Source organism: Cloeon dipterum, chromosome 2 (assembly GCF_949628265.1).
Source record: "Cloeon dipterum chromosome 2, ieCloDipt1.1, whole genome shotgun sequence".
Taxonomy (NCBI): Eukaryota; Metazoa; Arthropoda; class Insecta; order Ephemeroptera; family Baetidae; genus Cloeon; species Cloeon dipterum.
The window spans coordinates 7,326,428-7,438,257 of record NC_088787.1 but is presented as its reverse complement, the minus strand read 5'-3'; the positions used below and the strand labels follow the sequence as shown (position 1 = coordinate 7,438,257).

General features: G+C 36.3%; 6 protein-coding genes across 12 annotated transcripts; 1 reads left to right on the top strand and 5 right to left on the bottom strand.

Moving 5' to 3' along the window:
- Window positions 1-13,906: 13,906 nt before the first annotated feature.
- On the top strand, window positions 13,907-25,025 carry LOC135935212 (uncharacterized). The gene is made up of 4 exons (XM_065477363.1): window positions 13,907-14,119; window positions 18,481-18,792; window positions 22,960-23,193; window positions 23,763-25,025. The coding sequence occupies exons 2-4, from the start codon at window positions 18,646-18,648 to the stop codon at window positions 24,099-24,101; spliced, it is 720 nt and encodes a 239-aa protein (XP_065333435.1). The 5' UTR covers window positions 13,907-14,119; window positions 18,481-18,645; the 3' UTR covers window positions 24,102-25,025.
- Window positions 25,026-25,174: 149 nt separating this feature from the next.
- LOC135935211 (epidermal growth factor receptor kinase substrate 8-like protein 2) lies at window positions 25,175-64,563 on the bottom strand. 7 transcript variants are annotated; one of them, XM_065477360.1, is made up of 15 exons: window positions 64,365-64,563; window positions 47,017-47,144; window positions 41,925-41,992; window positions 40,156-40,532; window positions 39,101-39,284; window positions 34,955-35,174; window positions 34,771-34,891; window positions 33,644-33,882; window positions 32,850-33,161; window positions 31,643-31,922; window positions 31,370-31,519; window positions 31,117-31,189; window positions 27,909-28,136; window positions 26,219-26,517; window positions 25,175-25,635 (listed from the first exon to the last, which is right to left on the bottom strand). In XM_065477360.1, exons 2-15 carry the CDS (start codon window positions 47,094-47,096, stop codon window positions 25,489-25,491), a joined length of 2,778 nt encoding a protein of 925 aa, XP_065333432.1. In that variant the 5' UTR covers window positions 47,097-47,144; window positions 64,365-64,563; the 3' UTR covers window positions 25,175-25,488. The 7 variants fall into 7 exon arrangements, with proteins under 7 accessions (XP_065333432.1, XP_065333428.1, XP_065333431.1 ...); XM_065477356.1 differs by having other exon boundaries at window positions 47,017-47,147; window positions 64,389-64,563; XM_065477359.1 differs by having other exon boundaries at window positions 64,389-64,563.
- Window positions 64,564-65,639: 1,076 nt separating this feature from the next.
- LOC135935852 (DEP domain-containing protein 1B-like) lies at window positions 65,640-70,512 on the bottom strand. The gene is made up of 11 exons (XM_065478420.1): window positions 70,352-70,512; window positions 70,016-70,275; window positions 69,723-69,959; window positions 69,490-69,671; window positions 69,260-69,436; window positions 68,814-69,105; window positions 67,797-68,152; window positions 67,289-67,458; window positions 67,031-67,231; window positions 66,227-66,508; window positions 65,640-65,920 (listed from the first exon to the last, which is right to left on the bottom strand). The coding sequence occupies exons 1-11, from the start codon at window positions 70,406-70,408 to the stop codon at window positions 65,798-65,800; spliced, it is 2,337 nt and encodes a 778-aa protein (XP_065334492.1). The 5' UTR covers window positions 70,409-70,512; the 3' UTR covers window positions 65,640-65,797.
- Window positions 70,513-71,099: 587 nt separating this feature from the next.
- LOC135935853 (serine/threonine-protein phosphatase alpha-2 isoform-like) lies at window positions 71,100-73,661 on the bottom strand. Its single transcript, XM_065478421.1, has 5 exons — window positions 73,469-73,661; window positions 73,232-73,363; window positions 72,933-73,163; window positions 71,868-72,340; window positions 71,100-71,711 (listed from the first exon to the last, which is right to left on the bottom strand). Exons 1-5 carry the CDS (start codon window positions 73,530-73,532, stop codon window positions 71,622-71,624), a joined length of 990 nt encoding a protein of 329 aa, XP_065334493.1. The 5' UTR covers window positions 73,533-73,661; the 3' UTR covers window positions 71,100-71,621.
- A 393-nt stretch (window positions 73,662-74,054) lies between these two features.
- On the bottom strand, window positions 74,055-85,455 carry LOC135937210 (glycine receptor subunit alpha-2-like). Its single transcript, XM_065480312.1, has 10 exons — window positions 85,340-85,455; window positions 83,170-83,244; window positions 81,292-81,446; window positions 81,127-81,194; window positions 78,512-78,738; window positions 78,354-78,436; window positions 77,061-77,192; window positions 76,778-77,007; window positions 75,325-75,519; window positions 74,055-74,714 (listed from the first exon to the last, which is right to left on the bottom strand). The coding sequence occupies exons 2-10, from the start codon at window positions 83,235-83,237 to the stop codon at window positions 74,475-74,477; spliced, it is 1,398 nt and encodes a 465-aa protein (XP_065336384.1). The 5' UTR covers window positions 83,238-83,244; window positions 85,340-85,455; the 3' UTR covers window positions 74,055-74,474.
- Window positions 85,456-85,600: 145 nt separating this feature from the next.
- On the bottom strand, window positions 85,601-111,600 carry LOC135935825 (uncharacterized). The gene is made up of 28 exons (XM_065478387.1): window positions 111,399-111,600; window positions 104,577-104,655; window positions 104,287-104,445; window positions 104,082-104,192; window positions 103,860-104,016; window positions 102,915-103,042; window positions 102,273-102,524; window positions 101,697-101,966; window positions 100,879-101,154; window positions 99,894-100,082; window positions 99,320-99,445; window positions 97,842-98,270; window positions 96,660-96,798; window positions 95,971-96,092; window positions 95,764-95,915; window positions 94,186-94,904; window positions 92,913-93,124; window positions 91,753-91,894; window positions 91,570-91,694; window positions 90,844-91,101; window positions 90,347-90,519; window positions 90,077-90,243; window positions 89,690-89,920; window positions 89,434-89,584; window positions 89,105-89,381; window positions 88,645-88,820; window positions 88,471-88,588; window positions 85,601-87,437 (listed from the first exon to the last, which is right to left on the bottom strand). Exons 1-28 carry the CDS (start codon window positions 111,414-111,416, stop codon window positions 87,106-87,108), a joined length of 5,688 nt encoding a protein of 1,895 aa, XP_065334459.1. The 5' UTR covers window positions 111,417-111,600; the 3' UTR covers window positions 85,601-87,105.
- Window positions 111,601-111,830: the final 230 nt, after the last annotated feature.

The following is a 111,830-nucleotide window of genomic DNA, read 5'->3' as shown; positions in this document are numbered from 1 at the left end:
GCCGCTTTTCCGCGGGCGATATCCAGACCGCCTACGTTATGGGGCCGGAAGGCTGAAAAGTGGGATTGTTTAAATTTATTGATTTATTTAACGTCGTTAGATGCGATCCGTGAACAAGATTATTTAATTTAAACGATTATCACAATTTCATGGGGAGTATGTTTAGTATATATATTTAAATATAATTACAATAATAACAACTGAAACAATTCTTTTAGACTTGTTTGTTCATTATTATAATACATAATAAAATATTTAAAATTTAATAATTATAAAAAAATTTTGTTACAAAAATATTTTATTAAAAAAAATTATAGGGATTTAAATTTTTGTGTTATCTTTAAAAGTATATTAGTTAATAAAATAAAAAAATGTTACAAATTGGCAAAATTATTTGTACAATATTAATTCAAATTTAATATATATATATATATATATATATATATATATATATATATCACATTTTTAAGTTTACAAATTTGCTTTGTACTTATAATTTGTATCAAACAATGCAAAACATATTTATAGATGAGCTTTTTTCAAAATGTGCTCATATTCACCGGGGCCAGGTTGCGATCTGTGTTGGTTCCCGCCGGTCAGAAGTCAATATGGCGTCGAGATAATGGAGGCCAATCAGGAGACAGTCCAGCGGCCAATCAGAAATGTCAAAAAAGAGGCGTGCCGACCTAAAAATTTCATTCCCGCGTATTTTGTTACATTTTCATTGGCCTGATGTGCCATCTAATGGTCGATTCGCCAATTAACAGGGTAATGAGCTGTTAGTAGAGAAATACCAACAAAAATATTCATTATTTTCATGATAAATTTTCCAAGCCAATTCAATTTTACGTCGTACTCTGCCAGACGCCATGTGAATCCGGCCCCCGGTGCTCATATTATTTGCCCCTTGACTTTTGAAAACTGTGTGCAAAAGTAATAATTTAAATATCATCCAATTAAGCACACGTTTAAAAGATTACTCCATTCGCACACTCATCAAGGCCCGTTTTAGACGGTCCCGAGTGATTGGCCGGTGCTGAGGCAGCTCATATCCGGTCGCAACCGGGTTTGAAGGGCCGTCCTCCAGGCGAGCCAGCTTTTTCTCCAAATTCGCAGGGAGGAAATGAGGCCGGCTGACGAGGCGAGACAAGAATCAAAGATTCTCTCGGCCGCCGCCGCCGCCACCGCCGCCGCAGAATAAAAGATGCGTATATTCAGAGCAGGGGGCGAGAGGGTCGACCGGCGTGCCAATCATTTTGCCAAATCCGCGAGCCGAGAGTATTTACGTGCCGTCGTTATGTTCTATTCTGTTCTGCCAGACAATCGAGGGTCGAGGGGGCCCACTCCAATCGCTGGCACTCGCCGCTCTTAATTGGAGCTCATTATTTATTCAGACTGCCCGATAATTAGATTTCACGAGCAACTTGACCCGTATGGAGAGCCTCGTGAGCGGCTAAATGCTCCACTTGGTTAATAATTCAGGCCTGGAATTCTGCTCGTTGCACAGCCAAATTACCATATTTTATTATTATAGGCAATAGTTATTGAAAATAGTTTATTTTTTAATATTAAGATGAAGTCTACTAAATAAGCATAACAGTATAACGTATTATTGTCGTATTTATATTTATTTATTTTTAAGTAATATGAATTTTTATTAAATTTATGCGATTTTTAGTGAGACCTAAGAAAAGTTTTACCTTTGATAAAGTCTTTGATCGCTAAAATTTTAATCAACAGTTTGATTTCCATTTTTATAATAATAGCCAAAAATTAATTTCTGTTCCTCTTCCTTAATTTTATCACCTTTCGTGGGAGATTCAATTGCACTATTTGGATGAACTTGCTGCTAAATGTTGTCCAACAAACTTTGAAAACGATCTATACTTCAGCAGGGACCAGATTCGTGCGACGCGCAGACATGGCGTCCGGTGGAGTATGGCGCGAAAAAACTGTCATGTGAAAATGCGCAAAAAGAACCCAGTTTTGGTCAATAGAGTGACATAATTTGCATTACTCTTAACTAATTGTCTCTTTTGGATCGTAAAAACAAACTCTTGACGCTCGTACGGCAATCCAAAGAGAGCATTTTTGTTTCCCACATTTAGACGCCATCTTTGATCTGCGCAGTGGGAACAAATTTTATCGCCCATCTGACCTCCGCTGCTATAGTTACCTTCTATAAACGCCGTTGGAGTCTCTCGGCTATGAGAATTATTATTATCGGAATTGTTGAGGGAAGCTGGAAAAAGAGATAAAAGCTTTTGCAATGCATGAGAATTTCCAGCGGCAGGAGTTATGGTGGCTCAGGCCAATTTTTCCAGTCGGCATTTTCCACGGCACATTCATAGTCTGCGGGATCTCTTTTGCGCGCGTATATTCAGTCGGTCGAACGCGAATAAAGCGAAAAGTACTTTCCGCCGGACGCATCCCGGCTCTGGGGCGAACGTATTTTGATATTACGCCGCGCGCCGAACTATCGAGCAGTAAAATTTATGTAAAAATGGAGCGGATCGCAGGGAAAGTATTGAAGAAGCGCCCGAGGAGGAGGCGAGTCGAGCCGTCGAGCTGCCTAGCTGGGGAAGAAAGGGCCACTTGCCTGCTCAGGCGAAATCCACCGCATTCAGCAGAGTATTCCTGCCCTCGGGCAACCCGCTCCTCAGCCACGGATCGCAGCAAGTGCACTGATTTTGCACAGGCGTCTCCGAATAATTGGCGGCATGCGGCAGATATGAGAAAAGTTATAAAACGAGGGGTGAGCCGTGGCTCATATCTTTTTTTTACTTAAGTGTTTGAGTCTTGAAAGGGCGCTTTGTTGAAATATGCTTTTAAAGGATTAGGAGGGGATGATTTTTTTTCTCTTCTTGAGCTAATTTTAAATGTGGTAAAAGGAGTGGAGATGCGATGCAATTTTTAATTTGAAGTATTAGCTTTTGTTTGAAGCACGGACCCGGTTTATTTCACCACTGGTTTACACCACTCAATTTTTACCAATTTCTTGAGCAAGAAATAAATTTTTGCCCATTTTTTCCTGGGAAAATCTAAAATTTGTGGTCGGACTGGTCAAAATTTCCTACACTGTGCAAATTTTTTCTTTAAAATTGCCATTTGAGGCCTCAATTTCTCCAAAAAATTGTATCTGACAATTTTTTGAGTTGAGGTCATGAGCAAATAATTAGAAAATTATTGAAAACTGAGATGCAAACATATGGCCTGCAAGAAACTGGTAGAAATTGAATAAAAAAACCCGGTTTTACCCAATGTACTGCAATTTTTAATGCGTTTTTGGGACATTTTGCGTGGAGGAAAAAATCTGACATTATTTGTCGATAAAATAATTTGTCTCAAACTAATTACATCAACAATATTTTTTCTACCTTAGGGGAAAGTTTTGGAAAGGGAGAAATGATATGATATTTAAAACGTTAATACAGTGTTGAAATAATCATGTATGTAGATGTAGATGAATAATTTTTATCATTTCATCGGTCCATTTCAGTGTAATCTAAAAATTTATCAGATTTATTTGATGAAGAAATTTGTAAGTTAGGATTACCCCTTAATTAATGACTCTTTCGAAACCTTAACTAATTTATTTAATATAAATATAGGTAAAATATCTAAAAAAACAAGTTTCTTATCTTTATACTACAATAATAGAAAAATATAATTTAAGGAGAATATTGAACAAAAACAAATAAAAAATGAATTACTCAAGTAATATAACAATTAGTTACATGTTAATATAAAAAATCAATAATAAAGAGGAATGTTATTCATCCAGTGAATCCTTTAACGCATATAAAACTAGATTCTAGATGCTTTATTGTTACAGAGGGCTACCTAATTTCACTTATCATTTTAATAACGCTTTCATTATCAGAAAAATTCAAATTTTCGCACGTGGTAACCTCTCAGTGACTTTATAAATTAATAAACATTTTCTTTGTGTTTTGCCGAGTCTCTGATAGCCATAAGGATTCGAGTTTACCTCTGAAAATCATAGATTTTATTAAAATGAAAAAAATTAAAATTTTAATGAGATGACTATCGAATAAATTTACATAATTTTGGGAATTTTGATTTTTCCCAACAAAAATTTAAAAGGTTCTCTAACGGCCAGTTGAAATTTTCAGATGTATTTTGTGCAAAACTATTAATTTTGAGAAAAAATTGCTCAGTGGAAAAAAAACTAGTAATTTAATCACCTTCCTGAATATAGGAAGTTTTTGACGCTACTATCAACTGGTGAATTTTAATGAGGCCAAACACACACCCCTTTCTAAAATCTGCAATTTTTGAAAAAATAAAAAATAGCTTTCAAGACTTAAAAGTACCATTTTTATCTTCTCACAATTAAATTTTCATATTTTATTTCACCATGGAAGCATTTAATTTTCTTTGCTTTTGTAACCGTTCAAATTCGAAAAAAATTGATTTCGGATCTGAATTATGAAAAAAATAAGTCGGTTAGGGTAACCTTTTAATTGAACATATTTTTTTTTTTTTGAAAATAAAAAAACACTATCAATCCACTTTTACAACATATTTTATGTATATTTTTTATTCCTGATGCTTTGTTGTTTTGACGGGGACAGTCCGTGCCTGTCTAGCAGATAGCGAATCAGCATATTGATGGGCGCGATCGGTGTATATTTTGCTGCTGGACATGCAACACGCACGCTGCTGTGCAAGCGGAAAGGCCAACCAACTTCTTATCCGACAGGCAAAATAGAGTCGCCTGCCCGGCTTGCTTGCTTGCTCTCCTTCGCTCTCCTCTCGCAATTCCGCGCCTCTTTTACAACTCTTTTTGTTCCTCTCGGCTCTCTGTCTTGCCATTGAAGCAATGAAAGTGTGCCCGAGCCGCTCGCCCAGATTATTCAGCCGCGCCGCGCGCGGTGAGAACGACCCCGCGCCGTCGACCGTCCAGCCGGCCTTTGTCAAACCGGCCAAAAAACTGGGTTTTCCATTATAAACTGGAGGATATCTTTTTTCTCGCTCTCTTACTCACGTTCACCGCCGAAATCGATCCTTCAAAGAGTGTCGGCAGCTTTTTCTTCTTTTTTTTGTATGTATATAAATGCGGAGCTGAAAAGAGGGCTCTTTCCACTTGAAAGACTCGACGGCGTAAATCCCTCGAGTTTGCATTTCAAGTTGTTTTAACAGAGCGGAATTGATTTGCAAATCCTCACTCTTGAATATAAAAATTGACTGACAATGTAAACTCACAAGGCTTACCAGAAGGGAAATAATTTCAAAAATAATATTCGTTTTATGACTTTTATTGGTAGATGGTTCTCAAATATGGCCGCTGAAGGAAATTCATCAGGGAAATTTATTTAAAATAAAACTAGTAAATAGCTTCTTAAAGTGAAGCTTTGCAGACCAACAATTAATTTTTGTTGCATTGTTGGTTAAAGACCGTCTTTGACGAAGTTTCTGAGCATACCAATCGATTCTTGAGGGCCGAATTAGGTAAAGTTGTTATTTTTCCGACCAAAAAGTCCAGATTGACATGCGTAGCACAAGAAAAACATTTTCCCGCCAAAAAATATGAATTCGAGAACTGCGCATGCGTCAGAGCTGGCTATAGATCTGACAAAAAAGTCATTCGTACAAGCGGTCTCTCTGCAAGACAAGTGCTAAAACCAGCTCTGACGCATGCGCACTTCTCGCATTATTTACGTTCATATTGTTTTGGCGGGAATAAAAGTTCGCACGTCGCGCTGGACTTTCTGGTCTGAAAATATCCACTTTACCTAATTCGACCCTCAAGAATCGATTGGTGTGCTCAGAAACTTCATCAAAGACGGTATTAAAAGGGTTTTCGAGGATTTTATCACTTAATATCGATTCCTCTGGTCAAGATCTATTCAACGGTGTGCTAATTTCCCTTCTGGATAAATAAATCATTATCTAAAAAAGAGACAAAGCTCGTAGTCTGATTTACAAGTAATCTTTTAAACCGATTTTCTCGTAAATTTAAACAACAACCTGAAAAACTTAAGCTTCTTCAATTTTTTGGTGTTTCTAAAGGGATTAAAGCTTTATTCCCACTAATTTTCCGTGCCCTTTCAAGTTTTTTCCCCTGTTTTTTATCCTCCTGCAACTCGATTACAGTAACCAACCCCGGAAGAAGTACATAAAAGAATTGCACGCCTGCGTGTCTGCATCAGCCTTTGTTGCAGCATTTTATTGTTTCTGCCGACCCGACTGAAGGACTGACTCGGAGCGAGCGCTGCAAAGCAATTCTCCGACCCGGCACTATTATCCGGCCGTATAATGGCGGAATCTCGGCGACGACCGCGATTCCTTGCTAGGCCCCTCCGAGGGCCTGAGAATAAGCCGTCGATTTTAACACTCTCGCGCGCGTCCGGGGCCAATTTCGGCCAGCTGCCTCCAGCCGTTGTTTTTATAGCCGAAAATTTCGCCGACACACGCCCGTAATTCCTTATTACGCCGAGGCTATGGCTGTGCTTTTAATCAGACATATAAGAGCTTGAAAAGGGTGGCCAGTTGTGTACTGTTTGTAATTAGGTTCATTTTGAAACAAATATATTAACTTGGATATAATTGATGTTTATTTTGGCTTCCTTAACTTCTAGATACTAAAAATTATTTATTTCTTGAATTGTATCACAATTTGACTAATTGTTTGTAATTGTGTGTAATTTGGAAGCCAAATAAAATAGCTCTGTATATAATTACTATTTTAAAATTTATATATTTTCTACAGTGATAACAGCAGTTAAGAGTTAATCCAAAGTTAAAATTAAATGTATCCTTTCTGTTTGCTTCTAATCAGTATTTTTTTAAATCGTATAAGAACAATATATCTTTAAAAAATACAAATTTTTAAGTATTGTTTACTGTCCTGAACAGTTTCTCCATTTTTCGACCTTGAAGTAGAAATCGAAAGCGATACGTCTCTTTAAAATGGAATTATACTGATTTTTTGTTTTTAAAAAATGGTGTTAAATGAAATTTAACCCTAAGAGACCATTTTTCTCATAAACTTCTAACCAAAAAGTGTCTCAAAATGAAAATTATCGAATTTTACCGGTTACGCCCTCTTTTTTTAGCAAAGAATATTAATTGCTTCCAGGGAGAAAAAAATCATGGAAATTTAATTGCAGAAGATAAAAAATAGTACTTTTGAGCCTTGAAAGTTATATTTTCAAAAATTGCAGATTTACAAAAGGGGCCTCATTAAAATTCACCAGTTCACAGTAACGTCAAAAACTGCCTGTATTCAGAAAGCTGATTAAATTTCCAGTTTGTTTCCTATGAATCAAAAAATTTTCACAATTACTATTTTCACACAAAATCCGTCTGGAAATTTCATCTGACCTTTAGAGAACCTTTGAAATTTTTACAGCGCTACCCAGTATTTTTAAACTGTAAATTATCACGAGGACCTAATCTTGAAGAGCGTTAAAGGATTTTGCGGACTATCGTTCCTCTTTAAACTTCTTTATTTGATCGAGTATGCAACGTGTCGGGCACGTTGGTGGCGCGTGTTGCATACTCGCTAGACGGTACACTATATTTTTATTCTTCGATTCACCTTGGGTCGCACACTTTTCATTTATCGCGGTGGCAAGGAGCTTGTTGCTCTTTGCGCCAGCGTGGAGCGTGTGTGTGGCAATATAATTAGCGCTGTTGCTTCTTCTTTTCTTGGCTGGCTTCCCTGCTTTTTCATTCTTCGGCTTTTTCTCTTTGCTGAAGTCACACATTTACGTAAGGCAGCATTCTCTCTCTTTCTCGCTCTCCTCTCTCTCCGCGCCGCTCTTGTCATCCAATTAGCACGACTGCTTCACATTCCACCCCTTCGTTAATTCGCGAAAACGCTGCTCGCACGCTCTCTCTCTCTCTCTCTCACACAGCACCACTTAACGCGCCTTGGCAAAATATTTTGACTCGCTCCACACTTCACACGCCCAAATGGATGCTTGTCAATTCGTCAATGTTGATGTGAAACTCCCTGCGACGCTTTGCCCTGACGGATTGATTGCTTTACTAAATTAGTTTTTGTCAGAGATGACGCAGAGAAACAAACAAAATTACTTTACTCGTTCTGCATGGTAATTTTTTTTAAATTGCTTAAAACTGTTTTGTTTAAATAACTTTTAAGGTGTTTATATAAACTATTTTTTATTTTATTATTATATCTTTTTAATATATATGAACCATTTTAACCATTAAATATTATTTTTTCATTATTAAAAAGTTAAATCTAGTGACCAAGGAAAACTATATAAAAATCTGAGTGTTTACACTTGTCAATAATATTTTAAAATAAATATGGATGATATCAGGTTTTCGAAATTTAATTAGTGAAAAAAAACTTAATGTATTGGTAGATATTTCATGTTCATAATTCAATATTTCCTCAAATAAAGAACGAATTCAACATTTATTTGCCCTCAATTTCGAACTAATTCATATATATAGTAATACATAATATCAATTTAGAAATAAATAATTATTTTTGTAAATTTCAACCAGCAGCTTTGACTATCTCCCATTTCAAAATTTCGATGATACCCATTTTCCTCCAATACTCAAGACTAAAAAGCCAAACAAAAATTATTTATACAGGATTATAAATCACTTTCTGAGAATAATAAATAAGATTTTACCCTATTCCTTTTGAAATTCATGGTTCATGCTTAATAGTTGGTAATCTTGTGAAATTTGAAATAGTTAACCCTATAAAATTTACATCATTAATTGAGATAGAGAATTTCTTCACTTACTTAGAAATTGTTTTTCTGAGATTAGAAACAATAGCTCTTTTTTCTCAATCTATTCTTGTAAAAGTTTTAATCCCGGGATGAGCATAGAAAAAGTTGCGCAAGACCGAATTCCGTGCTACTTTATCGCGATTATTAGGGAAAAGTAATCGTTCGGCACGCAGAGAACCATCCAGCAGGCAGCAACGAGAGCGACAAATTGGCCGACCTTCATGCCCACTAATTTCCCTAGGGAGGACAAGCGGCTCCTCTTGTTCCGTAATATTCCGCCAGTTATTCTCGCGCTAAATAAGGCTCCGAGTTGAAGCGCCGTCGGATTGCGACATATTCCGCCAACTTTTTCAACTCACTTTCTTTCTTTTTTTATTTTTCCTGCTCGGCCCAACTTTCGCTGTACATTCGTCTCTCCACCCGGAATAAACGAGCTAGCTCTCTTGTCCCTTTCGGAAACTAAATTAAAAAGCCTTCTGCAAAGAAATATTAGAACTGTCAATTTAAAAAATTGCACCTAGCCGGCGGCTTTCATTGTTCTTTCTCCTTGATTAAACTCCAATCCTCTTTATTTGTGGGCGAATTCATTTTTCTGTGAGACTTCATTTAAATATTTTGTGAGCTTTGGATTATTTGGTATAAACTAGGATATCGTGAGTAATTAGTTGAAACAGGATTAATTCATGGACAAACATGCTGGAAATCATCCCACTTTACATAAAAATCATATTTTTCTACATTAATTCAAGAAGTGTATCAAATGTTGAATAAACCCTTACGGTTTGAAGCTGCCAACAGATGGCGCCAGCATATAATTCAGTAATAAATTTAATTTTAAGGCACTTCCGCTGAGATTTCAGATTCAATCCTTCTAATATGCATTCTTCACTTAATATGCTTTCTTTTGACGTGCTGAAAACAATGTGAAAAAATATTTTTTTAAATATAAAATATTTTCCAACGTTTCTACGGCGAATGGCAGGACTGATTTTGCTTTTCAGCACGGCAAAAGAAAGCATATTAAGTGAAGAATGCACAATAGAAGGATTGAATCTGAAATCTCAGCGGAAAGGCCTTAAAATTAAGATTTTTACTAAAATATACGGTGACGCCATCTGTTAGCGGCTTTGAACACTAAAGGCTTATGCAACTGGTGAATTTTAATAAATTGCTGTAAAGTTGTTGCAAAAAATATACCTTTTTAAACATGTAATGTTGTAATAAAAAGTAAAATATCGTCTATTTTAGTTAACACTGAAGTTTTATTATAATTATATATTATTTTTATGTCATTTCAATATTTATTTCAATTAATATTTTGACTTTTGATGTATCTTTTAAAATTAATATTAATTTTTTTGTATAAAATTTGATTTATATATTTCTTCCTTACAATTACAAAAATAATTTGATTAATGAATTAATTTGATTCAGGTCCCTAAGCTTGAGGATTCAAAAATGGAGAATACCACACCTTACTAAATACAGGACTTATTTTTTAAAATAACCCTCAGCAGTTTGTGCAAAAATGAGAACTTTTACGAGGATAGGGACTGGACACAAAAAGCCAGTTGAATATTCATCACGCGCCAGCAGCGTTTTAATTCTGCAGTTAACAGAGAGCATAATGCGGCTGCTAAATATTCAATTAGCCGCAGAGGAAATTAATGCTTGACCGCATTATTTTCTGCTCCAGAAAGATTGCAAGAGGTGCAAAATTCGGCACCAAGTCTGCGGATTTGCCGGCGCCGCCGACGCCGCCAACGCCGCCGTCAGAGCGGGATTAGCGAAATATAAAGGGCTAATTAAGTTTGAACTGGGCTGTCGACGGCGCGGCTGTCACGGTCATAATAATAATTACACAACGCCACGCTAATCCCGCAGACTTGCCTTCTCTGCTGCCGTTGGCGCTAATCAACTTTTCTGCTCGCGCGACACGCTGCAAATTGCACGTCAGAAATCCAGCCAAACGGCGCTCTCTCATTTTCTTCGTGTATGTGGCAGTAGATTCGTGTATTTTATCATTTAAGTTTTGCAGCAACTGGCGTGAAATTGCCTATTTTGTTACTTGGATTTACGATTAGACTGTGTTTATAGACTTAAAAACATGTAAAACTTCTTTATTTGTATGATTATTTACTTTTTATGGGTTATACCGAATAAATGCCCAGTTTTTTAGTGAAATAATGGTACCATGAAATCAGAGCGAAAGCTATTTATTATTTCGTACATCTCCATAACAAAGGCCTGCTCTACTAGTTGTGGCTGCTGGTTGCAGCTTCCTCTCAAAAATAACAAATTATTTAAATGAATATTAAAATAAAAGTTTGATGAATTAATTATTTTATAAAAAAAGCAAATGAAATTATTTATCTGTATATGAAAAATGTACCATTGTTTGCATATACAGTAGTTAATTAAATATAGGGAAAACATTGTTTTTTCAAGAGTTAATTTAAATGTTATCAAATCTAAAAAATGATGCGAACATTAATTATTTATTTTAAAATTAGTCACAAGCCGCAAAACTAAGAACAAAATTCCCCAGTTGCATAAAACCTTGGTGATCGAAGCCACCAACATATGGCGCCACCGTATACTTTAGTAATAAATTTTATTTTAAGGCACTACTGCTGCGATTTTAGACTCAATCCTTTCACTGTGCATTCTTCACTTAATATGCATTCTTTTGACGTGCTGAAAACCAAAATCAGTCCAGCCATTCGCCGTAGAAACGTTGGAAAAGATTTTATATTTAATAAAAATAGCTTTTCACGAATCTACGGCGATTGGCTGAACCGATTTTGGTTTTCAGCACGTCAAAACAAAGCATATTTACTAAAAAATGCACAGTAGCTAGAATGAGTCTGAAATCTCAGCGGAAGTGTTCTAAATTTAATTTTATTGCTAAAGTATACGGTGCCGCCATCTCTTGGCGGCTTCGAACACTGATGACTTATATAACTGGTGCGTTGATTGAATTTTTATCATGATAAGGGCATCAGGGCTGATCAAAACCTGGTTAACGTTCATCAACCCGACAGTTAAATTAAACTAAATAAGGTTCATTTTCCACCTTAATAAAAGAAAAAAACGGAAAATACTTTTATTTATCTTTCAGGAATGCAGCCAGCATTTCCCGGGTCCAAGATTGGACACCTTCGGAGCTTTCGGAAAAGGAAATTTTCGCGCCGGCAGCAATCGAGCCGGTGTTGTTTAGCGGCGGGCCATGAAACAAAATTGGCTCGTTGGGGCTCACCTCGACTTTTAGGGCGGCCATCTGGCGCCGAGCAGGACACGCCGGGCCGAAAAGGCCTGCGCCTCCTTATTGCAAGATGTGCTGCTGCATTCGTTTCTATGGCGTTGGCGTTGGCGTGTGTCGCCGGCAGCCAGATTAAACTCGCTGCAAACTATGTGAGCAAAAGTGTAACAAGGAGATATAGCACCGTCCCTCGGGCAATAAAATGAGTTATAAATTTGTCAGCTGAGTTGCACCTCCTGCTCAAACTTGTTATGCAATTTGCCCGTCCTCTTCTTCAGACAAGTTGCAATTCGTGTTCTCGCCGTGTATGCCTGTACGGGATATGTGTTCCGCAGACTATCCGGGGATTTGCCCCGTTCGGGCACGGAGCAGGGTGAGATATTTACATGTATATACACGCTGCATAGTTTTGATAGCCGATATTCGTACATGGTAACGATGTGGGATGTGAAATCGATGCTTTGCATTATCGGGGGCACCAAAATATGACCACCGACGAAAGGTCAAACAAAACGCAAGGCAGGGGATATATTGAATTTTAATTGAATTCAATAATTTGTGAAATCTATGGTGTTTCAGAAAAAAATGCATTATCTTTTTGATTTTGAAAATCAGAGTCCTCTTCAGTGAAAATCCATTTTTCACAAATTCTTAATTGAAAATTATTTTTCCCGCAGTTACCTGGTTATAAATTATATGAAATTCATCCATTTTTCTAATTCATACAAGCTTCATTTAAATATAAATTAAAACTCTAAGTCCGATCGACATAATAATAATTTTACAATAAAAGCCTCAGCTTGAAAATCAGGGCTTCTATTAGGAGCCAAAAAAGCAATTTTTCCTCATTTTTATTGCAAATTTCCATGGTTTGCAGTCTCCAATTTGCATGAAAATCATACAATCTGCCAGTTAGAACACGCCATTTATTACACATTTAAATTATAAGACAAATCTGCGTGTGTTGAATTAATAATAATTTTACAAAATGAGCCACATCTTGAAAATCAGAGTTATTAAGCGGAAATTATGTTCAATTGACAGAGTTGCCTGCATTTTACTCATAGTTACCATGAAATTTACACAATTTGCTTATTAGTACATGCTTTTTAAAATAAACATTCCTTTAAAGTGTGATCTTGATGTGCTTAATTATCTTAAAAGTAGAGTCGCAGCTTGAAAATCCGAGTTCTCCTTACAATCAGCGGAAATGCAATTTTCAAAACGTCTTAATTGGAAATTCATTTTGCCCATAAGTTATTTAGTTTCAAATTTAATTAAATTCATATAACAAGAATTTTAATATAGTGATAATAATGATATAATATGAGTGCAGTTTGAAAATCGGAGTTATTAAGCGGGAATGTATTTTAATCACTGGCCGGTAGGCAATATACGTTTTACCAGACAATGCTGGTTTTTACGGAATACTAAAGAAAATTGTTGCTATATATTTAATATTTTATTTTAATTTAATTCCCAATATTCTCATGTTAAGATACGTAAGTGAATAATTACAAAAAATGATTTAAAATCATATATATCAAGTTTTAAATCAAGATGATATTAATTTGTTAATGCTCTGGTATTTAAAATTTACAACTCTTCAATAAACAAAATTTGGCAAGTCCATTTCATTGTATTATGTAATATTCTTAGCTCTTTGTCCTTTTTTAAACCGTCCTTGGCACAACTATAAGTGCAAATGTAATTCACCTCTAAACCACTGCATTAAAAGTCGGCCTAGCTGGAAGTGAGGAAGCAACGCGAGTGAAGTTGTTTTGCTGCGGTGCGTTTTTTAATTTCCTGCGCGCCTGTTTGTTTATCGCACCGCAGAGCTCTATAAAAATAAAGAGCGGCGATAAGGAAATAATGGTCGGCACACCGGTGTGTCAGCAGTGCCTCCGCCAGCCTGCTGGTGTACACGCTCGCACGACCCCTCCGCGATTGCATTATCAATTAAGCCGTACGCTCGCAATTTATGCAGGCCGCCAGTGCAAACAACACCTTTACTCACTCTGCCCCGCACCGGACGTGCACCTCGTGTTTGACACCGAATTCTAGACAGCGATCCGACTCGCCTGAAGAAACATTTGAAACTAAATTCAAGGTAGACAATCACTGTCTTAAATTCAATTTTAGGTTTTTTTCATAAATTTAGCGATTTCTTTTAAAATATTGAGGAAATAATTTACTTAAATATTATTATTCAGATTATTTGGTGCTTAATTTTTCCAGTTTTCACTCAACAATATTTTTTTAAAGAACATTATATGCCTGAACAGGATGCTACCTAGTTATTTACAGGGTTCGGCAATTTTTCAATTCGCAAAAATGCACTACTGGATTTTTACGCAAAAAAACACAAATTTTGGGTTTTTCTGCGCATTTTTGGATTTGTATTAATTTACTTAAAGAAAAAAATTCAAATTGTACTTTTAGTTTGCTCTGGGTTATTTAATTTTGCATTAAAAAAATCTGTGAGAAAATATAACATGAATGAAATAGAGCTTTTATATGAACACATCCAAGCACTAGAAAGGAAACCAAAATAATAAATTTTTATTTGATAGTGAAGAAACTGCAAAACTAATCTGCAAGCTAATAAAATTTGTAATCTGTTTACAATTTCATCTGACATACTCACTCAGATTAGGGTTTTCCAAGGAAAACAAGTATTATTTGAGTTTTAAGTTGATTTAAAATAAACATTCAAATGCCACACTATTTGCTAATAAGCTCAGAAAAAAAGTAAATTTTTTAGAAAAAACCTTGTCCTCTATATTAAAGCTGAGATCAACACGGGGAAAAAGAACGGCGTTAAACTACGAATTTGACCGCAAACTCACGTCCTGTTTTTAACACAAACATGCCACTTTAGTGCCCACTAGCCGACGTTTTGTGGCATACTTTTTTTCTTTCACACTCGTCAGCTTAGTTCTACTGATACAAAATACTTCACTCTTAAGTAAATGGATCAAGGATTTAGATTAGGCCACTTCCAAGTTTGCTATTGTAAATATTCGTATTTTCTAAAATATCATGCAAGTTTGGAATATTCCAATTCCAGAATACATGTTTAAACTATAGCGGTGCCGCACGCGGTGATCGTTGCATTCCAATTGTTGTTTTTCCGTTTGCATATGCATCATGTTTAAATTGAGGAAATTAAAGCTTTACTCTCCTAAGAGTTAATTGAAGTGAGGATAATTATTTGATTTTATGTACTAATTTTTACAGTTACCCCGGAAATTCGGGTTAAATGATGGTGAATTTTGTTAAGAAGGTTGCGTTCAATACAAGAATAATATGTATAATTTAAAAATGCATAATGCAAACGGAACAGCAACAATTAGAATACAATAATTACGCCAAACAAAACGACAACAACAATAATAAAGAATGTAACAATCACACGTTCACTCGGTGGAGCCGCATGTGATATAAAACTATAATTGATTTTAAAGAGGAATGATACTGCAAAAGCCTGGACAATGCTTGTTGCCAATGCATAAACTCGTCCCTTAGGATTCAGTTAAAGCCTAAATTGACCTAAGAAGCGCTGTAATTTTTTGAGAAAATTGGCTGGAAACTTACCGTGATTTTCAAATGGTAAGGCTGTCTCCTTACTTAAAATCCGATTTAATTTCCAAACCAAGAGTTTCCCCAATTAGTGGCAAACATCGTCGGACAGATCTCGACGAGAGGGATCGGAATATGCAAAGAAAATATGTTCGAGCACTGGAAATTTTGGAGAAAATTGGCAAAATTTGAATTTTTACTGTAGGAAGGTCCTTTTTTATTATTGCAAAATGTTGAACAAATTGTTTATGGCATCCAGCAAATCAAATAATGTTCAATTGTTGCCCTGTATCATTCCAATTTAAAGATGAATAACATGCAAACGGGACAACAACAATAAAATTTGAATACTTACGCCAAAAGAAACGACAACAACAATAAAGAATGCAACAATCACGCTCACACGGTGGAGCCGCATGCGCCACCGATATAAAACTATAATTGATTTTAAGAGAACGTGATTGTATATTTATTTACATTTTTACTGTTTGATTAGCCTCCCCACGAAATTAAATAATCTGTATGAACATCTAAAGGACCACGAAGCTATTCTCTTTGTACAGAGATTTCAAATTAAGGATCATCCGTTTAAACCCTGTTTCACGTTTACTTTTTTCTCCTTCGTCGCATAACGCATTCTATTCTTTTTGGACATAAAAATTTTTCATTGCACGCAAAACAGAATATTAATTAGAACATTCGTAAGCCAAAAAAATCCAGCACACCCTTCCAAAAACCGCATCTCACAAATAAATTCCGCACGTTTGTAATCAAATTTCCAGTCTGGTCAGGAAGATCCTGCTGTTTTAATATTTTATTTTTCCTTTTGCGTTTTGCGTGCGTTCTGTCTCGTCGGCTCGAAAACAATTGAAAACTGTAAATCTGAGTCACCTACCACGCCAAACATCAGTGATAATAAGTTTTTCTCCTTTTTCACGGTGAAAAATCGCAGTTCTGTGTGCAATACAAACTTAAGACTAGAGGCAGGTGCTTGCTCTTGGCTGGCCTTGCTGTCCGATCGCGTGCAGCGAACCCGTACACGCCGGCTGCTAAAATTGTGTGCTATGTATGTGTCAGCCAATTCATTCCTTTAGTCTCTGTGAGATGCAAACTGCAAACACGCGACAATTTAATAAACGATCGTCTATAATCGCATTGCTAAGTGTGAGCGCTCAAAGTATGATAAATTGAACTAATTGTAATTGTGAGAACAATACAAATTATTAGAGAAGAAACTATCGTAATTACTATAATGGAAGATCTTTAGCGAAAATGTAATTTACGTGCAGTAAAGCTTGTTTTTTGAAATTTAATTTAATTAAAACTATTAAAAAATCTGTGAGAAAATGAGAGAATTATTAGTAAACAGCAAAATTTTGGAAAGCTGATTAAACTAAAAATCTGGAGAGTGCGAAAATTTGTCTAGAGTAGCGCAGCTTTCTCGAAAAAACCACTGCCTTCCTTTTGAAAATCGTAATTTAATTTAGCAGCAGGAAAATGCACTCCTCGTTCAATACACATAACGTTGGTAAAAATAACATGCAAAAGGCGTTGTTTATTCTAAAAGTGTGCTTATTCTGAAATTTAATTATTTCCGTGTCAATCAGATTGGATTTTCGGGAATTTTAGAGCTGAGTTTTTCTCGATTCCACAAAAATCCATTCCGTTAAAGAGGATTGATCCTGCAAAATCTTTGTTGCCAATACATAAACTCATCCCTTAGGATTAAGTTGAAGCCAAAATTGACCTAAATAACATTGTAATTTTTTTTAGAAAAGTGGCTGCAAAGTTAGCATGCTCTTTAAAGTGGAATGATACTGGGCAACAATTGAAAATCATTTAAATTGTTGGTTGCCATAAACAATTTATCGATAAACAATTTGTTAAACAATTTGCAATAATAAAAAAGGAACTTCCTACAGTAAAAATTCAAAATTTTTCGAATTTTCTCCAAAATTTAGAGTGCTTCAACATATTTTCTTGGCATATTCCGATTCCTCTCGTTGAGATCTGTCCAACGGTGTATGCCACTTATTGGGGAAACTCTTGGTTTTGAAATTAAATCGGATTTCAAGCAAGGAGACAGCCATTACCATTTGAAAAGCACGCTAACTTTCCAGCCAATTTTCTCAAAAATTTACACTGCTTCTTAAGTCAATTTAGGCTTTGACTGAATATTAAGGGATGAGTTTTTCCAGGCTTCTGCAGTATCATTCCTCTTTACTTGAAATTTTATTTTATTTCAAAACAAAGAGTTTTCCCAAAGAGTGTCATACGCTGATGGACAGATCTCGACGAGAAGAATCGAAATCTGCATAAAAAATGTGGTCAAGCGCTGGAAATTTTGGAGAAAATTTTTAAAAATTTGAATTATTTCTGTAGCAAGATCATTTTTTGATTGTTGCAAATTGTAGAATAAATTGTTTATTGATCAACTGCTTATTGCATCCAACAATTCAAACAATTTTCAATTGTGGCCTTGTATTTATTGTCCTGTAATATTTATCCATTGGAAACTTCTTGTAACAAAAGCATATCAACCGCTATGATAAATTTTTCTCTAACCAGGAAATTTCCCTTCCTGTAAAAACCCCAGATTAAGTTGACCCCATTTTTATCCGTTCCAAGAGCTCCAGGAATTTCAATAAAATTTCCTTTATTAATTAAATAAAAAATGTTGTTCCGGGAATTTCAATCAGATTAAAAGCAAATCCCAATTACTGGAAGTGCATTCCCAGCATGTATACACAAATAATAAAAAAAAACCGCGGCTCGCATCAGTAGCGAATCAGATTTGTGACGCCACGCACCGCCGTTCTGGCATAGCTTGCCGCGAGCGCCGCACGCGTTGTTATCTAATCAGGCGTCAACCGGTTTGCTTTTCCACAGAGTGAGCGGCAACTGCCGGACGAGCAGCAACAACAAAGAGACGCGCGGTATAGCAGAGTGTGAAGCCCGGTGGCGGGCGGCAGTTGAGCGGCGACGGCGGCGACAAGTGCAGCGCGGCTGGAGGCCGGTGCAGCCGATGCCCTTCGACCCCTGGCCCCAGGTGCAATGCGCCACAAACGCGGCCACGACTTCTTCGCCGAGTGGCTCACGCGCACCGAGCGAAGGAAAACCGCCTGGCGCACCGACCAGACGCAAATGCAGAACTCGCACTTCCGGCTCGACCAAAAAATACAGCACCTCAGAAGCGAAATCGTGAGTTCAATTCTAGGATAATATTTAAACTCAGTAAGAGAGTAATTGGAAGCGAAATAACGTCGATTTTACACCACTCTCGGATAAATTGATGTTTTATTTAAGTGCGTAATTAGACTCAAATTTCTTTTTCATCAGGCAATTTCTATCAAATATTGAAATTTGAATTTTAAATATTGTTTTTATCTTTCGGTTTTAAATTTCTAGTGATTTTATTTCCATTTTCTGCTTTCTCAGGGATCTGTAATTGCGTTAGATTTCATTTTTGGACTAAAAATTAATAAAAGACGGTCAGATAATACAACTGCTGCAGCATCATCGGTTTTAAAAAGAGAGCGAAGCAATAGATTGCTCCTCTTATCTCTTTTCGCACACAGGGAAAGAATTTTGATCACAGATTAAACACTCATTTAAGATTGTAACGAGTAATTGTATATCACTCGTTTAATTTCTTGTATGATTGATATGTTTCGCCATCTGAGGGATATGTTTGGAAATATTTGTAATTCACTATTAGAATGTTTGTGAGCCGGCAAGAGCGAATGCTCAAGCCTGGCATTAGGAGTGCGTGTCTGGCCGAGTGCAGCACGTAGCTCATTGAAGGTGGAGTGGCCACGACGGGCCATGTCCACGAATGACGCACGCTTGATGCGGATCTGCGTACCTTTGTAATTTGAACTGATGTTCAAATTAATTTTTGTGAGTATTTTCTTATTGTGAATTTCTTTCCAAACTATTGTTATTCTTTTGTGAATTGTAAATTTATTATGGCGGAATATGTATGTTATAAAGGCAACCTGGCCGATAGGCTGTAGCGTGGACATGGACCAGCTACTACTGTTAATTAAGGACGAATCAATGGGATGTTTAATGCTCGAATCGGATCTGTACGAAGATGAGATTAGCTCCATTGAAGATCGTCGATTGAAGATCAATTTGTATATTTGTTGAGTATGATTGTGAATTACTAACCATGAGCTGAAATTTATAATTTAATTGCCACACGTCACTTAGAATTAAATCTGACGATTTTTAATTGATTTTTATCAAAACAATCAGTTTATTTCTCCTCTCGCCCCAAAGAAACTTCTATTCGTTAGAAGATCAAATATATTAACTGCTTATTAAAAATTATAAAAATGTCATAGTGTTTTTTAAAATACATGTAAACATTTTACATATAAAATTTAAATTTTAATTAAATAATTTTTTACGTTTTAAAATATTGTTTTATATAATTTTAAGAATATAAATCTAAAAAAATTTGTACACATACAAGTTTACTAAATAACAACAAAATAAATTTCTTAAGTTTTAAATTTGAAAGCGTGTATTAAATCTTACGGGCTGAAATTCCTCAACGTGTGTCAGCAGACTCAAGGCGCCCTTTTGCCGCACCATGGCTCTTCTGGCACCCGTTGGGGAAGTTCAGGCCGAATAATTTGCCGAGAGGTGACCATAAATTTTAAATTTTATGCACCGCATGTAATATACCCTAATTAAATATGTTTAGATGCATTTTAATTAAATAGTGCATTGATATTTTGACTTAAAACTGCATACAGGCCTTTCCTGGAGCTATTTATACTTTAATACGAAAATAGATATGGTTTTTTTCCTTCTTGCTATTTCATTTTTCAACCTATAACAATAAGTATTAAAATGAAAAGCTTTCATTAAAAAAATATTAACTGTTTCATAGCTTTGAGTAGCTGATTTAAGTCACAAACCAAATTAATTCCCTTCACTGTCTGTTTTCGTCATTTTTGCAAAAAAGGGCTAGAATTCAATCCTTCTTCCATGGATATTAAAATAAACAACTCGAAATTTCAAACAATGACACGTGCGTGTGCTTTTCTAAGTTTTATCGTAACACTTAAACGCTTCGATTTTATACTGATTATTTCTAGGATGTCCTCAAGTGAGCGTTTTAATATTTTATAAATGCACTGCTCCGGTGAAAATGAAACCAATTATCAAGAAAGACAAAGTTATCAAACTAATCAACGCTTGTTTTCCCAGTTGAACTATTAACAAAAATATATAAATTCCTCATAAATAACCAAAAAATGAACAATTAATGTAGCGATAAATGGCGCCTCAATCATTTCTCACCGCTTGTTTAGCATGCAAGCTTTGGGGCCAGTTTTCTCAGAAATTTAAAAGACAAACTGGGAAATATTTTGCTTTTTCCTAATTTTAATGCAGCTTTTCAAATAGGGCAGGTAAAAAGGATTTTTAACAAATTGTCTATTAGTTTCAAATTGGCATATATTATGGTATTTGGCCTCATAAATTTTGCCATATCGAGACAAAAAAATTAAAACAAAATAAAAATAATTATTAAAATGAGGCTGAGAACTTGGTATCATATCGTTTGAAGAACTGCTCCTTTCTTTAATTTTTAGGAAAACTCGTAAAAATCTTTTATTAAACTCTTACTTAATCTGATTGTTATCAATTGTCGATATATACATTCGATAGAAAATTTGGTTAATTGAAAATTGAAGTCAACAATTAAATTAATATTAATTGTTTTCCTATATCATACCCAATTAAAAAATTAATGTCCCTGCAAGTTTGAATTTTTTTAAACTTGTTGTTTTAAGTTACGCCTAGATTATAGGATATTTTCACAAAATTCCCCTTTTAAATATTACTATTAATGATTTCAATCAGATGTTAAACGACCAAATTGGGGCACTTGTCGCTTAAGTAATTTCTGCACGGCAAAAAAAAGGCATGGTCTGATAATCCGTCATAATTCTGCATCTGCATGGCTGGTTGAGCTGTTTGGGTATTTTTTTTTATTTGCATTCACACTCGACAGGATTTCCTCGATTTGCCCGGTGCATTGCATTACTCAAGCTTGCGTGTCGCGTTTGAATAATCAGGAACAGAAAACGCACAGCTTTTTCTGCTCTGTCGCAGGCTCGTCCGCTCACCGGCGATTTTTAACGACTTACAAAAACTTTGTGTTGTTGTTATATTGTTATGTTTGTTTGACGCTCGGCTGCGAATTAAAAGTTGTTTTCCAACTTTTGCTGTTTCTTTTCTGGAAATGCGACTTGTTTATCGAATTGCATGTTGCGGCCTTAAGTAACCCTAAAACCCATTCATTTGCGCGGCACTGAAGCCCCAGCAGTCCATTGCGTGTTTAGCGGATTATGCGCTAAAAATGGCCCTTTCTTGTTACATGAGAACCCACACTTTCGCATTCTTCGGAAACTCGATCGGCGCTATTTAAATGATTGTTCAATACGTATTTGAACGGAGGTTAGAAAGCGAGAAACCGGTGGCGAGAGTAATTTGTTTCTTTTTAACTGTGGCTGCGGCCGCACCGACCACCATTCAAGCGTCATTTCCGTTCTTTTTTGGTGAATAAGGAAGGAAAAAAGGCTAAAATGTCAGGAAAATAAATATGAATGTTGAATCATTCATTTTCCTGTTTGATTTTTCAATTTAAATATTATTTTTATTTTGGTAAAATTTTGCGAGTCATAAATATAACTTTGTTTGGTTTATTTTCCAAATGAAATGTCTTAATGAGGAAATTATTTAAATTTAAAGGAAATGAAACAGCTTTTTTTACATAAAATCATGACTTTTATTACTTTGTTTCTTTTTTTTCAAAATTTGATTTTTTAAAAATTAAATCAATCCAGCTGAATTTTTACTGAAACCTCCTAAACGTTGAATAATAATTGCAAATGATTATGAAATATATGAGATTAGTGGCAGTAAAAGTTTAGTTGTGTCATCGTTAATTAATTTAAAATATCCAGAACCGTCCAAATGTTGAAGATGGTTTCTAAACTTTGGACTCGATTGCTGTAACTATTACAGTTAAAGATACGTTTCAAAAGAGTTTTCCTGTTCATTTTGGACACAGGTTTATTTTTTTTAATGAAGATGTCGTGTTAACATGATACAATAATTTAGGAATTTTTCAATCTTCATTTATAGTAAACTAAAGCACTAATTCTGTTCTGACAAATAAATACAGCGCTTTTTGTTTAGACTTATTTAATCTTAGTTTCCTATATATAATCTGCTTCCTGTTTCATTTTGATTTTATTTCAGAGTTTTCTGTATTTTTAAAATTAAAATAAAAAATCAATTCTGACTTTAAATTAAAAATCAATTTAATTTATTTTATTTTTTTAGACGGACTTGGCGGATCAGGATGCGATGCTGTTCGAGCAGTTCTTCGCTCTGGAAGAATCCATCGAGGAGCTGAAGGCGCAAATGCATCAGTCGGAAGGCTCAGAAGGCTCGTGTTTCTCCTCTCTCAATTCGTCCACGTGCAGTCTGGCCTCGGTGCGCGAGGTCAACGTCTGCAGCCAGGACCAAATACTTGATGAGGAGGACGAGGACGTCTTTGAACCCTTGAGTCGAGAGGTAGAAACATAAACGGAAATAAAATTAATTCATGAATTCGTAGTTATGCTTGTAGAATTAGTTTAAAATGACAAAATTAATACTTCTGAGATGATTCTCGAATACATGAACATAATTTTGGGTATTTTAATTTTCCCAAACAAAAAATGAAAGGTTCTCTAGCGGCCAGTTGAGGTTTTCGGACGAATTTTGTGCGCAAAAATATTAATATGAAAAAAATTTAAAAAGTAAGAAAAAAATGGGAAATTTAATCAGCTGTCTGAATTTAGGCAGTTTTTAACGCTGCTATGAGCTGGTGAATTTTGATGAGGCCAAACACAAACCCATTTAAAAAATCTGCAATTTAAAAAAAAATAAAATAGTCTTTCAAGGCTCAAAAGAACTATTTTTTATCTTCTCGCGATTAAATTTTCATCCAGAAGCAATTAATTTCCTTTGCTCAAAAAAGAGGGCGTAACCGATAAAATTCGAAAAATTTAATTTTAGGGCACATTAGGGTTACAATTTTATGTAATATCATTTTTTAAAATAAAAATTAATTGATTAATAAAATAATTAATTTTTTCCAGGACTCGGCGGGCGTGTTCGTGCGTCAGCGGGTGTCGTACCCACCGATCTCGCGGAACCGCTGCCGCCGCTCGCAGACAGTGAGCGCCGGCCAGCAGCAGAAGGGCGACGACGAGGACGAAGGGGTGGCCGGACTGGAGGGGAGGGTGGTGCTGCGGCGGCTGTTCTCGCTGCCGACGTACCACGCCGAGCTGAAGAGCGACGGCGGCGAGTCTTCCGTGTCGTCGCTCGACTCGGGCGTCTGCCTGCCCGCCTTCCCGGCCGCCCTGCAGGCCATGCTCGACCGAGCGGCCGCCGGCAGAGGCCAAGACCCCGACGCCGAGGCCGAGATTTTCGTCTGACCTTCAATTGTGAGACTGTGTTCGTCGTTGTCTGCCCCTGACGAGGGCGGACGGAACGATATTGTGTAATTCTTCCTTAATTGCTTTGTGATTCTACTTTCAATAATTAATTCTTTTTAATTCCTTCTTGTCGAAGCTTTGCGTGGGGCCTTAAATTAAGTGCCATTGAAAAGCAATGATTTCGAAAAATAAATTCAAGAAGTGATTTATGAAATAAATTTATAAAGATGTGTAAGTGCGATTTTAAAATTTTGGTCCTGCTCAAATTTGAGTTTATTCCCCCAGGACTGCATTTTTTTTATTTAATTTAGGAATACATGTATGAAAACAGTCTATTTCGGTTTTCTTACTCCCATTCAAACAAATTAAAAAATATAACTATTATTAGGAATGCATTATAAATTTATAAGGAGAAATAAAACATTATCAAAAATTAAAAACTCTAGTCCAACATACCAACTCCAAAAATTACATTTAAAGTGGAATGATACTGGGCAACAATTGAAAATTATTTCAAATTGTTGGATGCCTTAAACAATGACCGATAAACAATTTGTTCAACAATTTGCAATAATAAAAAAGGACCAACCTACAATAAAAATACAAATTTTGCCAATTTTCTCCAAAATTTACAGTGCTCGAACATATTTTCTTGGCATATTCCGATTCCTCTCGTCGAGATCTATTCAACGGTGTATGCCACTTATTGGGGAAACTCTTGGTTTTGAAATTAAATCGGATTTCAAGTAAGGAGACAGCCATTACCATTTGAAAAGCACGGTAACTTTCCAGCCAATTTTCTCAAAAAATTACAGCGCTCCTTAGGTCAATTTAGGCTTTAACTGAATCCTAAGGAACGAGTTTATGCATTGACAACAAGCATTTTCCAGGCTTTTCCAGTATCATTCCTCTTGAAAAGGTTTGATTCAATGCAATGAACTTACTAAAAATTTAATGAATTTATTTAACCAAAATATAGACATACCTTCGGTATCAGGCAAAATTATGAGGTTTTTCTTCTCATGGGCTTACATAGCTATAGAAATATTTTAAAATTAAAACACTTCAATATGTTCAATAGATAAATTTGGAAAATTTTATTTCAATTACAAACTAGCTACTTCTTTATAAATATTTAATCAAATCATAAATACATTTTTTATTGCAAAATGTTTACTGTCGGATGGTGTAAAAGCTTTATTCTCATAATGTGTGTGATAACTAGTGTTTATGGACCCGAATTTTTGTAATAAAATAGCAATAAGGATAAATAGCATCATTATAATAAATGGCCTCTTATTTATATGTTTGCCTATCCCACATCCTCGATGACTTGAAAATAGTACAATAATATGGAACAAATATATGAGCAAATTTGGTTCAAGGGTTAGTGCCCGTTGGTGGTGGCCCTTTCGTCCTCATCGTCGTCTGAGGAGGAATTGTTGCTGTCGTCGGTTGGCGGGATTCCCGCCTCTGCTTTCTGTCTGGCGCGGGCCAAAATCGCTCGCAGCTCGGTCGACCGTCTCGTTTTGTACTGAAATCAATCGTTTTATTTTAATTACGTTTGGAAGGAAAACGTGATATTTTCTCACGTTGGAGAAGTTCAAAATATTTGCAAAAACGTTAATTTGATTAAAGACCGTCTTTGACGAGGTTTCTGAGCACACCAATCGATTCTTGAGGTTTTGAAATAGGTAAAGTGGATATTTTTCTGACCAAAAAGTGCAGCGCAACGTGCGAACTTTTTTTCCCGCCAAAACAATATGAGTGCGAGAAGTGCGCGTGCGTCAGAGCTGGCTGGACCTGACAAATAAGTCATTCCTACAGGTGGCCTCCCTGCAAGTGCTCTGACGCATGCGCAGTTCTCACATATACGTTCATATTGTTTTGGCGGGAAAAAAGTTCGTTTTGGTTGGAAAAAATATCCACTTTACCTAATTCGACCCTCAAGAATCGATTAGTGGGTCTTTAAGATCGCCAACCAATCAATCGAGTTTATTAATTTCTCGGCAGTCTTATGTTTTAAAGATAATTATTAAAGTCTTAAATATCTTTTGCATATTCTTCTGTAAATTCAGAAAATACATCTATTATCAAATAAAAAAAGTAATACTCACGCCTGACATGGTTCTCATGAGGTTGAGTTGCGAGTTGAGCCTGGCGCCCTCGTCCCTGCCGCAGTACAGGATCAGCTGATCCTTCTTCAGGGCGAACAGGTCGTCGCCGTTCATGGAGAGGAACTTCTTCTGGATCTTATCGCTGAAGCTCTTCTCCTTGAGCCAAATCTGCACCTCCTCAGGGGTCGACTGCTGGTCGATGAACACCTCTGGCGTGCGCATGATGTCCAGGTGACGCTGCTGACGCCACTCTGACAGCACCATCTGCAGCTCCTCCTGCATCATCTCAGGACGACTCGCTATATACCAGCAATGAATTTCCATTATTTATCTCTGAGAGTTTTATGATTCTAATTTACTACGGATTTATTTTTGTTATTTGAATGAATTATTTCGGAATGTTTTAGAACAATCATTAGGGAATTGTTAAATTAAGCTGAGAATTGGACAGATATATCAGGATTTAGTTAGAGACAACTATTCCCAAGCAATTATTGATCTAATTAAGCATTCAAAACCGATAGAGAGTTAAAGAGACGTGGACGTTGAAAATATGTTATGAACTGAAAGATTGAGTTAGAGCCAATTGATCTGCGGCTTAAAATCTGATTTTATTTCCCAAAAATTGCCTAACTCCGTAGGAAAGATCTTGACGACAAAGGAATTAAAAATATAAATGGTCAAACAATTTAAATTTTAGTAAAAGGTTGGTGAAATTTGATTTAAGCTATAATTGGTTTATGATGTGCCTGTTTGAATTTTAAAGGAGATTTTTCTTTAACTAGTCGCCTCATTTTCGCAAATCACCTTCACATACATGAATTTAAATAATCCGGAAATTTCCTGCATCTTTGAATGCATGATTTTGTAGTAATTAATTAATTTAATCTTTTCAATGTCCTTTCGTCCTTGAAAAATATTGATAAATGAACATGACGATTCCTGAATGGAGAAAAACGAAAAACACCTTTCGATTGTAAAAAAAATCCTATAGGCTTACAGCCAAAAGGCCAAGCCTGCCTTTTTGATAAAGGCTTGAGCGAAAGTGGTTGGTTGCCAGACCTCAGAGATTTAACACTATGAACGTGCGGTTTTCTTTGTGTTTAGAATTTAATGGGCTGTTTGTTGACCAGCCGTGACTTTCAAAAGCTGTAACCGCATATTTATATATTTGGAAATGTATGAAAACTGAATTTTGAGGTAGTGTTACAGTAATTGATGTACACAAAGGTTGCAACGCAAAGAGGAATAATTTTGTTCAATCATTGTACTGCAGAATAATCGTGTTTAGAACTGATATTTTTAAATAAACATTATGAAAATTAACTATAAAATAACGTAATCACTATTTTTCATTATTCAATAAAAATTGCTCTTATATAATTTGTAAAAATAATTAATTTTAATAAAAAATCGACAACTAAAATAAAGTTATAATTAAATAATAAAATTTTGCATTAAGCAACAAAAAACAAAAGACTAAATTTTTTGTTTTATTTATTTATGTTTACTCAGGCTATACTGCTGAGATTTTTATTAGATAGTCATTTAAAATTTATTTTTGGTCAGAACCACTTTGCAATTAATTTCTCTAGATGAACAATTAATTAAAAATTCCTAATCCAATTGTTTCCGCTAACCATATCTCATCAACTGGCAACCCTTGGAATCTTACTGAACGAGCGACCACCTTGGGTTTTGATGGTGTCCGACCTGCGTTGGACAGGCCGCGGCTGCACGTTATTTTTAGGTGGTGGAGGTGGCATGCTCGGGGGCGGCGGAGGCAGCGGCGCCGGAGAGGGCGCGCGGGGTGGTGGCGTCGCCATTTTCTGGGGCGGCGGCGGCGGCTTCCTGATCACCACGCGTTCGTCGTCCGAGCTGGACGAGCTGCTCGAGCGGCGGCGCGGCGGTGGCGGGCCTGAAATATCATTTTTTTTCTTTCTCTTCTTCCTCTCGCCGAAATGTGTTTTGATTTGTCCGAAATTATGTGGATGATAATCAGTGTGAATAAGAGGAAAGATGAAGAGGAAAGCGTTGGACACAAAAAGAGACAACACGTTCAACTGAGACACGTTAAGTTTTATTAATCGAAATCTAGAGCATAAATTGCATATTACGTTGTAAATAATCGTCGTGGAGGGTATATATATATAGCTGTATATAATATATATTTTGATATACAAAAATCGATATAGATTTAAAGATACACATTTTCTTTCGATGGGCGGTGGCTGGGTTTTGGGGGCGAGACATACAGAGACGTACATAAAAAGATGCAAGAGAATAGCAGCCACCGTCACGGAAACATACACGTAAAACAGGCGGGGGCAGCTTTGTAAAACACCTTTTCTCAACAGGGGTTTGATCCAAGAGTCGCGCTAACATGGCTGCTGCTAGGGTTCTACGGCAAAAAAAATGTAACACATATATCAATTCCATTTTAATTTCAGATCAGATAAAAAAATATTAAAAAAAAATAATAGTAGTTTGCTTGTTAGTTGTTGGTGTTCAAGGTTAGGAAGAGACTGTTAATTCACCAGTTGCTGCTCGAAGGCGCTAACAGATGGCACTTTGTTATGTATACTTTCGTAATAAATTTAATTTTAAGGCACTCTCATTGCGATTTCATACTCAATCCTGCCACTGTGCATTCTTTTCTATGCTTTCTTTTGGTTTTCAGCTCGTCTGAAGAAATAGTTCTAGAAGCAGAATGCACCGCAGCAGGATTGAGTCTCATTTCATTAAAATTGAAAGTACATGGTGGCGCCATCTGTTGGCAACTTCTAACACTGGATAATTTTGAAAATTTTAATTTTTCTGCTGTGATTGGCTGAACCGAGTTTGATTTTCAACCCATGCAGTTAAATCCTTTTAAGCTAAGAATGCAAGTGCCAGAAAATTGTAAACGACCGGTGGCACCATCTGTCGACTGCTCCGAAAAATAATTCCAAAAAAAAAGAATTTTCGTTAGAAAATCTATCAAATAAGCCGGTGCACCCTAACAGCCGCCATATTCCCTTGAGGACCCCACTGATTTATCTTTCCATCCCCCTTCCTAACAATAACTTTCTTATATAAATCATAAAATATTGCAATAAACTGCGATATAATGGATAAAAATCACTGTACATCTCCTGTCTTAAATACTGAACATGCATACAAGTGATTGCTCTTTGGATTGAATACGAAGTAGTGCGTGTGTGTGTGTGTAAAATTTGCAGACACATGTATTATAAATTAATTAATCAGCACCGTGGCAACGATATAATCGGAAATTATGGCTTCTATTAAAACGGTCTTACACTCGACGTGCCGTGCGTATAAATTGACATCCACGCACACACACAGAGAGAGAACCATTAAAAGGGGATTGCGCCGCACAAAGCGCATTGTTCTCTTTTCCTCTCGGATGCGAAATATAGAACTACTTTTTTCGCCGACAAAGCGCATTAATCAAGCGGAAAATAAACACGAAATATAGTCTGGCTGCGTGAACAAATATAAACACATATATGCAGCTTTCTCTCTCTCTGTGCGTTGTAAACACGCTTCATTAGCTAATTGCCCAGAGCATTCGCTACACTGATTTTTTCCTCCGCGCGCGCACTTAACACACACGTAGCATCGTAAATATTAAAAACACACAGAGTTATATGGCCACATTTGAGCGGAAAAGGGTACAGAAACGGAAGAGCTCTATCGACACACGTAGGACATGATGGAAATTTTTAGCACCTATTTACTAAAGAAAATTAAATTAAAAAAAAATCTCCAAAGGGGCTCATGAGATATTCTCCTGAAAAATATACACTGTTGGTGTTTAAAGCCACTGACAGATTGCAAAATATAATCGAATGAAAATTATTAATAAATTTTTAAACATTTGGAACCGTTTAAAAAATATAAAATTCAATTTTGAGAAGAAACCCGATTTAAAATTGTTTTCCCTTAGTAAACCAACGTAAGGAAAGATGAAAACGTCAATTTAATTGAATTTCCCGCCAGTTGTATCGCCTGCATTATTAATTTCTTAGAAAAAACAACCAAATTAGGCACAACTGTACTTAAATAAATGTTTAATCCCAATTAATTGTTGTGATTTGGGGAAAACAATTAGATTTCTGCAATTTTTTGCAACAAGATTTTAAAATCCCTGCGAAGAAATACGGAACATATTTGGAGAGTTTTCAAATTTTAAAACTTTTTGGCAGGGACAAAGATTTCATTTCATGAGCTGCAAATTAAAGAGAGTTGAGCGTATAATTTTTGGGAAGTTAATTTAGCATAAATATCTTCTTTATCTGCTAAACTTTATTTTAAATTTTAAAAAATCTCAAAAATGCAATTCAAAACATTTTGTACCAAATTTAAAGCAAAATTAAATTAAAAATCAGGGCCTCAGATTTCTAATTCCGTTAGCAGCTTCAAACGCGCAAAAATATTCAGAAAAAAATAATAATTCATCCGTTTCAAGTGTATATAATAAAAAGATATAATTTTCTAAATCTCTTAAACAGACAGTTTCTAAATAATATCTATATACGTTTCACGACGACTTACATACTCCGGGAGATAAAAATAAAAACAACATTTTGAGTTAAATCCTCTCATTAGCAGCTGCAGCAATATAATAATTATCATATGAGGGTTGATCGAGTATGGCAGGGGGAGAAACAGCACAAAAGCACTTGTCGCTCGGCGCACAAAACAATAAAAACACACTGGGGACCGCGACGATGCGACACACACGATGAACAGTTTGCGTGGGTGTGTGCGTGTACGTTTGTTTTTTGGGGGGTGGGTTGGTGAGTGAGTGATTGAGTGACGGACGGACAGGAAGGAGGGTACGTGGTGCTGGGCGACACGCATTGCGCGTGTCTAGAAGTATCTGAATTCACCTTTCTTGCCGATGCGCGGCGGTGAACGCGCCGGCCTCTCGTTGTTCGTCGACACACTCTCGCGAGGCGACTCCTAAAAAAACAGCCCATCACATCGAAAATGTGTTAAATTTATCGAGAAATTATTAATTTAAAATATATCCATTCATAATAAATTTTAATTTTGTTAAAAAAAACAGTTAAAAAATTCTGCAATCTAAATAATTTTAAATGCTCACAGGGACCCTAAAATTTTTATTTTAATTATTCTGACCTGTCCAAATCCCCTGGCGTAAAGTGGATTGTTGAAGACGTCGCTGCCGGGCGGGCCATCAAAGTGCGGCGTGACGATCGTGTGTGGCACGTGGGCAACCTGGCCACGACTGTTTCGGGCCTTCCACCACTTGCGTGTGTCGTCCAGCACCTGAAAAAAATCACAATAAAACCTCCATTTAGTTAAGAATTAAATTTACAGATTTTTTCCATTAAACAAACCTACTAAATAATTTACAATATAAATAAAGGACAAATTAATTAAAATTATCACCTCTAGGTATTCTCCCCTGACGACCGTGAGCTCCTTGTCATTGTTGGCCGTCCTGGGGTAGGTGACCTGCACAACCTTGACATTCCTCGACCGCAGATCGTCCAGCCAGACTTGCTGGGCGCGCTCAAACCGCTGCTGCTGATCGCTGAGGCCTCCACCGCCTCCACCACCGCCGCCTCCACCGCCACCGTTCCTCTCGATCGAGTCAGCGGAGATGTCGCTGCGGGAACTGATGTCCCTGTTCGGGAAGTCTCGCTCCGACGGCGGAGTGTGTGACCTTCTGTTGAGTAAAAAAATCGAAACAAAAATTAATTTAAATTGTAACAAAATCATGATTATTGTTTTAAAATTTATTCCGTGTTTCTTTGAATAAATATTAATGTTTTTCTAGCATTAGGATTGGATCAAAAATCAGAGATGATAAGTGCAAGAAGATTAACTGTGGTGCCTTTTGTTTAAAATTAATAAACCCTACAAAATTAAATATTGATTTCAGCAAAATCGTCCGATTCGACCTTCATTGCTTCAAAAACGTCTACGTTTTTATGTTACGTAAGAATTCATAAAAAAACGCTCTTGAAATATTAATTGAAGCACATGAAGGTTCTTAAGATAATGCAATGCCGTCTTAATCTTCATTTAAATTAATTAATTCGTGCCACCGTAACTTAAGGGCTTTTTAAAATTGACTTTTGGTTTGACGTCATTGAAAAAATAAACAGCTTAATCTTTAGCGCTCCTCAGAATTTTGTTTACAATTTTATTTTCTTTATCAAATTTATTTTTACAGTGAGAAATTCCTACAAGTCTTAGAAATTAGAGTACGTAAAAATATGTACCGAACTTTTAATTTTTCCTTGCCAATTTAAAATTAAATTTAAAAGAAAATTAACAGTGAATATCGAACTCGATCTAGATTACGTCTAGCTGAAAGTTAAACCATTTACAAGACGGTAACAATTAAATATATTTGTTAACCATTTAATTAAAAAAAATTAATATTAAGTAGTGGCGTATGATGGGTGTTAAAAAGTACAATTAAATATTTTAGGCAAACAGAAATAAATTAATTAATTGAAATTTTAGCAGGGAAAGATCGTTTTTTAATTTTTGATTGAAATTCTAGAGGAAGTAGATGAATTTCAAATTTCCCCAAGATTATTAAGTATATTTTTCATTACTTGAATTACAAAAAAAAAATACTGACCTTTCCTCCCTGCTGTACCTCTCGTGGCGGTAATTGCGGTTCTCCTGGTACCTGGCGTCGTGCGGAGACGAGCCCTGGCGCTCGTGGTCGAAATAGTCGCTGCTGTAGTGCGAGTCGTCGCGGTAGTACTGTTCCCTGAGCTCGGCCTCGTGCTGCGCGGCCCTGATCTCGTCGCCGCGCGTCCTTTTCGCCTCGAGCGCCACGGCGCTGCCCAGGGCCGAGTGCTCGCGCTCGTCGTTGATTGGGAAGTCGGGCGACCAGCCATCCATGAACACTGGGTGGTACGGCGCCACGTAACCCTTCCACTGATCCCTAAAATTGAATTTACAATTAATATTTTATAAAAACATTTATTAAATAAATTAGTTTGATATTTAAATTTAGTTTTTTATGTCTATAAAACAAAAATTTAAATTATTTAAATATAATAAATTAATTGTTATTCTATTTATTTAATCAAAAATTTTGAAATTAATAATTTTTTGAAGATTGAAAAAATCTACCCTTTTAAATAAATTTTACCAGTCTTTTGAAATATCCTTTACAAATGAAAGAATAAACTTCTTAATCAATTTATCAAATATTTATATCTTTTAAAAATAGATTTTATGATCCTTTTTTCGTTATCAAATTGCTAAACATAGAAACTTGACAAATGTTTGGCCAAAAAAGGTATTTCGGAAGATTATTAATTGTTTCCCCTATTTCCAAGGTTGCTAACAATTTCTTTTCATTTTAATTTCCAATGATTTTATCGCCCTGATTTTGTTTCTTCTAGCAGAACTGGGGCTTACTTAGGGACAAGCCAAGCGTCGCCGAGCGAGTGCCACAGCTCTGTTTCCTTGCTGGTGACGCAGTTGATGAGCAAATTGTACGCCTCTCTGGTGAGCAGCGGTGACACCACCTTCGAGGGCAGATTGGGTCCGTAGTGCGTGCAGTCGTGCGACGCGTCCACGATCAGCGCCAGCGGGGTGAACAGGAAGTGCACCAGCTCGGGCGCGTTCGGGTCGTGGATGTGCGACTTGAGCTTGGCCTGCGGCACAAAATGCGAACACACACACACACAAGGGTGTTAAAACCTTCTCTTTCTCAGCAGATGCAAAAGTTTTCAGTTTCCCTTTAGTTGTTGATGCTGATGGTACAAAAGTTTCTGTATTGATTATTTGATGGATGGAAAAAATATTATAACTGAGATTTATGGTCCCTCGAAAGGAGCATCATCAAGAGCAAATTGTTAATTTTTACTAAATATTGGCACGGTGCTAAAATTCTTATTTAATTTGAAAATATTGCGTGAATTATTTTGACGAAAAAAATTTTCAATTTGAAAAAAAAGAAATTCTTGTCAAACAAATTTTAAAAAACACAATACATTAATAAAATTATTGGAAATATAAAGCAAGTTAGTGATTTGAGGTTTTCAGCTATTTTTACAGAAGTTTCTAATTTAATTGAGGTCTCAAAAATTTGTTGGTTGAATTATTTACAAAATTTTAAATATTAAATTTCAAAATTACGATATCTCTGTTTTATTCAATTCATACAATTGAATAAGAACCATTTATTTTGCTTTTAAATAACAGGTTTAAAAGTGTAAAAAATATCTTAAATTTCACACTTAAAACTGCCATCACTTATCTGTGACGTCATCTAGCAATTGGACTTTGAGAAACGAAAGTCGTTTATCTCTTTGCTACGTTTGTTCACCACATCTTTGTTAAAAGTTACTTGGCTCTCAGCGAAAGTGACACAGAGCCATATACTACGCAGCGTTTGACGTCATCGATGACACATTGAGATTCTGATATCTTTATAATTGTCTTTAAATCCATCCTGAACCTTTCAAAGTAATTTCCTATCTTAAAAATTCCATTACCATCAGTCAGAGAATAAATACGAAATTTTTTTATTTGATACTCACGAGGAGGTTGAAGGAGAGTTTGAACTTCTGGAAGATGTCGACAAACTCCATTTCCGGGGGCGGCTTGGCCCTCATTGAGAGCATTCCGTCGCCCATGTCCTTCTTCTTGGACTTTCTATTCCTGAAGTGAACAAGTATTACTTTAAAAAATCCAGTTTTTTAAAATCAGAAAATCCGGTCGTACTTGCGCCTCCGCTCGAGCTCCCTGGAGGCAGCAGCCGCATGTTGCAGCCGCGCGATGAACTTCTCGATGTCGTCAAAGCAGTGGTTCAGGATGGTCACGTCTCGCTCGTACTTTTCGCTCGACGTCGAGCTCGTCTCGTCGTTGATCGAGCCGGCTTCGCGGTTGTACATGGCACCGTCCCGCGAAGACGACGCTCGCAATTCGTTGTGCGCTTCAGGCACTGTGAAACAGAGAAATAATTATCTTTATTAAATGATTCTCCAGCAGAATATGTGAGCTAAAAAACATAAACTATAAGTTGTAATTTTCAAATGAATTGTTAAATGTGCTTGAAAAAAATATATTTAATTTTATGTAAGATCTGAAAGTTAAATTAACGCAATTTATAATTAATATCAGCGGGGTCCAGATATGCGATAAAATTGGTTCGCACTGCGCAGATCCAAGATGGCGTCTGAATGTGGGAAACAAAAAGCTTTCTTTGGATTGCCGTACGAGTGTCGAGAGTTTGTTTTTACGATCCAAAAGACACAATTAGCACAAGTTATGCAAATTATGTCACAATATTGACAAAAAAATTGGGTCTTTCCGCGCATTTTCACGCAACCGTTTTTCGCGCCATACTCCACCGGACGCCATATCTGCGCGTTGCACGAATCTGGCTCCCGCTGATTTATTTAGATGATGCAAATTAGAATATTATTAGGGAAAATATGAATTAAGATTCAAAATGTTAAGTGTAAAAATGGCGTTTAAATTTAAATGCAAATAAGAAATAAGTCATAACATACGTTTTTTTCTTTCTAAAAATGTAAAATAATCGAAAAGGTTAACATCATCCCCAAGAAATTGTTACAAAACTTTAAAAGTGTGCAAAGGGAACTGCTTTATCTCGATTTGCCGCAGCGTGCAAAATGTGATCGGGCGCTGCAAAGAGAAGCAGCAGCAGCAGCAGCAGCAGAAAAAGTTTGCTCATTAAACGTCGGCGCGGAGCTGCGAAAACGCGGCCGACGCTCATTATTCACTGGCAGCAGCTTTGTCAAATATTTGCCAAAGAACAGGGCAATCAATCGTGCTGTCAATTTGCGCGCAATTGGACATTAATACCCGCGCCTCTCGTGGCCGAAAGGGATAAAACCGAGGCCGGCATCGATCTGAAATTTCTACTCTGGTCGAAATCACTCCAGCCGGATGTTTTCCCTTTCGCATTAAATATCTTACGCAATATTAATTGCAGCATTCATTGTTATCAATATATCTTCGTACTCGAAATAACTTAAGCGTCAACGACGTCAACCAGAAAAGAAATTTAAACTTCTTTATCCTCAGGATAATTGCTTGAAGAGAAATTTTAAACTTAAACTTTTTATTTCTTTCCTGGAAATACTAGAGTTTTTTTATCCACAACTAGCGTTTTAAAATGATATTAATCTAATTTAAATTATGATGTAAATAAATTGGCGTTTTAAATTATTATGAACAAACAAAATTTTAAGTTTGAGTTTAAATCCTAACAAAATTTGCATTTAGGAATTTATCCAAATACTGCTATGGATTAAAATTCCAGTTTTTGAAAATCAATAAGTCGGGACATTTTGACAAACCAATGCTTTAATGAAAAATTTCGGACACATTTTAATTTAGGGATTGAAAAAGAACAGTGAGAAGAAACAATTAGGCAATGAAATTTATTCCTCCTGCAGCATACACTAAAAAAATAATGAGTTTCAAGGCTGTTGAAACCTTTAAAGATCCTAAAAATAGCTATAAACCATCCAAACCGATTCAAATGGTGTAAATTTAGCTACTTTAACTCTCGGCCCGTGATTTTCTTCATTCCTTGGGCTTATTATATCAAGACAATGGCATTATTCGCGAGACAAACCTGCAGGTGTGAGCAAAATCGCACACAATGGCGAATCACTGAGTCAAAAAGTTCATCAACTGGCCAACACACACACACACCACCGAAATCCAAGGTACAGTGCACTTCTCGCTCGCGCTGCTGCTTTGTGCAAACTGGTCTGCTCGAAAGGCGACCGACTCGCCGACTGCCTTTGAAAGTGAACGTTCTGGTCAAGTCGAAAAATTATTGCCAACGAGAGCAGAGAGACTTTCTCTCGCGGCTCGTGCTCGTGATGTTAATCGATGCTTTTGCTGCTCACCTGCGGAATAATGCCGCTCTTATCTAGCCGATACTAACTTAGTAAACGAATAAATCTAGTCAGCTGGTCGTTCTGTGCGTAAATATGAAACTCCGGATGCTGTCTTCCTCCTTGATGCCTCATAAATTCCAAATTGCCCTAATCAACGTGTTGCCGTGTTTACACGTTGGTAATGAAAGCGTCAGACCAGTGATTCGGAAATTATATTGCTCCTCTCTGTGATTTTAGTCTTGATGAAAAGCATTTTATTTAAAATTTTCTGATAGGTTTTGCTTTTTAGATTCAAGTAAAATGAAAAGGAAAAAACTTAAATTTGTATAACCTTTCTTCTGGCTTTTCATTAAAGCTGGAAAAATGTATGTCTTATTTATTTTAAATTTTATTAACAAATATTCAAACTTTTAATAATCTCAAAATTTTACACATAATCAAATGTGAAAGCTTGCAACATAGTAATATAATAAACATTATACAAACTATTTAAAGCACACCAGTTTCTCATAAATTGTAAACTACTTGAAATGGGTGATTTTCTCTTCAGTTAAACTAATTATTGCTTAAATTTAACAATATCAATAATTTTGAAATCATTATCTAGATATTCTAGACATACGTTTGAACGAGATTATGTTAAGAAATTTTGTTATAAAATGTGTTATATTATTTATTAGTGTATTTGAAACTGAAAATTCCGTAAAAAAATAATAACAAGCCACACCTGATTTATTTCCTTCCTTCCTGGGCACCGACAAAAACAAGGTGCCTTCACCGATTATTATGATAAGTTGATTACGCAGGAGGAAAGGAGTAAAAAAGGAGGGCGCGGTCGCCGCTGGCCGAAAAGTGGCTAATTATTGCGCGTCTGAGCCGCCGCTGCTAATGACGAAAACACGCTCTCCATTCACTTTTGCCGAGAGTTTGGATTGAATGAACTCTAGCTCTCTGCCTCTCACAGCGCCAGACCGCGCACGGCTTTTTGTGAAATAACGCGAGCAGGCAGTAAAAACGAGAGCCAAAACACACACACACACACGTTCAACTAATTGAAAATAATATCACAATAGAGACACAAATTCCAGGAAGTTTATGAGCCGCAAATTAATTTGAAGCCTACTTGCTCGTATTTTTTTTTTTTTAATTTAAAATGTGAATTTTTGGTGCTTCTCGAGTTGTAATAATCTGTCACGTTATTTTTTGCCGATTACATCGACTAGATTGCGAGTGACAATGAAGATAAAAAGGACATAATCATTCGGAAAATACCTAGAGGCCCACGAGCCTGAAAACCGCAAATTTTGTTGCACTCTTTCTCAGTAATCGTTGCATCACGACATTGGTAAGAATGCTGCTGTTAAAAACAATTTGACCGAGTTTCTACCATGAGATGAATAGCTTCTTGCTCAACTAAGTGACTAAAAGATATCAATATTTGGTTCTCTCTTCAAATTAAACCAAAGCAAACAGAGTGTATTAAAATTAAAATTTATAAATCATACCGATAATTTTTGTAATTATATTTAGAGGTAGAAATTTGACTTAATACGATATTTTTAATTACGTTTTATCTTCATGCTATCATTTCTGTAACTAATTATTTGTACGTTTTAATTGTAGCATGTAAATCTTCCCATAATTTATTAAAAATTTGTATTCTACGCAACATTAACTTGTAGACGCGCGGTACGAAATTTTAATTTAATAAAAAATCTAGACAAAGTTGAATTTGTTCGGTTTTTAACAAAGAGATCATGAAAAATGTAATATAAAAATATTTTAACTTTTTTATAATTAAAAAATATAATTGTTATTAGGCTTGAAAACAAAACAAGCAATATCTAACGTTTAATCAAATATCTTGATGAGTGGGAAATTTAAATATCAAAATCAAGTTTAATTTAATAGAAAAGTATCTAAATTAATCTGTTTTCCCTCAACCCAGATTTCTAATCAATTATACTATAAAGTTAAAAATAAAACTCACGGTGAGAGGCGGCGTTGAACGCGTTGACCTGCTCACGCACGCTTATCCCGTTGAGGGGCGGCTCCGGGGGCGGCGTGGTCGGCGGGGGCGGCAGCAAGTGGCTCTGGCGGCGCAGGGGTGGCATCTTTCCCGACCTAAGCAGCTTCAGGTCCTCCACCAGGTCCTGCCCTGAGATGCTTTGGCACTGCGAATTTGGAATTTTGATTCATTTTATTGAAATGTATTGAGTGTGCAGATGGATGAGTTGATGAGATTGGCTCTCTCGCTGCTTTTTCAATGATCAAAACAAGTCACTCGACGTGTGTGTGTGTGTGTGTGCGCGCACTGCAGATAAGAGCAAATGAAATTGGAAGCGCTTTGTGCTCGACCACTCGAGATTAATTATACCGTTTGAGTTTGCTTCTTGTGGAACAGCAAATTAATAATGTATACTCTCTCCAATTATCAGAGATGGTTTTAATTGATTAATATGCGTACCAGGTTGCCACTTCAATTATTGCTGTTTCTTTGGAGAACCATGTTTGCCATTGAATTTAATTTTGTGCTTGATTAAAATTCATAATAATATAATTTGTATTTTTGGAAGAGTCAAAGAGTAATTTCATCAATACATTGATATAAAATGGACATTACGTAATTTATATACTTCATCTAATTCACTTTATAATCAATCCTAATGACAAAAACTTATTTTGTATTTAACTAGATTATCATTTGGGATTAATGCACAAAATGTATATTTTTAATAAATATTAGAAAGTCTTAAATTGATATTTTTACTGCTGAAAAATATAATTAATGCTTTACATTTTTAAACTTTAACCTGAAAACTATTTAAAAATTCTTAGTTCTTGAGGCCTGAAAGGCCAAAATAGTCTTTAATTTCCAAAATTTTTACGATCCTTACTGATTTTAATTGAAATTACTTTATCATGTAGGCTTCTTTTCTTTTGATTCCAACCTTAATTTATCTCCAACAAAAATAGAGTATAAATAAATAACCAATAATTTGATCCCAGAACGAAATTTGGATTAGCATTTCACGAATTTTATACCTGGAAAATGTGCATCTCCGAGCGGCCGTTCCTCGGGCTTCCCTCCTCGCCAACGATGAAGACGAGGATGTTGTTGTACATCTCCATGGGGTCGTTGCTGGTGAAGGCGGTCGGCTCCTGGATGAGCGCCACCGGAAACTTCTCCATGATGGCGCCGGACTCGTAGTCCATGATCATGACCCACGAGCGCTCGAGCCGCATCTGCATCTTCTGCGACCAGATGCCGTTGCTCTTCTCCAGCTGCAGCAGCCGCCGCATGCCGTCCGCCGGGTACACGATCCCGGTCTCCTTGGACACCGTGAAGGTGGCCAAGTGCTCCATCACGTACGCCGGACTCGTCGAGCCATCCTCGTTGCCCGACGTTTGGCTGTGCTGGTCTGAAAATTACAAAAAATTTATATATTCTGGAATTCTTTAGGCATTTTACAGTAATTTTTTGATACTTATAATTCAATTTCCATCTCTTTGAACAATTTTTAAACAGTAGCAGCAAAAAACTGATGAGTACGTAAATATATTCCGTAAAATAATTTTTATCATAAATTAATTTTGCATTTTGAACGAAAACAACACATGTTTGGCGTCTCTATATTTTCGGAGTCTCTAGGAATGGGGGCCGGGTGGCGATCTTTGTTGGTTTCCCGCCGGTCAGAAGTCAATATGGCGTCGAAATAATGGAGGCCAATCATGAGACACTCCAGCGGCCAATCAGAAGCGTCTAAAAAGAGGCGTGCTGACCTAATAATTTAATTCCCACGAATTTTGTTACATTTCCATCTAATGGTTGATTCGCCAATTACCGGGCTAATTGGCTGTTATAAAGAAATAATAACAAAAACATCAGTCAGCTTGAAAAGTTCGCCTATTTTGAAGCTACGCAGTAAACGTTTGCGCATCTTAAGCATGCGCAATATTTTCAGATCGCTTCTTTATCTCACAGGGAAGCTGAAATACATCACTGCGCATGCGTGACCCAATTTAAAACCTTCTGCGCATTTGAAATTCCCACCGGGATCCGGGTTGCGATCTATGTTTGGTTCCCGCCGGACAGAAGTCACTATGGCGTCGAAATAATGGAGGCCAATCAGGAGACAGTCCAACGGCCAATCAGAAGCGTCAAAAAAGGTGCGTGCCGACCTATTAATTTAATTCCCGCGTATTTTGTTACGTTTCCATTAGCCTGATGTGCCATTTAATGGTTGATTCGCCAATTCCCGGGCTAATCAGCTGTTAGAAAAGAAATAACAACAAAAATATTCATTGTGCCCATTGTGCCGAAGGCATTTTCATGATAAAAATTTTTCCAAGCCTATTTTAATTTGTAACTTTACCGCCTGAAATATTTTGCACAAGCAAATAAAGTTGATTTTTATCAAAACAATAAATTTAAAAAAAAAAAATTTCTGTGGGATGATCGCGTTCCAATCTGGAACACAGAAATCGTTTACCAGTCAGACAATCTAACAATTTTCCATTTATATTTCGATCCTCGCCGGGTTCCGCGAAGTTGCTGCATTGGTAATAAGCAAAAAACGCGCGGCAGCTTTTCAATAACGCTGGCTGCTGTTTCTTTCCTCCTTTTTCGGTGGAGTAATAACTTTCATATCATCCCTGGTGACTCGTGTTCACTCTCTTGACGGACAAATTCTTATTCAAACTCGGCGACAAGACGTCAAGCGCGCTCCGCCGCGAGATAAAGCAGAATTTTTATGACTAAAAATGTCACGAAGAGATGGAAATTCGGATGGAAGGGAAAATAATGTTTGTACCAGAAGAGTAGCCGTTCGAGTGGTTGTACGGCATCATGTCAGAGGAGAAGGACGAACGCTTTTCCGACCTGGAACAAAAAGGCAAAATTTTTAGTCACTTTGAACACTTGAAGGTTGAAAAGTCCTTTGTTCGCCATGCTAATGAGCTGGTAATTGCGTCTCTACGCACGTGCATGCAAATTATTGGCTCGTCTCCCGCCAGACAATGAGCTGATTTCGTATTGTGCAACCAACGCCCGCGTTTGACACATACCTGTCCTACATTTCGCGACCAAACCCGCACAAATCTCTTTCTCTCCTTTCAAACAAAATTGATAGAAACTCCAATTCTGTTTTTTCAAGCAAAAATCAGGTTTTAAAATAAATTGCTAAGGGAAATTAATGGTAGTTTTAATTTTTAAAACCTTCAAGTATTTTGCTTATCTTTTATATGTTATTTTAAGACAAAGAAATGAATGCACAAACACAGGTTTGATCATTCAATTAAAAGAAAAACTGAATGGCTCTTCGCTATTAGGGAAAAATCAAAATTTGAATATCATATTGGAGTTAAAAAGTGAGCCAATTATTAATCAATTTAAAATATTTTGTGTTTTTTAATTCATTTTTGGATTTAATCTCTTTCAGGACTTATAGAAATTTAATAGAACATGTTTTCGCAGGAGCAGATTTTGACCATTTTTCCTCAAATAGTAATTTCTTCCTTTTATTTTAAGCCACAAAAAATTATATATCTGATATATTGTTCAAAATAAATAATTGTATTATTTAAATTGACTTTCCTGGCTGGGAAATCAAAATTTTTCAAGCTTGTATAGTGTTTGGAGCTGCAAACGGATGGTACACCATTATTTTTTTTTTTAATTTCACTCAGATTTCGTATTCAAATCTGTTCTATGCAATTTTTGTTAGGTGAGAAAATAATGAATTTTATGTACTCAATATCCAAATGGGTTCAGCCAATCTAGGAAGAAACTTAAAAGGCAATTTTTTATAGATTGAAAAAACCTTTCATGTCATTTTACTGCAAAACTGTCCAGAATTTATAGATATTATTTAAGCAATGAAATGTGCGCAGAAAAAGGCAGGATTTGGTTTTTAATAAAATCAAAAGTAAGGAACAAACAATCATTTCCCTGATTAAAGCACAAAATTTATAAATCGTCAGCCTCTTTTAATGATGAGAGCAAATTAAATTTTGAAACTTTAAATTTCAATTTTAAATATAGTCTAAATAGTAAACAAATATTTAAGTTTGATTAAAATTAGCATTTTAAACAGCTTCAATAGCTTGGAATAGCAGTAATTTTCATTACTCGGATTGGTTTTACTAACTAATATACATATTTGAACTATATTTTCTTTGTTTACTATAATATTCATATTAAATTATATCTAAATGAATGGTTAACTGCAATCCGCAGAATATAAAATCGAAACGCATTTGCAATGCATTAATTATTGGAATGTTGTGAAAAATTTAAGAATAAAATTTTGCGCTTGTAAAAAATAGGATTTTAATAAATCAATAAATTAACTAAAATATTTGTCTAAATAATCAAACTTCTTTAATAGTATTAATTAACTCTTAAATAATACAACATATATTTTGTTTTCTTACATTCATAAATTATTATATCTATGTCATTGAGAATGTTTTTCTGTATTTTTTCATTAATTGTTCACTAACATTTTAATTTAATAACTCGCTGAGTCACAGCAGTGAAAAGATTACTAGAGATCACAGTGCAATCGAGAGAATGGAGTCTAGAATCTTATCTTGAATGGAATGAAATGAAATGTGCACCTCCAACAAACTAAACGCGTTATCGCAGATGTGTATAGAGCTGATATTGCGATTGCGGCGGCGTCAGCAGCAAAAAGCGTGTTTTGAAATTCCGTTTATTCATTACACAGTGTGCTAAAGAGGAACTTCCTTGATTGAGGAAAACGTATCTCGCGCAGAGAAGAAAGAAGAATATAATGCAGTGGCGGGCGGCCGCCGCGATAGACCAAAAAAAAAATAAGAGACAAGGCGTGCGTGCGACGGCTTTTCTCTCCATCAACGCAGTAGCACACTCGCTCCACTTCTGAGAAAAGTCTCTAATTGGAAATTTGTTGCCTCTTCTTTTCTCCAAGAAGCAGCAGCAGCAGCAAGAGAAATGATGCTGCCATTTGCACATTCGTGTATATCGACAACTCATAACATCGCATGAGTCTGTAATTGTTAATTCTCTAGATAATTTGCGATAACCTGAGCTAAATTTGTATTATCTGGGAATAACCACAGTATTTACAGAGCACAATTACTTTTTACAATTGTTATTACCTCTAGAATGTCTGACAATAAACTTGAGGCAGTGCATGAAATGATGCAATTAAATAATTAAAAATAAAAATGTTGTGTTTGAAGCGAGACCTTTAATAAAATCCTCGAGGGTTTGTTGTGGGATTAAAATTGTTAATCTAAGAAGAAGGATTCAGCACGGAAATCTATGAAAATATCGATGGAAATTAAAAATTAACGTTTTAAAATTGTTATGAGGGGCCGTTTTTTATCTGAATCGATATTGGAACGCTCTATTTAATTTCAAGTTTCAAAGTTATTTTAAAAACCGTAAAAATCAGCTAAATTTAAGCGCAATAAGACTCAAACTCTGCTTTGAAATAGGGCATTAGATCTAATTTAAAAAAAAATTTTGTTTAATTGAGATAAAATGTAGTTCAGTTCTTCTAACAGAGTAGAATTCCCGCATCAATGATTTGGTTCATTTAACATTTTAAAGCTAATCTTATTTATTTTGTGGCAATACTGATTTTTCACCACTCAATTTTATGACATACGAGACTAAATTAAAATCATTTTATTCCTCTTTTGGAGCCGTCAAAACCAAACAAAAATTCAAAATAACTATAGGTGCCTACAGAAACTCATTGATAGCCCGGAAAAAGTTTTATTTTAAATTTAATTCAAGAATTTACACAAATATCAAGCGCTAAATGAATCGTTTTTTTTTCGAAAATTTATGTTTTGGTTATTTAATTTTTTAAAATGTTTATTTTAAGCTATTATTTATACATTTTGATAGTTATTGAAATATTTTCCGGAGAAAAATGACCTTCCAGCTCTTTATATAAGTACAACAAGCTAAAATATAAAGTCTACCTCCTGTAATAATGGTAATATAGGAAAGACAACTACTGGAACACGTTCACATGAATGAATTTAAAATTATATTCATGGTCTAATTTGCATTGTTCTCTTCAATAATAAAAAATATAATAAATAATCTTTACAGAGCAAAAATCAGAACTTATATTTTGAATTTAGCTTAATTAAGATATAAAAATTAAAGCTATTTACACGCTTCTTTGCTCAAAATCGTACAATATTTCTTAAAGACTTAAAGCTCTGTATTGATAGTATAATTTTTACTGTACCACATAGAATCAATCATGATTGTAAATAGCAGCACCTACTACTCGTGGGAGAAAATTCACCGCACAAGAACCTTTAGCTGCAGTCGTTATTGGGATGAACCCGTTCGAGAGCAGAGCAGATAGGAATTTACATTTTCAAATGTAATACCTAATTGCCACGAAAGTGATCTCATCCAAATTACGAGGAAGCTCGTTATCATTACCACGATTTCTTTTTCCAGCGCTGCCGCCGCCGCCGCCGTCGACCGCGAGTCATGCTAGCAGCGCGTTGCAGACTTTTGATCGGCCGGTCACGACGCAGGCGTTGCGCAATTTTCCATCAAACAATGGGAAGAAGAGTTGCGTTGCGTAAGAACCATCAGATACATATCCATTCATTGCTCAACGAAATTTCGACGCCAAATAGAGCAAAAAATGCTGCTCGTTTGTTCAACAAATTAAATATAGATTTTATGTCTGCAGGCGTTATCTTTTTCATCGTAAAATAGAACGCTTGAAACGCTTTTCCAAAAGTTATACCTTTAAAACAAAGACATTTTTTTAGTTTGTATAAGATAGAACCATAAAAAACGGTATTTAAGTAATTTGGATCATTTAATGAACCATTTTAAAATTGTGCAATTCTTCTAAAACTGTTTGAATTCACCAGTTGCAGTGTTCGAAGCTGCAGACAGATGGCGCCACCGTATACTTTTGTAATAAATTTAATTTTATGGCACTTTCGCTCTGATTTCAGACTCAATCCTGCTATTGTGCGTTCTTCACTTGATATGTACTCTTTTGACGTCCTGAAATCCAAAATCAGTCCAGCCATTCGCAGTAGAAACGTTGGAAATGATTTTATATTTCAAAATATAGTTTTTCTCGATTCTACGGCGATTGGATAAACCGATTTTGGTTTTCAGAACTTCAAAATAAAGCATATCAATTGAAGAATGCACTGTGGCAGGATTGAGTCTGAAATCACAGCCGAAGTGCCTTAAAATAAATTTATTACTAAAGTATACTGTGGCGCCATCTGTTGGAAGCTTCAAATAACTGGTCAATTTACTGCAAATCTGAAAAAGTGCTACATTTAGGCTTCGTGTTAGAAAACGTTTTCGAATTTTTAAATATCAGCCATTTTTTTCTTTTCTCCACAAAGTATATGATTTTGCCGGCGAAAGTTCAATTAGGGCTAGTCCGCTAAAAAGCCGCGGAGGCACGACACACAGTGTATATCTCATTTTCCGTTCCATCGGCAGCTCTGTGGGTCGCAGGGGAGCCGCGTCGAGTGAGGCACTTTATTCCGCGTGACACTGTGTCAACAACGCAGCGAATAAAATGCAAAGGAAGGCAAGAGAGAGAGAGAGAGAGAGAGAGAGAGAGAGAGAGAGAGAGAGAGAGAGAGAGAGAGAGAGCTCCGGGGGTAAAATTGATTATTGATTGGCACAAGGCTGCAAAGGAAGGCGCGCAACGGAATTAATGAGGCGCCGCGCGCGCTCGGAAAAATCCACCTGGATTCGCAGCTTTTAATGAGTTTTCTCCAGCCAAGTGGAAAATTCGCAGCTTTCCGCAAAGAGAGAGAGGGAGAAAGAAAGTTTGAGGGAAAATTCTTGTCTCAAACGGGCGATAATTTGATGAATTTGTAATTTTTAACGCAAGCACTCACTTTTTTTGTTTCTTGTTGGCCTTTTTATCCCACTTGGGGGGCTGCTGGTGGTGCGGCGGAGGGGCCTTCACACCTGGCATGCTCAGCGAAGGGGTGACGGGCAATTAGGGCGCCGGTGCTACTGCACCCTGCTGGAACAAAAGAATTAAGCAATTAAAATTTTTGTAACATGATATTAAAAAGCATTTGCATTTTAATTTGTTTATAATTTGGTATATTTAAATATAAATTAAATTAAAAGTATTTTTATGTGATCAGCAATGATATTTTGCTTCAACAAAGCGTGAAATGCACTGAACAGTTTCTGTATTTCCTATATTATTCATTTTGTGGATTTAAGGATAAATAATAGCAAGCCTTCAGAAAATTTCTAGAATTTCACAATATATAAAAAGTTTCTTCCACAGTTGACGATACAAAAAATAACGTAATTTGTAGATTTTCTGGTCTCACTCACAAATTACAAGTTAAATAATTTTACTATATTAATTATTATATTTTAAATGTTTTAATTAAATCACTTGTGAATTAAAATTTTATGGACTGTGTGGAATTAATTTTCTACAGCACAAGAATAACAAACCCTAGCTATATTAGATTTCCAGCTGTAAAGAAATTGATATGAAAATAAGTACCGTTGAAACTAACATTATTTATTATATTATTATTTATCATCGAAGTCCATCGAATTTTTTCGAAACTTTACCAAAACGGCAGTTCAAGGAATGGGAAATTTTAATCTTATAAATTTTTCCTTAAATTCGACAAGTCACCAACCTTTTCGGGCAAAAATGGGACAATCAAATCGACCTATTTACCTACAAGAACATTGACGTACACGTAAATTGGGAAAATATCATATTTTATAAAGGATTTACTTTCAGCAATAGAAATCTTTATAGCACGGAAGAACAATTAGCCTCGAATTGAATATTGATTTTTTATTTAAATTTTAATTGTAATGCCTCCATTATCCCTTAGAGTTATTTATAAAATATTATACCTTTATAAAACTAAAATGAAATTTCCATGGTTGGATTTAATTAATATAAAAAAGTTAAATTTTTCTTCAAAACGAAAGTTTTTCCCCCCAAAATTAGTTTAAAGGATGCTAAACAATTTTCTAATAAAATTTGTTCACTACAGAGAATTTAAATTAATGAAACACTCAAATAACTTTCAAGTATTCTAAATTAAATTCAAAAAAATCCTACAGAATGAACGTGGTTACTTAATTTCCATATTTTACCCCTCAAAAAACCAAAAAAATTAATATCAGCCTTGATTTTCTTTTAGAGCGAATTTTGTTGAAAATAGGAAAAAAATTATTCGCTAAAAAAACCTGGCGAAAATTCTCATGTCTTGACGATCAGCACTTTTTTGCTTGTCTTCTCTAATGATTTGCCTCTTCTGCGAAAAGCACAAATCAATTTTCTCCACCATTGTTTCTAGTTGCACTCGTTTCACGCGAGCAGCGGTGTCCGCGCGTCGATTATTACGTAGCGACACTCCGAAAATAAGCAGGCAATTCGCATGTAAAAAGCAGCTCGGCGCGCAAGTTCGCCTTTTATCACCGAGAGACTGAGCCCGCGGAATATGAAGAAGAGAGGAAACAACCCTAAAGCGGCCGCGTGTAAAAAGTTTTATTATTGTGGCCCGCCGCCGAGTTGTAAAACGCGAATGGACCGCTCATTCAGAGCAAGAGGGCAAAATTCTGTCTGCTGCAATGGAGAGCAATAAAAGAGGCTTATCTTTTATCGGCCTATTCATTGTTTACGGTGCGCATTTGCTCACGCACCACGCACCAATCAGCCTTAATGCCCGCGTCTAATTCCTGAAATTTGCGTCTCTTTTGCACCCGATTGTTAAGCATTATTACCATATATAAAATTATCAACGGCAATAAATGATTAGATGTTATGAATCTCAATTGAGAAATGAAATAAAAAAGACGCCTTTATCAATAGATTTTTTTTTATTTTTAGCCTTGAAAAATTCACTAGATGTTGATCTAATCGATTTATCAAGTAGTTCTTGACTTTGAATATTTTTCTGAGAAATCCAGCATTGAAGTGTGATTACTTTCCAAGAGGAATTTCACAATTTTTTTCGCTTAAAGGTGAATTATCATCAAAAGCCACAAGTGGATAGGTGACAGAATTTGTAGGATGGTTAAAAATAAACAACGTGAGAAATTTTCAAGAGTAAATTTGCCCTCTTCAGGGTTGCATTTTGAATTTGCTTACCACCCGGTTTTTTTCACCACTGCGCTTTTTTAACGATTTTTAACACTCAATTTTTACCAATGTCTTGCTCAAGAAATGCAATAAATTAATTTATACCATTTTTTCACAGTGAAAATCTAAAATTTGCGGTGGAAGTGGTCAAAGTTTCCTCTACTGTGCAGATTTTTTTTATATTGCCATTTTGCTTCCTCAATTTCTCCAAAAATTTCTTTCTGACAATTTTACAAGTCCATATCGTTAGCTAATAATTAGGAAATTATAGGAACCTGGAAAAAACTGGTTAAAATTAAAAAAAAACGCTTTTTACCACTGATCTGCATTTTTATTTAAATGCGGGTTTTTTGCAACCCTGGTCCTCTGATTCTTGGTTACAAATAATGTATTTAGTTTAATACCTTCTATAAAATTACCACTACCACATTGGAAATAAATTGATGGATGGGGTGGCTCAATTTTTTATATTTGGTTATTTATTCATTCAGTCCTAGGTTTTATTATTTGATTTTTTTTAAATAATCCCACGGATTTATTATGCCTTGATTTGTGTGTTGAGAAAATTGGGTCAAAAGGTTTCAATTAAATTTTAATTTATTCCAAAAGCAAAAATCAAATCTTTCATAAACACTTTAAATACAAATTACAAAAAAATTTATTAGTCCTTATATAACCATGAATTTTATCTTAAATTATGCCTAGTTTGCCCAAAATCTCTCTAAAATTCAGTGCCCACTCAGCGCGCTTGATTGATTTCCTAATAACTGTCCTTTTCCGGTTTTTCTGGTAAAAATCTTCCTAATATTGAAGTAAACCCTGTCAGTGATCAATCCTCTTATCACTCCGCTGGCCTCCATTCTCTACGCCGTTCGTTGTTTACCACATTTCCATTCAGCTAATCCAAACGAACAGTGTAGAAAATAATAATAGAATTATCGACACGCCCGCCGCCGAGTCGCAGCAGATAACGCTTTTCAAGGACTACATTCATTTTCGTCTATCACTTATTTTCACTATTGTCCACCACTCGTTCCGTTTTAGCACTTATAGAAATTAATATGGAGGTTCCACCAATTTTTGTTCAAGGCCTCCTTGTTATCGCCTTTTTACAGGTTTTCGAAGATAAATATATCTGGTGTACAAATTACAAAACCACGAGTATGTTTCAATTAAAATTTCACTAGTGCCGTTGCCGCCACACGACCGAAAAAAAAACCAAAAAACAAAACAATTCCTGTGCGTGAAAGCAGCAGTTTCTCTATAGATACATATGTAAAGTGCGCTTGCTTAAACAATTATGCCGCATTGTGCTCTCAAAGTCAGTCTATTCAAACCGGAGAGCGCACCAAAACGTGTTTCGTGTTTTTGAAAGCGCCCAACGCAAGGTGTGTCGTCTGGAATATTTTAATAAATAATGGGGTTCGTCTTCATCAGCTAATCGGCGTGAAAAACGTGAATGTGTGACGAATTTTTGCTGGGAATGAATTTTGAGCCTCTCTAGGTATCATATCGTTATTATTTTTGTAACTGATTCAAAAACCACCTGTTGTTTTCCCTGTTTCTTGGAGCTCCACTTAAATTTCAAATTACTTAGCTATAGTTCTCCAGGTTTTGCTTTTTATAGCTGGGAAAAATTAATTTGTTCTATATTATTTTATATTTTATTGCTTTAATTAAAAATGGTCTATAACAAAAATATTCACACCTCTCAAGATAACCAAGTTAGGTTGTCTAATATAGAATTGACTTATAGCTAGTCGCGGCCGTTAAATATATACATTTTGAAAGCTTAGAACTCAAGTAACTCATTAAAATTAAACCAAAATTATGTTCATTATATAACAAAAAGCTAAAATATAAAAAAATAAAATTGCTTTTATTTAGAAATAAACAACAAAATATTAAGAGTTTAAATACATATATAATGCTATACTATTTTTTTATTTAATATTTTATGCATTAGTTAGATTTGTACGACGCGCAATATGGCGTTTGGTGGAATATGGCACGAAAAAACTGTCAAGTGAAAATGCGCGAAAAGAACTAAATTTTGGTCAATATTGTGACATAATTTGCATTACTTGTACTAAATGTGTCTTTTGGATCGTAAAGACAAGCTCTTGACACTCGTACGGCAATCCAAAGAGAGCTTTTTGCTCCCAAAATTCAGACGCCAACTTGGATCTGCGCATTGAGAACCAATTTTATCGAACATCTGGCCCCCGCTGCATTTAATTACCTATATTTTTTAATTTCCAAAACTCAAAATTGAGTTGAAAAAATATTATTGGACATAGCAATCAAATTATTTTATTTATCTACTGAGAAATTACCTTACTTAAAACAAATTTTTAGTAAATTAAAAAAAGTTTAGAGTAATGAAATCATGCTTTGCTTTCAAGCTGATTAAAATTATTACCAACCAGTAAAGCGTTTCGAGATAATATTTTTCTGCTTCTTCTCAATACAATTTTGGTCTATGAGAGAAAAGAGGTTGGTCGGTGCCGCGGTTAATTACCCCACCACTAATTGCAGCAGCGCGTTTTCGGCGTGCCATACGCTCGCTCCGATGCGCCTACATTCCTCGCCCGTGTCTGCCTGCCTCCCAACGGTCGCGCGCAGATACATAAACACGGTTATATGTATGTAACGTAGTGCCCTAGATATCAGCGCTTTCGCACCGCGCACACACACACACACACACACACACACACACACACTCACACACATCGTGTATCAATCGAATAACCCGTTCCGCGCCGAGTTATCGAATCGAGCGGCTGCCAACAACACTCTCAATGAAAAACAACTCGTCTTACAGTCAGCTGGCCGACTGCCACCATCCATTCACTCGCGGAAAATTGCCAAGATATTAGCACTTTAGGAATTTAAATAAATTGCAATATAATTATAAGAAAATATGTTGTAAATAAAAATAAACCTTATTAGTTATGCAATAATTTTTGTTGCTTTTTATTAAATTTATAGTTTGTTCAATAATTTTTTGTAAACTTTTAAAATAAACTTAATCATTTTTTATTTTTATTTAAAATAAAAATTTTTATAGCTTATGAATTCAATGTCTTCATTTTTTACAGATATTTAAGCATCTGTTATTTTAAATAAACTATATAATAAGCTCTCCCTCGACTAACTTCAATAAATTATGAATATACCTTGATCAGAGTAAAGTAGCATCCTTATTTATATTTGTGGTTCATGGAAAGCTTATAAAAAAACTATTAAGAAATTAATTTGATTGGAAATTGGAAACGATAGTACCTTAAAATCAAAGACAACTGCGCTAAAATGGGGGCATTGAGTTAATAATAATAACCAAAGAACCGCAATTATATTATTACGTTGCATTTGAAACAAAAAAGTAAAAGAGGTATGTAACTATCTGAGATTTAAAAAATATTCAACCAACATACTAAAAATCCCTGGTATATTTAAAAGTAAAAATGGTATTTCCTGTAATTTTGAAGTCTTAATGAATCTGAAATTTTTCCCGTCATGTGATAAACTATCAATTATTCAAGGAATTCAGATGCTTACAAGGGAACACTATAACATGCAAGTATATGCCTAAAATGTGTATAAAATTAAAAGTAATTCGTATAAGTTAGAATTGACTTCTGAAAATAAATAAATAAAATGTTAGGGCGTCTGAAATCACCGATATGGCAAAACATCTGAGCAATATGGGTCCACAGTATTAATTTAACCATCGTCAATCAATTTGTTTCGTCAATGGGAATTTAAATAGCAAAAATCATCACGTTTTAACAATAGGTGTCTTTTTAAATTTATTTTTAATTTTTTCCGAAAAAATGTCCAGTCTGTAACTCGACAAAAATGCTAGATAGAAAACTTTAGACTGACTATCAAAATAAAAACCACTACAAACTTATTTTCAAGCATTACAGACCTTTCAAAGGAGCTAAAAAATAAGATATTTTTTAAAGTTTTAAATAAAAGGCTTAATAAAATTTCAAAAGAATCGTTCAAGCGGTGTAGAAATTTAAAAAAAAATGTAGAGAGGAAAAACACTGAAAGATGCGACCCTAATTAGATCCTCTTTTCAATACCATTTTTTCAGTTTGAAAGTGATCATTTCTGGGACAAGTAAAGCATGAAAATATTCCCTGATTCGCACGATACAAAACTCAAAAACAAATATATATCACAAAATTTGTTCGCCGCGCGAGCACATATTGAAATCGGGGAATTCGGCTCGCCGAGTGGAAAAAACACAGGGAAATTGAAAGTGCACAAGCAGAACGCGTGAAATTGAAAGCGAGCTGCACGTGTGTTCGTGTATATATATATTATACGCGGCAATAACCTTTTTTCCCTCGCTTTTGCAAATTTATTCGCCCCGCATATTAAGAACCGAGTCTGTAATTTTCGAGCTGAATTCAAATTGGAAGCCCGCATTCGGAGAGAGAAGAACGATGAATAGCGTAGCGCAAAGCCACGGCCGGGAAACGCTGAATTGGCGACATCAAAGCCTACGCTGAAAGCGCACACGCTGCGCCGTGTATTCGGCGAGCAGCCAGCCATTCACGGCGAAATATGAGAGCGAGAGAGAGAGAGAGAACGTTTTGTGCAAACACGGACACACACACAAACTGACAGGATCATCCCGACGACAACAAAAATACACGAGCGCCGAGTGTAATTTCTGTGGCTGACATTGCGATTACTATTGGCAGCAAAAGCCACAGCCTCGAGCTGATATCGCAGACTTATTCTCTGCCCTTCCAGATAAGATTGGGTGAGAAAATGGAAAACGAATGCAGATGACCGAGAGTCTAATGGGTTTGGACTATATAATCAATTCGGGATCCAAACGATTGTGTTTCAGTCCACACAAAAGTTGAACAAAGCTGAATATCTAGGTACGAAAAATGACAAACTGACAATAAGCATGGAATAATTATTTTGGTAAAATTCTTTTTAATTTTCTCGAAAATACTCTTTAAAAATTGGGAAAGAGCTAAAAAGATTACAAGTTGCATATTTAACTTTCCAGAACATCTGGTTTTAAGTTTGCATGTAAATCATTAGGCGGAAAGCAACGTCTCGCTATTCAAAGTCAGTATTTTATTTGCCAAAAGTTATATTTATTCCATAATTCGTATACCGTTGAGTAGATCGTAACTAGAGGAGTCAAAATGAAACTAAAAATCTATTTTCGAGAATTTTGTAAATTTTGGTAAAATTCAACTGTTAACAGATCATTTTTTTTAAGAAGAAGGCAAAAGTTAACAATTCTGCTATAAAGTACTGCACTCTTGGAAATGAAATAAATTGTAAAAGCTGTGTTTGTTTCATTTTCTAAGAAAATATAATAGCCATCCATCTTAACAAAATTTTCATTCGAGTTAAATTGATCCATGAAAATTAGACTTTTCCACCAAGCTTTGAATCATTGAGAAAGCAATATAAACTACATGCCTGCATGGATGCTAATCCAACGGTGGTACTACTTGCTTTTGTTACTTACATGCGTTCAACATAATATATATTCTTGTCGGATGATATATTAAAATAGTGCGCAAAAATTGAACAAAGAGTCAATAGTTAATGATAATGCTTCTGTGCAATCCTGGTAAACCTTCAAAAATATATGAAATCTGTCCAAAAAAATCGACACAAAGTATTTATGAAGGATGAAATACAAAAATATTAAAACATTTGTATAAATTCAATTTAAAGTTAATTTAAAACATTAGTAAAAATAACTAGTTTTAATCATAAAAATTTAAAAATTACAATAAAAAACAAATTAAATATTAATAATAGAATGAGAATATATAATGTTTTGTATAACATGTATTCTTTTTAATTTTAATTTTTAATAAAGTATTATCAACAAAATATGTCTAGGAGTTAACAAAAGTAAACTGCGAAAATTGAGCAGAAGCACCTCCAGGCCTTCCAGTTTGTTGCATAATACTACAGAAATAGTTTTGAAATTACAAAGAAAAATCTACTATCGGAAAATTAACAACTTAAATATGCAATAATTGTCTTCAATAAATCGTTAAAACCATTTTTGTCCAAAATTCCATCCAAATAAAGGAGTAAAAGGACTCATCAGGAAATTTGTTCAAAACTTTCCTGAATTAAAAATAAATGTTGCGAAAAATCATCTAACTTCTGGCTGGAATAAAATTAGGTTTTTTGAATTAACACAACTAGTGTGAATCTTTGTAACTAATTAACAAAATTGTGGAGAAGGAGGATTAATTGGCAACTTTCAACCAATGAGTTTAAATACCCATATTTGATGCGTTTCATTCCTCTCAAATTTGAATAATTTAACCAAAAATATAGGAATGATACTGCTAAAAACCTGGAAAATGCTTGTTGCCAATACACGAACTCATCCCTAAGGATTCAGATCAAGCCAAAATTGACCTAATTAGCACTGTAAATTTTTTAGAAAAGTGGCTGCGATGTTATCAAATGGTGAAACTGTCTCCTTACTTGAAATCCTATTTTATTTCCCAACAAAGAGTTTACCTATGAGGTTCCGTACGCTGTTGAGTATATCTTGACGAGAAAAATCGAAATCTGCCAAGAAAATGTGGTAAAGCGTAGTAATTCTTTAAGAAAATGTGCAAAAAATTGACTTTTTTATTATTATTGTAAATTGTACATAGAACAAATTGTTTGTCGATCAACTGCTTGCCTTCCAAATTCGTCTATGAATTAAATCTCTATTTAGTGACATTTACAATTTAACTCTGTGAAAATTGTGCATTTATAAGAAGAAATCAGTTTCAAAGCTCTCCCGTCATTACAGCCGTGAAATGATTATTTTCAAATCACGAAAAACAGGTCTCTGAGAGCAGAAATAGACACAATGAAAGCACGACAACAATTTGTTCCATTTTCCACACCATCTGCAATGAGTTTAATATATTTGCATTGCAATTCAGATCAATCAAAAGGAATGCTATCAAAAGCACGGCAAACAAACGCTACTGCAATGCCGCGCTGCACTAATGGGAGAAAAATTATGTCTCTGCTGAAACCGCAATGCATCGGAATCGAAACCGCGCGCACTCTGCGCTGCAGCGGCCGGAGAACACAAAGTCAGCCAGCGCATTTAAATGCGCATAAATTATATACTCGCGGTGCACTCATTGCCGTGGGAGATGAGAGAATGCGGTGGGCAGTTGCGAATAAGCAGAGCACTTACATCATCGGCAATAAACAAACATTCCAGCAAGCTCCGAGCTGAATGCACGCGAGCGCGAACGACGGAAGTTTCGCTGCTGGGCTACAATGCTTGACATTGAACTGACAAAAATGACATTGCAACCCGCTAGATTAGCTCATCCAAATGCGATAGCAAATAATCTTCTAAATTGACGGCTGATCGCAAAGAATTCAAATATTGATTAAAAATTCTGTTTGTTTGAGATTTCAGTCATTTTTTTTACAGTGCGACTAAGCTTTGTTTAAACTGGATGGGAGGTAAATTCTGAGCTCCCTATCGTCATGGGAACGTCAACCCAATTCAAAACAGCTTGGTAAAGTCGTGACTTAAAAATTAAGGAAATTAGATCTCTATTGACTGAGTTTTAATCATTTATTTTGGTCCAAATAATTTATTATTTCCTTCTAGTTTGAATTTTATAAAAATCTTTTACTAAGGAAAATAAGTATGCTTTGAAGAATTATTTTATTTCTATAGTTCATTTATCTATTTTTAACATGCAAAAAACGTTAAAAAATAACGTTTTGTCTTAAAACATAATTTTTTAAAATTTCACAGTAAATTTATAAAATATGCCACTATTTTGGAAAAGAAAACAGCACAAATGGCATGCTATTCTGCAAATTTCCAGAGGAAAAACCTCTTAATTTCAGACCGCGAAGAATGATGTCAAAATTGGCTATATTGCTAAAAAAACTGTATTTTCGCGTGAAATATCCAACGTTAAGGAATCACTTCATCAGATTGAGATCAGATTGACATAAAGATTATTTCAGAATCATTTGAGTTTCAAATTATTTTAAACATTTCAAAATTACCAAGAAGCTGGCTGATTGCATCCTTTTAGAGAAACAAAAAATGAAAAAGACTGTTTAAAGTGGAATGATACAGAGAAACAATTGAAATTATTTGAATTGTTGGATGTCATAAGCAATTGATCGATAAACAATTTGTTCAACAATTTGCAATAATAAAAAGGACCTTCCTAATGTAAAAAATTCAAATTTTGCCAATTTTCTCCAAAATGTACAGTGCTTGAATATATTTTCTTGGCATATTCCGATTCCTCTCGTCGATATCTGTCCAACGGTGTCTGCCACTTATTGGGGAAACTCTTGCTTTTGAAATTAAATCGGATTTCAAGTAAGGAGACAGCCATTTTACCATTTGAAAAGCACGCTAACTTTCCAGCCGATTTTCTAAAAAAATTACAGCGCTCCTTGGGTCAATTAAGGCTTTAACTGAATCCTAAGGGATGGGTTTATGCATATTGGCAACAAGCATTTTCCAGGCTTTTGCAGTATCATTCCTCTTTAAGGGCTTAAATGTGATTAATAAATTTTTCGCTAAAGCAAAAAGAGCTCGTTAATTATTTTGTGTCTATATACTGAAAGAAAAATTTACTCATTTAATCTGAGATTATTGACGATCGCTTTGTATATTAATGAAAATAAATTTCAAAAGTATGCATAGAAATGTTTGAAATAATTAAATTAATGCGGAATAATATTGAAAGAAATCCTTCAATAATCCCAAAATTTATTTCTTTATGCAAAATAGTTTCAAAATACTATTTACTATTCGGATACCGAAATTTCCGCACAGTCAATTACATATTTTTGGTTCTATAGAGCAATAAAGAAATTTACTGTTATACCCTTTGTAACACTAATTGAATTATTTTTGTTAAATGAGTACATACATATATAGATGCATTCTGATTTCATAATTATTTAAAATTTTGTATCATAATATTTATGGAACTAACAAATTGAAATAATACTCTAACGTTAAATTTTTTAATGTTCTAACAAAAAAATTTGGCACTGCAAAAAGTCAAAGTATGTACATTAATTTTTTTTGTTTTGCTTTTATTTTGTTAACGTTTTCTAAATTTTAAGTGAAACTATTCTAATTGTAACATTTTGTCAAATTAATTTGAGTTGAGTTCAATCTTTTTAATAAATAAAAACATTTAATAACTCAGCAGATCAAATACATATATTTAGGGAATCATCCTAATTTGATATAAAGTTCAATTATTTGCTCTAAGACCTATACATAAACAAGTAGATGATGCGTAGTTGAAAAATGTCAATATCAAATATTTGATTTGACGAAAAAACTTCTTAAGTCTTTAATTGTATAACAATCCATAATCTTTAATTGCCGAATATCCAAAGGCACTAATCTCGAACATTTCGTGAAGTAAAAAGTGTCTGTTATCACAATGAACCACTCACTTATTGCGATTTTTCTCAGGGGCCCCTTTCTTAAGGCGCAAAAAGCGATTAATGGCCGGGCTCAGGGATGAACTAAGTTGATAAGAGATAATTAAAAGCAATTCAGCAAGATCTTTTGAGCCTTCAACTGTCGCGCCAGTGAAAATTTACAATCGATCAGATATATAACACCCACGTCAAACCCCACTTCCATCGAATGAAAAATAATATATTTATATTAAACATAAAAATGATGAAAAGTGAACGACCTGCCGTTTTTGTTAATTAAATTACGGGCCGCCGCGAAATGCTCCGTTCCTTCCCACGACTCGGCGAAAAGAGTAGCGAGTGACTCACGTGAAAATTCGTCTCCTCGTGACGAGAAGGCTGCTGAATTTGCAGACAAAGCGCGCCAGGCAGCAAGCAACACACGACACCTGCAGCACCGACTCACTCGCTACAATACACACCGTGTTTGCCAAATGATCTCACAACAGTCAGCTCTTATCCGCGGCCGCTCTTATCGCCCGCTGATAAGAAAGGCACCCACCTCCAATGCGCTGACATCACAACAACGGACTGCCGCGCGCTCAACAGTGTTTCTTTTTTTTTTGCAGCACTGCATGTTTGATCTCCACTTTCTGTCGATTGTAGTTTTAAATATAATACTGAGTGTGACAGTTGGAAGAGGATTTTATTTTGATGCTTTAAGCGCACGTCATGTGGTGTCGAATAAATCTTATCTTATATTGTTCATTTGATAAGGGTGGGTATTTTAGACCAGTTTTTATTTGATATAATTTTTATATTTTAGTCAGTTGCTCATTTTTATAAGATTTGTTCTGCATTTCTACGGAAATTTCCTGTCCAAGCAGATTTGTATCCCTAAATCATGAGCTTCCTCTCCCGAATCAAGTCAGGCCAGGCTTCTTTCTTCAAAATATGTTTCATTGAACGCATTTTTCCTGTTTGCCTTACTTAAAATAGTTAGTCAAAAAGACAGATAAATAAAGACGGACTTCAAAAAATATTGGAAATCGACAAATAAAATATCAAATCAATATCGGCAATTAACAAATGCTCATCAGAAAGACCATAAATGGAGGGGACAAATTAATTAGCAAGCCACTAATTTTTTATTTATTTTTTACGCCTTTTTAAATGAGTTGTTTAGAAAGACAGATTGAGACTGTCACAATAGGGTTGCATTTGCTTACCACCTGGTTTTTTCACCACTCAATTTTTACCAATTTCTTGCCCAAGAAATTAATTTATTCCATTTTAACTCTTTGAAAATCTAAAATTTTCGGTCAGAGTGGCCAAAATTTTCTCTACTATGCAGATTTTTTCTTTTAAATTGCCATTTGCTGCCTCAATTTCTCCAAAATTTATCTCTGACAATTTTTCAAGTCGAGATCTATAGCTATTAATAATTAGAAAATTACTGAAAACTGAGGTGCAAACATTGCCTGCAAATACAAGAAAACCCCCTTTTTAAATGCGGGCTTTTGTAACCCTGGATATTTAGATGACTTAATTTTGTTCATAAAAAGACTATAAACGTGGTTCGATTTTCAGGATTGAATAAGAACAGCTCAGAAAAACATCTAAAAAGAACCTATCATCTTTAATCGGCATAGTTTGGAATCAATTTGAGATGGTAACACAGAATTTCTAAAATTTAAATCGAAAAATTGATTTTCAAGTCGCATGTATTAAATTTATATTGTTGGCAAATATTGGAAATATTTATAGGAATTATCCTCGCTGTTTTGGCTCTTATTCCAGAAAACTGCCGAGGAGCAGGAACAAAATTTCTGCATTAATTTTAACTATTTCGGTCTTTGCACTGGAGAGCAATTTGTGCGATAACATCTGAATAAAATTCAAATAAAAATACCTGTCCTGCTATTTTAAATAATTATTCTACCAATCTCTTTTCATTTAAATCGCTACATTTCCTCGAAAGAAAACAATGGTGTATACGCCTGAGGCTAGAAACGACAGTAAAAATAACAGAGCCTCGTTTTTCGTGATAAAAATTATGTTAAATGTAGCTGCAAGAAAAACCAGTTTTTGTTTTAAACTATATATATTTGCAGGAAGACAAACTACTATCATTTTTATAGTGGGATGCTCCAATAAATCAGAGTGAAATGAATGTCAGCGCACGCATCATTCAGCGGATTAAACACCGACTGACTAGTGTCTTACTCCGCGAGCAACAGTTACAGCTACTCTTTCTCCGCTTATTATACAAATATTTGACTCGCTTCCTAAACGCCGCCGGCTTATGCATATATATAATATGCGGCCTCGTTCGATGCGATATGCGGGTCTGACGACGTGCACGTCATCGTCCCGAATACCCAGCAGTGCACCGAGAGGAAGTTGCGACGCCCGAAAAACGTGAGCTTTTCACCCAGGGCTTAATTTAGGCAGGCTGCCAAATTTGAGAGAGACGAATGAGCCCGATTTTGGGCACCGATTATGAGAAATATGGGCAGATGATGAATTTTACTACTACGCGCTTGCTTTGTTCCCTGTTTTTTAGGATTTGAAGTAAATTGCGACGTATTAATTTATCATAATATATCAACCAAAAACTTGTATTTTTAATTTTAGCATTTTTTCACGGGGGCCAAATTCGTGCGACGCGCAGATATGGCGTCCGGTGGAGTACGGTCACGTGACAATGCGCGAAAAGAACCAGTTTTCGTGAATATTGTGACATCATTTGCATTCCTTGTACTAATTGTGTCTATTTGGTCGTAAAAACACACTCTTGACACTCGTAAGGTAATCCAAAGAGAGCTTTTTGTTTCCCACATTCAGACGCCATCTTGGATCTGCGCAGAGGGAACCAATTTTATCGCACATCTGGACCCCGCTGATATTAAGACTGAGAGAAGCGTTTTAAACAGCCACAATAAAATAAAATAAAATTAATAAATTTATCTAATTAATGAAAAATTATAAATTAAAACGCTTTATAAACAAATTAGTTCATACAAATTAAAACTTTAAAATTAGCAATAAACACCGGTGTTTTAAAATATAATTTTCTCACTAAACTGTTTAAGTAACTTATCTGAAATTCAGTTATTTAGTTAATTACAGCCTTTTAAGTATTCCCTTCCGCCAATTAATTATGAATTTCTCTGTGGAGCAGTTTTTCACATGATGTGTGAAAATGTAATAATTCGAGAGAGTGCAGAGAAGAGGCGCCTGATTTATTCAGCGCGCGGCACACACACTCACAATTTTCGATATATTATAATAACGCGTTTGTCTTTGAGGTGTAAACAAACATTGTATGCAAATTAATTTTCACCGCCGCCACACACTTTCCTTATTTCAATAGATATATTACGGTTTTTACGGCCTTGGCAGAGTGTACGTGCCTGGCGCGATCGCTTGGGAACAAAACTCACAAATATTCCCAAATAGAGGTGAAAATGATCCTATCGTTCGTTCGTCGTCTGTCTGGCGGATACAGCAAGCCAGAAATCACTTGACGCTTTTTCTTCCGCGTTGCTCGTGTCAAAAGTGAAGGCTGTTAATAGTGCGCGAGATAACATTCCAGCTCCATTGGAAACTTTTCCCCAGCGCACTGACCGCACGCCGAAAATCTAATTATATGTGCTGTGGAATTTTCTACTAGACTGTTCCTTCGGTTGCACAAGTTCCAGGGGATTTGTATTTTTTATGGACTAATCGGAGTTCATTGTTGGAATATTAATACAGAAATAAAGATGATTGCTCACTATTTGCCTCTTTTCATTTTCTTGCTAATTAGAAGTCAACGAAGAATTATTTATATTTTAATTTTATCGTTTAAAAGAACAAATTTTTACAATGCTAAAAATATAAAACTAGTTTAAAGGTAAATATAAAATTAATTTAAATAAAGATAATGTTGAAATAATGATAAAATTAAAATTTATTTTAAAATTGCGTTTAAATATTTAAAAATTAACTGCAATCCAAAAATAAAACAGAAAATTTAACAATGCGTATATTATTTTTTACTTTAAAAACAATTGTTTTTGACGAATAGACCATGCGGCATGATCATAAAAATTGCAAAAAAATCATTTTCATACTGGAATAAGAGTCGGTTCGATTGGAATTCCACTTCATTCACGCCTTGCTCAATAAATCGAGGTGGAGAAAGAGGCGCAGAAAATAAGTGGAGGAGATCAGAGGTCAAGTACGTGGATATTTTCGCTGACTTTTCAGCTTTTCTTTTATTCTTTGTTTGCGCTCTCGGCTCTCCTTTCCGTCAACGCCTAATCCATCGCCTAGAAAACGCCGACTTGGTGATTTTCACCGCCGATGACGAGGTATATAATTGCGTAATTCGCGTTTGGAAACAATGCAGCCGGTGAGTTGGATTCAAAAAGCGCAACTTTTTCCCAAGGAAGCTATCGCGCGGCGTGTGAAAATTTTTATTTATGCATGTGTCGTTATGCCAGCGCGTGTTTTACACAAAATATTTTTCATATATAAATTATTATTTGCCTCCGCGTGTGCAATGCAGACGTAATTAAGGCTGATACGAGCGTGTAATGATCATTATTACTGCAGCGCTTGAAAATCCGTGGGAGGTTTGAATTTAGATATTTAAATTCTTTAACAATGAATAATAATAATAAATAATCAAAAGCTGAGATTAAGGACCAACAACCTAAGTCTGCATTGTTGGTCCAATAAATAAGTAGTGTTCCATGGTTTTTTTACCTCAAAATATTTGAAAATCGAATCATGGATAAGAATTTCAGATTTTGCCAAATTTATTGCAAAAAGAAATAATTTTTCAATGATTTCGATTCTTCTCGTCACGATCTAGTAACCAATGATGTGCGTAATTCACCTACTGGCGAAATAAATGATGATTTTCAGTAAAAGGAGACCGTGCTCACCGCTTGACTAGCAAACCGATCTTCTCGAAAATTCAAACAGCAAAACCTGGGATGATTTGGCCGTTTCCCAAATTTTCGGGGATATTTAAAAGTTAAAAATGACGTTTTTCATGATTTTTAGTACATGAAATTTTGTAACAAATTTGCTAATTGAAATTAATAGAATTTATGTGACATTTAAAGGTCCTTCGGTGCTTAGGCAGTAATTATATGCGCGTCACACACTCACACTCGTTCACCTTCGCGTCATTTTGGCCCGGTGAAATTAACCCACATCCACGGTTGTCGAACGGACCTTTTTGCGGCAAAATTCGGCCCAACATTGGCCAACTGCGCGTTTTATCGCCGAGAGAGCGGCTGTCAGAGTGTTGGGACGGCACACAAGGAATGTGCGCGGTGCCCCAATATGGCCTCGAAAAGAGAGAAAATAAGTGTGTAATCACAATCCGCAAAGTCCGGGTGCACGCAAGGGCCGCACCCTGACACGGGGACAAAGGGCCGCCGGGTGCGCCCGAAAATGCAATCAACTGCTGGCGTTCAAGGCCAAAGCCACACCAAAACAAATCCGGAAAAATTGAATTTTAATTTAAATTAAGGTTGAACCTCCTTTAATTCCTCTCCTAAACCTGAATAATGATTTATAAATTATCAAAATCCATTTTAATTATCAAAAAGCCCCAAAATTTAGAAAAATCTAGGCTAAAAAAGCAAAAATTGTGTTAACCCTGATTTTGTAAAGTCGCAGTACCTGCAGGCGGGGCGGCAGCATGCAGCAGCGGCGTATTAATCCAATCCGCAGGTCAGGGGGTGGCGCGGGGGCTGCGTGTGGGGCTCCCGGGGGGCACTAGGGACAAGTCAGACTCGGACACACGTATGCAAGCCACGACTGAGCGGCCCGCCGTTTGGCGCTGCGATAGCGTCGTCAGCAGCCAGCGATCGCCGCTGCCGCCGCCGCAGGAGGAGAGGCAACCTGCATACCTGAGAGGTGTTGTTCAGGTGTGGAGGGGGCTCGGGATCGCCGGTCGCGTTCGCTCCAACGTGCGTTCAAGTCTCTATTTTATTTCTCCGCCAGCGCTGCGGCTGCGGCTGCTGCGCGGAATGCCATATATATTTTAATGCGTGATGTGTATGCTCTGTGAGCACGCCGATTTGCATTCTGCATCTCGCGCCCCGAGGCGCTCATTTACTGTAAAAGAAGAAGCTAGCGTTCCACCTGAGAGGAAAAAATAATTAGTGGTCGTCGCAGAGGTATCTAGTATAATTAGGAATTAATGACGGACGCGTCTCTATTTTCGGCTTTTTGGTTTCAGGCCGATTTTATTTTATTTAAGACCTCGTCCGTCTCTGCGGGCATAAATTTTCGTTTTATGTGTTTTGTCCCGTTTCTTAGCGGCAGCAAAAATTGATATCCGGCATTAGATGTTATATTTGAATCATGATTCTCAATCCATGCGTTATACTAAGTCTTATGCACATTATGTTATTTAAGAAAATGAAACTGCCATTATTTGTTACACTCTAATGTATTGCTTAATTTTTTTTTACAATCAGTGTACATAGATATCACTCAATATAAACATTGACTGTGAAATCTGTTAAATCCAAATTTAAAATATTATTTGACTCTTTAGACACAAGGGTTCGCCAATTTTTGATGCGCAAAAATGCACCACTGGTTTTGTAAGCAAAAAATTGCTGGATAAACCCACCAGTTTAGGTTTTTCTGCATTTTCCTGAAAAGATCACATTTCGCGCCAAAAAAGTCAGAAATTTTGGAAAATTACGATTATTGTTAGGATTTTTGGTCATTTGGCGAAACCAGTTGCATTTTTACTAATGAAAATTGCGCAAAACCCCCGACAAAAACCAATGCAGCGGGCTTTTCTGAGCCAGATTATATACAATCTATTGAAACGTGTGAAATATAAATTTTAATTCATTTATTTGATAAAATCCAATTCGTTTATTTTCACATCAATTAAAATTTTGATCACATAAATTCATTTTTTCCAGTCCAATTTAATTAACTCATCTACAGCGTGAATACTATATATTTTTTTTAAAAGAATAATCTTTGAAGTACACAACAGGAATAGCAATTCAGCTCACAAGAAACTAAAAGTATATGGCAAGCGAGAAGGTATAGACAATAGAAGTTTAAATGCGCAAGAAGTTGAGCTTTGTGAACGAGCTGGCCTTCTTCCTCAGGCCCAGGATTTTGTCCTCATCCTGCTTGGTTGGCACGCGTTTCATGTAGATGTGCGGGTAGGCGTCTTTAAACTACAAATAAAAAATAATGAGACCGTGTGTTAAATATAAATCCTGTTCCCAATTTTGTCGATCGCAAAATTAATGTGTTGCATGATGTATATATTTTGTTTTTCTTTCAGTGTAATAATGGATTGTTTTAAAATTTCTTGTATCTTTGGAGAATAAAAATAGTAAAAAATGCCTAACATTAATAATCACTGGTAGTTTTATGATCCTGAAAGCCCCAGAATTTTTGCTGCAACTAATTTAAAATGCAAAAACAATGCAAAAAGAAGCAAAGCTAGTGGCTAGGGTGCGAAAAGCGCCGAACAGTACCGTGAGCAGCCGTTTCTGCTTCTCCTTGGGCTTCATCTTCTTGTCGGCGATGATCAGTTCAAGCAGCTCCTGCAGCGCCTTCTGCGAGCCTGAGCACTTTTGCTGCTCAAATTGTTGGCTCGACACCTGCCTGCAGAAGGTCACGGGTTTGGCCAATTCGGTGTCGACGGCCACCGAGACAGGGCGAGCGGCACGAGCGGTGGCGGCTGATGCCTTCAAACTAGCTACGCTACGCACACTGTTGCGCAAATGGGTCACTCTGAGTGGCCGGGGAAGGGTTTTCTGCAACGCAAAGGCACAAGCTCTACTGTTACGAGGGTTGCCAGGTGCGAAAGTAGATGGGTCTTTCCTGAATTGTTATTATTTCATCTTTTCTTTTCTTAATTCTTATTTTCAAACTGACAATATTCGTTCTCAGGAATATTCATATAATTTTTTAAATCAAAATATATAGTTTTGGTTAGTCAAAGCGTAGCCTGATAGACCAATTTAAGCCAGAAGAAACTCAAAACGTCAATTAATATTAATTCATATAAATTTCAATTTAAATATTCTCCACCAAATAGTAGCAATAAATTAAATTTCTTTCACTATATGTACTCAAAGGAAAAATAAAGGGGTTTCCGCTGTCAAGATGAAAATTAGTCCTACATTTTCGCAATACTGTACAAAAAGAAAGATTCCTCCTCTGGGGTAGTGCGTAAAAACCACACATCATCTGGCAACCCTGCAATTTACCCTATTTACCACCAAAACCCAAGCTACCACTCACTTCAAACTCAAACAATTTCAACTCCAAATTACCTCCTTTTCCTGGAACTTGGCAAGCTGCTGCTCCACCTCCTGCTTCAGGTCTGCGGGCGCGTGAAGGACTGTGTCTCTCTCATCGAGCAGGAAGGTGACCACCTTGCAGGACAGCGATTTGCTGAACTGGTTGATGCCGACAGCGCCAGCAACCTCACTCTCTGGCAGACCAAGGATGAACTCACAGAACGACTGAACCACCTGTCAAGAGAAAAAAAATGAGTTTAGAAAATATGGTTCGATAAGGGAAATTCTTACGAATTCCTTGGAGGTCATTTCGGGACAGAATTTGAGATCCTTGTTGAAGACCAGGCCACCCAGGTAATGCAGGAGGAAGCACAGTTTTTTCCTGCTGTCTGTGGGAAGCAGCAACAGCAGTAGCTGGTAGATCTTTTTGGCCACTTTCGTGTTCTGTGCGTTCATCAGACCTAGAAATTTAAATATAGGATGGTAAACATATGAAATTTCTTGCAATATTACACGTTAGTTGTATTGATATTAAAAATTAGCAAAAAAGAGGTTGTAAAACAGGGTTAAAAACTATTTAGGAAAAAAGGAAAATTAACTATTCATTATTAAAATTTAATGGTGTTATTTTCTTTTTTTCTGAATATTACTGTCATTTATTTAGAAAAAACTGTTTAGCTGGAAGGCTAATTAAAAATTTGAGGGGAGAAAAAAGCATTTTTAAGTTTCTGAATTTTCTATCTTAAAATATTAAATAAAAATAACAAAGAATTTGTATATTTAGAAAAACAAAACCTACCCGAAGCAACAGTTGTTGCTCTACTAGCTGTGGTCTTCGTGGAGGCGACACTGGTGTTGCAGTTGAGCGACTGGTCCTCGAGCTTCCTGCCCTGCTTTGCCTTCTTGGCCAGCACCTTGATGGTGGCCAGGGCAGTGCTCATGTTGAGCTCTTCAAGGGGCGGCTCTTCCTCTACGGAATCGGACAAGCCCAGATTGACGTAGCCTCCTGAGTGGCTCCTTGAATGGCACGGTTCGAAAGGGTTTGTTGACCTTTCCACACTCAGCGATGACATTTCTTTCTCCAAATGCGAGACAGAGTGCCATGAGTCTTGCTCGAAAATGTTGTCCGACGACCGACTGCGGTTTTGCTTATCCCTGAAAGATGATTAGGTAAGATACAAATAATTATTTTAGTGTATTTTAAAAGATAATTTTTAGCTAGTTTCCTCAATCAAAATATAATAGTACTTTCCTTTCCAATATAATGTAAATTATATTGAACTAAATTAAACGTAAGAGCACTGAGAAAAATAGCAAAATGCAAAAAAGGGTTGAAAAACCCCGATTTTTTCAGAAATGCAGTGGTAAAAATCGGCTTTTTCCATGTTAACCAGTTTCCTGCAGGCAATGTTTTCACCTTCAGCTTTCAATAATTTTCTAATTATTTGCTCGTGACCTCAACCAAAAAAATTGTCAGAGAGAAATATTTGGAGAAATTGAGACAGCAAATGGCAATTTAAAAGAAAAAATCTGAAAAGTAGACAAAATTTTGGCCACTCCGACCGCAAATTTTAGATTTTCGCAGGGGAAAAATGAAATAAATTAATTTCTAGGGCAATAAATTGGTAAAAATTGAGTGGTAAAAAACAGTGCTGAAAAAAGGGGTGGTAACCAAATGCAACTCAGCAAAAAATTAATCATTTTCAAAAGTTAACAAGTTTAAAAATGTTATACCATTCCAGTTCTATCCATTTTAAGCAGCAGAGGGTACACAATTAAATTATCCATCAGATTAAGTGATAAAATAGTTAAATACCTGAGTCTATTGAACTTTAGAGTGCCAGTGTGGACGACCCTGGTTGTGGGGCTCTCCGTGGTGAATGCGGTTTCGAAGCAAGTGTCTGGAGGCAGTTTGTAGGCGGCTAACTGGCTCATATTGATGCTCTCGTGCGTGTAGTCGATGAAGGGATTGGTACTCGCCGGGCGAACCTTCCAAGGCACTTCTTGCTCCACAGACAGCGAGTCGTCCTCGTAGTCAATTGGATCTATGCTCTTCAAACGCTCAGTCCATGACTTTGTCGGCGAAAGCAGCGAGTCTTGGCTCACGCCTGATATAAATTGATTTTTTAGATAATTTTTGAGAAATTTTGTTTTACAATACAAGGAAAAATTAAATAATGGAATTTTTATCTCTCTAAACCGTTTGTCGATAAAAATTATCTGGTTCATTTTGTCCCACTTAATTAGATAAAAAAATCTCACTTTTCAGGTCGCAGTCTTGCGTTTCAAGGAAGATGAAGGCATAGCGGAAAATGTCAGCCAGTTCCCAAGAAATAAAAGGCTGTTCTGACGCTTTGAAATAATTCACTATCTCCAGCAGAACGTCCTTTTCGAAGCCAGCATAAGTGTGACTGCCGCCAAACCCTGATATTGAAGGCCCTGTAATAATCAAAATTAATATAAAAATTGTCATCAGATTAAAATCTGCTCACAGTTGGAGAGATTCTTCATGGCCGCCTGCACCCAAGTAGGGAAATCCCTTTTATTTTTCTCAAAGTACTCTTTGATGGAGGCTGGTGGGTCGTAGTTTGCATTCTCGGCAATCCAAGTGCCGTTTATGAAATTTGGCGGAATCAACTCCTGGATGTCCTTCCCGTCGAATAAGGCCTCTAACCTAAATACAGATTTAAATACAAGAATTTCATTGAATATCCTAAAATCTTACCTCCCAAAAAGGATGGTTTCCCAAACTTTCTCCGTCTCAAGAGCGTTTTTCTGCCTCTTGGCAGCCTGCGCTTTGAGGTCCTCGAGAAAGTGCTTCGGGTCTGTGAGACTCTCAGCAGAACAGCTTTTTCTTTTCATTGGAGAACGCGCCAGACGAACAGGACTGACGACCCTGGGCACAGGAAGAGTCGCAAAATTGGGAATCGGAACCGTCCGCAGGGGCAACCGGCTTGGAAACCTGAATTGATAAAATTAATAACGCTTTCTTAAGCTTGAAAAATTATTTTCTCTTACTGGTAGAGCGTGTTATTTGGCTTGAACTCATTCGATTTGTCACTGAGCACAGGCTCAAACACTTTTGCCTTGAGGAACTTGTCCAGCAAAGCGATCACTTGGCTCTTGCTCAGGTACTCGAAGTGGTTGCTGCCCTGCAGTTTGGCCAGGAACCAGGTGGCCGCCTCGGCGCCTGTGAACGTATCCTCGTAATTCCGCAAGAAGTGCCGGTGGCTCTTCACGGGCATTTCCACGCGGAAAATGTCAACCGCTGCATTCCACTGAAAATTCAAATCCGTAGGAATGTGTAAAATTCAATCTGATCAACGGCTTCACCGTAATTATGAATGTGCGAACCTTTTGGGTGGCTTTGAACGGGTTTCCCGCATCCGTTTTCCACCTTGACGACTGCATTTTGGGGTAAGGTCTACGTGTTTTCGTTTTCCATCAAATTTGAAACAGGTTCCATACAAAATTCTAGCGAAAAATACTATTCAAAACTCGTTGTATGTGTGTTTACGTCAACACCTTCAGTGCGGCTGCGGCTTGCGACTTCGACCGACCGACCGTTGCTCTGTTGCTCTTCAACTTCAAACACCACAAGATTTAGCAGTGTTGCCAACGTCACTCTAGCGTTAAAAATTATTTCGTCTTGTACTGTTCTTGATTTATTAGGATAATTCACATCATCAAATTTAAGTGATGTATGTAACTATGAAAATTAAAATAAAAATTATCCTGAAGGAAAATCATAAAATTATTGATGCTTAACTATTTTGGAAGTTAATATTATTTTACGTTATGTTGGCAGCGTAGACCGCTTACCAGTAGGACTTGCGACGGCTGCGCCCATAAGAATCGCGATTGACAGAAGAATTTCCAGAATTTCGTTTATCGTTTAACCCAACTTAATTACAATTAATAAGAAAGTTATTACATAGACATAGCAACCATTTCCATTTGCTTTGATCATTTCAAGAAAAAATTCTTCATTGTTATAACCGTAAAATTTATTGACGCGCGCACCATCCTTTAAGTGGCACTTTTATGCTAATCTTTTTCTGGCCGCGTAACAATGATTTATTTATTTAATAAAAAATCAATATTTCAGATAGGCCAACAGAATAAATTTTATTTAACCAAATTATAATTATTGCATTCACTTTGTACTGCAGAACATTCAATTCAGGGCTAATCTATTTGACCCAACATAACTTTTTTTAAAATGTACGATTAATCGCACTAAATTAATATTATTTACAACATCAATACTACACACTACTAGACCATGGCAAATATTATATATAATAAGAGCAGTGTAAACTATAGATAATTGATTTAAGTGTGGCACATTTTAGTCGGCTGCAGTTTAAAGTTAAAAAGCGCAGAGTAAAATTACATCTCTTGAGGTCTACGCTTGTTAAAAATAATCATCTTTGAATCTCCATGAAACCATTTGTTGCACTTTGTGAGTATTATCCTAAATTTACAAGGCACCAAAATTCCTTTCAGTCAATCGATTGCATTACGAATAGCAGCAAAATATTTACAACCGCGCGGAGATCTGATTCAAAATCTAAATGGCAAGGTTGGATTAAAACTAGATCATTTGGCTTCGATTTACAGTTCACAGCGGGCTGGCCTTCACTGGCTTCACCGGTGTGCCCATTGGTGGCAGCACTGGCTGAGCTGACAGTTGTTTCCGCTTGATTGAAGGCTGAAAAAAGAGGAAATTTTTAATTAAGACCGTCTCGAATCTCAAAGCGCTAAAAATAAGCAATTAATGTTTCATTTAAATAAATTACTAAACTTTGCAGAATTGACGCGGTGTTTTCTTTGCTCTTTTTTATCTTAAAATACTAAAAAAATTTACCTTGAGAATTTGGAAAGAGCACATGAGGGTTTCATCAATGGAAAGCATGGCACCGGCATTATCAAACTCTCCACAGTAGTTTGGAGCAGAGAAGAGGGTGACCAACTGCCTCTTGGAGAAAAACTCGTAGCCATCCTCCACCACCTGGTGAGCCCTGCAGATGAGGTCCAGATTGAACTTTTCAAGGAAATTCTTGACGACGTCCGGTCCGAAGGTGAAGCTGACGCCGCGTTCGTTCTCCTGCCAGCCCCTGACGTCACTGTCTGGGTCGGACCAGAGCAGATCGCACAGCAAGCCGCTGTCGGGGATGTCGGAGGGCCGCATTGCCTGCTTGATCTGGTTCATGTTGGTCAGGTCTGGACTCAGGCCGCCGTGGCAGCAGAAGATCTTGTCCTCGATTATGGCCGCGAAGGGCAGGCAGTTGAAGCAGTCTGTGAAGGTCTTCCAGAGTTTCACACTGAAGCGCCTCTTGCCTGCAAAAAGAACAGATCAGCGTTTCATTAATTTTTGAGCTTTTTTCTCATAGAGAAAAAAATTAAAAGGTGAAAGTATGGAACATAAAAATTTAATCACTTTTATTTTCATGCATGTATTTTTTCAAGTAGAAAAATTCAAACTCTACCGTGCAGATTTTTTGTCTTAAATTACCATTATTTGCAGCTGCAATTTTTCCAAAAAATTAACTCTGAAAATTGATTCATGAGCAAATTATTAAAATAAAAACTGAGGTGCAAACATTGTCTGCAAAAAACTAGTTAAAAATGAAAAAAACTGTTTTTACCATTGCAGGCATATTTTGTTTAATTTTGTATTCTGAAGCCCTGATGAGATTATAATTTTCAAATGAAATCCAGCTGAAATGCAGCCAAATATATTCTAAATTTTTATCCCTGAATTTGGTTCTAAATTCATTTAAAAATTTCTAACCACATAAAACATAAAAAATGCGCACAATATTCTTTAACTGTTTTAGTGTCATTATTTAAGTGGCAATAACTACAGTAAAAATTGACAATTTCCAATTTAGACCCTGAGGGGAAATTTGGCGCTTGAAAATTAACTTACATTCGTCATAGAAGCCGTAAATGCGGTTGATAGAGGCGCACTCGTGGTTGCCCCTGAGCAGGAAGAAGGTCTCAGGGTACTTGATTTTGTAAGCCAACAGAAGGCAGATGGTCTCCAGACTCTGCTTTCCTCTGTCCACATAGTCCCCAAGGAAGAGATAATTTGCATCCGGAGGAAATCCTCCGTACTCGAACAGCTTCAACAGGTCATAGTACTGTCCGTGGATGTCACCTGCCAGTGCCAGGAGTGGAAAATTCAGTCATACGTGGAGGGGCGAGAAAAGACATGTTTTTACGTACCGCAAACCTTCAGAGGCGCTTCCAGCTCCAGCAGGGAGGGCTGCTTCAGGAAGATTTCCCTCGCGTTCAGGCAGAGGCTGGTGATTTCGGACTCCGAAATGGCCACCTGTGTGTTTGGTGCTACTTTCCTCACTGCAAGAGTGCATGAATTAACTCAAACAATGCGTGAAAATTGCGCAGAAATTATGTAAGAATGTTTTGCAAATTAATATGCATGGATTTTTTCGAATTCTTTACCTTCGAGGAGGCGTTGAATCAAGTCGTCCAGGTTTAAAGGCTGCTTTCCCACCGTTGAAGACATTTTGTTAAATAGGAAAGTTGGGTTATATTAGGAAAGGACCAATCCAAACATTAGGGAAAATTAGTCGAAAGGGAAGAGAAATGTTAGTGTTAATGCCAGTTTGCGAAGGTAAATAATGTAGGAATTCGTAAGAATTCAACAGGTGCTTGGGGCGGGAACAAACAAAGTTGCCAACCTAAACTATTATATTGCATAATTTAAAACATGCTACCATCACTCCGTTTTGTGATTCAAAAAATCAAATTATTTCAACCTTTGAAATCATTTTCTTATCGTGATAACATCATACCGTGAAAGTGATTGAATAATAGAAACAGTCTTTGGAGATTTTTTGTAACGTTGGCAGCGTTGAATTCTTTGGCGCTGAACCTGTCTGCTTGTTCAGACGGCGGTAAAAAAACTCCCTAATGAGAATGCATGCCCTTTTAAGGGAGAACAAGCATTTTAACATTTTTTTCACGCTCATTCTTTTGATCCATACCCGGAAAAAGTGGAATAAACAACAGTGAACTTATGTCTGTCACTTCATACGCTTTATTTATTAAACGTACGCTTACTTACATATATTTAATGTTATGCGCCATACAATTATTTGGTTGTTTGTCTTTGTGCATTTAATTTAATGATAGTCTATGTACACATTTTTAGGTGCATATCACTAAAAAACAAACTTAATATTTTAATAATTTAAATATTACACACATATATTAATATTATAAACTAACCCAACCCTAAATATAGCGACATGTTCCATTTGTGCGTGTGTTTTGTTCCACCGTGGTGCAAGAATTTGCCAGGAATTTGTGTGTCAATTCATTTTAAGTGCATTATATTTTCCCACACTGCATCCGCTGATCAGCTCCTTAAAAAATATCTTAATTTTCACACAACGTGATAATTATTTTTAAACTTTTAAATTAGAAGAAGACCATTTTTTGTATTTTAAATGGTGAGGTTTTCATCTACATAGACGAACATGTAAACGATCCAGTAGCCTGCATTAAAGACGCCGAAGAGGAAGGGAAAGAGGACCCTGGAAACGCGGTCGACGCAGATGGCGCGTCGGCGGCACGTTTGGTGGTCGGCGCGCAACCGGTACTTGGCCGTGTTGGCCGCCGCCGTGGCTGCAACCACCGCCTCCGCGTCCTCCAGCTCCGAGGCTGACTGACCACCATCCGACATCTGAAAATATGTCAGTGGTGCTTGAGGAATTTCTTAAAATTAAATTTAGTATGCAACATGCACAGCAGAACTGCTCGGCGGGACAGTTTTTTATAAACTATTCAATAGTTTTGAGTGAATTTGTTTTGGGAAAATAATTTTGCACAGTTCATAAAACTTCGAAGATGTACTCAACAATGCGGAATAGCCGAATAAATTATTATTTGCTAAAATTCCCAACAATTGTTCAGCGCGTGATTAAAATCACAATAAGCGAGTAAGAAATCAATCGCATTTTGGTAGGGAGATTGCTAAGATTTAGAATTTATTAAATTTCCTTGCAATAAGCAACTCCTTCGACCTGCCAAAAATTAATTTTGCTAAAAAAAGTATTCCTACCATTGAAATTAGCCTTCGTCTTTCTTGTTAGCTCCATTTCTTATTTTAAATTTTGAATCAGCATTGACTTTTGTTGCAGTTTTTAATTCTTTAAAGAGATTTTATTTTGATTAAAAATCAAGATTGCCAATATCCTGTGACTAAATAATAATTTGTAACCGTTAAAAAATCAAATGAAATTAGCAGGAAAGATTTTTGCGATGGATTTTCCTAATTATTAAATATTTCTTACGCAGCTGTTCTTCCTGGTCTTGTTTTTGGACCGCCTGAACTTGGTGCTGAGGCGTTTGGTCATGGAGCGAAAGCTGCTCTTGATCATGGAGCGGTCGGAGTCAACGAAATCGCCGAGGATCACGTTGATCAAAGCGTACTCCATCAGCGAGAAGAACACAAAGATGGTGCACGTCGACATGAACACGTCGATAGCCTGCGAATTTCACCACGGCGTTAATGAGAGAATTTTCATTCAAAAGCGACGCTCAGTGCTCATTCATATTCCCTCATAAGATTAAATAATAAGGATCAAGAGCCGCTGAAGGGTTTGATAAAGGTCATAAGTCATGAGAAATAAAAATTCACCAGACCGCTTTTTTAATTTTGTCCTTATTTCCTAATAAAATTGCAGATTAAAACACAGAAATAATTCATTAATTAACCAGTTCTAAAATTTCAAATTTTAATTAAATGAAAATTTAAATTCCAAAATCTAGTAGTTCGATTATTTCCCGTCAATATTTCGTGTTTTATTTTCTGCGCAGGAGGATGGAATAAAATCGACTCTTGGCGCAATGTATAATTGGCGAGGCGCATTGTGCGCGGCGGAGAGATGAGATGAAGTAGGGAGCTCTCGATGGCTCGGCTCCTTGGCCGCGCTGCTGAGCTAAGCATTTGAGAGAGTATGTGTCCTAGCAAGCACTCGAAACGCCCATCACCGCCGATATCTACTCCGCTGCTAACTTTAGCTCAACAAGAAAGAATTCCGCACACAGCGCCGGTGAAACAGGTTATATCCACGAGCACACGCCATGAAAATGCAGATGAGAGCGAGAGTATCCGTCTCGATAGGCAGTAATCACGGCAAGAATTAACACTTTAGAGCCCGATATGGAACTTGTTCAGTGGTCGATGCCACCGTCTGGTCATTTTCTATTAATTTTGTAGAAAAAAGGTTGCACAGCTTATAAAATAGCTTAAATAATTTACCATTAAGTGACGGATGCATAAAAAATAACATAAAAATTATATCCTATGTTTCGAAGCTACCAACAGAAAGATGGCGCCACCGTATACTTAAGCAATAAATTTAATTTTTAGGCAATTTCGCTGTGATTTCAGACTCAATCCTGCCACTGTACATTCTTCACTTAAAATGGTTTCTTTTGACGTGCTGAAAACCAAAATCAGTCCAGCCATTCGCCGTAGAAACGCTGTTAAAGATTTTATGTTTCAAAAAATAGTTTTTCACGAATCTACGGCGATTGGCTTAACCGATTTTGGTTTTCAACACGTCAAAAGAAAGAATATTAAGTGAAGAATGCACAGCAGCAGGATTGAGTCTGAAATCGCAGCGGAAATGCCTTAAAATTAAATTAATCACTAAAGTATACGGTGGAGCCATCTGTCGGCGGCTCCGAACACTAAAAGGGCCTATACAACTAATGTAATTAAGAATAAAAAATAATTACCTTGATGTAAGAAACGGGCGGCAGCGACTTCTGCGAATTGGCGTGCTGCGTGGAGAGGGTGAGCAGCGAGGTGACACCCAGGGTGACCCTGGCAGGCACTGCTTCCGGTTTGATCCAGAACGAGATCCACGACATGATGACGATCAGACAGGTCGGGATGTACGTGTGGAAGATGTAGTAGCCGAGGCGTCGTTTCAGCGTGAAAATCACCTCAAGACAGGTGAAATTCCCTGCAAGAACGACCTTTACGCCGGTGAGCAACTGGAGAAATCGGCGCACTTACCGGTGGAATATGACTGGCTGCAGTCGCCGGTCACGTTGTTCACCAGGTCCAGCTGGGGCAACTCGATTCTGTCCACGACGAGCGGAATCTGCGGGTCCCACAGAAACACCAGGTCGTCTGTTGTGTGCGATACTTTTGGAGAAAAAATAATTCGAATTTATTCATTTTGACTGATTGCTGAATGATTCGATTGGAGTTGATGGTTCTAAAATGGATTCAAATCCCTCTAGAAAAAAATAAATTTTGACATAAATGTGATTTTGAACTGAAATTACAAAAAAAAAACGCTAAAAAATTTGAAGTATTTCAGAGGATGATAATTTAGAATGAATTTTGACAAGTTAAAATTATCTAATTTAGTGATGATTAAGCAAATTATGCCTATTGAGCAGGGTTCGCCAATTTTGCAAAATTCGCAAAAATGCACCACTGGTTTTTAGCGCAAAAATACAGCTGGAAAGAAACGTTACATATAGTTTTTCCACATTTTTCCCGAATTCAACCCCGAAAAGTTCCATTTCACGCCAAAAATGTCAGAAATTTTTTATAATTAGGTTGAAGTGTTTAAATTTTAGGTCTTTTGGTGAAACCATTGTCTTCTTTACTGATTTATTTTTTAAAAATCCCTATACATATTTGGTCATCCATCGTGAGAATGTTGTATCTTCAATAAAAATGCTCGTTTTTGCGAATCCTGTTATCGAGGTAAATTTATTTTTTCTATTTAAATATTTGCAGTTTTTTTTAAATGGGTGCAAGTATAAACCTCATTATCAGTAAAATTCATTATGACGGGCCAAGTTTGTTCTACAATTTTGATAATTTGATGAAAGCCGAGCTTTGGTGTTGACAATGTTTGCAAAAAATTAAAAATAATTTTGTATGTTTATAAAATAAATGCCTCAGAAATGTCTGACATTAAAGAATTTGCCTTTAAGTACTTTCTTTTGAGGGATTTTCAATCATAAATATTAAATTGAAATAAATGGATCATAATTATAATGTTTTAAAGTTATAAATATCCTCGACACGTACATAAAAAGAATTAATATTATTATTTCCTTATTGCTACCCGTGATTTCCTATGATCTTTAAATTTTTTTCCAAAAAAAGAAATATATCATGTAAAATTTCAAGAGTTATATAAAAATATTATTGATAACAAAATAAAAATTATATTTAAATAAAATAGAAATAAAATTTTAATTACATTTAATTACAAGCTTTCAAAATTTATAAATTTTATTTTCAACTAAAAATAGTTATAATATTTAAGGTATCACTTGAACTTACAGCTTTCAATCTGCATAGAGCAGCTTTGCGTGTCGTGCGGGTAGGTCTTAAAGTTCATCACGCAGGAGAGCAGCAAGTTGAGTCTGCGCCCGCACCAGAATAGATTATTATTTCAAAACGCTATTCTATGAGAATGGTAAGAATTGTGCTTTTCTCACTTGACCATGTAGAGGATGGTGGTGTCGTTGTAGATCCACACGTAGTGATTAGGAATGGTCATCTCCTGGAAGGTGACCTTCTTGGCGTTCTTGAAGAACGAGTCCGGCCGCCAAATGTCGTTGAGCCACTGCACCGGCAGCAGTCTGTAGTCGCCGGTCATGTTCTCCGGCATCTGCAGCCGGTAGTCCTGCCAGCTCTGCGCGAAGAATATGTCTGCCACAAATGTCTGCAGAAAATTGAAAAAAGGAATCGTGATTTAAAAAAAAAATGGTTCTAAATACGATTTCTTAAATTAAATTTAAAATATACATTTTAATTCTTAGGATCTCCACAACACTGTCAAATTAATTTAATATACTCCACGGGTATTACACAGGGTTCGCGAAAACCTGCATTTTTCCGGAAAAAAACACTGCACTGCAAAAACCGGGTTTTCTGCAATTTTGCGCTTTTTATTGAAATTAAATATAATTCACATGATGGATGATTAATAATAGGGATTTCTAAAAATCAGTAAAAATGCCACTAGATTCACCAAAAGACAAAAAACTCTAACAATAATCGTAATTTTAACACTTTTTTGTGACCTATCGGGGGTTAAATTCGGAAAAATGTCGAAAACCCGAAACCTGGTGAGTTTTTCCAGTTGGTTTTATGCAGAAAAAACCATTGGTGCATTTTTGCGGATTCCAAAATAACCGAACCCTGGTATTACATCATTGAAGAATTCCTGAATCCAATTAAATCTCCACATCGATAAATTTTCCGTGTCACTTCATCTCTATTGTCATAAAAAAATCTTCTAGAAAATTTATTTAATAAAAATATCTCTGCTGCATTTCCTTGGCTCCCTTTGAAGAATCTCAAGGTTCGAGTTAAAACTGCGAGTCATTCTGCTTCAACCCTTTCTTCTGCAATCTAATGAAATATCACTTACGAACGAGAACTCTTTGTAACAGAACACAGAGAATAATACGCGTTGGACGAATGTAATGCTCCAGTTGGCTGAATTATTTTGCAGCGAGTGCGGACTCTTTTCATTATTTAGACGGCACGAAAAGAGAACGCGTCTATCTGCTCTCTGTCACATTCATAATGCACTTGCTGCCGGCGTGGAATGCGCACCGAGAGCACCAGGTTAATTGCATTTGTTGAGCCAAGGTTGTTATTACAACTCTCTGAAGTATTGCATAAATTTGCATTTAAATTTTCGCAAAACGCCCGAGCGCGGCTCAATCTGGAGCACACCGTGCAGCGGCGGGATTTCGAGAATCTCTCGTGGGGTGCGGAAGTAGTGCGGATGTGGAATCACCGCGCCGTTGTGTTTGTTGCACTGCGGAAAAGTTTTTCCCCGCGGTTCTAAAATTTATTTACAAACACACGTGAGTCGGAACGAATGGGTTGACCTGGACTGCTCAATTTTAAGTGACTATATGAATGACGAATAAGAAGAGATTTGCAGTCTTTGTTAAAAATACATAGGAAGAATATAAGCGAGAGTCACATAATTCTTAAATTAATTTATCACAATTATTGTTAAGACTTCTAAATATACATTTTAAACGGTACCGGAAAATAAAATAAATTGTATTGAATGTATCAATTAATAAATGAAAAATATAAGTTAAGAAAATTAGCGGGGGTCAGATTAGTGCGATGCGCAGATATGGCGTCCGGTGGAGTATGGCGCGAAAAAACGGTCACGTGAAAATTCGCGAAAAGAACCAAGCTTTCGTAAATATTGTGACATAATTTGCGTTACTTGTACTAATTGTGTCTTTTGGATCGTAAAAAAAACTCTTGATACTCGTACGGCAATCCAAAGAGAGCGTTTTGTTTCCCACATTCAGACGCCATCTTGAATCTGCGCAGTAGGAACCAATTTTATCGCACATCTGGTCCCCGCTGATGAAAATAATTATAAAGGCGCGTGTAAAAAAGGTTTAAATATTGTGCTTTCAAATTTTTAAAAATTAAAAAGGCTGCTAACCTTGTAAAATTATTACATTGTTAATAAACTTCTGCAAACATGGCAATTTACCTATTTCTTAAAGCTATTATATATAATGTATCTAATTTTTATTAGCATTTGTCATCAAAGCAAAATTTATTTTACCGGGGTATGCTTATAACTGAATTTTTATATCGTATGCACAAGTATTGAGGTTCTGTAAGTGTAGACAATTATAAATAATCTGATAAAATAAACATCATGACTACGATAATTTAATTCTGAGTGAAAAAATGCGTCTTCAAACTTATCGTCTGTTTATTTTATAAAAAAAAAATTGACTAAATTGCTGAAATGCAGACTAAAATCTATAATTTGATATGATAAATATAAACTTTTCTAGCAAGACTTCGAAACTTAATCAAAATTTTCTTCCTGAAAATCAAATTTCCGACGCTTTTAAGATTTCGATTAAATCCATCATGTCACTTCCCGCAATGAACAAAAATAAAATGTTACCAAAAATGTATTCAACTCTCTGCCTCCCAAAAAAATTAAAACCGCTAAGAAACAACAATTTTAGATCAAGCTTTGACAAATATTGTAGCAAAAACTCAAAAAAAATCTGTCAATTCGATTCAACTTCAGAAAAGAAAAACTTACCATGGAGCTTTCGTCAATAGAGTCGAGACTCATGACGGTGACGTGAAATCGAACGATGGTGGGGTGATCTGCAAGAGAAAAGAACAAAAAGTCTTGATCAAAGCAGAGACAATAATAGAATAAAGCAAGAAGTCGTGTTCGCCATGCAAACAAACAAACACTCGCCTTCCACTTTCGGCGGAGCCATCTTATCGTACAGCATCGGGTCATCAGGCAAAATATCCTCTAGCGTAATTGGCTTTTCTCTTCTCCTGGGGGCGGCAGGGGCGGGGGTGGGCTCCTCGCTCGTGCCCATGGTCGGCATTTCCGAAGCGTCCAGACTATAAATAAATGCATGAAAATAACATACACAGCATATAAGACGACGATCGAGCCGCGCTCATTAGTTTTGTTTCCTTTTGATCACACCACCCCGACTCCATTTTTTTTCCTTCTGTGCGCGATTGAAATCTCGCGAGGCCTCATTAATTTGGCCATATATATACCACTCGTAAGTGTGATCCCCCCATTGAACGTGCTGAAAGAAATTCTTGAATTGCGCTCAATTCAATAAACAAATGGGATTTTCACTCCTGTTTCGTGATGAGTGTGAACTGCATTATGAGTGTCTCGTATACAGCAAAATTGTTTCAACTGGAGTAAATTAATAGTGAAATTGATTGGTGTCTGTACTGAAGACGAAATTTTGTCTTTAATTTCTCGTTATGGGGGAAAGAAAAATATTGAATGCCGCAGAAACACATTTCATATTGCAAGGATGCTCAAATTAATTTTGTAAAGCAAAAAATTGCAGATTTGTTAGACCCTTGCTGCTACCTGGGTTACAACGGTGTACCTTCCTCCTAACTTGGGGACTGACTTGAACAATTTTAAATAAATTAGTTTACACCTCACGTGTATTATCGAAATAAAAATGAAAATTAGAAAATGGACAAAAATAAGCCATATTTTTTATGATCAAAATATCAGCATTTAATCGATGCCGAGATCGTATTTAATAGCTGCGGTGTTTATTGAATTTGATTTTAGCCAATTAATTGCTGCCAAAACAGTTATTGTCCACTTTTAAAGCTTTTCTACAGCGGGGGCCAGATTCGTGCGACGCGCAGATATGGCGTCCGGTGGAGTATGGCGCGAATAAACGGTCACGTGAAAATGCGCGAAAAGAAGCAAGTTTTCATCAATATTGTGACATAATTTGCATTACTTGAACTAATTGTGTATTTTGGATCGTAAAAACAAACTCTCGACACTCGTACAGGAATCCAAAGAGAGCTTTTGTTTTTCACACTCAGACGCCATCTTGGATCTGCGCAGTGGGAACAAATTTTATCGCACATGTGACCCACGCTGCTTTTCTAGATATTCTTTGTCCCAGATTGGATTACAATTATCTGCAGAAATTAAATATTTTGCAAAAAATGGTTTCTTATTTGCCATATACAAAACTTAAAATTTTGAGAAAATATTCTGTTAACAGTCTAGACGCAAAGCAGCTTTCCAAAAACTTTTTCTGAAGTCTTATATAACGTCATTCGATCACGATATTCATTCGTTTCACCGGAAACTTCTGTTTTTCCAAGTCATATCATTAAATCTATCAATTTTAAGGGACTTTTCCTGAATATGAGTCATAAAAAAGCACAAAATATAGTTTTCATGTTTTGTATTAAAATGTTTTTGACTGTGATATATTGATTGTTATAAATATTTTTCTCTTATTTCTATTTTTTGCTCATTACTGCCTTTATTCAGCTGAGACTGCAGGCAAATAACAATAAAAACTTGTCATTTTCACATTAATAGTTCACACAATTCACATTATTCTCTAAAATACTTGGTTAAAAAGGGAAGTTGTGTTTTGTGCGAGAAAAACAATCGAATAATAATCGCAAATAATGCACACAAGAAAAAAAATCGAGAAGCTTTTACTAAACTTTTGTGTCTGCTTTATCCATTTCCACTTTGCATAATCCGCGCAAATGAAGAAGTTTTGATGCACTTTAGCAACCCGGCCGCAATGAAAAAAGCAGATGGACTCACCCGACTGATGAAAATGTATGTCCAAAATGTAGAAAAGTAAGAAAAATGCTGATCCGCAGTTGAGCCATTTTGATCCTGAAGTCAAAGAAAGAGAAACATTCACATCAGTGCGCGGCGGCGGCGGCTGCGATATTTTTTTTTATTCCTTCTCGGCGAAAGCATGCCAGGGAGTGGACTGTGTACGAGGGGGTGAAATGGGGGTTGGAAGGAGGCACAAGTTGTCGACGGCCCATACAAAATACATCGCATAGCGAAAGGAGGGAACTTGAGGACCCCGTGCTTGCGGTGTGGGTGGAGAGAAGAAAGGTCGTCACATCAGCTACTTCTCATTTTTACACACAGCACAAAAATCAATCAATATCGGCAAAATTGCCTCGTTAGTTTGACACCTTCAGGCCCGACGAATATATAAAACCACGGCAAATTAGCTTTTGACTTTGATATGCTTATACAAGGAAACTCTTATAATTTGATTTGATCTTTTGGTTTTTATGGGCAAATTATTGAAATCTTAGAGTACCTAACGAGATAAGAGAAATTTTATATTAGATGTAGTTTGCGAGGCCCGAACGATTAAAATCCTTTTAGGATTTAATATGAGAAATCCATCCAGGGTTCGCGAAAACCAGCATTTTCCGGTAAAACCCACAACATTCCAAAAACTGGTATTTTGTGCGTGTTGTACAACGTTCTGGCCTGCTACGGACCTTAGGGGCGCCATGACAAGGCGCCCAGGCTGACAAATAGCACCGTAACCAACCACCGTATATTCATGGCGCCTCTAAGGTCAGTAACAGGCCAAAGAGTGTCACAACAGTGCGACTTTTAAAGCTTTTTTCCGAAACCATTCTCATGAAGAATAACCAAAAATAGGAATTTTACAAAATCAGTTTCACAAAAAAAAACTGTCAAACACTTATATTCGTAATTTCTGACTATTTTAGCGCGAAATATGTCTTCTCTGGTTAAATTTATAATAATGCGGAAAACGCCAAAATTGGTGGGTTTTTACAGCTGGATTTTTGCTAAAAAAAAACAAGTGGTGCATTGCAAAATTGGCAAACCCTGAATCGAATAGCAAATTGCCAAATTACGTAGCATGAGTGAAAAGTTTTAAAAATTTCTGACTATACTGCCAGGCCATTTAGCATATTTTTAACCTCGTGAAAAAATGGCATAAAATATTTTTGATTTGTTTAATTTGAAAATTTTGAATTAATTTAATTTTTTGGTCCTGAGGTAGAAATATTACAATATATTAAAATCTAGCAAAGCTTGTAAGAACGATTTTTGTACCTGAAAAGCGTCTACAAACAAAATTTCAGCCATTTGTAGCAAAAACTGTAATTTAAAATCAAGCCATTTTCTTAAAATGTCAAAGAGTTTCTAAAATTGCCGGCGATTCAAAATATTTCCACCACCGTAGGTGGTTCACATCCTGGGAGAATCTACACGTGAATTCAACAGTTTCGTCAGTAATCAAAACGTCGAAACCTAATTTTTAGAGTTTTCACGCTTGAAAGATAATTTTAGGTAGATTTCCAATTTGATTGCTTGCGATTAAATTATGTTACATTTTGATCATAATATGTCCATTAATTGCTGACTTACCAATATTATGTCTAATTATAATTTACTCTGTTTAAACACAGGTAAATTTATAATCATTTTTTAGCGCTACAAAAAAAATCAATATTAAAATAATGTATATATGAAATATGAATATGAAATTTGTATTTAATGTTTATTTTTTTATAAAAATGTAATTTAAATAATATAGAATGTAAAGTTTTAAATAAATAAAAAAAGCATTTACTATTAAATGAATTTAATCAAAAGTATGTTATGATACTTTTAAAGAGTTTTTCTAGAAAATTAAATACTAAAATACCTATTTTATATATTCCTTTAAACTACATCAAGGAATATTAAAGTATTTTTGACTTGAAGCTTTGTTCTCCAGATTAATTGAAAGATTTTAATTGACTTAACACTAAATTATACTATTACAACCCATTAAAGTGTGTGGCTGGATAATTTTTTCTGACCTTTTATAAAAAGCCACTTTTAATGTATAAAAAATTAATTTTTTTAATTTCCTTGAATTTCAGCAAAAATATATTTAAAAAAATCCCCTTTAGGGAAATTCAATTATTGAAGTCGTGCCTACCTTTGAGTCAGATTTAGTAAAGATGCAAATTGCGTGTATCCCGGTGGCTTGTCAGCGATGTTCTGAACGAGAGGATCGTTTCCCCCTTCTCCGAGGAGCGGAACAGCGCGCCTGCGGAAAATCCGGCCGCATCTGCCCGCTCTCTAGCATATTTATAATCATCTGCTCGTTGGCTCGTTCGCGCTTGCAGTCCCTGCGCTGCACCAGTTAATTAAGCACACGCTCATTAGACGGTTGCGGAACAAATGAAAGTGGTGCGTGCCAGGTAAGAATGTTCAAATTTTATTGCAAAATTTCTTACACAGACGTGAAATCCACAAAAGCTTTTATATCAAAAACATAATATTTTTTTACTTCTCGGAATGATTCCATCACCAAAGAATACAACTATCAAAAAGCATTGTAAATAAGACGGACATTTTCCTTTTTTAAAAAGGATAAAATTTCCACTTAAAGCCGAAACTTAACTCTGACATAGCGACTTGATCTTATATTTTAGGATAAAACTGCGGCCGTACAATAAATTAAAAGTACTTACGAAACTAAGATGGTAATATGGATGATTTCATATTTATAATTTTCTGTACAATAAGGTGCTAATTTATTCATAACATTGCTAAAATTAAAATCGCAATTAGCAGTTTGCGAGCGAGCAGCGCCAATCGGTTAAATTAGGGTTCGTTTCCGGCGTGGGGAGATCACGGCGCCAAAACGGTGAAATATGAAAAAGCTTCCTTCAATTGGGGGAAGCGGAAACATAAGTAAAGTTACAAAGAGCCGGAGGCAATCGTGAGAACATCATTGACGTCATTCGATATTATTTTTTATTCAATAAAGACAAGGAAAAATAAAGCAAATGATTGGAACGGGCAAAAAATGAGTTGCTACCCCAGGTGCAAATCCACCGCGGCACAGGGAGAAATAACTTCGAATCCTGATTGAATCCACCAGGATTCTACCAGGATTGGCTACTAGGGTATATAGAATAAGTGGCGAAAGCATTGAAAATAAAAATCAATTGTAAAAACAACGAAATAAATAAAATGGTAAGAGAGATAAACTAAAACGATTTAATAATTAATCAAGATTAACCATGATTTAAATTATCCTGGAATTAAATGACGTCACAATTTAACAACCAGTCTCTTTTTGTTATTATTACTTCAATAGGTTGCCCAATTTCAATCGTTTCAACTATCCCAACGAATTTTTATTCAGGGAAAACAGCGCTAATTTTCATTTGCGACGTTATGTGACTTGGCCAATATGAAAATAATAAAAAAATACCTATTGCCCAAATTAAATTGTAGCATTATTTTTTTGCCAAAAAGATTCTAATCATTTGACAATTAAATCAGCTGGTTGCAACAACTGACCAACCCTGATTTTATCGGGACAAGTGTTAATTTATTTCCAATATCCATCCACAGTGGATCTAGGTGGAATCCTGGTGGAATCCCGGTGGATTCAATGTTATTTCTCCCTGTGCCGCAATGGATTTGCACCAGGCACCAGCAAAATCAAATCATGCCATTTTATGTAATTAAAAGAAGAAAATAAATAAATTTTTCAGATTCTACATAGTGGAAGCTTTTCCCCTTTAACCATTATGGGCGTGCCCTCCCCTGCAGCAGGAAAGCGATGCATCGGCGGGGCCGCTCGTCCGAAAAGCGCCAATTGAGTGGTGTAGAGACTACGTCATAAAACTGCTAGCTGCGGTTAAAATGCCACAATAATCCGTGTGTCACAACGTGAAAGGGGTGAAGTCAGCGCAGCATCTCGTCGGAGAGCGGCTGCTCGGCCGCCTTGTTGCCGGTGTGCCGCGCCGTGATGGCGTTCTGCAGCGTGGAGAAGGAAGGCCGCGGCGGCAGACGGTCGTACACGCTGCGGAACAGCACCTCCGGCGAGAAGCCCTGTTCCGAGCCCTGGAACGACGCCGGCTGCTCCAGCCCGCTCAGCTTTTGCCACTGCCGCTTCTTGGTGCGGTAGAAGAAAATGAAGCCGGCCACCAGACCCACGTTGAAGAACACCGTCGTGAAGACGGACGCGATCACCGTCGAGGACGGCGTGCACACGTACCCGTCCTCCGAGTACACAGCTGAAATTAAAAAAAAAAATTGTATTATTCTCACTCGCATATTGCTGTGTTTTTTGTTTTTAATATCAAATTAATTTAAATGGGAGATTTTCCGGCCATTTTTGTTACTAAAAGTTCTCGGAGTGTGTAGTGAAATATCAAAATGACAATTAATTTCATCCCTCTAGGCCTATATTTTCAATTTTAATTTAAAACTTCACTACGTACACGGCTTAAACTCAATATTTGCCAATTTATTAATTGCTTTCACTCACTTTTGGGGTGTGCAAAAATGTTTTTTCCATTTTGCACATTGATATTTAATAAACTAAATTGGATAGGAGTAAAATTAATGTCAAAATATCAATTTTGGTTCAACTGGTTACACTAATTTAATTAATTTTTGTACATATTTTGCATTTTCTGTCTTATAATGCACAAATTTGAAATAAATAATATAAAAATTCATGATAAATCAAGCATTCGCTGTATTTTTTTTTGCATACTAACAATAAATGGTGGAGCGTAGCAAATTTTAAAAGAAAATTAAAATTCAGAAGTTAATTTAATTTTGAATTATTTATGTATAAGGGATTTCAGGGCAAAAGCAGTCAGCAGAATTGTTCCAATTTATTAATGCTGTCACTCACCGAAAAATTTAAAAAAAGAATAAAATAATAATTTGACTAATTTAATTTAAAGCGAATTTAAATTTACTATTCGGGGTGTTAGCTAAATATTATATGTTGTGCGAATGAAATATACATTTTTAAAGATGAGTTTGTTTGAAAATTTAGCTTCTTAATCTAAGATTTTTTTTTAATATCCAAAACATTCAGTTTTGTTTACATTCCGAGGACAACAGAGGGGTTTAATTTGATCCTTGAGTGAAAATACTGACAAAATATAGAAAAAATTCGAGAGAAAGTTAATGATGATTTTTTTTCAATAAAGAAAATACCTGTCTGAGCTAGGAAAAAAACATGCAATGAACTAACCCACAAATATATATCACAGTTGTTAAAAAATATCAATATTAAAAAATCCAACTCACTTTCTGGATAAGCGCCATACGGATTGAAATTCGGGTTGACCGTGAATTTGTTGCGATTAACGTTCTTCTTTGTCGTGTCATTGTTTTCATTGGGCATCGAGTCCTCTCCGACAACCAGCTACAATAAGATTAAAATTAGGCGTTGTAAAAATCGAGCCGCAGGATTAGAAATACCCTGAGCTGAAGCGGCATTTCACTGGGCAGGAGCTCGTTGCCGCTAATTTCATTCTCCTTATTGTCTTCATCTTTGCTGTCGGGACTCGGCACCACGGCTTTGTTCAATTGCAGTTGCTGCTCTTCTGCGCTGATGCCGGTCGGGTAGCCAGGAGGCAAATGAAGTGCGTCAGCATCTAGGAGAATTTTTACAAGGAAATTTTAATTATATACGAATTTAATAGAACATTAAAGAAATTGATTAAATTTACAGTGTGATTGATTAGTACTGACTGACATTTATTTTTATTATACTTCCAGAAATTTAACTATGACTAAATCTAAAAATTTAAAGATTAAATTATCCTAAATCTAATTTGTTTAATGAATTAATATCAATTTTTTTATATCAAGTAATATAATTTGATTTGTAAAATGTTTGAAATTGTCTCTCATAGATTTTTTTTGTTTTAATTTATACCATAGGTTTTATTTGCTTTTGTTTCTGGCTGGCTGGTTGACGCCGGCTGCTCCTCCGACACTGGGTCGACTGAAACGTCCTTAACCAGTTCTCCCTCCAGAGGAGCGTCCTCCTCCGTCGACGAGGCCTCCTGCACCATTCTAACGGTCGTGGTCACCGGAACTGCCGTCGTCGTGGCCACCTCCTCCTTTTCCTCCTTTTCCTCCAGCTCCGCAGTCTCGTTTCCGACGTCACGCCGGCGGCGTCCAAACGAGAACATTCCGTTGAAGCATTGCACCTGAGGAAGGAATAGACAAAAAGGTTCAGGTTTTGGAAGCTGAGGGACTTACCGGATCACAAATATCCTGACAGAAGTGGATCGTCACGACAAAGTTGACGCTTGACGTGGAGGGGAAGCGGAAAGCCTTGAAGTTTGCGAACAGGTTGCGCGTTCCTTGCTCTACGAAGAGCCCTGGGAAGATGTTTGGGTCTCTTGGACACCTAGAATTTAAATAAAATATTGAACATTTAAGCTATATACGACTAAACTGGGTGTCAAGAATTGTTACAAATTTAAATTTAATTTTAAAATAAATTTCAACTGACCCAGTGTTGTCGATCAGTGTGAGCAATTCTCCGTTTTCGGTCCTGGCCTCCAAATTGCGAGCGAAAATGCCGAAAGCGCTGGATGGGTCAATTTCGATCCTGAGCTGCAGGTCTTCTCCAAGGCCGACGGCCTGGGCCACCTGACCGGCTCTGGTCACGATCCGCATGCTCACGTGTGGCGTTGGCGCCGTGTTGGACACTATGTTCGTCGCCGAAGGCCGGAAAGGCACCCTGAAATAATTATAAAATTAATTTAATTTATAAAATGACTAATAAAAAACAAATTCTAAAAAGATCAGAATAATTTATTTAAAATTCTGCAATAAACTTGAATGAAAAATGCTAGGGGAAGGTTTGGTATTGACTGCAAATATGGATTATGCTTACGAGACGCTGATGCCACCGCCCTCAAACTGTCGGTTGCCCTGCGGCGCGTAGGATAGCGTTTGGTCGCTCGCGTCGAAAGCGCACTCGACACGCACCGTCTTATCGGTCTCCTGCATAATCACCGAGTTCTGCTGGATGACGACGTGGTTCACGTAGCGCCCACGACCCTGAAAATATTTATTAAAAATTGTGAAAAAAATTAAAATATAACAGGTTTTACTAATTAAATGCACCTCCTTGTTTTTTTAATTTTCTAAATAATTTTCTTACTTGTTGGACGGTTCCGCATTGAGTTCCGAGCGGTACGCGCAGTACGAGTTGATTTTGGGCGCTGCCCAGCTCAAAGCACGCCTGAGGGTTGCCAGTTGCGTACACCCTTCCCTCGAAAGGTGCGGCGAACATGAAAGTGATCAACATGTCCGATTGCGTGCAATCCACCTTGACTGTAAAATAATCGGAAAATTTAATTACTGCACAGATCTTGTTTTAATAATCATGAAAGAAGATTTGGGACTTTGTAACCAATTGTGTTATCACGAACAATTTGAGAATGACCAGCAGCATAAAATATTAAAAAATTAAAATTTGACTGACAAAAATTAAATAAATTATTAATTTAATCCGAAACTGTTTTTAATTATTATCTCTGGGTCTACTAAAAGACTGATTTTCATCCTGTAAATAAAATAAAATTTTAAACCTATAAAGTTTTTATTTTAAGTCATATTTAATTTCTTATTTGTGTCTGCATTAATTTTATAATTTACCATTGCTGCAGCTGCCTCTTTCGCTGTAGAAAAAGTCTCTGTCGGTGAGTAACGCGTTCTTGTCGGCGGTGAAAGTGTCGTCTGAGCTGAGGAAGCACTCGCGTCTCAATGGGTGGAAGTTGAAGGAGCGGCAAGGGAACTCGCGCTCCTGGTCGCAAAGGCGGCGGCACTCGGTGACATCGAAGGCGCGCGCCACAAAGCGGTCCGAGAAGGGCAGGAAGCGGCCAGGGAAGTCCGAGTACTCGCAATTAGCTGGCTCTGCAAGACAATTGTAATTTATTTAGCGATTTTTCAAGATTAAATTTAGTAAATAAAAGAAACAAAAAAATTGAAGACATGATTTATGCAGGTTTCAATGGAAGATTTTTTCCTATTTCCTTATGACTTTATTTTAATTTAACACCAAATTTGATGACACCTAAATTAAAATATTATTATTTATGATTGGATTTTTATTTATTTTTAAATAAATGTGTAACTAATAGATTAAAACTTTATTGCAAAAATCTATCAATCTGCCATGTGGTGATTTTTATAAAAGAAAAATACTTTAGTACAAAGCCCCAACGATCTAATCTTCAATATTGCGATGAAATCGAATTACTATTTTTTCAATTTATGGTACATTAAAAAAATGCTAATTGTTTCTAAAAGGTTTATATTGGGATATTTTTAAAAATTTGATTGAAACTTTGACATTATGGCGACGGAAAACAGCACACTTACGTGGAGCACATTCGTTTTCCATGTAGTCGACATCAGGCGTTGCTTTCTTGAAATAATCCGGCTGCGTGCGTCTGGTGTCGGCGCTGATTTTGCAAATTCGCTCCCGAGAGTAGTACGTCGCAGACCTTTGACGTTAAATTTTGATTAAGTCTATATACAAATTTCGCAGATAAGAAGACTCACCTGCAGATGACGTTCGAGGAGCGGAGACACTCATCCTGGCACTGGCGGCGGCTGTGAACGTTGCGCACTTCCAGCGTGTTTTTCAGCGCCAGCTCAAAGCCGGGCACGCGTGTGAAGGCCCACGCCTTTGGACAAGGTCGTTCTGTAACAAAAATAAAATGGTTTGAAGATCGATAAAACCTATAAAGCTACATATTTTTATAAAAAAAAGTAATCCATTACATTTGTAGGCTTCTTTTTTATAAAAAATAATTAATTAAAATTTTTCTCATGGGAGATGGGCAACCCTTTAACTCTTTTACTCATTAGATAAGGTTCAGAAGGGTCTTACGGTGTTCAGTTTTTGCAATTGTGTACATTTTTGAATACAAAAATATCGTATTAATTATTTCGAAGTGCGATTCCTTGAAAATGAAAGCGGACACTACATTCAGAAATTTTTTAACAACCCCCTAGGTGTACGGGGACTTATTTTGAAGGTATTTTCTGGTTTTTAAAATATGCTAATAGTTTTTTAAGCTACAACACATTAATATTTACAGAAAATTATTCGTAACAAGCTTTTACCATGTCTGTTGGCCTTAAATTAGGTATTCTTGATGGAAAGAATCCAATCTAAGCTTATTTATTTTAAATTTAACTCAAATGAGATAAGATTTGCGTCATTAAAATTAAATAAATTTAAAATGTCCCTCAAAAAAGTGAAAAACGACGTAAATTATATTGTTTTAAAATTATAATCACAGATCTGTATAGATTTACGAAAGATTATTTTTTAACTGCCATTTTTCATAGTCTCTGTCTTTTTATTTGGCGCAACATCGATAAAGAATTAAGAAAATCGTGGGAAGATTTTAGGAAACTGTTAAATACTAGTTTTTTTCTGGCAGTTTGTTAACCGATTGTAAACACCAGAAAAAAATAAAAATTTGTATGATTTATTTCATTGATTCAAGAGCGAAAAGTGTTGCGAAATTTACTGAATGAGCCAAAACTGTCAAAAATGTGTGCCTTTTGCTAGAAAAATTATTTTACAATAAAATAATCTAAATTTTGGTAAATTTAAATTTAACAAAGGCCCCTTTTATGATTTTAATAAAATTAACAACGTAAAAAAAACACTGATTATTTATCCTATCATGATTCATCTTCATTTGTACCTCTCAAGCAGATCTTCTGGAAGTATCCGAGGTCGGGCGCGGCCTGCAGGGGCTGGTTGTCGCCGTCGGCCGACCTGTCGAGCGCGTAGCACCGCTGTCGTCCGCCGCGCACGTTCTCCAGCGAGACGGCAAGGCAGCGGTCACGCTGCTGCGCGCACTCGACCAGGCAGTGTGCAGTGATGCCCAGATCCACCCAGGTCTTGATCGGATCTCTGCAATATTGCACACAGGAAGAGCGTCACAACAATGCAATTCTGGTTATAGAGCACCGCTATCACACCCGGCTTCACACATTTGCAAAAAAATAAAGGCATTGAATGCACTTCACTCGAAAGTATGATGAATCAATTTGCTGGGGTGGTGTCGTGCAAATTAATTTTTCGGTCAGACGCAATTTGAAATAAAGGGAGTGACGGAATATTTGCGGTAGGCAGACTAGTGAAATTCAATTGGGATTCTGATCAAACGAATCAAAATATTCAAAGTAGTGCATTTTGTTAAGTGACTTTCAAACAGTCTGATTTAATATGTTTACTGATTAAAATTGTTTCTGTCCATGCGTGCAGTTTTTCTGATACGAGGAATTATTTATATTTATTCAAATATATATTTAATTCATTTTTAGGGTGGAGATCAGCGGCAGGGGTTTTTTCACTTACTTTTTTTACGAGGTATCAATTATTAAAAAAAGACTCCAGAAACCATAATACATTTAACAATCAATTGAGAGAATTATAAAAAATTTATTGATCTGTCTGAGATTTTCAGGTTAGTTTTATAAAATTGCTGAGTATAATTAAATGTATTTTAATCCCCTTTACTTTTGGATTATGTTAAATTTTCCACTGTTGTTGAGCTGAAATTAAATGAAAATAGTGCTTAAATGTGGTATCACACAAATTCCCCTTTTGGGGCATGACTTTTGCATTTAGCAAATTAATATAAATTCCGAATCGTCCGATTATTAACCATATTCTACCAAATCATCTTGCATTAAACACGTATTATATTGCTTTTACAACTATGTAACAATTTGTCGTATGCTCAAGTATTTGTTTTTTAATATTTAAATCAATCAATTTACAGAAAATAAAATTGCTTTAAATAATACAAACAAAAAATTTTTGATTGAAGAGATTGAATAATTCATATTGCAGTTTTAAACTATTTAAAAACCAAATTTTCACCGATTATTTACATCAAAACTAATTCAACAAATGATAATGTGCATTCCCTGAGTAATACACTCTTAGAAATTTAATATCATTTTTACCTTCTCGCATTCGTGTACATTGCTCCGGCAACCTTCTCGTAGGTAAGGGTGAACCTGCAAGGGTAGGGGCTGAGGTCGGCATCGCTGTAGATGCCGTTGGAGGCCGCGTCAACGAATCCACCCTGGAAACCGCCCTGGAAGCCTGGCGGATAGTGTCCGGCGAACCCTCCGACGGTAGGGCCGATGGGCGGAATGGCCGACGGCCCTGAGTTGTACCTTCCGACAGGGTAGTTGTTTCCTGCGCCCCCTCCGTAGTAGTTATTTCCGCCAGGGTAGCTCTGATAGGGTCGACCTGGCAGCAGGGCCGGCGGATAGTTGTTGGTCGGGCTGAACGAGTTGCCGTAGTTCGAATGGTACTGTTGCCCAGGGTAGCCCTGGCTCGGGCGTGGGTAACCCTGACTCGGTCCAGGGTAACCCTGGCTCGGTCCAGGGTATGCTGGGCTCGGTCCAGGGTATCCCTGGCTTGGCCTAGGGTAGCCCTGGCTCGGGTAAGGGGGCAGGTTGCTATGGCCGTAACGTGGCGGCACGTTGTAGCCCGGAGGCGCGTTTGACGGGCCCAATGGGCCCAGCGGCCCGCCGGGGAATGTCCCTGGGGGCCCAGGTGGCCCCGTGCACTCCCGCTCGGCGAAGAGCGCGCCTGGAACGGGCACGAAGCCGCTCCTGCCCACCGCGATGCCCGTGTCGCCGCTCAATAAGCACTGATTTGTGTTCAGACCAGTCTGAAAAATCAGAAATATATATATTTTTAAGTTTAATTAAGTTCGAAATAATGGAAATTTTGAAGAGCAAAAATTTAAAGCAAGGATAATTAATAATTGATATAGATATATTTTAGCAAGATGAACATTCATTCAAATTAAATACGCATTTTTTTATTTAAATTGAGATATCTAATGTAGTTTGTCGAACATATTTATTTTTTTCTGTTCATAATTTGTGTTTTATAAGATGTGTATACACTAATACGAAATGATTTAAAAACTTAAACAGCTAAAATGATTAAAGATATTTTTAATAAATATAAACACAAATTTTAAATTAACTAAAATAAAGGCTTAAAACGTTAATTATTTATTTAAAGAATTCAAATAAATTAAAGTTTATAAAATACTTTTTTGATTAAGTACACAAGTTAAATTGTTTTGCTACCAATTTTTTTAAAGAAAATTATAACAGATCAAGTTTAATTTAAAGGTTTTCTAATTTTTGTTCTCAAAGAATGTCCCTATATTTAAATTTTAAATCTGGCCACGTTTAGAGATATGAAAACGTTTTTTTTGGAAGCAACAAAATTTGAAAATTAAAAATCAAGGAGATTAAACATGTTCATAAAAAGTAAAATATCGTTTGAAACAGATGTTCAGCATCATGGGCAACGTTTCCATTTAAATATAATTTTCTTAGCAATGCTGTTTATTTAGAACTAGCGATCTTCCTGAAATTTGTAAAACTTTAAATAGAGCAACTTTTAATTGTTTAAATTTAAAAATTCAAATATGTTTTTTTTAATTAATTTTCCCAAAATAATATCCTAAAATCCATTTTTAACCCAAATTAATAAATTCGACTTTCATTGACCTGGCTCAAAAAGGTGAAGGAGCGGCAGACAAACTCTCTCTCGACGTCGCACGCCTGCTGGCAGCTGGAGTCGCTGAAGGCCGACAAACTCTTGTCCACGTACATGAGCTGCATGTCTCGCTGCTGGTTGCGGTACACGCACCGCGCCGGTCCTTTAAAATTCGCTCAGTTGAGAAACCGTGACGCGATAAAATAGAATTTGGTTACTTGGCGCGCACTGGTTCTCGAGGTAGTCGGTGTCGACAGAGGCGATAAACGCCTGCGGCTGGCTGAATCTGTCCTCCGAACTCAGGAAGCACTCACGACGACGGAAGTTGTACGACGCAGATCTGAGTGATACAAAGGAATTAGCAAATTGTATGTATTCCTCCGACTTGTGAAAAATCATTTTCTGTCAATAACATGATAGACAAGCTAGGTTTCTTAAAACTTAAATAAATCCTCTACAATCCAAAAATTAATTACAATATATTTTAATTATAAATGTGCTCGGATTTACCTACGAATCTACTTTGTTAATCAAATTAAAATTTTGATAAAATGACAGGAGAGTATTTTTTTACTTCACTTTACACGGCAATAAATATATGACGCATTATTATAATTTTGCTGAACTAGATCTTAATAAATGTACCATTTACAATTTTGTAAATAAAAATTTTAAGATTATCATGCTAGTTGGAAGGATTTATTTAATTAAAAATTTGTCTAAACTGCAACGCTCGTTATCCATTTTACGTTAACTATTTTACATATATTTAAAAATCATTTTAAAATTAAATTAAATATTAAAATTAATTTTAAATATCAATCTTGTTATAAAAAATAAAAAAGTAAAAATATACAATAAAAATTTTAATTAAAGAAATTATTTTTTCATAATAAAAAAATCTTACCTGCAAACGACGGCTCGCTCTTCAAGACACCGCTCCTGGCACTCGATTTTGCTGATTCCCTGGTAACGCATTGCCACGAATCCACGCAATTCATAGTTGACGTATCGTTCGAATGTCCAAGTTTGTCCGCAGCCGCCACCTAAGTTAAACAGAATTTGACCGTCTCATTGGTTGCAAACACTCATCTCTCGGGCGCTAAATCAATAAACATGAAATTTTTTGTATGAAAGGTATAACCCAAATTAATTTCAAAACAAATTAAAAAAAATTGGTGGTTAAAATTTTTCTGCCCTGAAAATTTCTTCGTGATTTATAACAAAACAACATTACCTTATTACTTTAAAATAGTTTAAAGAAGCATGCCATAATAAACGTCTTACAACGGACTGAATTTTATTTGAACTCATGAAAAATAAATTAATCTGGAAAACAAATTTAATAAAAATTCCTCTTAAAATTAAATTCTGAGAAAAATTGCCTGTCGCAATAAGAATAAATTATGTTTCCTCAGACTTTACGCTGAATTTTAAACTGTTCCTAGCTCTTTTTTAGACCCTACGAAGCGCTAAAATTGCGCATTTGATCGTTCATTGAACTTAAGAAAAAATTGTCAAGCGTCTAAAATTCACAGCTCTAAAAAACACCCATTTTATTTCTAAAAATGATTTTTAGGGCTCGCAAACCCCCGCATTTTTCCAGAAAACCTACTTGATAGCAAAAAAAAACTGTTTTTAGCGGGTTTTTATGCCATTTTGCGCACTTTTAAAGAAGATAGAAAATTCTCTTGAATGATAACCAAAAAAGGATGTTCACAAAATTGGTATAAAAGCCACTCGTTTCACCAAAAGACTGAAATTTCCAACAAAAATGCCTTTTGTGACGCAAAATTTGACCCCTTTTGGTTTAAATTAGGAAAATCCCTAAATTGGTGGTTTTTTAAAGCTGTTTTTCCCCCAAAAAACCATTGGTGTATTTTTGCGCATTGCAAAATTGGCGAAACTGGTGAAAACTGTTAATATCGGTCCAAAATTGGATTGATTGGAAGAAAAAATTTCTAAAGTGAACAAAATTCATAAGAAAAGCCCATCATCTCGAAGAAAATTGAAGTATGCAACCGGGCGGACGGATCCGCGCGGCAAAAAGCCTAGCCTTCTTAATTATATATATTTATTTCGTTCTCACCTCTGAGGCAGATTCCTTCGAAGTAAGCGACTCCGGCGGTGGGGCGCAAGTCGATGCGGCTCGACACGGTGACGACGGTGAGGCCCACGCACTCGCTCGCTCTGTAGTCGATGTTGAAAGCGGCGCAGCGCGGGTCGTTTTGACAGCGGCGGGCGCACTGCAGCGTCACGCCGGGCAGCCGCTCGCGCCCCAGGCTGAAGCCGCGCTCGCCCGTCATCTCAAAGCCGGTGATCTTCTCGAACTCCATGCGTCCCGGACACCTAATGCCGTCGCCCGGAGGCAGTGGGCCGCCGAAAGTGGGCGGAGGGCCGCCGAACGTGGGCGGAGGGCCGCCGGGCCGGTTGACGCCCAACGGGAATGGAGGCACGTTCGGGGAACCTCCGTACGACGGACGCGGAGGACCGAAACCAGGACCATACGCTCCAGGGCCTAGAGAGATTATTTATTGAAATTTATGTCTGGTTGTAGCAGACTATGTTAGAATTTGGGCTGTGAAAATTAATTAATTTGGACATTTTTAAAATTCTAGTTGACAGTTAAGTGAGTACAAATGTCGTTTCCAAAGGCCGTAAAAAATTAAAGCAGAAAGAGGAGCTATAAATCTTTTAGATTCAAATGCAAAAATTAAACGAAGAAAGAATTGGATCGTGTTTTGGGAGAAATGGGAAATTCTTCTCAATATTTAAGATAGATTAAAATAAATTGAAATTATTTTTATCTAAATTCATGTTGAGAATAAGGACTGCTAAGAGGATTTGAAATACATGTAATAAGAAAATATAATCCGTAGAAAAATGAAGATAAAAAACTTTTGACTATTTGTACGGCGCTGGAGGCCAGCGGGGTCCGGGGGTCGGGTGGGGGCGGTGCCTAATCAACGCAGAATTTGACAAGAAACATTTTGAGCACTAGCAGAGCGCTGTAGGTGCGATAGAACCGGAGATAGAAAATTTAAAAGTTGAAAAAACGCGGTTATGGACATTTCGGAACTCTGTTTTTGGGGCCTTGGTCGAATCCACGGGGTTCCAACACGTCAAATTCGATGCCCCTCAACGAGTTCTAGCAGGCCGAGTTTGGTTTTAATAAATCGGACTATTATTCGAATTTTTAGCAATTTGCAACAAATTGAAAAGTCGAAATTAGGGATTTCTAGCTAAATTCTCCCATGGCCTCTGATAAATTATCTACAAATTTATTTGATATTCAGATAAAAAAATTATTTGATTCTTAAAATTGTCATTTTCACAGCCCCTGATCAGGGACCCTCCAGCCAAAAATCGTTCTATTTTTCTAATATTCTATTCTAATCTCCTATAGAGTGCAAAATTATTTCTACTTCCAGCACTAGTCTAGTCTACATCTCATCATGCGAACCAAAAGTTAAAGAAATTTCGGGACTCATCCGCGATGATTACTCAGGCTTTTGCCCGTGGGGAGGAGCGAGTCAGCGGCGTCGACGGGTCTGCCAAACAGTGTACCTTGGGGGTCGAGGGTGCCCGGCCCCAGCGGGGGCAGTTGGTTCATGTTTCCATCGGCGTTGCGGCAGTTGCGCTCGTAGTAGTTGGTCCCTGGCCGCGTCATCATCGCCTCATTGCCCGCCGAAGCTGAAAGTCACACGAAAATGGTTTTGAAAATCTTTATTTTCATTTTATTGTTTCAGCTATCGTCTGGGATTACTAACATTTAGGTTAAATATCTAAAATTTCAGTTGAAAAAAAAAATATAATTAAAATCCAGGATTAATGATTCAAACCTTGGGTGTGACAACTTAAAATATGACAAAATATCATAGTTTTCATAAGACATAAAAACATTAACACTTATTTCAGATAAGTTATTAAAAAGTTATACTTGAAGCAGAATTAGAATCGATTGTCTATTAATTGAACATGAAAATATAGAAACATTTATAAAAAATTAAGTTTTGAACATCTATTTTGGATTTATAAATTCCAGAAATATAAATTTATTGTAAAAAACTCAAAGTTTTGCGTCTACAAAAAGTGCAATTTCAGCAAAACTGCCAAAAGGGGAAAATAAAAAATGACTTGCCTCTGTCATCTCCGCTGAGGAAGCACTGATTTCCGGAGGGGTAGTAGGAGAAGGAGCGGCAGATGAAGTCCTTGTAGGCGTAGCACCGCCTCTCGCAGTCCATCTCGTCGCTCACCGACGGAATCACGAGGTCCAGGTAGCGCGGGTACGAGTTGGCCACCGCCTCGAAGTTGCAGCCGCGGAAGTCGCCTGCAACGTCATTTATCACAAACGATCCGAGGGAAATTGCGCCGTCAAAACGCTGCACATTCTCTCCTCGCGCAGTAAATCGGGAAATTGCAAGGAGAAAATTGCTTTTCGAATTGGTCACTGAAAAGTCTTGGTCAAAATACAACAGTAAGAAAATAAAACCTCTGAAAATGATAAAAAATTATAGAAGATATGTTTTTTTATAAATTTTCACTGCTATACACAAATAATCGATGCTAAAAAAGTCAAGAAATCTATTAAATCCAATTCAGCGGGGACCAGATTTGTGCGACGCGCAGATATGGCGTCCGGTGGAGCATGGCGTGAAAAAACGTTCAGGTGTAAATGCGCGAAAAAAAAAAGTTTTGGTGAATATTTTGACATAATTTGCACTACTTGTACTAATTGTGTCTTTTGGATCGTAAAAACAAACTCTCGACACTCGTACGGCAATCCAAAGAGAGCTTTTTGTTTCCCACATTCAGACGCCATCTTGGATCTGCGCAGTGCGAGCCAATTTTATCGCACATCTGGCCCCCGCTGATCCAATTCTATTAATTCTTCTCAAAGATTTTTAAAATTAACGATCTTTTGTTCAGGCCCTGAGTTTTAAAAATGATTCAGAATCACAATTTAAATTAATTTTTAAATTTTATGCATTTGTCGCTAATTATTGTTCAATTCCTTGTTAAATTTGCTCTACATCTATCTAATTTTAAAATTTAATTTCCCTAAAAATATCCCTTTTCACGGAGCCAATCGTTTTAATTTCTAATAAAAAAAAACAAAGACCGACCTTGGACGCATTGGTTCTCGAGGTACTCGATGTGCGGCGGCGCGTCGACGTACTCTGCCGGCTTGCTCCTGCGGTCCTCGCTGCTGAGTTTGCACTCGCTCGTCTTGGCGTCGTACTCGGCAGAGCGACACTCGAAGCGCCGCTCGCCCAAGCACGCCTCCATGCAGTCCCGTCTGCTCTGCACGATGCCCACCTTGGCGTCGTCGTGGCCGCGCAGCTCCTTGCCCGGCCGCCGCTCGAAGGCCCACGCACGACCCTGACAACCTCGGATGTTCCCTAAGAAAATTAAATAATAATTATATAAATATTTTCATTTGGCAGATTTGAAAAAAAAATAACTAATTAGATTTGTATAAGAGTTGTATAAATTTGTTTTAATGAAAACCATTTTTTTGAAATGTGTTTTAGATATATTCTTTTCCCATCCTTCATCAACATCCAAATTTATAAAAATTATTCTTTTTCAATGGTCTTCTTGAACAATATTTTAAAGATATATTATTTCATAGTATATACAATTTTAATACCATTAAAACATGCCTTATCTTTGGAGCAAGCAAAGCCTAAAAAACTTACTCAAAAATCGCAATATGCGTAATTGACATTTTTTTCTGTGGTGAAATTATTATATTCAGACGGATTTAAATACAAAAGCTATTTTAAACCTGCTAAATAAAATAAAACGGCTTTAATTTTTTTTATTCTTGGATTTTCTTTTTTATATTTTGATCAAAACAGGTGATTTTGTGATGCTCTTTATGCAAATAATTAATTCTACGATTTTATCCTGTTAAAACTAATTTAGAAAAAATTCTAACCTCTCAAGCAGATTTTCTCAAAGTAGCTCTGTCCGTCCCTGGCGGCGAGGTCGCTGCTGCGGCCCTGCGTGTTCCTGTCCAGCTTGAAGCACTTCATGGCGGCGTAGTCGAGGGTGAAGGCCGGGCAGTCTGACCCTGACTCGAGGCACCGCTGGCTGCACTCGAGGGTCACGCCGGGCGACGCCGCCATCGACAGGCCCACCTGCTGCGCCGAGCGCAGGAAGTGGCCGGTCACCTTCTCGAAGGTGAACATCCCGTCCTCGCACTGACCTGAATCCATCCAACCAGCGAGGTTAAAAAAATAATCGACCATTGATAATGGACAGGGGATTGAATGGTCTGATTACTTGATTTTTTTTATTAAATTGGTCTTCAGAAAAAGGTCAGTTGCAATTGAATTGTTTTTTAATACTATTTCTAATACTATTTTTCCAAAATTTCTATCTTTTTTGACGCGAATTGTGATCTTTTTGGAGATAAATTTAAAAAAACTAACTGATTTTTTGCGCAAAATTGGCGTAAGGGATACAAATCGAAGTCCAAGCTAAATAGGAAAGCCAATAAGAGACAACTTACTGATGCTGCACTGCTTCTCGGCGTAGAGGGCGCCCCGCTTGAGCATGAGGGGTGCGTTGTTGAGCGAGATGGAGTCGTCACCGCTCAGGTAGCACCGCTTCTCGTCCACCGCGAACGTGAAGGCCCGGCAGGTGAAGCCCCTGGCCTGGTCGCACAGCGCCTCGCACTCGCCCTGGCTCGCCGCGAACTGCAGCTCGTCCATCGAGAGCACCGCGTTGTCCGGACGGGGGTGGTAACGACAGTCCGGCAGCGCTGCACAAAAATATACAAACCGTTGGTTGAGAAAACGTATAATTTAAATATGAAAAATTATAAAAGAAAAAATTGTTTTAATTTGGTAAATAATTATGAATACTTGTAATATTTGCCTATAAAATCAGTAATTAATAAGTTTGGCAGCCATACAACCACCTAAAAATGTTCTGATCTATTTAACATACCGTCAAATCTCCAAATTTTTATTATCAAATTTTAAAATAAAAATTTAATACAAAAATTTTAAGTTTTGCTCAAGAAAAAAAGCTTCTGGTTTTTAGAGTCTTTTAATTACTGAAAAATAGTCACATGAGCTTATATTACCAAAAACAATTAAGTTGGATAAAAATATTTTTTTAAATACAAGAAATAAAAAGGTGAACTCACGTCGAACGCACTGGTTCTCGAGGTAATCAACATTGCCTCCGACCTGTCTTCTGAACGCATTCGGCTGACTGCGCCGGTCTTCCCTGCTCAGCCGACAAATATTTTGCGTCTCGTCATACTCCGCTGACCTGTTCGCAAAATCAATACGAATTCAAGCGTAAATCGAGTTACATTTATGCAGCACTAAAAAAATTGTTAATTCCATGCACAGTTTTTTATTTTGTATTTTATTCTCCCTTTGGTCGTTTTAGGGAGGGATGATAATCGATGTACAGGCCGTGGAAAAAGCCACTCGCCAGTGCTGAGTGAGTGGACAAGTGACAGCTTTTTTGTGACTGTTCATTTTTATTCAGTGGTAATGGTTTGCACGCTGCGAAAATCTGTCCGACAGAGGGATTACTCTGATTACAGCGAATGTCGAGTGACAGGGAACATTTTTTATATCAGGGGACAACGTTGAAAAAGCGAAACAAGGAGAATCAAATAACGTGGTGCGGAATAAATGCAAAATCCACGAAATAAATTGCAAGGCTCGTATGATTTGAAGATCTAATTTTCACCTGTTTTTTTATAATTGTAAATATTATCTCTGACAGTTCTATTAAATTAATATTCATAGCGTTTGCCTTGTCGCTGTAATAGATATTAAATTATCTTCAATTAATGGGAAACAGCGCAATAATTTAATCTTTTTTTAACTAATTAGCTAAAGTTTCATTTCAGTAAAATACAAGATAAAAATTATTTTAATAATAAATCCTAATGAAAATAAAACTAAAATTAATTAATAGTAACAACATAATAAATAAATTTAAAAATTTATTAAAATAAACTATAAATTTGATAAATTGCATGTTAACTAACAATAATTAAATTTATTTAAAATCAATTTTGTTTCTTAAAAAATAATTAAAATCCTTTACTCAATAGAAAAACAGTTCAGACCTGCAAGTGAAACCGGTCTCGAAGAGGCACAGCTTCTCGCACTCAGTTTTGCTCTGCACGTTGCGTTCCTCGCGGTCGTCGAAGCCCTCCAGGTAGGCGCCGAGCACCCTTTCAAAGGCCCACAGTCTGTCTCCACACATGGCACTCAGATTGGAAACTGACCGAAAATAGATTAGAAAATTGATCTACTAGCACTGGGGACTCGAAAGTCTCAAAACTCACCCCCACGAAGGCAAATTTTCTCGTAGAAATTGCTGCCGATTTTTTCCTGAAGGCTGTTCCTGTGTCCCGAAGATCCCATTGTGTACGATTGGCAACGAGAATTCTCGTAATCTGTAATTAGTTCGGTCAACAGTACAAAATAGGGTTTTCTCATCTGGATTTTTTAGTAATGAAATTTAATTTTGAATAATCTGCTTGGACTGACCAACTGAAAAAGCGGCGCACGACGGCGTCTGTCTGCAAATTGCGGTGCAGTCCCTTGTGATTCCAGTGCCTGGCTGCGTCAGCAAGCCTTGTGACGTGCCGAACGTGAACTTGACGCCCGTCGTTTTCTCATAAGTCTCCGTTCCACCGAAACACTGACCTGCTCACCAAAATCAATTTTTTTAACATATTTTTTTCAATTTTTCTGCAAATAACTGTTTTTATTTTCTATAATAACAACTCTACAGATCTTGCATTTTTTTTTAATTAAATAATCAAATATTTTCTCACCATTGCATTGATAAACGCAGAGCATCAGGACGACAAGGTGTATCGCAGCACGATGCCGACTCGACTTCATGCTCCAAATCTGCAATGAATAATAATTATGTAAACACGTAAACACACGCACGCATTGGCAAACAAAGTTACACCGATAAATTTTCCGTGCCGATGAGCTTGCACTACTTTTTTCATTCTATCTCTCTACCCCCTCCCCTCTCTGCAAAGGACCAACGCCTGCTAATTTATGCACACAATAACGACGCTGTGCTCCACCTGTTATTCCCCTTAATTTGCGTGCTTTTCTCTCTCGGCCGGGAGGGAATCGCCCGTTCATACAAATTAATAAAGTGACTGGATATTTTTGATTTGCCAGATCACGTTGAATTTAAATAGGTAAAATTATTCAGGGTTTCTTGGTGTTTGGCAATGATTTTTATGAAAGGGAAAAGGTCAAATTGGCAAATTTTTTGGACTGAAAAACAAAAGAGACGCATAAACAGGTTAATTTCATTACAGTCGATGTAGAAATAACGGCAAACTATTAAAAAAATACTAAAAAGCTTTCTTGAAGTAAAGTTTGTGTGCGATATTTCAAAAAAATCTTTTAAATCAATATATATTAACAAATTTTATTAAAAATATAAATTTTTTTCCATTTTTTACAGCTACGTACGAAAACAATTACTATCTTTTGGCTCAGATAAATATTTATAATATATTATATAGTGTTATTGACTCAAAGCGAATGTTGTGTTTCATAGCATGGATATTCAGCTAACATTTGATTACTTGTTAAAATTGTAAAATACTAAATTATTGTCTGTCCAATCTGATTGTGGTCAATCATTTTCAATTGCCATTAAAGTAGACAATCTTTAACCGAAAATTCAATCAAAGCGTAATATTGGATGAAGCATGACAATTATATTGAAATAATTGCTGGATTTTAGAAATTTGAGAGACTCTCAACCAACGCAAACCTGCTCATTTAAGTTAATGAGGAAACATAGGTCCTAAAATTAAATAAAAGCTAATTGTCCAGAATTTCCTTTAGGTCTTTTATTATCTATTAAAAGCAGACGTTGCGTTCAGTTCCAAAATTTAATTTTTTATGTTCAGCCTGAAAATTCCGTGATGAAATATGTGAATATACAAAAATCATGTTTAAAATATAGTTTATAAGCCAGTCATATCTTCAAAAAACTCTTCCTACAATGAAAACTAACGACAAGGAATTTTCTTTTTAATAAACGGCTGAATGAATAAGCAGTGTTTATTCGATTACTCTCAAAAATGCAGGAAAGTCCATACTAATATAAGGTAAATTAAATAATTGATCTAGATCTGTGCTTTAATATTGTCAAAATAAACTACAAAAATGGTTCGAAATGGCTATTGTGCAATTTTCATTTTCATATTAAACTAAATTTATTCTGAAAAAAGTAACCAAACATATATAACTTGAAATTATTTATTGAAAACCAATTCACTATGGGGGAATAGACTTATAAATTGTACAAAATTTTGTTATTCCCCAGCGGTTTAACAAAAAATTCAATTCTAGATCAAATGAATCGTGCACCTTTTGTATTTTTCCTATAAAAATATTATCATTTCCTTCATAAATAATATCAAGAGCAGATTATTACGTAACTGCGTATCATTATTTTCTCCGCACTTTTATAAATTTACGTCCATAATAAATATATATAAGCCCCAGTAATAAATTCGGTCAAAATTAAGTGGCTTCATGATTCCGGAGAGAAGACGATTCAATTTAGGCCACATAAAGTGCGCGGCGGCGAGAGTTTTCGATTGCGATGGCCGAGCGAGCGAGCGAGCGAGCGCAGATTTTATGGTGGTTTTCGGCGTAAACACAAAATTTACGAGCGATTCGAAGGCTCAATTTCGCAGCGATAGCATCGTTTGTGTCACCAAAACTGAAAAGCAGCAGCGCGCGTCACGCTCGCCTGCCTTTTTCCGCGGCTTTCGTCGGCCCTGGCCGCGGTCATTCGCCCTCGATTCGCGTCCTCTCTCGCTGCCGCCGCCGCCGCCGCCACCGCCACAACGACGACACGGCCGATGACACATTTCCATTTTATTTTCCGCGATGCAACCAGGGAAACACGGCCGATTGTACCTATCATCCCTGACGGCTCAAACGAGTTCACAGACGCATTTTTTGTGATTTCTGCCGACGGATTGTGCAAAATATAAATAAATAACTAAACACGGCTCAAATAAATTGTTGGGCTTGCAGAAGAAAATTATTTTTTAAACGGGATAAATATTTTTACAAACAAAATCATCTTTAACTGGACGAAAAAGTCAAGACAATTAATTATCTTCAAACCCTTGAATTTAAATTGTATCAAGTCCCAAGTTATGAGTAAAATATTATGAGCAACACTCTTATGTCTGCTACTTTTTCATTTGTGAAGCTTATACCGTTGTAAATTAAGTTTGTTCTTAGCACGGCCATGAGATGCAAATTGGAGGAATACAAAAAATCCATAATTCCAAATGCGAGCCAATCCAATGCGTTTTGGTGTATTCTAAGGGTTGCAAGCATCCCTAACAGTTCTTTTTGCATCGTTAAATTGTCGTTAGAAATGTGAGATGAAATTTAACACGAACTAAGAATGATTTTTTTCAAAACCGAGTAGGAAAACAGATTTATAATCAAATAAACCGCTTTACTCTTTTGTTTTAAAGAAGAATATTTATTTGTAATCTTTGGAAGTCCAGCCAATTCCGAAGAATTAACGGCTGGTGCTTATAAATAGCTGCACAAGGCAGCATAATTTAATACAGTCTCTATCCAAGAAATTTGGAAATGAAGGAAAATCTCCAATTAGCATTTGTTAATTAAGCCTTGTAACGTTGTTTAGTTTAATTGGCTAGAGATAAGGTTAAACACGTATTTATTCTAAATAAGAATAATTTATTTTTATTTTTACATTATTCTCTTTTTCCCCTGAAATTTTGAACTGAGTTTTTCAATGATGACCGAAGTTAACCCTTGAAAACTTTATTGAATTTATTACAAAGTTGTAGTCAAGGATGGATAATTAAGGAAAATGAAAAAATACTATCGCTGGCTTGTTTCATAGTGTAATGAAAAAATATAAAAAAATATTCTCTTTTTGAGTAATTACGTGTTTAACCTAATCTCGAGCCAATTAAACTAAACAACGTTACAGCCTTATTCAAAAATGAATAGTGGCTATTTTTGAGTCCGTTTTTAGCATTTTGCAAAAAATTAGTGATCCCAATGGTTTACCAAAAATATTTTTTTACATTTTTATCCTTTGGTTATTCATCCGCACCCAAATATTTATATTTTATTTGCCAGATATGTTGGCTGTTTTTCATGCTCTTTGGATTCCAAATTAAGCGAAATCTTTTAACGACGCGAGGCTTGAAATTTACAGAACTGATAATTTTCAGGGTTTGCCAATTTTGCAATGCGCAAAAATCTACCTTTTGTGCTTTTTTCACAAAATGCCAGCTGGGTTTCCACATTATTTCGATTTTAACCCCAAAAATGTCAGAAATTTTGGAAAATTACGATTAATGTTGGAGTTTTTGTATTTCGGTAAAACCAGTGGCTCTTAAACTGTGTAAAAATCCCTATTTTTTTGTCATCAATCAGAGATTTTGATCTTCAATAAAAATGCCTGTATTTCAGAAACATGCAAAAAAGTGCAGAAAAACCCGCAAAATACAATTTTTCCCAATGCAGTGGGTTTTTCAAGAAAAATGCGGGTTTTATAATTTTTGTTTTTACCCTTGAAAGGTTCAGAATTTAGCATTTTTTTACATTAGGTAGTTTTGATAAATTTATTGCTGTTAAAATGATATTTTGCTATTAAAAAATAAGTAGTTTTTTGTCTTTGTACTCAAGTAAAAATATTCACATCTCTTTTCCATGAATGATTATATTTAGCAGTCAAAAGCTATTAATTAATCAAAATTCATGCAATTTTTTAAGTTAAAAATAAGGTTGAATTTCCCATTTTCCTTTCCTGCAATTATTCTCCTGGATCGGTTAAGAAAATGACTATAAATTGTGGGAAAAACTCCTCAAGGAGCTGGAAATTTTATATTTGCTTGAAAGCTCAGGAAGTCAATTTAATATCTAAAGCTTACAATTAGTCACAAATTTCCTCTTTCACACACGAATCAAATAAGAAAATCCCGAAAATTTCATCATTCTAACTATCAATTTAATTAATTTCGCAAATTAGGTTACGAAAAAACGATCATTAGCTCTAGAATTTCGACACAAATTCCGGCCATTACGCGAAATTGGCCGATTCGCGTGTCCCACCAGAGTGAAAACCAGCATCTGGCAGCAAATCAATTAAGGGAATCCAAATCACGATCATCAGAGGCTGAGGTCACGAAAGAAGGTTCAACCTCGGCTTCCGGTCTCGGCGCGTTCGCGGACCACCAAAGCAGTGCAGTGCACCGCGGACACACACGAGTACGGGGACGCGGGCTCGCTCCGGATGCGGAGGGGGGCCTGTAGCCGATGCTGCGCTGCAGCATCCGGAGAGAGAGAGAGAGAGAGGATACCAACGAACGAACGAACGAACGCGGCCGTGCAAAAGCGATCCGAGAAGGCCTTGGCGCGATTTGCCGCCGCAATGGCCGACCAAACTTTTGTTCGCTTTCGCTCAAACTTTGGGCCCAGCAATGCCACGATTTTGATTTAAATCATTAGTTTCCATAGTTATTTTGATACGGCGAGAGATTTAAATTTTCATTGATCCTTTCTAATTGGAGGACTATATTACTTATTTATTAAATTAAATTATTCAAAAAACAAATGCTATAATTTCTGTACGGAAAAGTCTCTCTATGTAGATATTATATTTAATTAACAAAATTAAGCATGATTTAAATAACGAAATTAAATATTTTTGAAAAATTGTGAAGTAAGAAAATAAATGAAAAATTTATCTATATTTCAGTTCGCTGTCATCGTATGTAAATAAATTGAGTTTTTTGTCGTCAATGTTCTGTGGCTAATATTTTTTTTGCATTGTATTCTCAGATGAAGCAACAAAATTGTTAGATTGCTCTTGTCTCTGGTTTCTGCGTTATGAAAATATTTAAATAATTTTCTAATTAAGTATCAAAAAAATTTTATCCAAGAGGCTACTATCACCAAGCCTATCAGTGGAAGAGAACGCATTGTATTTTTAATCTGGAATTACCATCGAATCGTAACACTAGCATATCGAAAATTGGCAAAAAAAATTTAATTAGATAAATCTACAATTAACTGGAAAAAATTTGTTTCATTATTTAAATAGTTTAATATGTTCATTGCAAGGTATGCAGCTAAATCGGCGGTATGAATTGATTGTAAAATTTACATAATGTTTAAACTAGAAGCATGTCACTAATGTATTTTATTTATGAAAACAGATTTAAACAAATTCAAGTTTTATTTCTCATTTTAAATCGTAGAATAAAAATCATGAAACTTTTTGAAGCTACAAGATAAATTACAATTACAAAATAAAATTATAAAATGGTTATTTAAAATTAAAAAATAATTATATAAACATAAAATTCTAAAATATTTTAGAATAAAAATACTATTTTAAGTACAATAATACAAAAATATAAAAAGCTCTTAAAGTGAACCTCGGCAACTGAGTTTTTGGTTGTTTTCCTTGCCCTAGATTTAAGGAGAATGCGATAATTAATATTTTTAGACCTCTGAAAAGTCTCAAATATTTACTTGAAGCTGTTCAGTAATTTATAAAACACAATGCAACATGCAAATGGCTCGAATTTGTTATGTAATCAATTTAATCACGTGTTTCGTTTTGACACAGACCACCAGGAGACCGTAGAATCATTCACAATTATTAAAATTACACTAAAACATATCACGACGAAGGAGAATATTTGTTTAGTGCATACCAAAATTTATTTTAATCAATTGACACACTTCCCCAATTTTAGAATATTAATAAAATTGTTTTTACCCCGCACGGAAGGTGTCAAACATTAAAAAAATCAAATTAAAAATTGCTGGATAATCGAGTTATGGTTTTAATTCGCACGTGTAAGTCTGCTTTCAGCTTGAGTGTCGCGCCGGTTGCATAAGAACGCGAGCTTTCTCGCGTTTGTCTTTAACGCAAACACCGCTTACGAAACCAGCCTTGAAAGCAGCGCAGGTATAAAGGGCAGAGAGAGAGATGAAAAATGCATAATATGCACCGCTGCGCCGGCTCTGCAGCTCAAATATTTGCAAAACGGATTTGCAGTCTGCTTTTCGCATGAAAGCTTTTTCTCCTTTTCAGAGTACACGTTTTTATTCCATTATATCGAAATAATGGGGCAATTTTAAAAGACAACAAGCGTAATATATAACGTGACGTATGATTTGAAAATGATTAATTTCGTTCTCTAAAAATCATGGCGTCGGTTCGAAAGTTTTATTGCCTGTTTTATGGCATGATGGAGATGATTCATCATTTGCGGCGGCCATTATGATTTTTCGGCCGGAGGAAAAATATTGCACCATCATTTTGAAAAGACACACGCCAAAAATTTATAAATTTTCACTCAAAATTTGATAAAAATTAGGGGAAGAAAATTGATACAAACAAATTGTAAAAATTGTTGTCTGATTTTCCCTAATTTTTTAAATTAAATTCTCGTGTGCTTAAATTTGCTACATTAATTATTAATGATTTTCTAGACGGTTCGATTAATTAAAAATTAATTAAAGCTATCTTACATTAATTAAATTATTCAATATCGAATTCAATTAAAATAATATGGCTGCTATGATTGACTCACCTTTTTCCTCGTCTTCATTGCAGAAAAATTGTAAAGATGAGCGAAAGACACTAAAAGCGCAATCCTGGTGAAGGGGGCGTGTCCGAAGGTGCTACCAACAACTCCTCCTGGGCGCCATCAATCAATTTCTTTTTCTGCTCGAGCATGCAGCGCAAAGGTGAAACGCAACTGGCGCCAATTGCACTCGGAAGGTGACTACGTGGACGAGGGCCGCGCGGCAGGGGAGGCTGCCTGGCTGCCTGGCTGCTCGCCCACTCGCTTTCTCGCTCGCAGGTGGGAGTCAGGCCTACATGCCTATTCATCGGAACTGCACGCGGACACCACTTTGGTCCAGCATATAGAGGAGCAGATAGATAAAAAACGGAGAGAGAGAGGGGAAGCAACAGCAAAACTATCGCAATGCTAAACTTCCCCATTCGGAAGGTCAAAATT

Bases quoted from the DNA above. Each gene is read 5' to 3' on its own strand.
- LOC135935212 (XM_065477363.1), top strand. From the start codon at position 18,646: ATGCGCCACAAACGCGGCCACGACTTCTTCGCCGAGTGGCTCACGCGC. The intron at 18,793-22,959 runs GTGAGTTCAATT...TTATTTTTTTAG, and splicing joins AGCACCTCAGAAGCGAAATC to ACGGACTTGGCGGATCAGGA. The intron at 23,194-23,762 runs GTAGAAACATAA...AATTTTTTCCAG, and splicing joins TTGAACCCTTGAGTCGAGAG to GACTCGGCGGGCGTGTTCGT.
- LOC135935211 (XM_065477360.1), bottom strand. From the start codon at position 47,096: ATGCCAGGTGTGAAGGCCCCTCCGCCGCACCACCAGCAGCCCCCCAAG. The intron at 35,175-39,100 runs GTGAGTTTTATT...TCTGTTTCACAG, and splicing joins GTTCAACGCCGCCTCTCACC to TGCCTGAAGCGCACAACGAA. The intron at 33,162-33,643 runs GTAAGCCCCAGT...ATTCAATTTTAG, and splicing joins GACGCTTGGCTTGTCCCTAA to GGATCAGTGGAAGGGTTACG.
- LOC135935852 (XM_065478420.1), bottom strand. From the start codon at position 70,408: ATGCAGTCGTCAAGGTGGAAAACGGATGCGGGAAACCCGTTCAAAGCC. The intron at 70,276-70,351 runs GTTCGCACATTC...TTGAATTTTCAG, and splicing joins CGTTCAAAGCCACCCAAAAG to TGGAATGCAGCGGTTGACAT. The intron at 67,232-67,288 runs GTAAGAATTTCC...TTCTCTTGACAG, and splicing joins AAATGACCTCCAAGGAATTC to GTGGTTCAGTCGTTCTGTGA.
- LOC135935853 (XM_065478421.1), bottom strand. From the start codon at position 73,532: ATGTCTTCAACGGTGGGAAAGCAGCCTTTAAACCTGGACGACTTGATT. The intron at 73,364-73,468 runs GTAAAGAATTCG...GCACTCTTGCAG, and splicing joins GATTCAACGCCTCCTCGAAG to TGAGGAAAGTAGCACCAAAC. The intron at 73,164-73,231 runs GTACGTAAAAAC...TGGCACTGGCAG, and splicing joins AGCGCCTCTGAAGGTTTGCG to GTGACATCCACGGACAGTAC.
- LOC135937210 (XM_065480312.1), bottom strand. From the start codon at position 83,237: ATGGCTCAACTGCGGATCAGCATTTTTCTTACTTTTCTACATTTTGGA. The intron at 81,447-83,169 runs GTGAGTCCATCT...ATTTATTTATAG, and splicing joins CATACATTTTCATCAGTCGG to TCTGGACGCTTCGGAAATGC. The intron at 81,195-81,291 runs GCGAGTGTTTGT...TTTCTCTTGCAG, and splicing joins GGCTCCGCCGAAAGTGGAAG to ATCACCCCACCATCGTTCGA.
- LOC135935825 (XM_065478387.1), bottom strand. The intron at 95,916-95,970 runs GTAACCAAATTC...CGAATTTTAAAG, and splicing joins CGAGAACCAGTGCGCGCCAA to GACCGGCGCGGTGCGTGTAC. The intron at 91,102-91,569 runs GTAAGTGTGCTG...ATTGTCTTGCAG, and splicing joins GGAAAACGAATGTGCTCCAC to AGCCAGCTAATTGCGAGTAC.